The sequence below is a fragment of the Mytilus edulis genome, unplaced genomic scaffold, assembly GCF_963676685.1.
Source record: "Mytilus edulis unplaced genomic scaffold, xbMytEdul2.2 SCAFFOLD_111, whole genome shotgun sequence".
Taxonomy (NCBI): domain Eukaryota; kingdom Metazoa; phylum Mollusca; class Bivalvia; order Mytilida; family Mytilidae; genus Mytilus; species Mytilus edulis.
In genome coordinates this window covers 1-118,402 of record NW_027269020.1, presented here as the reverse complement: position 1 = coordinate 118,402, position 118,402 = coordinate 1, and the positions used below count along the sequence as shown (strand labels likewise).

Sequence of the window (118,402 nt, the reverse complement as noted above, 5' to 3'; positions counted from 1 at the left end):
CAAATCTCGTCAAAGTATACTACCCTAACCCTAACCCTAACCCTAACCCTAACCCTAACCCTAACCCTAACCCTAACCCTAACCCTAACCCTAACCCTAACCCTAACCCTAACCCTAACCCTAACCCTAACCCTAACCCTAACCCTAACCTAACCCTAACCCTAACCCTAAACCCTAACCCTAACCCTAACCCTAACCCTAACCCTAACCCTAACCCTAACCCTAACCCTAACCCTAAACCCTAACCCTAACCCTAACCCTAACCCTAACCCTAACCCTAACCCTAACCCTAACCCTAACCCTAACCCTAACCCTAACCCTAACCCTAACCCTAACCCTAACCCTAACCCTAACCCTAACCCTAACCCTAACCCTAACCCTAACCCTAACCCTAACCCTAACCTAACCCTAACCCTAACCCTAACCCTAACCCTAACCCTAACCCTAACCCTAACCCTAACCCTAACCCTAACCCTAACCCTAACCCTAACCCTAACCCTAACCCTAACCTAACCCTAACCCTAACCCTAACCCTAACCCTAACCCTAACCCTAACCCTAACCCTAACCCTAACCCCTAACCCTAGACCCTAACCCTAACCCTAACCCTAACCCTAACCCTAACCCTAACCCTAACCTAACCTAACCCTAACCCTAACCCTAACCCTAACCCTAACCCTAACCCTAAACCCTAACCCTAACCCTAACCCTAACCCTAACCTAACCCTAACCCTAACCCTAACCCTAACCTAACCCTAACCCTAACCCTAACCCTAACCCTAACCCTAACCCTAACCCTAACCCTAACCCTAACCCTAACCCTAACCCTAACCTAACCCTAACCCTAACCCTAACCCTAACCCTAACCCTAACCCTAACCCTAACCCTAACCCTAACCCTAACCCTAACCCTAACCCTAACCCTAACCCTAACCCTAACCCTAACCCTAACCCTAACCCTAACCCTAACCCTAACCCTAACCCTACCCTAACCCTAACCTAACCCTAACCCTAACCCTAACCCTAACCCTAACCCTAACCCTAACCCTAACCCTAACCCTAACCCTAACCCTAACCCTAACCCTAACCCTAACCCTAACCCTAACCCTAACCCTAACCCTAACCCTAACCCTAACCCTAACCCTAACCCTAACCCTAACCCTAACCCTAACCCTAACCTAACCCTAACCCTAAACCCTAACCCTAACCCTAACCCTAACCCTAACCCCTAACCCTAACCCTAACCCTAACCCTAACCCTAACCCTAACCCTAACCCTAACCCTAACCCTAACCCTAACCCTAACCCCTTTTGTACAGAATTCGGTTGAAATAAATGAAAATTACGTCGATTAACGTTACCATTACTAAACCGAACACTGTGCGTAACGTCTCATATTTTTTGACGTTTTTTTCCCCCTTTATGGTTATTTGATTTATTTTTATGTTATAATTTTATTATTTCAAAGATATTAGAACTATAAAACTATAGTCTTTTAGACATTACATATCATAACCATAAGCATAAAGCATAAAAGATTTATTTAAAGTCGGTTTATACATATAACAATACAACATAAGCTCTGTAGAGCTTTTATCCGACATACATATAAGACAAGCACAATACATAAAACATAAAGCACATCATGCAAAATAAATAATATTATCAAGCACAGCAATAAGCACAATTAGAGCATATATTAAGCAAACATAAAATGCAGATAAACTAACATTCATGCAATAGCTATTATAAAGCACTAAAAGTAATTCAAGCATTAGGAACACAAATAAAAAATTATGCCAAATAATTTAAAAGCCAGAGTATACAAGATAAATAAATAAACTGATCTACAGCTCATTGAGATCTGCAGGAGGAACACCGACACGAACTGCCCTCACCAATTACCAACCAAACTTTTAAACTGACCCAATGGCATTTCTTCCCTCATTTTATTTGGCAGTTCGTTCCAGAGTTTGGCTCCTGCATATCTAAATGAGTGTAGCCCATGGGTAGTTGTCCTTACCCTGGGAACATCTGCTATGTTGTAATTTCTAAAAGAGTAATTACATTTTTTTAATTTCAATAAGTTCATGTAGATATAATGGACATTGTTTATTAATAATTTTATATACCTTTATTGCTATCATTCTAATTCTTCTGATTTCTAAGCTTGGTAATTTTGATTTAATTAACAGTTGTTGATAGGTCCTCATGAATATTTAAATAGAAATTGTCGAAATTATGTTTAATTATTCATACGACCTCTTCAACCTGTTCTTGTTTTCAATGTAAACAACGATGCGTTTAACGACTCAAACTTGCATTTCTTTTGCAATTTTCGGGAAAACATATATCACTTTTTAATATTTTTTTGTTTGCAACCTATAAATCATTGTTTTATGTTTATTGTTGATATTTTAGTCTGCAACGAATTCGTTCACCATTGATTGCGGTAATGATGTACATTTCATCGTGTTTTATATTTCTCCGTCTGTGTGATATGAGGCCTTTTTAAAGGGGGATTTTTCCCAATATTTAAATAAAAAAATAACATTAACACAATAAACAACAATTGGAAATGTGTTTTTTTTTTTAGATTGCAGTATAAAGACAATAATAGTGCATTGACTTGACATATCAACGATATAAGGATGAGGCTTAGAAACGGGGAAATGCGAGGCTGTGCAATTTTGTTATTGGTGTCACAACTGCTGGTTTTGCCAATTTCAGTATTTTAACGGATAACCCGTCTTTACCTGTAGCCTTATTTATACCAAGTTTGTTTATTTGTTTTTCTACAAACTTCTCTTCTATAAATTTAAAAATTAAATTGAATTACCTCCAGTTTTCATTTATTCTAAAAGACATGCTCAAATTAGGAAGAAAAAACGCGGAACTAGTAGCAAGGCCGTAGCTAGGCATCTTATTTAAGTGAGGCAAAATAATTGAGCCGAGCGAAGCGAGGCGAAATTTTTTTTGGAGGGTATGAAATGAATGGTGCAAAATCCTGCATTCTAGGCATATTTAGAGAGTTTGATAATGTTATGAATTTGGACAATTTTTATATAAATTTTTCATATTTTAAGACTTTTACTAACACCAAATTGTTAACAACTTTATTTAAATTTATATGTAAGATAATCATCCTAATATCACTGATTTGAGTCTGTTGCCAGAACATAGAACAAACATCGATTCAGTAGAGTTTTCCAAATTTTTCTATGGCCGGGTCAGTCAAATCGTTTCAGAATCATTATTTGGTCTGCTGATATCCTTATCGCGATGAACATGGAGCAAGGCAAGACCGCACAATCTCTCGCAACTCATGCATGCTTTTTTCCAAGTTTTCAGTCGTTTCAGGGCAGTCTGTGTTTCTAAAGAAGCACATTATCATCAACACAATGATCAATGTCTTCTTCCAATTCCTTCTCCATCAGCAATTCGTCAGTAGCAGCATCGGTAGTAACAGTTTTGTTTGCGAAAATGAATTAAGCTTTCCTGTAAGCACCAACATACAGTCGCAGTTACAAAATATTAAACTCGCTTTTATGCTCACTAAGAGTAGACAAACTAGGGATAGAATGAGATAAGATACAGGTATGTGATTCTATCTATAGAGTAAGTATATCTGATATGGGTACAGGGGAAATTGGAATGGAGTTTTTGACGTTTACATGTAGGTCCGTAATTTCCAATTATTTCTGGAAATAGTTGGTGGTATTTTAGTTCCAGAATCTATAAATTTAGGGGTTAGGGGTTGGTGGTGTCCGATTCCGAAACCCCGAATATAAAGAAACGAAATTCCGTATAACCGAATAAGTAAAGACGAAATCCTGTGTTAAAGGTTCTACCATTCCTCAATAATATCAAATTGGAATATGGGATATTCTTTCAATTTTTAAGGTTAAAGAAACATGGATAAAAACTAATCCATCCATGTTTCATATTATTTATAATTTATTTATCTGTGCCCAGTACTTGATTTTTCAAAAGTTGGTTAAACGGAGAAAGGAATACGCAGACAGGACTGCCCTTTTCCGAATACCAGTACTTGATTTGTCAGTCTACTTATCGTTTTTGGATTGTACTAATGAAGTTATATGCAATACTCAGACTCGGTTCACAAAAATAGTTTACTAGAATTATTCCTTCTTTACCTTCAGTGTCGCTTTTACTTTTTCTACAAGAGCCTGTTTTTAACTAGAGATCCATGATGATTTTCGTTACTATAGGTTAATGTAATCGAGAAACATCACCCGTTGAGATGGCTGAGTTATATCCAGGAAGTTTAAAAGGAATGATGACAAGTTATAGAAATCAAGGTTGAGACAGAACACCAAATGACTATTATATTTATATATATGTATAAAAAAAATAATCAGTGTCGAAATTTTAGTGAGGTAATTGCCTCACTTGCCTCAAGGGTAGCTACGGCCTTGAGTAGGGTTCGCCATTACTGTGCGTACAGTCATAACTATTTGGATCTATTTGGGCTACAGCATCCTGAGTTAGGAAACAGTAGATCTTATGGTCTTGTAGGTATTTTTAATAATCCGTGTGATATTTTATGACAAGTTCAGTGGCGGATCGAGAAATGAAACTGAGTTAGGAAACAGTAGATCTTATGGTCTTGTAGGTATTTTTAATAATCCTTGTGATATTTTATAACAAGTTCAGTGGCGGATCGAGAAATTTTCATAAGTGGGGACCCACTGCCTGACCTAAGAAGGGGCCCGCTCCAGTCACGCTTCAGTGATTCCCAAAAATAAGCAACCAATTTTTTTCCCAAAAAGGGAGGGCCCGGGCCCCTGACCCCCCTAAATCCGCCTCTGAAGTTGCTGACCAAAGACGCATTACATGCCATTTAAATTATTGCGCGGAAAGAACTCGCACGTGTTTTAATTAAATAAGTTATTTCCCCTTAGTACCGCGAGAAGCTACGTAATGTCTTTCTGGTAAGATTCCTCTTCAAACTTCCAGATAATTTCTTTGCTCTGCGGAAAACATTTATTATGTGAACTTTAAAAGAAACAAGGTAAGAAAGAGATTATTTACAATCACTTTTTCACTACGTCTTCAAATGACAAATCAAATCAGTCAAATCTGTTAAATCAACACTATGGTTGTCACGGAATATAGATCAATATAAGTTCCAAAAGGAAAACATATTCTGGAATATTATTTCCACAGGAATAAATATTACAGTATATGTTCCTAACGGAATAAATAGTATAGAATATTTGTTCCAACATGAATAGGTATTCTGATATTGTTTATAACAAAGTTTCCAGTGGAACTTCTGTTAGGCGGAACAAATATACGTTGACATGGTCACCATTTATAAACATGATTATTAACCTCAGTCCTGGATACCATTATTTTAACCAGTTTTTATCCATGCACAACTTGTTACAATATTTTACATGTAGAATGTGGGCAGAATGTGGAAGAAGAAATCAATGACATATATATCTATTAAGACGCTAGAAATAATATTCATTGGACAACTTTCGTTTCTGTGCATACTTGTGCACTTTCTTCTTTATGTAAATCCCTCCATTGTTGGAGCACATATAGCTGAATGTGTTATAGAGGAAAAGCATGTATGGTTATATTAAATTAATCCATAATATTAAACATTAAAATGCAGCATAAAAGCTTTATTATTTTACCTTTCAACATCAACATAGAAAAAAGGAGAACTTCAAGGATCCTAGTTCTAACATACAACCTAAAGAATGGTTTAAATATTTTAATAAATTAATGAATACTGATTATGATAAAAATGTTTGTAATGATAAGAAAGAGTATACTACTTTTAAAGATTGTAATACATGTACTAAGATGTTAAACAGTTTTATTACAACTGAGGAGGTGGTTATTGCAGCAAAATCTTTAAAGAATAATAAAGCAAGTGGTTCAGATTGTATTACAAATGAAATGTTACAAATATCTTGTTAGAGTACTGTCGGGTATTTTCGACCAGAGGCAGTTTTCGACCACCGAACATTTCGCGAGCGATTTCATGCACGCGAGGCGTTGTTTCCGCATCCTTTCCGCGTGCAGATCTGCAGAACTAAATATTTGTCATGGAAGGTTAGGTTAGCTGCAGTTCACGGAAAGAAGTAGTAAGTTACATAATTTGTAGCGGTTGTCGTGGAAAATCTCGCCATGATAAAAACAAGTATTACGTCATGTGTTAAAAAATATCTGTCTTTCAACAAATGATTTCAGTAAAAAACACCTACTGTTCAAGCATGAAAACCTAATGACACTGTTCGCTAAATTCCTGGGAATAAAAATGAACACATAAATGAATAAATCAGACGCATTTTAAAAAATATTTTGCCGATAATCAACTTATATCCCTTTCACACGTATTTCGCCTATTTTCGACCAGTCTTGTATATTTTGTGTTACTATGGACGCTTTGTTTACGTTTTTCAAGGCTACAGTGACGTCACAATATGAATGACGTAACGAAATCGGGCACCTTGTATAGACAATGTCATAGTCAGAAGGACAATGTTATCGCAATTGGAATGTCGAATACACTGTGATTGTAATTTTTTTTACTAGCTGAAAATAAGAAAATCAAAACTTTATCTGAGCAACAAGATCAAAATGCAGTCTGCTTTTGAAGGATATTTTTTAGTCCAAACTTATTTTTTTCCTCCGCGAAATCAAAGCAATTCGTCTACGTGTCAATAGAAAACCCGAAGACGTTTATAAAATGATCCCTAAAAGAGGGTGGACGGGAGGGGTTTGACAAGGGGTAGCAATCACCACTTCCCTTCTTTTAATATCAACTTGAGCTAACAATCCCTCCCCTTTATTCCCTGTTCTCATTCCCCTTAACCCGACCCCCTTATTTTACTCCCAGTTACTCCCGATTATCGTCTCCCTTATCCCAGGGACCCCATGTCCACCAACTCCTACCTGTTTTCTCTGTTGTGTTTGTTTTTCTCGTGGTGCACTTGGGTCACCTTCCAGGTTGTTAAAATTTAAATGTTTTTGTTCACTTTTTTTACTCTAAAAATGTACATGTATTAATATAATTAAGAAGGTGTGGTATGAGTGCCAATGAGACAACTCTCCACATTGTTTGTGTATATTATATTAGTATTTTCGAAAGTGTGTAATCATATTTGTATTTAATTTAATACCTCAGTTGCTACAGGTTGGGTTTTTTTCGGTCTGTTTTATTTGCTTCATCTTTGTCCCGTAACATTCCAAATATACTGTATATGATCATTTCCTTCATTTAACTTGTCTGGGAAATGCAAAATGACCGGGTCTACTAATTTTGTATGTACATGTGCAAAATAAAATCGTATTGATACATGAAATAGATACATTTAAAAAGAGATAAAAACAGGATATCTTCAAGTATAAGTGATTTCCATTTAACCCCATTTCGTCTCGTTTAACATCCTTAACGCCTGGATTAAGTTTCAATGAAGTCATAAAATACATGTATCATCGCGTCGGCACAATTTCTTGTTTAAGCAGGTTTTTACCTCACCTTTTTCTGCTTTCAGATTTTCAAATACAATGGGGAAACGAAACAAGTACAGAAATTATGCTCTAGAGGATATCAAAAATGCAGTACAAATGGTTGAAAGTAAGGCAATGTCAATTCGATCCGCATCACGACAATACAATGTTCCAAAAACGACTATTATAGACAAACTTAATGGCAGATCTAGTCTTCAAGCAAGATCAGGACCTAGTCCGGTATTATTTGACAGTGAGGAAGAAATGCTAGTCCACTGGGTCATAGATATGGCAAAAATCGGCTATGGCCAAACAAGACAGCAACTTCTGTATACGGTGAAGACAATTTTGGATCATGACGGTAGGAAAACCCCATTTAAAGATAATATGCCGGGTAAGGATTGGTTATATGCTTTCATGAAACGCCATCCTGAGATTTCTACTCGCACTCCGCAGAAACTTGGTAAGGAACGTGCAGTTATATCTTGGCAAAAAATAAAATGGTGGTTTGAAGATTTTGCAAAGTACCTAACGGAAAATTATGAAGAGGGAATACATATATTGAAAGATGCTTCCCGCATATATAACGCAGATGAAAGTGGTTTTCCGCAAGATCCAAAATCTGGTAAAATTGTGGCTGCTAAAGGCAGTAAGAATGTGTATTCAACATGTTCAGCTGACAAATCACAGATAACAGTTCTTGCATGTATGAGTGCAACAGCACACTACTTACCACCTATGCTTGTATTTCCAGGGGAGCGTTTCCGGTTTAATCCACTAGAAGGTTTCACTGAAGCAGTACTTGGTCGGACAAAGACTGGTTGGATGGATTCCGAACTATTTTACACCTGGGTGCGTGATCATTTTATTACTGCCATAAAGGACCGAAAAGTAAAGCTACCGGTTATTTTGCTGGTGGATGGACATACTAGCCATATTAGCCTGGAAACAGCTCAGCTTTGTAAGTCTGAGAATGTTATATTGTACTGTTTGCTCGAACATGCAAGTCATATATTACAGCCTTGTGATGTTACTCTGTTTGGGCCTTTGAAGAAGCACTGGAGAGATTCAGTGAGAGATTACCAGTTCAAAAATCCGGGTGAATTTGTCACAAAAGGTACCTTTGCTTCTGTATTTAAGTCGGCGTGGGCAAAAGGAACAACAGTTGATGTAGCAATTAAAGGTTTCCGTCATACGGGGCTTTATCCATTTTCAGTTGAAAGTGTAGATAAATCTAAAGTCGAGCCATCTGAAGTATTTGCCAGGGCAAAACCAGACCAGGATCTCGGTAATGACGATATGAATTGTAAAGATGCCCAGGTTGATAGTCGTCCAGTTACCAATAGTTCTGGGACCTACAATCTAGATCAAGAACCCGTACAAATTGCTGATGAGGCGGATACAGAAATTGCTTTAATGCCATCTGAAATTTTTGACTCTGTCTCATGTGAAACATCACATACAATAGTTGAAGAATTGCATGATCAGCCTCCTTGTCTTTATCCAGAAATCATCATACAAGTTAATCCATGCAATGTCAATGTAACACCACACAAAGACGAAAACAAACAATCGTGTGAAAAAGCACCTTCATCATCTTTTGAACTCCTACTTGTCACTCCAAGTGAACAAAAGACTCTCAAGAAAAAGAAAACTCGCACTGTACTACCAAAAGCCGTATCGGGATCGGAAATGATAAAATTTTTAGAGAATAGAAAACAGCAGAAAGAAGATGAACAGGAAATGAAAGAAAAGCGTAAGATTGATAGAGAATTAAAACGCAAACTAAAGGAAGAGGCAAATGCTAAAAAGGAAGAGAAAAAAAATGAGAAAAAGAAAAGAATGGAAGAAAATAAGAAACGTAAATTATCCAAAAAACAAAAGAAATCGGAGAAATCGACTACTTCCAGGCTTTGTTCCAAGTGTTTACTTGAAACAGACGATATTTATATATGTTGCGAGATTTGCTCCTCCTTTTATCATGCAAAATGCTCTGGTGTTGACTTTTCTTGTGTGCATATTGACGACATCGTTAGCTTTCCATATGAGTGTGATGATTGCCTCTAAAACCGTCAGATATGTTATGTGACAAAATTTTCAAAATGAATGACATTGTATGACTTGCAGTTACAAATTCTATATATTTATTACTACAGTGCAATGATTTAAAAGAAATAATATTGCTACATGTATACTGTGATGCATTATCTGTTGTTATTTTCGATAGTTGAAACACATTTTTTTGGGGAGTCATTAGTCTTTGGTACGGGTGTGTGTTGCACAGTCTTTAGTTTTTTGTGTGTTTATTGTTGCAGTCTAGTTTTTTGTGCGGCTCGTGTTGATCAATCTTTAGTTTTTTGTTGGATTCGTGTTGCAGTCTTATGTTTTTGTGGGGTTCGTGTTGCACAGTCTAGTTTTTTGTGGGTTTCGTGTTGCACAATCGTTAGTTTTTGTAGGGTTAGTGAAGCCCAGTCTTTAGTTTTTTGTGGGGTTTGTGTTGCTCACTCTTAGTTTTCTGTGTTGGGTATGTGTGGACTGTCCATTTTTTAGTTTAATTGTCCCTTTGGTATCTGACCCCCCCCCCCCCCCCCCCCCCCCCGTATTTTATCTTAGAATACAGAACATTATGAAAAATAATAAATTCAGCGTGGCTTCGGCAATTTGTTATAATCGTTTTTCTGATAAATACATTTTTGTCATAAATGATTACTTGCCGTAACTTTAGGGAGAAACTATTTTATTTTTATTTGTTTGAGGGGGATATCATAATGTTAGTCCTATAATATAAGCCTTCTTGTGTTCAATGCATATTCAAGCGCGTGTTCTTTATCAATCAATTATATGGAACGTAAAAGGGCACACTGAATGAACAATATCACGTGCACCACTATACTTATTTACACAAAGAAACACTTACTTTATTCATCTGACAATGTGATCTTATCAATACAGGTCACGGCAATTAATTTAAATTCGCACAAGTATTCACAAGCCCCGTGCAAGCAGTTGTAGAGGTTCATTTTTTCTTGTGAAATCCGCTTAAAACAGGTAATTCGAAATTTTCAGAAACACAACATTGATTTTTTTTAAAGCTTGCATGCCTGAATAATATCAGTTGCTGATCAAAACTTGTAACGTTCGTGTGAATACCGAAACGGTATCACTTTGAGAAGTTAAATGGTCGTTTATCTCCACTTACGATGGCAAAATAATTATCAATTAAACACTTCATGAACAATTGATTCTGGGGTCGAACCATAATATAATGTTATCAGTGATATGACAGAAGGAAATTAGAAAGTGGTCGAAAATGTCCGACCGTGGTCGAAAATACCCGAACATGGTCGAAAATACCCGAATATTTAACAACGTCAAAATAGTCATTACTAATGCAATTATCAAAAATTAAGTATTGTTTCTTCGACGAAAATAATGTCCAATATGTAAAGATATTCACTTGTAACGTGAAGATGACCATTGTTTTTTCTCTGACGTCACAATCGAATTTACCGTTAAGTGGTCGAAAACTGCCGACGTTGCCCTATATGAATATTGATGTTTATGTAAAATTGTTTAATCTTATACTTAAGTCTGGTATCTACCCAACTTTATGGAGAAAAAATTTTATTAAGCCCATTTTCAAGGGTGGGTGTTTTAATGATCCATCTAATTACCGAGGTATAGCCCTTTCAAGTTGTTTAGGAAAATTTTTTCTAAAAGTTTTACATAACAGATTAGAAAAGTATCTTGAAGGAAATGAACTTATTTGTCGTGAGCAAATTGGATTCAGAAAGGGAAGTCGAACAAGTGATCATATTTTAACTCTAAAAACTATAATTGATAAAGCATTTAAATCATCAAAAAAGATATATGCCTGTTTCATTGATTTCAGGAAGGCATTTGATACTATTAACAGAGATGCCCTCTTTTACAAATTGTCTTATTACAACATAGATGGTCCCTTTTTTAGTATAATGAAAGATATGTATAAAGAGGTTTTGTACTCGGTAAAGATCTCGGAAGGTATCACTGATTTTTTTAATTCCTCAGTTGGGGTAAAACAAGGGTGTATTTTAAGCCCTACATTATTTTCTTTATATATTAATGATTTACCATCTATTTTTGACTCAACATGTGAACCACCCAAGTTAAATGATAATGATATATCATGTCTGTTATACGCTGATGATTTAGTCCTTATTTCTGAATCGGCTAATGGCTTACAAAAATGCCTTGACAAGCTTAGTTTATATTGCACTAGTTGCAGGGTTGGCAAAGTATTACCCGCCCGGGAATTCCCGGCTGGGAAAACCCGGGTTTTCCCGGGCTGGGCAATACTCCCAGAAATGGGGAATACTGGGCATTACTGGGCAATATGATTTTTTAAGCTTATTTTAACACATCATAGTAAAGTCTTGGTGTAGTTTCGTAGTATAACAGCTAAATATATACTTTTTATACAGATAACCATTGACAGTCATTTTTAAAAGGATGAAAAATTCAATTTCATTCCCTTCTATGTAACTGGAATACAAGATTTGCACATTTAAGGAAACCTTGTTAATTACCAAGCATTGTTTCAATAATCCATACTTTTGAAAAAAAAATTATTGCAATGTTTAAGTGAATTGTTAATTTCAAATGTTATACATTCATACATTTGTCATATTGCTACATAAACACCCTAAGGGGTCATGCCATTAACACTTATAGAATTGAAAATTGCATTCAAATCTGAATAATTACTTACTAATTAGTGACAGTACATATATATACATTATTTAAATTTAATTTTTCTTACATGTTCATACATGTGATGGACTGTGAAACTCAGATCAGGAGATTTGGAAATTTTGGTCAGGAGATTAGGACTCAGATCAGGAGGTTTTTTATCGACATAAATTTTGTCGTAAATGTGACCGTATGATGTAGAAATGGTGTTTTTCTTCAAATTTCCATCAAATTGTAATATGTTTATAGTACCCTTATTGCCTTTCTATTTGAATGAAAATAAAATATTAAGAAGAATCTGTTTCTTGTTTTGTTTTGTTTTGTTTTGTTTTGTTTTTGATAATTGAGTATTTACTGCTTGCAAATAAATCATTATATCTATTTATCTTATTTGTATAGATTTGTATAGAAAGGTACTTACATGTATATTTGCAACATGATAAATTAATAAGAAAAATAACAAACACTGCATGGTTTTCAAGCATTATGAAAGTCATATTTCTTTAAAACTTAAAAGACTCAAACAGTGTAAAATGTTTTGCTATCTTTAGCTAAATCAATTAAATCTTATATACTGAAATAAATAATTCTCTATCTCAAGGTTTTACTAGGAACTAACCTAATCAAGGATTTTTATTTAGTGTAAGATAAAATGTAAATATTGACAATACATATCACAAATTTTGTAGAGAGACTTATTATATAAACTTCAATTTAATCCTTGAAAAGAAGTCTAGATTGCTAAAGTAATTTATAAAATTTTTGTTTTTTATTTGTCCCAAAACATTTAAATTCATTTAATTACCATCCTTTCATGACAATTTGATAAAAATATTATTCATTTATAGTCTTTTTACAATTTACATTTTTAAAAGCAAAATAACTTAAAACAGGACAAATCAAAGGGAAGTAATTAAATACACAAAGTTTTTTATACCACAACGGCAGTTAGACAGAGGTAAACATCGTTGATTACCAGTATGTTTGACACCTAAGCTGTCAAGTGAAGCCATATAATTATACTTCTTCTTTGATTTACAGGTAAAATTTAACACAGGTGTCAATTACACCTGTACGGTAGTAAGAAATTATCAAATATGGCCGCTGAAATTTTCATTCATGAAATATTTCATACACGGGAGTTTTTTCTCCTAAACGGGAGGACGGGAGGAGACCCCTGAAAACGGGATTATTGTACTCCCGTCGGGAGGTTCACATGTATGCATGTTATTGTTAATTCTTAATAGGAGTTATATTTATTTAAAAAAAAGTATTTTGCTTTATGATTTACAGTTTTACCAATCCAAACAAACAAAAAAGGTTATATATATCTTAAATGTATAAAATTTGTGTTTGATCACTGAATCCTCTATAAAATTCAGACCAGAATTTATATTACCCAGTATTGCCCAGTATTACCCACTAAAACCCAGTAAAACCCGGGTTTTCCCAGTATTTCCCACTGGGCTGGGCAATACTCATAAAACCCGGGTTTTTGCCAACCCTGACTAGTTGGGATTTAACAGTAAATCTTGACAAAACCAAAGTTATGATTTTTAACAAATCAGGTAAAAAACTTACAAAAGACAAGTTTGTTTTTAGTGATAATATTTTGGAACACTGTACAGAATATTTATATATAAATATTTGGGTATACTGTTTAAACCATCTGGTAGTTTTACAGAAGCAGTGAGACTTCTTTGTAAAAAAGCCTCAAAAGCTATATTTTGTATTAGAAAACTGTTATTTTCTGAAGATATCAATGTATTACCTCACTTAAAGCTTTTTAATGCTTGTGTTAAACCTATACTTCTTTACTGTAGTGAAGTTTGGTCTCTGTATATGATAAAAGATATTACAAATCTAGAGTCAAAATATTGGTCATTGGCTACCATCAAAGTCCAAATTAAATTTGCAAAAACTTTAATAGGAGTAAATAAATCAGCTGTCAATTTAGCAGTACTAGCTGAACTTGGTATGTATCCAGTTTTTATAGAAGCTTTAAAACTGTCAATTGGCTTCTGGTTGCATGTGATCAAATCTGATAACAATTGTTTACTAAAAGATGTATATTGTTCCAACCTGCAATTAACCAATGGATTTGCTAAAAAGATTGAACAGTTACTTGCTACATTAAATTTTTCACATGTTTGGAAAAATCATGATACTATTTCAAAAAGGCGTTTATTATATGCAATTCATACCAAACTTAATGATAGATATCTTAATTATTGGAAAGAAAATATATTTTGTGATAATAAATCAGTACATGGTAATAAGCTGAGAACATATAGACAGCTTAAAGAAAATTATAAATTGGAAAACTATTTATTGTTAAATATAGACAGAAAAGTAATAGGGCATTTTGCTAAAATTCGTATTAGTAACAGTGTTCTTAGAATTGAACAAGGGCGTCACACTAAAACCCCTGTAGAAGAAAGAATTTGTCCTTTGTGCCTCTTAGAAGTTGAAGATGAATTTCATTTCACTTTAAAATGTACAAAACTAAATATAATTAGAGACCAACTGTTTTCCAAAATTAGTGAAATAGTTCCCTCTTTTTTAAATATGACTAATGAAGCAAGATTTAAATTTTTATATACGTGTGTTGAGACTGATATAATTAGAATTATTGTTAAATTTATAAGCAACATGTACATTTCTAGAAATGCTTTATTAAGCACTAAATAACTTTGTGGTACCACCTCCTCATATAATGTTTATGAAATTGCTATGATATATATATGTTTGTATTTTTGTGTATAACAAATTTGTATTGTCTTGGTATCAATCCTGTAATTTTGGATTTTAAACCAATAAAAATTACTTACTTACTTACTTACTTACATAGAAATTTATGTAAAATTGAGATTGGAAATGGGGAACATGTCAAAGAGACAACAACCCGACTAAAGAGCAGAAAACAGCCCAAGTCTTCAACACAGCGAGAAAATCCAGCACCCAGAGGTGGGCTTCAGTTTGCCCCTAAATAAAATTGTGTACTAGTTCAGTGAAAAGGGACGTCATACTAAACCCCTCCAAAACATATAAATGAACTAAAATTAAAAAAAAACATACAAGACTAACAAAGGCCAGGTGCAAAAATGGGGCGGGGTTATACAAATTTTATGAGATCTCAACCATCCCCCTATACCTCTAGTCAATGTCGAATAAACAAACACACAGTAATACACACAATAAAACTCAGTATGAACATATAGCTTTAAAGCTTGTTTTTTGGTGTGAGCCAACTGAAGGCTCCGTGTTGAAGGCCGTACATTGACCTATAATTGTTCACTTTTTTTAAAATTGTTATTTGGATGGAGAGTTGTCTCATTGGCACTCACCACATCTTTCTATATCTATGATAAAAGAAATCCCAGTCCGATGTCAAAATAGGTAACAGTTGAGAAGAAAAATAAGCAAAATTACAATCTATGATACATAAATTAATGACAGACAGTAAATTTTTGTTTTACATTCTATACTGTGGTCATGGTGGTAAAAGCTTTGTGAAACTGAAGGAATGATAATTAAGCACTGTTGACACACTTTAAAGAGATCATCAGTCAATTTTATAAAGCATGATTAAAAAGTTGGATTGATTACTGTTTAAGGTCCAGTGGCAAATTAAATGCATGTTCAGGAGGAGAACATGATAATATGATATTCATATAAACCTTGCCTTGTACTAGCTATAGACATGCTGAGCTGGGTTTTAATGTGCTGGTTCACAAGGTAACAGCACACAGGAAGATGTGTCACCCTATCCGGATATATTATTCTAACTCAAGGCGCGGATCCAGCCATTTTAAAAAGGGGGGGGGGGGGTTCCCAACCCAGAGTAAGGGGGGGGGGTTCCAACTATATGCTCCCATTCAAATGCATTGATCGGCCAAAAAAAGGGGGGGTTCCAACCCCCGGAACCCCCCCCTGGACCCGCCACTGAACTCTGAGACAATTAGTCTTTGCATCTTTGTCTTACTCCTAAATGTTGCTTGCTTAGCGAAAAGCAGCAAATACCAAGTCTGTGGTATGACCAAGCTTGTGATCTGACACTCTCAAGGAGAGCATGCTACCAACAGACCTCCAAGGGGGTCAAATAAAATACAATAAACAGCTGCGCCATGAGCGCATGATACGCCCGACGTCTTGTGTGGAAGTTTTATGCAATAATCATGAATAGTTTCTGAGAAAGTTTTAAGCAATTACCATTTATTGCTTTTGAGACACATCAGGACATGTGAAACCCCTCCACCCGTTTTTTTTTTTTTACAAATACCACTAAAATAAAATTTTGAATCAAACCAAAAAGTATACAGATCTTTAGATTAATATAACAAAGAAGTGTGGTCAGTTTCAAGCAATAATCATAAATTGTTTTTGAGATACGGCGCAACATGTAAAAAAAACCTCCCCTTTTTTACAAAGTACTCAATAAATCAAAAATAAAACTTTGAGTCATCGCCAAAAAGTATACAGATCTTTAGATTAATATAAAAAAGAAGTGTGTAAAGTTTTAAGCAATAATCATAAATCGTTTTATAGATACGGCGCGACATGTAAAAAACCCTCCCCCTTCTTTACAAAATACTCAATAACTCAAAAATGAAATGTTGAATCATCACCAAAAAGTATACAGATATTAAGATTAATATAACTAAGAAGTGTGTAAAGTTTTAAGCAATAATCAAGAATTGTTTTTTAGATACGGTGCGACCCCTGTTTAAGTTACAATGTGCCATAACTCAAAAAGTTTTAATCTTATTTTCACCAAAAAGTATACAGATCATTTGACCATCATAAGAAACAACTTTATTAAGTTTCATGAAATTTGGATAAGTCGTTCTCAAGTTACGGTGCGACATGTTTACGCCGGACAGATGGACGGACACCGGACATTTGTATACCATAATACCTCCCGTCAAAATTTGACGGGCGTATAAAAAAGGCAAATGAGCTCCGATCATTGGTAGAATAAAACGAAAATTTTGACAAATTTTGCTTTACTTTTTAGGTTGCACTTCACTTGTGTGAAATAGACAATATGTTCTGGATAATAACCAATCCTGCACAACAGGTCAAGTAACCATGATAACTGTGTCGATGATCAAAATAAATATTGCAAAAGGATCCTAAATTTCTAAGAGCAAGGTTATGTTCCATAAACAGGTGATTTATACCTTTGAATTTTAGGTTTATACTCTGTACTTAGATTACTTTTTACTGATCTTAATCTCCTTCAAAGTCAGTAGCTTATACATGTTATATTTATTATAGGGATACTTAATAACTTAACTCTGTTATCAGAGTAAATTGTTAAACAACAAATGTGCAATAAAAATTGTTTACGTCCACTTGTATTTTTGTCCATCTGATGAGTTAAGCCTTTTTCAACTAATTTTTATACGACCGCAAAAATTTTAATTTTTCGTCGTATATTGCTATCACGTTGGCGTCGTCGTCCTGCGTCGTCGTCGTCCGAATACTTTTAGTTTTCGCACTCTAACTTTAGTAAAAGTGAATAGAAATCAATGAAATTTTAACACAAGGTTTATGACCACAAAAGGAAGGTTGGGATGGATTTTGGGAGTTTTGGTCCCAATATTTTAGGAATTAGGGGCCAAAAAGGGCCCAAATAAGCATTTTCTTGGTTTTCACACTCTAACTTTAGTTTAAGTGAATAGAAATCTATGAAATTTTGACACAAGGTTTATGACCACAAAAGGAAGGTTGGGATTGATTTTGGGAGTTTTGGTTCCTACAGTTTAGGAATAAGGGGCCAAAAAAGGGCCCAAATAAGCATTATTCTTGGTTTTCGCACAATAACTTTAGTATAAGTAAATAAAAATCTATGAAATTTAAACACAAGGTTTATGACCATAAAGGATAGGTTGGGTTTGATTTTGGGAGTTTTGGTCCCAACAGTTTAGGAAAAAGGGGCCCAAAGGGTCCAAAATTGAACTTTGTTTTGATTTCATCAAAAATTGAATAATTGGGGTTCTTTGATATGCCGAATCTAACTGTGTATGTAGATTCTAAATTTTTGGTCCCGTTTTCAAATTGGTCTACATTAATTTCCAAAGGGTCCAAAATTAAACTTAGTTTGATTTTAACAAAAATTGAATCCTTGGGGTTCTTTGATATGCTGAATCTAAAAATGTACTCAGATTTTTGATTATTGGCCCAGTTTTCAAGTTGGTCCAAATCGGGGTCCAAAATTAAACTTTGTTTGATTTCATCAAAAATTGAATAATTGGGGTTCTTTGATATGCCAAATCTAACTGTGTATGTAGATTCTTAATTTTTGGTCCCGTTATCAAATTGGTCTACATTAAAGTCCAAAGGGTCCAAAATTAAACTTAGTTTGATTTTAACAAAAATTGAATTCTTGGGTTTTTTTGATATGCTGAATCTAAACATGTACTTAGATTTTTGATAATGGGATCAGTTTTCAAGTTGGTTCAAATCAGGATCCAAAATCATTATATTAAGTTCTGTGCAATAGCAAGAAATTTTCAATTGCACAGTATTCACCAATAGCAAGAAATCTTCAATTGCATAGTATTGTGCAATAGCAAGAAATTTTCAATTGCACAGTATTGAGCAATAGCAAGAAATCTTCAATTGCACAGTATTGTGCAATAGCAAATATTTTCAAATACTCAGTATTGCGCAATAGCAAGAAATATCTAATTGCAATTTCAATTGGAGTTATCTTTCTTTGTCCAGAATAGTAGTTGAATCAACTTAAATCTTTGTTTTATACAATACAGATATATAATTAATATTTCAAATGGAGTTATCTTTCTTTGTCCAGAATAGTAGTTGAATCAACTTAAATCATTGTTTTATACGATATACAATGTATATTCACTTTTTCTACCAACTGATAAATTAAAACAATCTTTACCATTCAGTGATAACAAGCACTTTATTTTACATTTTAATATTTTATGATGTATTTAAATGAGTAGTTATTGTTGCAAACTCCATTAGAAATTTGAATTGAGATCAGTTTTGGAAAAAGGGAAAGGGGGATGTGAAAACAAATGGGGGTGGGGGGTTAAATTTTTCTCATTTCAGATTTCATAAATAAAAAGAAAATTTCTTCAAACATTTTTTTGAGAGGATTAATATTCAACAGCATAGTGAATTGCTCACAGGCAAAAAAAATATTTTAAGTTCATTAGACCATATTCATTCTGTGTCAGAAACCTATGCTGTGTCAACTATTTAATCACAATCCAAACTTAGAGCTGAATGCAGCTTGAATGTTGTGTCCATACATGCCCCAACCGTTCAGGGTTCAACCTCTGCGGTCGTATAAAGCTGCGCCCTGGGGAGCATCTGGTTATAGTTCCTTCTTATGTTGTACTGTTATACCACTGTCCCAGGTTAGGGGGAGGGTTGGGATCCCGCTAACATGTTTAACCCCGCCACATTATTTATGTATGTGCCTGTCCCAAGTCAGGAGCCTGTAATTCAGTGGTTTTCGTTTGTGTATGTGTTACATATTTGTTTTTCGTTCATTTTTTTTTACATAAATAAGGCCGTTAGTTTTCTCGTTTGAATTGTTTTACATTGTCTTATCGGGGCCTTTTATAGCTGAAAATGCGGTATGGGCTTTGCTCATTGTTGAAGGCCATACGGTGACCTATAGTTGTTAATGTCTGTGTCATTTTGGTCTTTTGTGGATAGTTGTCTCATTGGCAATCATACCACATCTTCATTTTTATATTAAATGTTAAAAAAAAAATCAAAGAAAAAAAATGCACGTTGAACTCTTACATGTCTTAAAACATTTGTAAAAGATATAGAGTTGGGAATGGGGACTTGAAAGACTAATTTTAATGCCTCCATTACCTTACAGATTAATAAGCTTTATATAAAAGTGTATACTAACACCTCTGACATTTTAGTTTGAGTCTTCATAATCATTTATTTTGATCGCCATCCAACTGCATTTATACTGTTAAAAAAATTCTTACGTGGTGTTTCTAGAAGCTTAATGGGTCAAGATGTGTAATTCGTTTCCCGTAGGCAACAATGGTAGCTTTTTCTTCAATTCCTCTGTCCATATTGTAAAATTGGAAGAAGGTTCTTACACAGCCTAAGAAGAAAAGCATGACTGATTGACAAAATTTAAAAATGCAGTACAACCATAAAAGTTTTGTCTTAATTTTATCACAATGCCCATTCAGGAAAGACGTTTGAAACACAGGCACTTGTTTCTGTCAATGGGGGTTACCAATCCACACTTGTTTCTGTCAATGGGGGTTACCAATCCACACTTGTTTCTGTCAATGGGGGTTACCAATCCACACTTGTTTCTGTCAATGGAGGTTACCAATCCACACTTGTTTCTGTCAATGGGGGTTACCTATCCACACATGTTTCTGTCAATGGGGGTTAACAATCCACACTTGTTTCTGTCAATGGGGGTTACCAATCCACACTTGTTTCTGTCAGTGGGGGTTACCAATCCACACTTGTTTCTGTCAATGGGGGTTACCAATCCACACTTGTGTCTGTCAATGGGGGTTACCAATCCACACTTGTTTCTGTCAGTGGGGGTTACCAATCCACACTTGTTTCTGTCAATGGAGGTTACCAATCCACACTTGTGTCTGTCAATGGGGTTACCAATCCACACTTGTTTCTGTCAATGGAGGTTACCAATCCACACTTGTGTCTGTCAATGGAGGTTACCAATCCACACTTGTTTCTGTCAATGGAGGTTACCAATCCACACTTGTTTCTGTCAATAGGGGTTACCAATCCACACTTGTTTCTGTCAATGGTGGTTACCAATCCACACTTGTTTCTGTCAATGGGGTTACCAATCCACACTTGTTTCTGTCAATGGGGGTTACCAATCCACACTTGTACTATTTGTGATGCCGCTTGAGCAAGTGAAAAGTCCTTATTTTCACACAGTTAAGTTCTCTGGAAATTCAGTTCTGTACACACATTTAATAACTCCAAAGTTTATACATCATTATTGTATAGTCTTCATGAGTTGATTTCACAAAATACTTACAACCAAGATTGATTGTAAGTCATGAACAATTCAGTATACTTACGATCAATCTTAGTCGTAAGTTTCTTTGTAAAGTCATGCTTCAGTGATTACCTATATAATCAACCAAATTTTTCCAACAAAAGTGTGGGGGGGGGGGGGGCACCCTGGTCCTTCTAAATCTGCCTCTGGAAACTGACTCCTGCTCTTAAAAAAATCACAAATGTTTATGCTCTAAGTCAAGTACCGGTACTAAAAATAGCATGATGTCCAATTTCATGCATGCCATACAGGTTTTTTTTATTTCTATTTATAGTTGAGTTCCTCACTCTGAGACGCGTTAGGGATATTGACCCATTTGGATCATATCTGGGAACCAGTAGGTAAACAGGACCAGTTGACAGTTCTCATCACTTGATATCTTCCTTTGTATAATTTTGCGTTAACTTCTCCTCTGAAATTACTTGGACAACTGGAACCAAACTTGTCATCAATCATTTCTTTGGGTAGCTTAAGTTTAAAAAAAGGTATGTTGGATTCTCAATCCTTACAACCAACTTTTCCACCAAGGGTTAAGATAGTACATATGGGGTAAGATATTTATATGAAAATTATTATAATTAGAGAAAATCTGATAATGCAGAAATATTTGGATGTCCAGATCTACCATATATATATGTAAGCCTCAAATCTATGTCCGGCCTCAAATCTATGTCCTTCCACCAAATCTATGTCCTTTTTAATATTGCGTCATAGACGTTCCAAATCTATGTCCTGTATTGTCTCACATCTATGTCCTTTATTTACTCAAATCTATGGCCATTTTTGGCTCAAATCTAATGTCCTTTCATTGACGTAAAACATAACAAAACGTCATCAAGCAAGCAATAAAAAGTTAAGAATTACAGGTGTAAGTACGGCCTTTAACACGGAGCATTAAATCACACCGAACAACTTTGAACAAGTGGTTTATATGACAAAATCAAGGTTAACACTTTATCTTTAAAATACACATGGTTTAAAATTGCTTTATATTTTGGTGGAAAATCTGTTATGAATAGTGGACTGATGGAATATTTTCAAATACGTCAACTAGAGATTTATCCTCTTGAAATGTTTTCTGACAATTATCGGGATATCTTTACTTACTCCTACTTTTTGGGAATATTCATAATTCAAAACAAATCCAGACATGAACAACGGGACTGCAGTGTTTACATCTGGTTTCTGGAGAGAAGGAATTTGCCGAAACGTAAAGAATGATTCTTTTCGGGGAAAGAGTTTCGTTATTAAAGACATAATTACAAGTTTTACATTTGAACTAAATAGATATCAGCAAATACCAAACAATTGATATATGCTTTATTGTGATTTACAAATATTTTAATTAAAAAACTTTTATTTTTAGCAATTCAGAATGATTTTATAGATATTTAAAGTAACATATGCTAGATAAAGTGGTATGGATGTCAATTTAACAGCAATATGAAAAAAAATTAGAGACAAAAGGATTTAAAATCTACAATTTTAAAGCCCGTTATCCATTGGGTACAAACTCGAAGATTTTAATTTGGGCAGGTGGTGGTTCACTGTTGGGTATTTAACATTTGTATTTATTAGTTTGATCGCAACCTCGCTTTGGTCTTTTCGAAATACGTCGGCAAGATTGCAGCAGACGAAAATTGGACGAGAAAATAATCTTCTTAAAAAACAGGATACAAGAATTAACACAATAGGTATATGGACGGATGCCTTTTTAATATATATCAGTATTTATTGTACTATACATACATCTCAGTTCCAAGAACTGTTGAAGTATATGCAAACTGTCAGGTTAGGGGCTAAACGCTATGCAGGTTTAGGATGGAAATTGTATGATGAACAGTTTAGACTACGTAGATCACAGGAGCCTGCTGGATCCTGGTCTGTCATAGACACTGAGCTATGGTTATTGTATATGCAACCAGCAGGTCCAATTAATGGGCCAGAGTTCAATATTGCACAAAAACCAACAAACAATTTTCTTAAATGCTATGCATATAATTATAATGGGACGTGCACCCAACAATATTGCACATACAAACATGCTTGTTTAAAATGCAGTGGGGTACATCCGGTTATATATTGCACTAATAGCAAAGTGACTAACTCTAATAATCCTCAGTCACCTGGGATTGTTCAGAGATTCAGATCAGCCCGGCCTCAAGCACCACAAAAAACAGCATCTAATTTTCAACCCTTTGCACCTAGGCAAATGCAAAATAACACAAGATTCCGTTCTCCTGGAGCATTTATGGGACAAAGGCAAAACCCCAGTCAAAATTAAATCTTTAAGAGAATTACTGTCAAATTATGAAAACAAAACTGATGCAGCAATGTTATTATTGGGATTTATAGAGGGGTTTAGATTAAACTATACTGGTCCAAGGATCTCGAGTTTTGCAAGCAATCTCATTTCGGCAGAAGTTCACAAAACTGAAACGAATTTAAAATTACGAAAAGAAGTGCATCTTGGTAGAATGTTGGGCCCCTTTTCAAAAATACCAATTTCAACTTTAAGAATATCTCCTATTGGGGTAGTTTCAAAAAATGACGGTGGATGGCGTCTTATAACTCACTTGTCATATCCTCTAAACTGGAGTGTGAATGATTTCATTGATCCAGAAATTTGTAAAGTAAAGTATTCTTCTTTTGATAAAGTGGTTGGGATGATCTCTGAATTAGGAAATAACGTGCTTTGCGCAAAAATGGACATTAGTCAGGCCTTTAGAATTTTATTGGTTCACCCAGCTGATTTTGACCTTCTGGGAATTTTCTTTGATGGGAAATATTATATTAATAAATGTCTGCCTGAAGGCTGTTCTATATCATGTGCCCTCTTTGAAAAATTTGCCACTTTTTTGCATAAAACAGTTGCATTGAAAGCTGGCATTGAGACTTTAGACCACTATTTGGATGACTTTTTCTTTGCTGGTGAAAGTTCAACGGATAATTGTACCATTTTGATGGACACTTTTAATGAAGTATGTAGTCAGCTAGGTGTTCCACTAGCAGAGAATAAAACAGTAGGTCCTACCACATGTATCACATTTTTAGGCCTTGAAATTGACACAGTACTTATGTTGGTTAGAATCCCCCCTGAAAAACTGGATAAACTTAAATTTATGCTTGATCAGGTCTTGTCGAAAAAGAAAATGGCACTGAAGGAACTTGAATCAATTACTGGTTTAATGGCATTTTGTTCAAGGGCTATTATATCAGCCCGTGCTTTTATTCGTCGTTTTTACGATTTGATAGCTTCAGTTAAGAATGGAAAGCCTTATTATACTGTCAGATTGAATTCAGAGGTCAAAGCAGATGCTAGAGTTTGGCTAAATTTTCTAGATCAATTCAATGGTCAGTGTTATTTTCCTGATAGATTTTGGTCGACTAATGAAAGTCTGGAATTATTCACTGATAGTGCAGGTAATGTTTTATTAGGTTGTGGAGCTTATTTTCAAGGTCACTGGGTACAATACCAGTGGCCAAGTAGTTGGGCTGATACTAGCATTTTATTGGATATAACATGTTTGGAGCTTATTCCCATCGTGCTGTCGTTCATGATATGGGGTCGTTCATTTAGAAATAAAAAGATTCTGTTGAGAATAGATAATCAGGCATTAGTAAGCATTGTGAACAAAAGAACATCAAAATCAAAGAGAGTTATGATATTGATAAGACAACTAGTTTTTCTCACTATGAACAATAACATACAATTTAGGGCACAACATATTGAGGGTGAGCATAATGCAATCGCAGATGCTCTTTCTCGATTTCAGGAACAACGTTTTATGGACTTGGTCCCGAATGCAGACAGTTCTCCAGCAGCAATCCCACAAGAATTCCTGTCGATGATTTCAGAACTGAAATGAATCATTTACTTATAAATTCATTAGCACCCAGTACACAGAAAGCATATTTGCATAGCATGGACATATTTGTTAAATTCAGAGAAAATCATGGTTTTTCTGATGTCTGGCCTATTCCGCTTGATGACTTGACATCATTCATTGTTTATATGTTTAGAAAGAAATTGTCCCACTCAACAGTATCTGGCTATATTTCAGGCTTAAGTTACTTTAATAAAATCAACAATTTAGAAGACAATACACAGAAATTTGTTGTCAGAAAATTGATTGAAGGAATAAAAAGGTTGGGGGGCCCAAATCAAAAGGACACTAGATTACCCATAACGAGAGATATATTGGAAAAATTATTGAGGTCACTGGCGGTGATTTGCAAAAACGGGTATGAGACAAAACTGTTTATGGCTTCATTTTCGCTAGCCTTTCATGGTTTTATGAGAGTAGGTGAAATAACAGTTGATTGTAAAAATAAGCAGATGCATACTGTAAAATTTGAAAATATAAAGCTTTGTGATGCAAGATTAGAGGTTTTATTGACGTCATCTAAAACTGATCAGTTTGGTTCTGGAACAACAATCGTTATTTCTAAGCAGAAAAACAAAAATGTATGTCCAGTACAAATAATGGCTAATTTTATTAAAGTTCGCCCACCTTATCTGGGACCTTTATTTTGTCATTTTGATGGATCCCCCCTTACAAGATACCAGTTTTCAGCATTATTAAAAAGGTCTCTGTCAGTAATTGGTATAGAAAACAATGGATTTAAGTCCCATTCCTTTAGAATTGGCATGGCAACTACATGTGCATTAGAAGGTATTTCTGATGAACAAATTAAAGAAATGGGACGTTGGAAGTCACAGGCCTTTTTGCGTTACATTAGGATTTAAATGCCTGAACATCATATATGTACATTTATTTGAGTAAATATGTTTCTATATTTGCTTATTTTGTAATGCAGTCTTGAGCTGGCATTTAAATAATATTGTATTATGTAAATAAATGGTATGTCCTGCATCAATATAAGCAAGTAATAATTGCTTTCTAAGAATTGCAGGACATGCTACAGTTTGGATCGTTGGATCCTCGATTATTAAGCATGCCTTTGGGGAAGCCAGAGGAAGACCGGGAGGGGTAAACTTGGGGCTGCAGAGGATGGGAGTAAATATTTGGTGGCAGGGAAAATGTGGAGGTAAAGTGCTGGACATGAAACAACAAATAAGAACCATGTTAAAATATGAAGATCCGCCAACTATATTAGTTTTACATATTGGAGGCAATGATATAGGGGAAAAAAGTTCAAAAACTCTTTGTGAACTAATAAGGAAACAGTTCAGTTGGATGCGTCAACTGATGTTGGACACAGTTTTTGTCTGGTCTCAAATTATTCCGAGATCAAGTTGGCGTTACTCTGACAATATTAATGCCATGGAAAAATGTAGAATGAGGGTTAATACCTCTATAGCATCATTTTTAACCAAAACAGATGGTTGTTACCTCCGTTACCCTGATATAAAGGCTAATGAATTATTCTTAATGAAAGATGGAGTGCATTTGACGTCTTTGGGAAATAACATTTTTTTGAATACCCTCCAGGGAGGATTAGAAATGATCATCAGGAATCTTGGCATTAATTTAACCTTCCCCGACTGTAAATAGATACAACTGTTATGTTAACATTTTATATCTGACGTTTCATGTAAGTTACTAGGAAGTAACTTGAAAGTTAATATATTAAATTGTATTTGGCACAGCTTCGCGCAGCTACACCCCCTCTTTTCAGTGGCGGTTGTCCAATCAGATCAAGTTGTTACCCTGATCTTATCGGACAATTTGGCACATTTCGCTGCGCTGGATTTAACATTCATATATTCAGTGAACAGTAATGATAGCCTCTGATTACCAGGGCTCATCAGTCAACTTCTCGTACCAGACATATTACTTAAATATATTTATATTAGTGGTTTGCCATAATTTGCGGTAGCCACATTATAATTTACATATATATTAAATACAGACATTGATAAATATATTTCAGAGCAAGATTGCCAATTTAAATACATATTATATATCATATATGTTATATTTTATTCAAGATAAAGCTGTGGCCAAATACTGCCAAAACCTTATTATCTATTTGTTATGTTTTGGGCCTCGAGGATAATTGAAGTACGCTGAAGTTGCATACAAATAGTCATTCTTTACTGTCTTTTTAGTAAAAAAAGTATTTGTAGTTTAATTATTGAAGAAGGCATACAATAATAACACACACATGTATAGATTTAAACTACAAACATGGAGAAATTACTTTATAAAACAAAAATCATACAAGACCGTACTTATAAAACAAAAATCATACAAGACCGTACTTAAAAAAACAATATTTTAAATCAGGGACTTTCTTAGTCCCTGTTTAAATACAAGCGAAATAATCTAGCTAGATTTACTTATACTTAGGCTCTTGTACACACAGGGAGAACACATACCAATAAATTAATATTGAACTATGGGATATGACTTAATAAAAAAACAATCTATTAGACGGGCATAAATTTGCGCATGGCTGAAAAAGAAAAAAACATTACACAGTTTTAAAGCCTTATCTTTTATAACGGACATAGATTTGAGAAAAACGTCACGATTAAAAATCGGCCACAGATTTGAGGCCAAATTATTTTTTAAGGACATAGATTTGTGAATGATGTCATGATAAAAAATCGGCCACAGATTTGAGGCCAAATAATTTATTATGGACATAGATTAGCGATTGACGTCACGATGGGGCATATATTTGAGGTCGTACACAGATCTGAGGTTTACATATATATCTACCATGTCTACATGTAAGCTAGTCTTTCTTCTACCAAAATTCAGACAACTCCTTATTCAGTCACTGTGTATCATCAGTACAGCGGAGATAGGTACTAACCAAGCGGGCGTGATTGATTTGACCTCACACGGTAACGAAAATCTGTGTTTTGTTCACATAATATCAATGTGTACCTCAATCTAAACTTAATTGTTGTTTTAAGAAATGATTTGGTCGTAGGTTGATGATTAGAAATGTCTCATTCTTTACCCAAAACAAGAACCATTACTAAAAACATGTGCAAATACTTGTCAAAGAAGTTGGCAGTCATCTCATCCAATATAATTCTATATTAATTGCAACTCTTTTTCTGATAGAAATTGGTATCACGTTGTCGTCTTAGTCCTCTTTGCGTCTTCCGAAGACATTTGGTTTTCACACTATAACTTTAGTATAAGTAACTAGAAATCTATGAAATTTTAACACAGGGTTTATGACCACAAAAAAAAAGGTTGGGATTGATTTTGGGAGTTTTGGTCCCAACTGTTTAGGAATTAGGGGCCAGAAAGGGCCCAACTAAGCATTTTCTTGGTTTTCGCACTATAACCTTAGTTTAAGGAAATAGAAATCTATGAAATTTTGCCACAAGGTTTATGACCATATAAGAAGGGTTGGGATTGATTTTGGGAGTTGAGGTCCCAACAGTTTAGGAATTAGGGGCCAAAATGGGGCCCAAATAAGCATTTTTCTTGGTTTTCGCACCATAACTTTAGTTTAAGTAAATAGAAATCTATGAAATTTAAACACAAGGTTTATGACCACAAAAGAAAGGTTGGGATTGATTTTGGGAGTTTTGGTCCCAATAGTTTAGGAATTAGGGGGCCAAAAAGGGCCCAAATAAGCATTTTCTTGATTTTCGCACTATAACTTTAGTTTAAGTAAATAGAAATCTATGAAATTTTGACACAAGGTTTATGACCACAAAAGGAAGGTAGGGATTGATTTTGGGAGTTTTGGTCCCAACAGTTTAGGAATTAGGGGCCGAAAAGGGCCCAAATAAGTATTTTCTTGGTTTTCGCAATATAACTTTAGTTTAAGTAAATAGAAATCTATGAAATTTTGACACAAAGTTTATGACCATAAAAGGAAGGTTTGGTTGATTTTGGGAGTTAAAGGTCCCAACAGTTTAGGAATTGGGGGCCAAAAAGGGGCCCAAATAAACATTTTTCTTGGTTTTCGCACCATAACTTTAGTATAAGTAATTATAAATCTATGAAATTTTAACACAAGGTTTATGACCACAAAAGGAAGGTTGGGATTGATTTTGGGAGTTTTGGTCCCAACAGTTTAGGAATTGGGGGCCAAAAAGAGCCCAAATAAGCATTATTCTTGGTTTCGCACAATAACTTTAGTATAAGTAAATAAAAATCAATGAAATTTAAACACAAGGTTTATGACCACAAAAGAAAGGTTGGGATTGATTTTGGGAGTTGAGGTCCCAACAGTTTAGGAATTAGGGGCCAAAAAGGGGCCCAAATAAGCATTTTTCTTGGTTTTCGCACCATAACTTTAGTTTAAGTAAATAGAAATCTATGAAATTTAAACACAAGGTTTATGACCACAAAAGGAAGGTAGGGATTGATTTTGGGAGTTTTGGTCCCGACAGTTTAGGAATTGGGGGCCAAAAAGGGCCCAAATAAATATTTTCTTGGTTTTCGTAATATAACTTTAGTTTAAGTGAAAAGAAATCTATGAAATTTTGACACAAGGTTTATGACCATTAAAGGAAGGTTTGGTTGATTTTGGGAGTTAAAGGTCCCAACAGTTTAGGAATTGGGGGCCAAAAAGGGGCCCAAATAAACATTTTTCTTGGTTTTCGCACCATAACTTTAGTATAAGTAATTATAAATCTATGAAATTTTAACACAAGGTTTATGACCACAAAAGGAAGGTTGGGATAGATTTTGGGAGTTTTGGTCCCAACAGTTTAGGAATTGGGGACCAAAAAAGGGCCCAAATAAGCATTATTCTTGGTTTCGCACAATAACTTTAGTATAAGTAAATAAAAATCAATGAAATTTAAACACAAGGTTTATGACCACAAAAGAAAGGTTGGGATTGATTTTGGGAGTTGAGGTCCCAACAGTTTAGGAATTAGGGGCCAAAAAGGGGCCCAAATAAGCATTTTTCTTGGCTTTCGCACCATAACTGTAGTATAAATTAAAAGAAATTTATGAAATTTAAACACAAGGTTTATGACAATAAAAGGAAGGTTGGGATTGATTTTGGGAGTTTTGGTCCCAACAGTTTAGAAATAATTAAGGGGCCCTAAGGGTCCAAAATTAAAGTTTGTTTGTTTTCATCAAAAATTGAATAATTGGGTTTTTTTGATATGCCGAATCTAACTGTGTATGTAGATTCTTAATTTTTGGTCCCGTTTTCAAATTGGTCTAGATCTACATTAAGGTCCAAAGGGTCCAAAATTAAACTTAGTTTGATTTTAACAAAAATTGAAACCTTGGGGTTCTTTGATATGCTGAATCTAAAAATGTACTTAGATTTTTGATTATTGGCCCAGTTTTCAAGTTGGTCCAAATCGGGGTCCAAAATTAAACCCGTTTTCAAATTGGTCTACATTAAAGTCCAAAGGGTGGCCAAATTAAACTAAGTTTGATTTTAACAAAAATTGAATTTGATATGCTGAATCTAAACATGTACTTAGATTTTTGATTATGGGCCCAGTTTTCAAGTTGGTCCAAATCAGGATCCAAAATTATTATATTAAGAATTGTGCAATAGCAAGAAATTTTTAATTGCACAGTATTCAGCAATAGCAAGAAATCTTCAATTGCACAGTATTGTGCATTAGCAAGAAATTTTCAATTGCACAGTATTGCGCAATAGCAAGAAATGTTCAATTGCACAGTATTGTGCAATAGCAAGTATTTTCAATTGCACAGTATTGCGCAATAGCAAGAAATATCTAATTGCACAATATTGAAATTGGAGTTATCTTTCTTTTTCCAGAATAGTAGTTGAATCAACTTAAATCATTGTTTTATACAATACAAGTACACACCCGTGATATCTTGGGTCCGTGACTGAATTAAAGTATATAACTATGCCTAAGCCTTATTTTAGTAATTAGTATTGTCATCTGATAAAGTCATGTCGATTATAAGATACAAAGTTTTCTCTGCTTTCAAATCTTTCTGTTTGAACCCGTCGACCTGGAACTTATCAATTATTGGTAATATTAATTATTTGGAAAACAAAAGGTCCTGGCTATCCAGGAATGGAGTATTTTTTAATCAACAGCATTGTCCTATATTAGTTATCTTAGAAAGTCTTGCTGATTGCTGAATAAAACTACAATAGGGAACAATTTGACAATAATTGAATTTAGTAGTGTCAGCACTTTGATTATGACCCGTGTATATATCAAAATCCTAAAGACACCGTTTGGTGGTGCGCCTGTCAAATGCGGAATGTACAGATAAGGTAATAGCTAACAGGTGAATATACTATTGGTATCGGTATCGGTATCGGATTCGACCCGGAACTTGTTAATTATTGGCAATATTAATTATGTGGAAAACAAAAGGGTCTGGAGTGGTGTAATTTTTAATCTACACCATTGTCCTATATTAGTTATATATAGAGTTGAATTCTTTGATTTCTCGTTTTTACCCGATGACGGCTGACAAATTGGACCTCGTAATTTTAGTATTATAGATACAATGTATATTCACTTTTACTACCAACTGATAAATTAAAACAATCTTTACCATTCATTGATAACAAGCACTTTTTTTACATTTTAATAGTTTAGGATGTATTTAAATGAGTAGTTATTGTTGCAAACTCCATTAGAAATTTGAATTGAGATCAGTTTTGGAAAAAGGGAAAGGGGGATGTGAAAAAAAAATTGGGGGGGGGTTCAATTTTTCTCATTTCAGATTTCATAAATAAAAAGAAAATTTCTTCAAACATTTTTTTGAGAGGATTAATATTCAACAGCATAGTGAATTGCTCAAAGGCAAAACAAAAAATTTAAGTTCATTAGACCACATTCCTTCTGTGTCAGAAACCTATGCTGTGTCAACTATTTAATCACAATCCAAATTTAGAGCTGAATCCAGCTTGAATGTTGTGTCCATACTTGCCCCAACCATTCAGGGTTCAAGCTCTGCGGTCGTACAAAGCTGCGCCCTGCGGATCATCTGGTTTAAGTTCAATTGGTTTAAAACAACACTTGATAGAGAGAAACTGAAATAAAGAAATAAAGATCAACAGGACAAGATCTACAAATAAGATACAATGAATGTTTGTACTGGTCAGAGTTATCTTTCTTTCGCTTGTGTTTATAGTATTTTTTGATTGTGTTTTGTATGGCCTTTATATGAGACAAAGTTATTTTGATGATGTCACCTTAAACCTTTAATAAAGAATCTACATATCTTTACAACTGAGTGGTTGTTATACTCATGCCTATTTCCACCCGGTTTCATATCAACATCATTGGAGCCTCTAGTTACTATCACCATATCATTTTCATGTTTCAGTGACATCTTTTATTTTTTGCAGGAACACTTGAACCATTAAGTAACAATGATATAGGTTTCTATTGTAAAGCCAATCTGAAATCATGGCGTCTCTATCTGAAGAAGAGGAGAATTATGTCCGGTTAGCCTTGTTATTGAGAGGAGTGACACCTAGAGCAGTCCGTACTTATTTTGACAGAGAATTTCCACCAGCGTCTCTACCCTCAACACTAAGTACAAGCCACAACACTCTTTTGGACTTAAAAGTAAAGAGAATCATAAACCAGGCTCAGTGGAATCTTTTGAGAAATGGTAGGTCTTTATGTGACTGCAGCAATTTTGTAAATTAAGATTTCATTAACATGTGGTTCACAATTTTTTTTTCTGGTGATGGCTACTAAACAAAAAATGTCTGATTTGTAAATGAACATCTTCCATTCTTTGTCATTACTAATTTCTTTTTACATACTTGTTGCTTAATTAAGTTCACTTCTGTATCGATGGCCTAGATGTATAACGGAACAACACTTGAGTGAGTGTGTTCTATGTATCGATGGCCTAGATGTATAAAGGAACAATACTTGAGTGAGTGTGTTCTATGTATCGATGGCCTAGATGTATAAAGGAACAACACTTGAGTGAGTGTGTTCTATGTATCGATGGCCTAGATGTATAAAGGAACATCACTTGAGTGAGTGTGTTCTATGTATCGATGGCCTAGATGTATAAAGGAACAACACTTGAGTGAGTGTGTTCTATGTATCGATGGCCTAGATGTATAAAGGAACAACACTTGAGTGAGTGTGTTCTATGTATCGATGGCGTAGATGTATAAAGGAACAACACTTGAGTGAGTGTGTTCTATGTATCGATGGCCTAGATGTATAAAGGAACAATACTTGAGTGAGTGTGTTCTATGTATCGATGGCCTAGATGTATAAAGGAACAACACTTGAGTGAGTGTGTTCTATGTATCGATGGCCTAGATGTATAAAGGAACATCACTTGAGTGAGTGTGTTCTATGTATCGATGGCCTAGATGTATAAAGGAACAACACTTGAGTGAGTGTGTTCTATGTATCGATGGCCTAGATGTATAAAGGAACAACACTTGAGTGAGTGTGTTCTATGTATTGATGGCCTAGATGTATAAAGGAACAACACTTGAGTGAGTGTGTTCTATGTATCGATGGACTAGATGTATAAAGGAACAACACTTGAGTGAGTGTGTTCTATGTATCGATGGCCTAGATGTATAAAGGAACATTAACACTTGAGTGAGTGTGTTCTATGTATCGATGGCCTAGATGTATAAAGGAACAACACTTGAGTGAGTGTGTTATATGTATCGATGGACTAGATGTATAAAAGAACAACACTTGAGTGAGTGTGTTCTATGTATCGATGGCCTAGATGTATAAAGGAACATTAACACTTGAGTGAGTGTGTTATATGTATTGATGGCCTAGATGTATAAAGGAACAACACTTGAGTGAGTGTGTTCTATGTATCGATGGACTAGATGTATAAAGGAACAACACTTGAGTGAGTGTGTTCTATGTATCGATGGCCTAGATGTATAAAGGAACAACACTTGAGTGAGTGTGTTCTATGTATCGATGGCCTAGATGTATAAAGGAACAACACTTTCAAGAGTGAGTGTGTTCTATGTATCGATGGCCTAGATGTATAAAGGAACAATACTTGAGTGAGTGTGTTCTATGTATCCATGGCCTAGATGTATAAAGGAACAACACTTGAGTGAGTGTGTTCTATGTATCCATGGCCTAGATGTATAAAGGAACAACACTTGAGTGAGTGTGTTCTATGTATCGATGGCCTAGATGTATTAAGGAACAACACTTGAGTGAGTGTGTTCTATGTATCGATGGCCTAGATGTATAAAGGAACAACACTTTCAAGAGTGAGTGTGTTCTATGTTGAAACCATTAAAATACAGGGGTTCAAATTAGCATTTGGTACTGGAAGGTCCAGGACCTTTGACACTGCAAACTGAAACAATGAAAGGTCCACAGACTAAATTCCAGGTCCTACTTTTACTTGAAATATTTCACAACTCAGTAAGATAACAATTTAATGTGCTTTTGGTGTTAGGTTAATATTTTACATGTATCATTGTCATAATCACTGTAATAATAAATGTAATTGTCTTGTATATTATTAATTCAAATAATTTTTTTTGTATTGGGGAGGTAGTGGGAGATATTATGGACATAATTGTGCAAATCGTGATACAAGCATGAAATTTGGTATAAAGGACGACTAAATGATACTAAAAAAAATTCCGCTGCTTCAAAAGGTGTGTTATACCTAAAATCCGATGTTAGTTTTGATAAAAAGTAGATAACAGATCCTAAATGTCAACTGCACAGTACATAAATGAAACAAAAGGTGACTTCCGGTTTTAAAATGCCGGCAAAAAAATCAAAAATGCAAATTTTTATACTTTCAAGCAACATCACAAGGGATGTTACTGATTGCTTTCAGTTTTCTTTCATAGTTTGGTTAAAAAACATTGTGTGTATCTAAAAATTATCAAACTGACAGTTGCATGTACACAAACCCGTACAAGGAAGGCCAGACCGGTAGCATTTACAATTACCAACACATCTGGGTTTCTTGCATCCACATTTCACAAGTTCCTGATACGACGACGCAACTGCAGGTAACGAAGTCCATTTCGGTTTTCAATTGTCGATGTCATTTTCTTTCGTCCAACCCCAGTGTTCAGGACTTGGTACCTGTTGAATGCATACGTCCGTTTGGGCCCAAACATGTCCGCCTTGGAATGCTGCTCTTTTTGTGTGTTCCAAAAGAGCACCTCTGGTAGGCGGAATAGCATCATAAGGCCGCTGCTTCCTCGCAAATAATTCAAACCGCGCCTCGTTCACTGCAAATGTTGCTGTTGATCTGTCATACATAATGCAAACAAATGCTTCTATGAGGTCGATGTCTGTGTCTTCAATAGAGTTTGGTCTCATACTCAAGCGGGCGAAAACGTCTGTTACATCCGGAAATACTTCCCATGTCTGCCAAGCTGATTTCTTCCCTTTCCCACGAAATGCGGACACAGTGTCACACCCACTGAATGCATGGAAGAAAGGAAGAGCAGCTACGCGAGGACCTAAGGAATTCGATAATTCATGCACAGGAAGCCATCAGAAGTCTTTACTTCTTCCAAAACCGATCCACAATTTTTCCACACCTAATCTTTCAAATGTTGCAACTCCTAACACTACTACATCCGTGTCAGTACTACTTATTATCACTTTTTTACAACCATTTGCAGCAGCATGCTTAACATGGACAAACAGCCGTGTATCGGCTTCTTCGTGGTTACAAGGAGATAGCTGGGAGATATTCGTATTGCTATTACAAAGAACATTTTCACCTTGCGTCACATAAACAATTTTTCTATCAGTCTCTAAACGAGCGATTCTGTCGGCCAGAAACTGGAACTACTCCAAATCCTTGGCGTTCTACCTGAATCAACAACTTTCCGTCTTGCACCAGCACCTCGCTTTCTTCTCGTTCCAGCCTTCAAACTATTCTTCAAGTAAACGTCAAATACAATGTCTACTCTTGAATAATCATCTGTGCAAGATTTTATGTAAGGCAGTATGACATCATTTGCATAGTCATCAAATGTTTTTGCCCCACGTGGTGGTCTGGAATTAACCATTGCTGCCCCATCAACAATGAATGCGTCAGAGTGTGGATCAGTTGATGGCAAATCGCAGAAGGATTCAAGTATGTCCATTAGCTGCGATTTATTTCCACTGTTGAAAGTGCCATCCTGAGACAAAGACGGTGGAGCAGTTTGGTTTTCATGACTAAAGAAATCTTCTAAGTCACACTGTCTACTTTGACACGAAATGAAAAGCCTAGAAAAGAGATCGCAATCACTTTTAAGGTTCTTAAGCTTTGTTTTTGATGAAGACGTTTCCGGTTTCGTTTTACGGCTGAATAACGGGAAATTGTTCTTTTTTATCGGGTCATAAAAAGCAGATTCTCCTTCGTTTTGCATTTTTTGTAATAGATCTTCGTATTGTTTCGATCCAATATCTTCGAGTCTACATATATTACCAGCCTCCGATTCAACAATTTCCTTAGAGTCAATTTTGTATAAATCTGATGACTCCTCTAGAAAAGGATTTCCAAACTCAGTCATCACTTTAGAAAGCCGTTGAACTCTTTCGAAGAAATCCCTTTGGGTCTTAGAAGAGTCTTCATGGGGCTGTTCGTCTGTTGCTGTATGACTCAAACCACTAGATATTTCAAATTCTTCTACCAATCTACTGACTTCTGGTCCAGCTACCATCCATCGCCTCAAATCTGAGGGATCCTCAGTTAAACCTATCGCCCTTCACAATTGCATTGTTCTGTTCATGTGCATGATCAATTGCGATATTAGAAAACAACTTGTTGGTCTTACGAACAGTGAAATTACCACTGGCAAATTCCATTGCCACCTGTGGGTGATGTTCGTGAAGGGAAGCCATATCGCGGAGATGGATCGGTAACCATCGAGCATAATTTACACGATCAAGTCCAAAAAAAATACGGTATCATGTTTGATAAGGACTGTTTGTAAAGTAAAAAATCTGACTCACGAAATGATCGTACTACAGATAACACAAGAAGTTCTAAATTCATAATGGAACGCCAGAAATTAAACTGGGGTCTAGTTGACTCTCTTTCTGTGCACCAGTCCATCAAATTATCGAACGTCACAGAGTCATCAGCTATATTTTCTGCGTTTATGCTTTCATAAGCCGACATTAGCAATTCAAACAAAACACAGGCAGTTATTTGATGTGCGTGTCTAGTCCTAGGTACATTTGAACATACAAGGAAGGAATCTGCCGTGCCAGATGTTGCAATATCGGCTTCTGTGAGGGCACTAGTCCATCCGCTATCACGCAATAAGTCACCAAGAATTTTAAAACAAGCCATGTCAATGTGCAATCCACCAAACATGACGACAAATTTATCTTCTCCATACAAATTTGGCCATTCCCACTGAATTTGCTTTGCCAAAACAAAAAGTGGTTGATCTGCAGTTATAATTGGTGTTTGTCCTGGATTAAGAAAGGCAACCACTTCCTTCACTTTATCCATAGAATGCTTTATCATTGCAACTGAATGGGCTTGTTCTTCAAACAGTGGCATCAAAGAGGTTAAACTAACTTGTACAGAAGGGCCTCGTTTTTTGGAAGAATGATATGACGACCAAGATATGTGTTCGAAACCCAACCTCATCTGTTAGATGAACCTCGTTTAGCCATTCAAATTCACACTGGAGGCTTTGTTTAAGATAATCATGATCTGTTAACTTGAGTATTGTATCGGGGCTATTTGGAGGTTTAGGTTTAGTCTTTAAGTAGGCAGGTCTAACATTTGCGTATGTATCTGGAAGTGAAGATACTTGTCTTGAATTTGATCTATTTCCAAGTATTAATTCTCCACGTTCAATCCCACTTACATGTATGTCATCTGACGGGTGCTGAAAAATGGAAATTCCTGTCCAATGGAATGATTTTTTTGCAGTTGTTGAACTAGGGTTGTGATCAATATTGTCAACAGCAGCTGTAGTGAAAAGCCCTTTTTTCAAAACAGGAGGACATACTAAACCTTCGGACAAAAATCGTTCAACTACAGCATCTCCCAGTTGTGTTGATATTTCTAATACCCGGTGATATGAAATGCATAACCCATATTGAAATAAAATATCGATCAAGTGACGCTTCCTAGTCCTTGCAAAAATTAAAAGTCCAATATAGATACAAAAAGGAGGTTCACGATCTACTGCATGCCGTTGTTGTTCTGATATTTTTTGGTGTTTTTGCATGATAATTGTACATAAGCAACTGAGCAATTGCTAGATCAGACTTGCATACACTGTTTTCTAATTGGGATTGAATATCAGGGCCATGTTCAATCATGCACACTAGTTCTAGCAGTGATGTTGGAACGCTTGATTGGGTATCTTCGGCAGAAAATGAACCAGAAAATTTTGTTTTATGTTCCTTAATTTGTGCTCTAATAATTTCTGCAGTTTTTCCAATATGTATGGTGTCGTCGTAATTACATGCTAATGCTATTGCTGGACCGACATCTTTTTCAAAAACCAATAAAACCTCCCTACCTTTCGTATATGCTTGAAGATCTGGTATCTTTGCAAGAAGCATTTCTTTCAGTCGTGTCCTGTGTATTGGAATTGTACCCTCACTTAATTGCTGAACCCTTTTTTCATACATATTTGAAAGGTCTGCGAGTCTAAATGCATTGTCCCCATCACTATTTCTTTGAGTTTCAAATACGTAATTAACCAATTCAGCCAAGGCAACATCTCCTGCTTCTTTTTCCGCATCGTTATCCATCTGTGCCTGTTCTGCTGTCCTTTTCTTCACGGCTCTTTCTTTATTATGTAGAGCTACAAGACAAGCGGGGTGGTATTTCAAGTCTTGGGCTATGACATCCCCAGTACTTAGTTTGGCCAATAACTGTTTGTCTTGGAGAGTTTCAGCACAACTTTTCAATCTATCATTCAGCGCCTTCATTGTCATTGCTTCCCTGAGTGAGGAAGGCGGAGCCTCTTGTCACACAAAAAACACTTAACAGTATCTTGTTTTAATTTTGTATCCGAATGATCAATTGAACGGCCAATGAACTTAGGAGAACAACAAGGTTCACTTTTGATTGATTGTGTTGACTCGTATCGTTGTTCGACACGTTTCAATTTGGTGTTGTTAAATTTGATTCGACAACTTGGATGGTATTTTGCCTCATTTGTTGTTAAAGTGCTTTCAATACCAGAACCGTTGTTAAACCTTCTAATGTATAGTGGTATAGGTAAGCTATTCATTTCGTGAAACTTAGGAATGTTGATAGCCAACATTTTATACCCATCGGCAGTTAATTTTAATGTTTCAACTGTGTCTTCTTGACATAAACAACACTTTGTCCAGTCAGTTTCCCAACTGTCTGTTGAGACTGATGACAGATGAATTCTTTTCGCCATAATGATTGTGAAAATAAACCAAATCAAATATTTACTCTTATAGCATTAATGATATCAACAATAATTGCAATACAGTTATAAAAAACCTTTTCTAAATTTCACGCAAATGATAACAGGTCGAGGGATTTATCCGACTACATCGACGCACATAAGTGAATTCACAGGTAATTTTTAATAATTTTCAAGAAAAAGAATAAAGTTCAAGATTAGGTTCGATGCATTTAATAACAATTTAAGTTACAATACTATAATAATAGAATAGAAAATACAATAGTTACAACTACAAACGATAAAACAGTTAACAATATTCGATCAATATAACAAATGAAACATTGAAACCAAATTCATGAATGTGGGATGACTAAATACCGTGACACGTCTTATAGCAATGCGATTTTATACTCAGCAAAAACAGTCAATAGGGAATAAGTGAGATCTGACGATGTAATTGTAAATAACAATCATTATTATACGTGGCAAAAATATCATTAGTTAGTATAGACAAATACATAAACGAAATGGTAAATGTTTTTGAATTTTGTAACTATTTTTTGAGCATGCGCAAACCCCAAACAAGTCAAATATTCATTTATATAATATATCTCTCATGTAAGGAAGGAACCCACCGAACCTCATGTTTTTTACCAAAAGAATGACAAAGAAAAACAGTTTTCCAGAAAAATAGGTATTTTCGAACTTTGAAACTACAGCCATTTTGAAAAGGCCGTGGCCATCTTGAAAAAATGATTTTTTTTTTTGGCCAGCAGCGGATTTTTTTTTAGTATCATATAGTCGTCCTTTATACCAAATTTCATGCTTGTATCATCATTTGCACAATTCCCTCGATTTTGCTTGCTAATATCTTCCACTAAGGGTGTCAATGTTGGTTGTCTCAACTATTGGTAATTAATTTCGTATTATGCCATTACCGGTATATTAAACAGTTTAAATTCAAAGCTGTTTAAGTGCATCATATCTAGTTGCACTATTATAATATATATCAGTTTCTCTGTGAAAATAAATTAAGAAAAACTTCCATATTTTTCACGGCCCTTTTTTGTTAAATTGTATACAAGTTCTATTGATATTATTATTGTCTCTATGTTATAATAATCACAATGTATTTTAATTTATTGTAAGAAATAATGAGGTTCAGCGCAATCTTCCAAGTAATTCCCAAGTGTCTCATATAATACATGTAATAAGTTACATGCCTGTAATAACTAAGCCTTGTTATAACAGCTAAGTTTCATCACTTGAAATCCTTGTCTCATTGATTTACCATGGTTGATTAAAAATGTTTTAATTTAGTTTGAAAACTAGTTATCAAGGCTATGTATTAAGTTACAGTGCAAAGTTTCAAGAATTCCCAAGTGCCCACCAAAATTGAAAATACTTATGATTATTTACTAAATAACAAACATATGTTACTACAGATGAAGAAATTTTAGAAACAAAGAGTAGACAACTCATCAAATTATCTGCAATAACAACATGTATGTTATTTTCTCTAATAACTTGTTTTAATTATACCCTTGACTGTTGTAGTAAAACCTTCATATTACAGACTTTCAAAATAAAATCAATGATGAATAAAACAGGCCAGACATTTCAGCGTATGCACTCTTGTTAAATGTAAACAGAAATGATAAATTGTTGTGTTAAATGAAAATAATCTGTTTTTGTTCGTGTTCTTAAAAATAAATCTCTAACATTCAAAAAGATCTGGAAATGTTGTTTATGAAATAATTTTACGGAACGAAAACCTATGTTTTATTTGAAGCACTTCACAATAAATAAAAAAAAGAAGATGTGGTATGATTGCCAATGAGACAACTCTTCACAAGAGACCAAATGACAAAGAAATTAACGACTATAGGTCACGGTACAGCCTTCAACAATGAGCAAAGCCCATCCCGCATAGTCAGCTATAAACATGATTAAAGGCCCCGAAATGACAAATGTAAAATAACTCAAACGAGAAAACTAACGGCCTAATTTATGTACAAAAAAATGAACAAAAACAAATATGTAACACAGCAACAAACGACAACCACTGAAATACAGGCTCCTGACTTGGAACAGGCATGTACATACAGAATTGGGGGGGTTAAACATGTTAGCAGGATCCCAACCCTACCCCTAACCTAGGACAGTGTAGCCTAGTCAATTTAGCCCTAAAATCACTCAACCTCCAACAAATTGCAACACAAGTTGTTTTTTTTAGTGCAAATTATAATATAGACTTGTACTAACAACATACTAAAACAATATACATTGATATAATTTGCGGAAAAGGTTATTTTTGGGTGAAATATGTGGTTTTGTAGAGAAAAATGCTGAAAACTGGAAAAGAAGAAAGATTGTCTTAATCTTAATAGACTATTATGTAGTCCTCTTGTTTTTATTATTCATAAGGAAGTAATTTTGAGGTGAAATGAGTGATTTTTAGCGAAAAAACGTTGAAAACTGGAAACGTAGAAAATCTCCGTAGTTAATGGTTAATATTTTGAAATTTGATCTATATAGAAAAAAGAACATACTATTTTATGTTTATTTTGTGAAGTCCTTCAGTTATCAATATTAATATTTGGGTAATTTTGGTTGAATATATGTTTTAAGACAGAAAACCCGAAAACTGGAAATGAAAAATCTCGGTTTAATATTGATGGTTTAAATTTTGGAATTGGGATCTAAAGAGAAAATACTATTTGAAGTCCTATAGTTATTAGTATTTAAAAAAAATGTAATTCTTGTGTAAAATGTGATTTGTAGAGAAAAATTGTGAAAAATAGAAATAATAAGCTCGGTTATTCATGGTTAAAACTTTTAACATAGGATCTTTATAGACAGACTATATTATATTATGTTTATATGCATCTATGTTTTCCTCTTATTATCAATATCAATAATAATCAATTTGTTGTGTAAAATGTTTTGTTTTACGAACTAATTACAAAACAAGAATGTGTACATAGTACATGGATACCCCACCCGCACTATCATTTTCTATGTTCAGTGGACCGTGAAATTTGGCATTAAAATTAGAAAGACCATATCATAAGGAACATGTGTTCTAAGTTTCCAGTTGATTGGACTTCAACTATATCAAAAACTACCTTGACCAAAAACTTTAACAAAAAACTTTAATCCGAAGCGGGACAGACAGACGGACGAACGAATGGATGCACAGACCAAAAAACATAATGTCCCTATTAAGTGAGGGGCATAAAAAACGAAAATTTCAAAATCTTTGTCATTTCCAGTGTGAATTTTGAAAACGTAAACAGGGAATGTGTCAAAGAGAAACCAAGGCCACTATAATGGGTCTTTAACATAGCAAGTTAATCCGGCACACGGAGGTAGGCTGCAGCTCACTGCTGACCCCTTAATTATTTTGTACACTAGGTCTGGATGTTTACAAACTCTAATAGATCATCGTTAAAATATAAAAGACAGCAAACAATAACCACCAAATAATAAAGGACTACTTTCTTGTGATTATCATATTAATAGTCTGCAGCATTAACCATGTTTGCGAGCACTTATCCCTCCCATAACCAGGAACAGCTTTGAAATGGCAAACAACATAAGAACAAACTGTAAAACTCAGTTGGAAAGGGCTTGACTCAAAAAGATAAGCGCAGAGTATAACCAATTAACAAAAAGACACTGAGTTCTAATTAATAGCTAGTTCAAAGCTAATTACAGTTGATGAATAAATACTGTTGGCACCGACTTAACTAAATCAGTACACATTCGATTAGTAACTAAAGTTAAAAGTGGATTCAGTGTTACAGCTAAAGCTTTATTTATCTGGTGAGTGAGTACTGAGATCGTTGCTAATTACATGAATAGCTATTTGCTTGTTTGACGGATATTTATTTTTTTGGCCCGCCATTATGTGCATTATTCTAGATTAACTGAATAAGTATTAGTATTTGTATATGTATTGGTAAGGCCACACCAATTTAATACCTTGTTCGACGGACCCGCCCGCACCTTCTTTTTTCAAAACAGAATTTTTTAATTTTTATTATATTCCCGCTTCCCGCATTTGCCGCACCGTTTTTTTATGTAAATATTATAAAAAGATCTCAACATTTGTTTTTAAAATCACAGTCTTACCTTTATATAACGATTTTAAAGCTATAAGCACCTCACAACACTGTACATATCTGTGAGAATATTTGTTTCAGCGTGAAACTAATTTATTCCAAGTGGGAGTGCTCCGAATTATAAATTTATATGTAACTGCGGAAATACCTGTACAGAACAAAACATTGGTTTCTTTCCCCCCTGACTTATATTCCCTATCAACAAATGTTCGTTGTTAAAATAAAGTACTAAGAACTTTTGAAGGATTTGCCCATCCATAACTTTGAAAACTTAGAATTTTTTACTCAAAAAGAGGAGAAATACATTATATTTTAAACAACTTTTCTAAAAGAGGAGTCCACTTATTTTGAATAATATTAATAATACTGTTAAAGAAAATGTGTTAACATGGTTAAAGTCCAGGAATATTGCAAAATTCTTGGACATGTTTTGACTATTTAATACAATATAGATATTATAGTTCTTTGGGAAAATATTAGCCCTTTGTACTAAAAGTGTTTTTACAAAAAAAAATATATTATAAGTTATATTGACCCCACATAAAAGGGATATTCATAACATTAAGGGATTGTTCTGCACCAGATTATGATTTGGATGGAGAATTGTCTCATTGTCAGTCACACATACATAGACCAGATTTAATTATTCAATTATTTCTTGTTGAATAGGGAAAAAATACTTCATAAATTAAAGAAATGTCAAAGTAAAAATGATAAATCAAGTTTTAATATAGTCAAAACCTACTATTTTATGTTAACAAAAAAAATTATAATCGCTCGCCTTTACTTTTTAAGCTTTGCCTCAAAAATTTGCAAATTAAATATTTTTTTATTAAAATTTTCAAATCGCTCGCTCGCCCCAATTTTTGAGTCCAAAAATCCGTAGAACAAGAAATTAAATTGGTGTGGCCTAATTGTTCTTTATATTATTATAAAGACATGTATGTAAAGATTTATGTTTCGGCCAAATAAATTTATATAATTATAACAGTGTTTTATGAAGCCAAAAGTAATTGTGTCGTGAGTACTGAGATCGTCACTAATTACATGAGTAGCTATTTGCCTTGAGGAGCTTGAAATTTTCATTTGTGAAAAAATATTTAACACTCATTATTCTTTTTATACGACCGCAAAAATTTAAATTTTTTTGGTCGTATATTGGTATCAAGTTGGCTTCGTCGTCTGCATCGTCGTCGTCGTCGTCTGAAGACATTTGGTTTTCGCACTATAACTTTAGTATAAGTAAATAGAAATCTATGAAATTTTAACATAAGGTTTATGACCACAAAAGGAAGGTTGGGATTGATTTTGGGAGTTTGGTCCCAACAGTTTAGGAATAAGGGGCCAAAAAGGGCCCAAATAAGCATTTTCTTGGTTTTCGCAATATAACTTTAGTTTAAGTAAATAGAAATCTATGAAATTTTGACACAAAGTTTATGACCATAAAAGGAAGGTTGGGATTGATTTTGGGAGTTTTGGTCCCAACAGTTTAGGAATAAGGGGCCCAAAGGGTCCGAAATTAAACTTTGTTTGATTTCATCAAAAATTGAATAATTAGGGTTCTTTGATATGCCGAATCTAACTGTGTATGTATATTCTTAATTTTTGGTCCTGTTTTCAAATTCGTCTACATTAAGGTCCAAAGGGTCCAAAATTAAACTTTGTTTGATTTCATCAAAAATTGAATAATTGGGGTTCTTTGATATGTCAAATCTAACTGTGTATGGAGATTCTTAATTTTTGGTCCCGTTTTCAAATTGGTCTACATTAAAGTCCAAAATGGGTCCAAAATTAAACTTTGATATGCTGAATCTAAACATGTACTTAGAAATCTTCAATTGCACAGTATTGTGCAATAGCAAGTATTTTCAATTGCACAGTATTGCGCAATAGCATGAATAGCAAGAAATATCTAATTGCACAATATTGCGCAATAGCAAGAAATTTTCAATTGGAGTTATCTTTCTTTGTCCAGGATAGTAGTTGAATCAACTTTTAAAAATCATTGTTTTATACAATATATATACAATGTATATTCACTTTTACTACCAACTGATAAATTAAGACAATCTTTACCATTCAGTGATAACAAGCACTTTTTTTACATTTTAATATTTTAGGATGTATTTAAATGAGTAGTTATTGTTTCAAACTCCATTAGAAATTTGAATTGAGATCAGTTTTGGAATAAGGGAAAGGGGGATGTGAAAAAAAAATTGGGTGGGGTGGGGGGGGGGGTTCAATTTTTCTCATTTCAGATTTCATAAATAAAAAGAAAATGCTTCAAACATTTTTTTGAGTGGATTAATATTTAACAGCATAGTGAATTGTTCAAAGGCAAAAAAAAAATTTAAGTTCATTACACCACATTCATTCTGTTTCAGAAAGCTATGCTGTGTCAACTATTTAATCACAATCCAAATTTAAAGCTGAATCCATCTTGAATGTTGTGTCCATACTTGCCCCAACCGTTCAGGGTTCAACCTCTGAGGTCGTATAAAGCTGCGCCCTGTCAGTACCTTTAACACACAGGCAGAATTCTTTCACATACCGAGTAAGATTGTGACTAAGGCCGTGTTCACATTGACCTAAATTCGGTGTTGTGTTAGTGTAACTCACACGTAAACTAAACACAATTGCGTTCCCATTGATAAAACTCAATGTTTACATACGGTTGTTTACATGTAGTTTAAATCATGTTTTACCTTCACACAGTAGGTTAAGTGTACACAAAACTAGGCATTTAGGACATTAGTTTTATCGTGTATATATTTAAGGAGTAAACTATTTTTGAGTAAAATTGATATTTTTGATAATTATTAGTTGTCTAAATTTTACAGATTTTTTTTTGTTCAAAAAAATTAGCGTACTTTATTAACCCCTAATCAAGACTCAAAGCAGCATCATTGCCGAACCCATAAGGCAGCAACCAATTGATTTTCGGGGGGGGGGGGGGGGGCTATTATAGTTGAGTATAAAACATAAAGGCAAAGGGGTGGGGTGGTGAGCTATGGATTTTGTTTTGGAAACAAAAAATGTTCCCAGTTTTTGGCCCTGAAAAAAAATTTGTTTGTTTCACCCTCAGGTGCCACTATATATAATGCTAAAATTGATTTCGACTTGTCACCAAAATTTGTCCTGAAAAAAATCAATAGCTCAAGTCCCCTCCCCCTCCACTAAAAATGAAGTAAATAGTTGCTGCCTAATTCATTTGAAAAGGTCTTCCCGAATCGATTTGACGTACACAGAAATATTCGCCACTGGTCTTTACTCAAAAAACGATTCACGCATAAATGCATGACTTAAAAAAGTGTGAGGTAATTGATATGTTTATCTAGTATCTCAGATCCGTTAAATAGCACGTAAAATAAATAAAAAAAAACATTACCCTATTCCTTTACCAAATACTCCTTAGAGAAGAAATACCATTTGAAACGAACAGAAAAGATAAAAATGTAGTGATCCCTAATATATCTCAATCCTTTTTTTTCGGCTGTAAGCACGCTGTTGCAGCTAACATTTTCTAATGCATTATCGAGACATCTCTAGCATATTCAAACTACTGCAAATTATAAAAATGGCTTTCATAAAGTAGCAACCACTTAACCTAAAAAAAGGGGGAGGGTTATTTTTTTTATCTAAGTCAGATTTTTTTTTCGCGCGTACGTTTTTATTCCTTTTTTTTCGATGCTGGTGATCAAATACTTTTTTTTTATCATCTGTATGACCATTTTTTTTTTATCAAATTGGGGATCGGAATATTTCCATCCCCATCCCCATCCCCATCCCCCCTTTTTGAAGTCAAATGGTTGTTCCCTTACCGCTAGAAAAATTTTCCAAAATTTTTAAATTCAGCTCTACGTAATGAACATTTAAATGACATATAGTTTACAAGTGAGAACAAATCTTATGTACAGGTAGCTAAACAAGATGTATAGATGTGAACAAATGTGAAACCAGTGTACACTACACTAAACTAATTGTAAACATGTTTACTCTACACGGCGTTTGGTGTGAACACGGCCTAAGTTGGTTAATCTAATTCAGTACAGTTTTCCATCTATAGGTTACATACCAACACTGTGGTGGAGAATTAGATTCCTGGATTGTAAAATAGCAGAACACAATCGGGGTCTATATCTTTATTCAAATATACAAATATTTAAACAAGAAAGTGATTCATTTTTAATATTATTCTTTTAAATTGAGATAATTATGTATTGTATTGTATTATTCCAACTGTTTAAAAAAAATACTGAACATTTTTTGTATAATTTTTTTTTTTCAACTTTGGCAAATAAGGGGAAGCAATTCATTTAACCTCAATTTTACCACAAAAAATTTTGATTAAGTACACCACTTTCCGCAAAATATATTTATAACCCATGCAACGAAGTTGCGGAGGGTATAATGCTTTTGACCCGTCAGTCCGTCCGTCAGTCCTGTTTCTTGTCATCGCAACTCCTCTCAAACCACACAACAGAATTTCACGAAACCTTTTTAGATGAAAAGGACATATTATGTTGTTGTGCATATCGACAGGAAATTACGATTCAATTTTTTTTCTAAAGGTTACGCCCCTTTGGACTTATTTGCTTCAATGTACTACTGCAACAGTGTCATCGCAACTCCTCTGAAACTACATAACAGAATTTCATGAAACCTTTTTAGATAATAAGGACATACTATGTAGATGTGCATATAGACAGGAAATTACGATTCAATTTTTTTTCTAGGAGTTACTCCCCTTTGAACTTATTTACTTTAATGTACTACTGCAACAGTTTGTCATCGCAACTCCTCTGAAACTACACAACAGAATTTCATGAAACCTTTTAAGATAATAAGGACATACTATGTAGATGTGCATATCAACAGGAAATTACAATTCATTTTTTTTTGGAGTTACATCACTTTGAACTTATTTGCTTTAAGGTACTTTTTCAACAGTTTGTCATCTCAACTCCTCTGAAACCACACAACAGAATTTCATTAAACTTTGTAGATAATAAGGACATACTATGTAGATGTGCATATCGACAGGAAATTACATATTTTTTTCTAGGAGTTACGCCCCTTTAAACTTATTTGCTTCAATGTACTCCTGCAACAGTTTGTCATTTCAACTCCTCTGAAACCACACAACAGAATTTCATGAAATTTTGTAGATAATAAGGACATACTATGTAGATGTGCAAATTGACAGGAAATTATTATTCCATATTTTTTCTCATACAATTTTTTTTCTTACACTTATTTAATTTCTCCAATGACAATGCCAGGACATGGGGTATGTGAGCGTGCTCTCTAAGGTTCTTTAATTTTGTATAATTTTAGTATGTTGTTCATAGATAGTAACAGACTTGATTTTCAAAGAAAAACTTTGTGTTGCAATTAGTTCCAGGTTGTTCACTAAATTGACTAGACTAAGTGGTGTAATAGTACAACATAAGAACGAACTATAAAGATCAGTTGAAAAAGGCTTAACTCAGCTGATGGATACAAATAGAAATACATCTAACAAAAACAAGTGGACGTGGTACTTGTACATCCCAACAACAAAAACAAAGTACAGATCTGAGAGTACTTGCAGTTACTGACAGCTAGTTCAAAGCCAGTAACAACTAATAAGAAATCATGTATCTAAGACTAAATTATCAATCATTACACATCCAACATCCAATGGATTTAGTGTAAAGATGTCATAAACAGTCAGAGAAAAATACAACCTTGTGCAATGCCAAGATACAGGTGTCGACAGATTGCCCTTTATAGCTTATTGTTCGGTGTGAGCCAATGCTTCGTGTTGAAGGCCGTACATAGACCTATAATGGTTTACTTTTAAATTGTTAAGCTGTTTCATTCTTAAATACTTATAAAACGGTCCCGTCCTAATGATAAAGACTTTAAATAAAAAATAACAGAAGATTACCACGAACTATTTGAAATTTTCTTGTTTCATCGGTTGTACGAAAATTTTTCATTCATTTAGATATATCAAAAGTGGGGTTAACTGGCAAAAAAGACGAAACCAATATCTCGTCTTTCACATTGGACGGGTCTGCTTCCCGAGTGGTAAACTGTATTTGTTGTGCAATATGTTTATTTTTCGCTCATCCTGTAATGACCATTTATGTCCTGATTGTAAATGAGCATAATCCCCCTTCTACGAACTTATATGAGGATGACATGCCTTGTATGTTTTAAACAACGGAGAATAAATGATTGTCCCCATAACATAAAGAATGATGACAAAAAGGGGAGAGCATAAATATTGTAATAAAGCTGAAGTACACAGTAATTCTATACATATATGTCTTATAAAAAAAAATCCTATATACTGACATATGACTGACTGATTCGAATCTTTCACACAAAAATTCTGTAAACAGGCTACAAATTAAAAAACCTTGTCCTCTTATACATGTAAAAGAAATTATTGATTATTTCAAAGATATAATAATTTTTGTCAGTATTTTTAAAGGTTATTTTATCTGTAATTAGTTTTACATAATATTTATTATAAAATGGTGAGTGAAATACTCAACGGCCTAGCCAAGATCAGATGTGCATTTTATGTTTCACATGAAGTCAAAAATGAGTATCACCTCAGGAGAAAACTCTTTTGGTAATTTGGTTCAAAAATGGTTTAAATTATGAAAAATTGCCATCGTTAGGCTAACACTGGAAGCATTTATATAATACATGCAGTTTTTGTTAGAAATATTTTATATTTTTATGAAATAAATGGTGTTTAAAAACTGTATAATTCTTTTTAATGGTTGCCTTCAAGACATGGTCACCAGTGTCAGATTTTTGGTCAATGACAAAGACAACAAAATATGTTTAGAATTATTGAATATCAAACATTTTAATTGAAAAAAAAATGACAAGAACATGTTTAACTCACAGTTATTTCAAGCAACAGTAGCTTTCTTTGATTATTTATCTTATCTGATAAAACTGTATCTTAACTTATCTCTTAATAACAAAACTTCCAAAAAAAACCCCTTTCTTTTGGTGTATTGAACCTTAAAATAACTTGATGCATATTCTTACAATAAACAATCAAACATAGCAATACAATTTATATATTTTGTCTACGGACAAGACATTGTATTTATATTTAATGAAATGCATTATTAAAACCTAATTTTGATATAGCTGAAAGTGTTCTCTTGAAAAAAAACCATACAATTTATCAGGTTTATCTATCAAACTTAGCTTAACTGGGAGGAAAATGGAAACAAATACATTTTGATAATGTCTACGGACAAGACATTTTATTGATATTCAATTAAATGCTTTCAAAGATGATTGTTAAATTTAAGATTAAAAGTTACCAATTAAATTTTAAATTGTGTTTTTTAAATTTTGGAAAATATAAAAATGTACCAATAATTCTTTACACATCTCAAAAATTTATTGATTGAGCCAAAATGAAGACACATTTTTTTAACTGAAATCCATATATCTGACTGTTTACAACAATCAAACTTTTATTATAACTCAATTTTGACATAGTTGAATGTGTTCTCTTGAAAAAATAACATTCATGTTACAGGTCAGTATCAAATTAGGCTGAACTCGAGGAAATTGGCTAAAATATATTGTGCTTATGTCTATGGACAAGACAATTTCAGTTAAAAAAAAAATCTGTTAGAATGAATTGTGACTATATTCATGCTGAAAATACTGAGTCATAATTTGAATAGATAACTTTCTTCACCTAAAAATAAGATTTAAGTTCCATAGCAAACAAATAATTGAATTTAATACTTGTTATGTACAAGTGTCTTGTCCGTAGACACTTCCTCATCTGCTGGTAATACTGAAATACAAAAGATAAAGTAAGAGAGAGAGAAATACTTTTTCTTAATTTGATTTAGTTAACCTTTTAAGGTATGCAGCAACTGGAATAAACAATATTGAAGTAAAATAAGGTATGCTTTTTATGACTGATGATCTGCCACTTTTTAAAATCCACTCCTGTAAAGTAATTTTACAAAAATTGAGAACACTTAAATTAGCATTTATTTATTAAAAGTAAGATATGTTTAAGTTTAAACAACACATAGGACTAATTATGACCCAAACAGCCAAGCAATATTGATATAAAGACATGTCTACGGACAAGACATGTGTCTACGGACAAGACATTCTGACATATTTTTGAAATTTTTCCTCTTTTAATAGATGGTAGAAAAAAATGTTAGTAGTGTTTTCATATCTACAAAAGAACAGGAACTTAGCAATGCAACATTAATGTTATTATACTTTCAGTTTACTAGCTTAAGGGAATGCATGTCTACGGACAAGACATTTTTTCACTTTATTTGTATATCCAACTTTGATGGCATATATCTCCAGCTAGGGTACTGCAATTTTGATAAATGAGGTAGTTTTTGATAAAGTATATACTAAAAGAGAAAACAAAACACATAATAGCATAAATTTGATTCATTTTTCTCTTATATCACTACACTGAGCAAGCTAAAAACAAAAGTACAAAATTTCATAACAAACATGACAAACCCATAGTATTCAACTTTTGATCATAACTTTGTAACCACTGGAGATTTTTTGTTGCAACAACCAGTAAAAGAAAGATGAATAAATTGTCTATAACAGTGCACCAATAATGTAGTTCAAATTAATTTCACTTATTAACTATCAATTGTTAAAAGCAGCGAAATTTTAAATGAAACAACATAACGTGAAATTTTGCCCATTTTCAGCGTGTATTTTAGTGTTTTATTTAAAAACGGTAACACCTATACATGATATTTGATATTCATTGTGAAGCCCTACATTCTCTCCTTCAGTTCAAACATGTATTACTTATGTAAACATTATCTTCTTGTCTTTACAAGCCTATAACATAGACCCACTATGAAATGCACATCTGATCTTGGCTAGGCCGTCCAGCATAACACCTTTTAACACTGATTTTAGGATTATAAGTGATACACTTCTGTTGCTTTTGATGTTACAGGGGTTCCGGATTCCAAAACATTTGATGTAACGTTGATGATCTGTTTAATCAGAAACTTGACTTCTATCAATCCTCCAATCAATGGATTCGACACTCTACCACAGCCAGGGGAGATAACTCCAGGATCTGATCTAGCCAGGATAAAATATTACAGGAATAAACTAGCTCATCATGATAGTAATACAATAGATACTGCTTATTTCAATACAGCATGGAGAGATATATCAGAGGTAATTGTGTTTCTACAATATTGATACTTTCATTTATATTTGACATGTTGGACATTTTTAGAACATTTCAGTGTTTTTTTACGACTGTAAAAATTATTTGTTATTATATTCTCTTGACCATACTGTAACTGTCGATCTGTCCATCCATTCACAATACTCAGAGACCGTTTGACAAATAACTTGCATACTTGGTAGGATTATTTGTTATCATACTCTCTTGACCATATTGTACTGTCGATCTGTCCATCCATACACAATACACAGATAGTGTTAATGCAGATAGCTTGCATTACTTAGTAGGATTATTTGTTATCATATTTCCTTGACTATACTGTACTGTCTGTCCGTCCATCCATTCACAATACTCAGAGACTGTTTTACAGATAACTTTCATACTTGGTAGGATTTATTGTTATCTTCTTTTCTTGACCATATTGTATTGTCTTTCTGTCGGTCCATCCATACACAGAGATTGTTTGACAAATAACTTGAATACTTGGTAGGATTATTTATTAGCATATTCCATTGACCATATTATTGTACTGTCTGTTTGATGTGATTTTTTATGTGAGTTTATGGACCTGGACTTTGACCTTTTTAGACAACTGTAACACAATGACTCATGGTGAACAGTACTCCTCTGCGACTATTCAACAAAAAGCTTTCATGCTTGGTAGGATTGTTCGCCGTTATGTGTAGTTGGCCATCTTATACCGACATGTTGATTGAATGATTTGAATAGGAGTTATGGAACTTTAAAATTGAGAAAGGAAATGGTGAATATGTCAAAGCGACAACCACCCGACCATAGAGCAAACAACAGCCGAAGGCAACCAATGGGTCTTCAATGTAGCGAATGACCATTTTATCGACCGCAAAAGACAAAGACACATTGGTTTTCGCACTTTAACTAATGGATCTTTATGACATTTTATCATAAGGTTAGATACCACAAAAGGAAGGCTGGGATTGATGTTGGGGGTTATGGTACCAACAGTTAAGGAATTAGGAGCCAAAAAAGGGCCAAAAATAAGCATTTTTGTAACTTCCAGACAATAACTTGTGTGTTAGTGTATAGATCCCCCTGACATTGTACCACAAGGTTCCATATCACAAAGGGAATGCTGGGATGGATTTTGGGGGTAGTTGCCTCAAAGTTTAAGGAATTAGTGGCCAGAAAGGGGCAAAAAACAAGCATGTTTTGAAATTTTTTTGGTCGTATATTGGTATCACATTGGCGTCGTCGTCTGTAGTTGTCGTCGTCGTCCGAAGACATTTGGTTTTCGCACTCTAACTTTAGTAAAAGTAAATAGAAATCTATGAAATTTAAACACAAGGTTTATGACCATAAAAGAAAGGTTGGGATTGATTTGGGTGTTTCAGTTTAGGAATAAGGGGCCAAAAAGGGCCCAAATAAGCATTTTTCTTGGTTTTTGCACAATAACTTGAGTAAAAGTTAACAGAAATATATAGAATTTTAACATAAGGTCTATGACCACCTAAAGAAGATTGGGATTGATTTTGGGAGTTTTAGTCAAAACAGTTTAGGAATTAGGGGCCAAAAACAGGTCCCAAATAAGCATTTTTCTTGGTTTTTGCACAATTACTTTAGTATAAGTTAATAGAAGTCTATGAAATTTTAACACAAGGTTTATGACCACAAATGAAGGTTTGGGTTGATTTTGGGAGTTTTGGTCCCAACGATTTAGGGACCAAAAGGGTCCAAAATTATGCTTTGTTTGATTTCATCAAAAAATGAATCATTGGGGTTCTTTGATATGCCAAATCTAACCGTGTATTCAGATTCTAAATTTTTGGTCCTGTTTTCAAATTGGTCTACATTAAGGTCCAAAGGGTCCAAAATGAAACTTAGCTTGATTTTAACAAAAAATGAATTCTTGGGGTTCTTTGATATGCTGAATCTGAACATGTACTTAGATTTTTTATTATGGGCCCAGTTTTCAAGTTGGTCCGAATGGGGGTCCAAAATTATTATATTGATTAAGTATTATGCAAGAGCAAGAAATTTTCAATTGCACAGTATTGCGCAATAGCAAGATCTTTAAGTGCACAGTATTGTGCAATAGCAAGAAATATCTAATTGCGCAATAGCAAGAAATTTTCAATTGCCCAGTTTTTATGAAATATTCTTTGAAAATTGGAGTTATCTTTTTTTGTCCAGAATAGTAGTTGAATCAACTTAAATCATTGTTTTATACAATATACAAAGTATATTCACTTTTACTACCAACTAATAAATTAAAACAATCTTTACCTTTCAGTGATTATAAGCACTTTTTTACATTTTAATATTTTATGATGTATTTAAATGAATAGTTATTGTTGCAAACTTCATTAGAAATTTGAATAGAGATCAGTTTTGGAATAAGGGAAAAGGGGATGTGAAAAAAAATTAGGGGGGGGGTCAATTTTTCTCATTTCAGATTTCATAAATAAAAAGAAAATTTCTTCAAACATGTCTTTGAGAGAATTAATATTCAACAGCATAGTGAATTGCTCAAAGGCAAACAATTTTTTTTAAGTTCATTAGACCACATTCATTCCGTGTCAAAAATCTATGCTATGTCAACTAGTTAATCACAATCCAAATTTAGACATGTTAGAGCTGAATCAAGCTTGAATGTTGTGTCCATACTTGCCCCAACCGTTCAGGGTTCAACCTCTGCGGTCATATAAAGCTGCCCCCCTGGGAGCATCTGGTTCTAGTTTCAGGACAATAACTTGTGTGTAAGTGTATGGAACTTTCTGAAATTGTTCTACAAGGTTCCATATCACACAGGAAAAGTTGGGTGTGAGTTTGGGGGTAAATACTCTAAAGGTTAAGGAATTTGGGGCCAAAAGGGGCCAAAATAACAAGCATTTTTCTAGTTTCCAGACAATAACTTGTGTTCAAGTGTATGGTTCTCTCTGAAATTGTACTGCAAGTTACCATACCACAAAGGGAAGGCTTGGATTAAGTTTGGGGTGATGAATCATGAAGGGCTTCAAAAAATTATGGGGGATTTGTTTTTTTAGTGGAAGAAGACGTCAAGTCTTCTGAAGACTTAAGGGGCCGACCCTTGGCATTGAGTCTCCGTATGCCGCATTCATTTCGTGTATTACAATTTCAAAACAACTTAGATTCCTGACACCGATTTTTACACATGATTAGGCATCTGAATCATTTAATTTGTAACTTATGATTGTAAAACAATCACTATCGTAAATATGACCCTTTTATTTATGTAAATTATAAGATTTCATCTCATCCACATGAACTTTATTTGTTTACTTGTAACAGGATGTTTTAACTGTAGATATTTGTATTACGCATGCGTGAATTTGGTATCGGGACAACTCGCCCTGTCTACAAGTTCGCCCTTGAAGTTACGAATTTGCAATCCTGCAGACAAGAAGATTTTGTTTTTATATAAATAAAAAGGATATATAAAGTGTTGTCTTTATTCATGGTTTTCCTTTGTCATGTGAATTAGATGCCCTTCGTAACATACATGTGAACCTCCCGGCGGGAGAACAAAACTCCCGTTTTCAGGGGTCTCCTCCCGTCCTCCCGTTTAGGAGAAAAAACTCCCGTGAATGAAATATTTCATGAATGAAAATTTTCAGACCCATATTTGATCATTTCTTACTACTGTACGGGTGTAGATACCTGTGTTAAATTTTACCTGAACATCAAAGAAGATGTATAATTATATGGCTTCACTTGACAGCTTGGGTGTCAAACATACTGGTAATCAACGATGTTTACCTCCGGCTAACTGCCGCTGTGTTATCAAAACGATGTGTATTGGGAATATTGAAATACTTTTTTGTTACTTCCCTTTGTTTTAGCCTGTTTTCAGTTATTTTGCTTTTAAAAATGTAAATTGTAAAAAGACTATAAATGATTAATATTTTAATCAAATAATCATAAAATGATGTTGATTAAATGAATTTAAATGATTTTGGACAAATAAAAAAAATAAAATTTATAAATTATTTTAGCAATCTAGACCTTCTTTTAAGGATTACATTGAAGTTTATATGATAAATTTGTTTCTCACTGATTAGAAATCAACACACAATATGTGCAACTAGACTAATAAAAGGTCTAAAAAAGGTCTAGTAGTTAGATTAATTCCTAGTAAAATCTTGAAATTTAAATTTGTAAATGTTATAAGTATATATTAGATTTTATTGTGTAAGCTAAGAAATAGCTAGACAGTTTACACTGTTTTAAGTCTTTTTAAGCTTTCTACAAATATGACTTTCATAATGCTTAAAATCCATGCAGTACTAGTGTTAGTGTATGTTATTTTTTTAATTAATTTACGATCTTGCAAATATACATGTGGAGCTTATTTCTTTCTTACTTGTCTAAACATTTACAAATGATAAGGAGATGGAGACATGAACAAAAATATATACAGATAAGATATATAAATATAATGATTCATTTGCAAGCAGTGAACAATCATTTGTCAAAAACAAAACAAAACAAAACAAGAAACAGATTCTTCTTATTATTTTATTTTATTCAAATAGAGAGGCAATAAGGGAACTATTAACATTACAATTTGATGGAAATTTGAAGAAAAAACACAATTTCTATATCATTTGGTTACATTTACGACAAAATTTATGTCGATAAAAAAACATGATGTTTTGACCATTCAGTACTTAAGAGATGCATAGTTCTTGGGGAAAAGTTTCATCAAATAATATGAATATAAATGACTTTTTTGTGCTCATTTTTAAAGGCAGTGCTTTAAGGCCTGACTTTCAAGTCATGAGGTTAATCTTTTCATACGCAATCTATGCAGGGGGTCTTTTGGCCAGAAAAAGATCCGGAAATGTTCGAATTTCTCCTCTTCTTTTTATGGTATGATATGGTTTTTGTTTCTTTCATTTACATTGGGGACTAAAGAAACGATCAGTGTGTATTGTTCGTTTTATAGAACTTGTTATTAATGTGTATTTTGCATTATAAGCAGTCAACCTGACTACAAACTATCATTATTTGTATTCCGTGTGGAAAGAGGTCGGGTCAATTTCGAGTGTTATCTGAGATCTAAAGATTTTTTAATTAGTTCAGACGTTGATATAACAATGAAAAGTCGACTGAACATGATTAATATTGCATCTTCTATAATTTAAAGCGGAATTCAGTTTATAAACGAGAAACCGTAAAGCGTTTTCAATTTCGGTATTAGTTATGTATGTTGTCTACGTATTATCCTGGTTCCCGGTACTACGTTCCGGGTATTAGCTATTTGATATATCTGATGTGTAACATTACGATCAGGTACCAGCCAATCTACGTGTGTATGTGTACATGATTTCCCGCCAAAATGACCGACTTACAGCTATGGAAAAATAGTCCATAAACGTTCCGTATAATGATATGCAAATTCATAATTAATCGTAACTTTTTTTATCTTTATATAATAAATATAACAAAATGGATTCCACAAAATTGAAAATAGCATTATTTTACGAGGATTTCTAATATTTTTTTCACTTCCGGGCGCAGTAATACGTATGTTTTGAAGGAGCTCGAAGAAATTGACAAAGTGAATTGAGAAGGAAACGGATAGATATACGTCCTTGCTATCAGGTAAAACAATTTAAATGTACAGAAAAAACACATTTACTTCACACAAATAGTACAGGCTTAAGCATTTTATTGTCTTATACACGACTGTAGTCTAGTGTTTAAACGACGGCGGTGACCTACAAGGTACGGGTCATACTGGGTCAAGTCTAAATATGTAAACATATCCACGTGCTATTAGGTAGAAAGCATCGTAATGCAATATCTGCAATTTTTTCCTCCTTTATACATCGTTTAACCAGATATATTTTCTCTTTCAAATACACTTAAACACGGGTTGTATGTACGTATCTTTTCTAGTGTTTTCTTGTCCTTTAATATTAAAGTTCATTTGTTGATGTTTAAATATTTTTGAACGACTGAACACAGGAGTGAATGAATGCAACCATGATATATACTGAAGACTTGGGCTGTACAATGATAGTGTACGTATATCATACTGATAATTATTCTAGCAGTAATTATGTTAATTTAGGATGTAATGACAGGAATTCATGAGCTATGCCTCAGGCTTTCTGAAAAAACTATCAATGACAATGTAAACAGGAACAAAACATTGACACGAATGATGCTCTCTTCTATGTTATAGTTATTTAGGTATGTTTGTTGCACAAGTTTCAAAAAAACTTAAGTTATAAAACTTTTTTTCAGGGCACAAACCCACTTTAAAGAGACTTGTCTACTGCCATACCAATCCTATTTTCATGCACCATTTGCAAGCAAGAGACTGAATGGTTTGCAAAATTAAAAATCAGGACGGTGTCCAATTAAACCAAAAGAACTAAACTGGATGAATATTGTAGTAGAAATCTAGAGGAAAGTTTTGATTTGTGAAATTGGTTTTCCTGAAAAGTCATTCATCCTAGCCTGCAGAAAGGAACTATAACTGTCCACCACCAACTGACGAGCTAATGTTGAGCTTCACATATGGAATTACTCAAATACCATCAATGTCTATGTTTTCAGCACAGATTTCACAAGTTATGACACAGCTGTGCTTTTTTTTTATACCTGTTAAAGAGTTGTATACTAAATTTTATTTTTTTTATCAATAAATATATCTTGTGTCATTTAAGAACTTGTATTTTGCCAAAAGATGCATACTAGTGAATGAAAGTGGTGCAGTTCATTTTGCTTTGGTATATAGAATTGAATTACAATTGTTCATGTTATTGGAATGCATATAAAAATAAGGAGATGTGGTACAATGTATATACATGATATTTAGTGAGTTTATCAAGCAAAAGTGAATAAGAAATAGGTATAAGCAGTTACAGGTACTACTGTACAATCTCAAACAATGAGAAAAACTCATACCGTAAAGAGAATTTCATATTTACAAGTAAGTTTTGTTTTTGCGTTGAATAATTTTCTTCTATTGTTTTAATTGCAAATATGGGAAGTGGTTAAAATGCTTATGAGACAGCTGTTATGGCCACAGAGCCTTAATTGAAAACTTCTTTTTCATTCATACCGGTAGATTTTGCCTGGAGTTAGAAACATATCTGCCAACTTTTCAAAATGCACATGGGGGTTTTACGTGAAAGATGGTTCATATAGTCATACAAAACCTTCAAGGGGGCCTTCAAATGGAAGCAGGACAAGTCGCCCCACTGGCTAATCGCCCACTTTTAAGAAAACCGCCACAAACTGATTTATCAAATCGCCCCACATGTGAAATTGGTTAAATCATGTTAAATATTACTCCTGCCAACCCGCCCTACTTATAAAAAAACGGTAATATTTAGATTAATATTATATATATAATTAAAAATAAAAACTCGCACCACTTTAATGAAAACTAATCTACACAGAATACAAACAAACCGAAAATTTATTTAATTACTATTATTGATATACTGAAATTATAATTCTAAAAAAAAAATGTATTGTTGAAGAATAACTAAGTTTTGAAGCTTAGTTATTTGCATAACAATTGAAAAGAAACCTGTTAATTGTATCATAATGCAATATAAGGAATTTAACTTATATTCAACGGGATAACATCTTTTTCCATAAGTGGGGAGAGTGGCAAGACCTTTTCAGCTTTTGGTCTTCGGTGCTGTGCGGCTTTGTGCCTTTTTCACTTTTGATCTTTTATATCTGGGCGTTATGTATTCGGTTTAGTTTTCTGTAATTAGTTAATACTTCAGTTTCTTTATGTATATCTCTTTCATATTCATTTGATAAAATTTACTGTTTGCAATAGCATAGTTGTTCTATATAATAAGAATGTTCTTATCCCGGGCATAAAAACAATGCCGTATTTGGCGAAACCTTTTCAACTTTTTATCTCCAGTGCTGTACAACTTAAATTTCTTTGTACTTTTTTCTCTTTCGATCTTTTATATCTGGGCGTCACTTGTAAGTCCTGTGTGGGCAAGGCGCGTTTTTGGCGTATTGAATTTTAAACCTGATGCTTTTTGTTATCTATTAATCATGTTTTTCTTTGTCTAATATGTTCTCCTATTTATTTGTATTGTAGTCCTGTAATATGTTGTCATTTCAATGTTATATTTAACTTTGCCATTAAAGTGCGAGGTTTGGCATGCCACAAAACCAGGTTCAACCCACCACTTTTATTCCCTTTAAAAGTGTCCTGTACCAAGTCAGGAAGATGGTCATTGTTATATTATTGTTCGTTTCTGTGTGTGTTGCATTTTAACGTTGAGTCGTTTGTGTTTTCTCTTATTTTTGAGATATTGAAATCAGACGTGGCACGGTACTTGTCTATCCCTAATTCATGTATTTGGTTTTGATGTTATATTTGTTATTCTCGTGGTGTTTTGTCTGATGCTTGGTCCGTTTCTGTGTGTGTTACGTTTCGGTGTTATGTCGTTGTTCTCCTCTTATATTTAATGCGTTTCCCTCGGTTTTAGTTTGTTACCCCGATTTTGTTTTTTGTCCCTGGATTTATGAGTTTTGAACAGCGGTATACTACTGTTGCCTTTATTTGTCATTACTAAATTCATCCTGGTTAATAATATATTTATCTAGATTTCACTGATTTCCATTAGGTGGGGCCAGTTGGCAAGAGTAATATTAACGGAAAATTTAACTTATATACAACGGGATAACATCTTTTTACATGAGTGGGGCGAGTTGGCATTAGTAAATTCTTCCTGGTTAATAATATATTTATCTAGATATTATCGTTTTCTATAAGTTGGGGCAAGTTGGCAGGAGTAATATTAAGGGATATAACACATTTCACAAGTGGGGCGATTTGGTTATCCAGGTTGGGGCAGTTTTTTTTTTAAAGTGGGGCGAGTTAGTGAAAAAGTGGGGCTATTTGCTAATGGGGCGATTTGTCATGGATTCCCTTCAAATATATTCTAATGTGGTTTTTGGCTTCTTCGTGCATAAACAAGCTCATTGCCATTGTTGAATTGTTTTCTTTAAAATTGTCGACAAAATTGCTCTTACAAAATTTCCATTTGGGAGCCTCGAGCTCGATGGGGGAAATACTCTGCAAATACTGACAGTTGGCAGGTATGGTCATCAAAAAAGTTGATGTGTTACTATGTACATTTACCATTATGTTACTTGATGTTCTTGCTATACACACAGTACAGAGACTAGTCAATCTTTGTGAACTTCTTTTTATGGGAGTCATAGAATATGCGTATACAATCAATAATTAAAAATAGTCTATTTATATTGAAAAGGAAAAGTTCTTATATGTCTAAAGAAGAGGGACGAAAGACACATAAGGGACAGTCAAACTCATAAATTTAAAGCAAACTGACAAGGCCATGGCTAAAATGCATTTCATGGCTAGGCACAGAAAATATACTGTAAACAGTAGACTATAGATATAGGTGAACTAGGTACAAAAGAACTCTAAATCTTAAATTCTACAAACCACCTCTGTTCTATGGAAGATAATGATATAACTGGACTAGAAATACACACAACCTGTAATTAACTGCCTTTACAGCGCTTTCGCGCTTTGATTTACAGTGGGTTGTGATGATCTTCCAGTTAGGTTACCCTCATTTGGAGTGTTGTTCCCAACCTGTTAAAGGTCCATCTTTGTGCATTATTCAAAATTGGAAATTTCAACAAGCATCTTATATTCTTAATCTGGAAAATAAACCCTGGTCTGCTAGCTTCATGTATATTTTTACTACCGATTTAATATATAACTAGAATCATGCAAACAGACTTAAGGAAAAGGCATGTAAGTTCATCATACAAATATGACACTTTTTCTAGACAATCCAGATCTTGCAAAATACGTCGCTAAAAATTGTAACCTTTAAAATTGTTGTTGTGCAGTAAAAACCCATATGGGAACTTTCAAAAGTTGGCGGGTATGTAACAAGTCTTACTATTTTTATGCTCCATTTATGGGCAATATGTTTTCTAGTCTGTCCGTCCGTCCTGCTTCTGGTTATAAAGTTTATGGTCGAGGTAGTTTTTGATGAAGTTGAAATCCAATCAACTTGAAACTTAGTACACATGTGTTCCTCTTGATATGATCTTCTTAATTTTACTGCCAAATTAAAGATTTTACCTAATTTTCATAGTCAACTGAACATAGAAAATGATTGTACGGATGGGAAATCCATGTACTTTTGACCTTTTCTTGTTTGAAGAAAAAAATACATTTTAACAATAATGGAACAAAGCAGCCTGGGTAAGTGGGGCTGCTTTTATGGTAATTCAAGTTACTTTTTATTCACCTTCTTCCACTTCAGAGCTATCAGCTCTTTGATCTTTAAAATTTTCCATTTTAAGCTGTTTTTTTTCTTATTTATATTTAAAAGCAAATAATAATGATATGGTAGGAGTTACACACCAAACAGGATGTTAAAATTATTATATTAAGTATTGTGCAATAGCAAGAAATTTTCAATTGCCTAGTATTGCGTAATAGCAAGAAATCTTCAATTGTACAGTATTGCACAATAGCAAGAAATCTTCAATTGCACAGTATTGCGCAATAGCAAGAAATTTTCAATTGCACAGTATTGTCCCATTTTGAAATTGGTCTACATTTAGGTTCAAAGGGTCCAAAATTGAACTTAGTTTGATTTTAACAAAAGTTTAATTCTTGGGGTTCTTTAATATACTGAATCTAAACATGTATTTAGATTTTTAATTATGGGCCCAGTTTTCAAGTTGGTCCAAATCGGCGTTTGTTTGATTTCAACAAAAATTGAATATATGGGGTTCTTTGATATGCTGAATCTAACCATACAGTATTTAGATTTTTGATTTTTGGGCTCCATTATCAAATTGGTCCACATTGGGGTAAAAAAAGTTCAAAATTGAACTTTCTTTGATTTCATCAAAAATTGAATTCTTGGGATTCTTTGATATGCTGAATCTAATCATGTATTTAGATTTTGGATATTGGACCATAATAGTTAAATTTAAAAAAAATAAGTTCTTAGACCACATCCATTCTGTGTCAGAAACCTATGCTGTGTTAAATATTTAATCACAATCTAAATTCAGAGCTGTATCAAGATAAAATGTTGTGTCCATACTTGCCCCAACTGTTCAGGGTTCGACCTCTGTGGTCATATCAAGCTGCGCCCAGCAGAGCATTTTATCAGACTATTGTTATACACTGACACCTTGTGCAGCCTATTGCTAATGACTCTAATTAATGCTAATCCTCTGATACAGTTTGACAGACAGCTCTTAAGCTTGGCAGGATTTGTAGGTCTTTACTAGTATATGAAGTTAGCCATATTATACCGACATGTTGATTATAGATCATTTTACAGGAGTTATATATGGGACTTTGACCATTCCTATACACAGACTGAATGACACCTTGTTGATATTGATATTGACTCTACTAAATGCAATACTCCTCTTTGATATCATTTGACAGCAAGCTCCGACAGCAAGTCTCAAACTTGATAGGATTGTGTTTCCCATCATGGGTAGTTGAACATATTATACCACCATGTTGGTGCAGCTCTCATTTATTGGGAGTTATTGGACTTTGACTTTTTTTTTACATATATAAATATATATGCAGGGATCTCCATGGATGAAAATTGAACCATGGAGGAACTTTCACCATTACAAACCGTGTCTACGCTGTCCAGTGTAGCGCGATCTGAAGTATTTTATCCCTCCATACAAGGAATGGTGAACATGCTAATTCATTGCTTATTTAAATTATATTTATTTGAAATTTCATTATAGAATTAGAAGTATCAATATTTTCATTTATTGCCGTTTTTAACCATTCAATTGCCAAGTCTTACCTTAGTCGAGAATGACCAAAAGCTGTCATGAAGGTCCCCATGTAGATTTCTTGTATTTTTGGTAATTGTTATGGCGATTAAAAATCATATGATGTGCCATCATGTGGAGCTTTTTTTTCATGGACACTGTCAAATTCAGAACCCATTACCGGTATGGCTGATTTGCAGCAACAACAAAACGATTCGTACGGGTTATGTAAAAGGTTAAAGAGATTTGTAAAGCAAACGTTGACAAATGAAGAGGTTTTTAATGACTTTATCTTGCAAATTGATGCTGAGCAACATGCATCTTTCAAGTCTGAATAGAAACCGGAAACGTGGATGTACCAATTTGATTGTAATATAAAAAATGAATTTGGAATTACGATACGATATTTCTTTACAGGAAATATTATAGTTTTTACTTTTAAACTTTTAAAAGTAATTTTAAATTATCGTTACAGCATGTACAGCAGTACTCGAGTTATTTGCGATGAAATAATATTTACTGTTTTGCGTCTTATTTTGTACTTCTTAAAAAGGGGGATGCTGATTGCGTAAGTCAAAATAAAGCACGTGTTTGACTTGTTAAACTATTTTCTTTGTAACTGGATTATTAATTTATTTATTTAATCCAAATTATCATAATCATTTGCTGAAACTTAGTTGATTAATTCGACAATTGGTTGTCTATCCTCAGATAGTATTCTCCTGTCTGGTCAGTTGTTGATCTACCTGTACAAGCTCAGGTATAAGTGATTAGCGATCTTAATCCGGATATCCCTCAGGCGTTAGAACTGTATTGGATTATAACATAAAAAAGCCTAAGGGTTATGCAATTACATGCATTTGATTATAATTGATAAAAAAAATGGCGTCGGGCTACAAAAAAAACGATGAATTTTTGAATGATGGCGGAAGACCGTTTAACGATGGCGCAAGGCAATTTAACGATGGCGCGAGTCATTTGACGATGGCGCAAGACATTTGAACGATGGCATGGAGATCCCTGAATTATGTATACCACAATGACACCATGTTTGGCCCTTTGAATCACAGCTCAAAAAACACTTTATAATGTAAGCTATGATTTGTTGAACAACTTTAAACTTGCACACAATTTAATCCTTATGCAAAGTTTGATTACATGAATTAAAAATGATTATTGTACATAGAGTCATAGACATGATGAAGAATGATGTTTTGAAGCATACAAAATTATCGAACTATTTATTTATAGGCTGTAAGTCGACTGGGAGGTCAAACAATGTATCAAGAGTGTCAAGACTTAAAGGTTATGGAAATTGTGAAAGACCCAATACCATGGAACATCAAAGGTACGTTATACTTATTGATACAGATAAAAGTAGACTATCAATTGACAGGGTAAATATTTACAAATTCTTCAATTTCTCATATATTTGGCAATGTTTTAATCCTATACGTCACGTATATTGATCGAAACATATATCAATATTCCCTACAGAAATTGAGGTAATGTCATTTTATTATAAAACTTTTTCCCGAGATGGCATGGCCAACTGAAGTGACATGGATATAAACAATTTTGATAACACCTAGGAACATAAACTGGACAATTCATATCTTGTATACAGATGTGTAATCGCCTCAAGTTTCCATCTTAATATATTGTTTGTTGTTCTTGATCTCATATTCTTTGTTAAGTGACTAAAACATAGACTATATTCTACATTACAAACAGAACTTAAATTTAAACTGACCACAAGCATGATACACACTTGGCTGATACACACACACCTGATTTTTGTCGCGCGTGTGAAGAAAGTCGTAGTATGGGAGACTTGGGTATGGAAATCTTGTGGGATCTACGGCATGAACTATAATAAAGCTTCATATTTCAGAAAGTAGAAGACCTGGATGCTTCATACCTCATTTTCATGGTTGCGTGACTGCTTGAGAAAAAGAATTACAGTTTTCTTTTTAAGTGAAATACTCACTTATTATGAGTATAAGAATAACTATATTTGGTATATGGGTTCTTGCAACGTATACATGTCCGTCAGGTAGGGTTCCCCTGACCTCGACCTTATTCTATGTATCAAGATCAAGGACAATGGACATATGACAGACAAAATCTTCCTAACATAAGGTATCCGCACACAAGGTATCAAGGTTAAAATTTCATGGTAAAGTCCATATCTCAGATAATATAAGCGATAGGTCAACAATATTTGGTTTATGGAATGATTGCTTTCATGGTCCATTGGGTAATGTTTAGTTTGTATGGTTTGATCTGTTTACTATACTATATAATCAATACGACCGACATATTTGATGTATGGAATGATTGTCAGTTGTACATGTCTGTATGACGGGTTTCATCTAACCTTAACCTCATTTTCATGGTTCATTAGACAATTTTGTGTGGTTTGATTTATTTCTCAGATACTATAAGCAATATGTCAGATATATTTAGTGAATGGAACAATCTTGAGGTGTACATATCTGTCTGGTACGGTTCATATGACCTGATCTCATTTTCATAGTACATTGTTAATGGTAAGATGATGAGATACTATTAGTTAACCCTTCATATTACAGACTTTCAACATGAGTTCAATGATAAGTAAAATAGGCGAGACATTTCAGTGTGTGCACTCTTGTTTCTATTATTAAGAGTAATAATATAATTCTATTTGGTATATACAATCCTTTTTAGGTATACATGTCCATGAGACAGGGTTTATCTCACCTTGACCTCAGATTTAACAGAATCTAGGCTAACCTATAAGGGACATGTAACCTTGGATTATACACATGTAACCTTGGCATACACATGTAACCTTGGCATACACATGTAAAATTGTGTGCATAGTCAGATCTCACTAGGGTCATTATCCTTTATTCACCTCAAATTGATGTACTCAAATATAGTAAGTAAATAAAAAAGTCTTTGCTGTGATATTGGATACGTTTCTATTTTTAACAAGTGACTGAGCTTAACCATTTGTCATGTTTGTGCTTATTCAAAGAGCAGAGCATCATTAGATAAATTTGTAAAACCTATGGAGTTATTAAATGTATGCAAAGTACTAAATTTTAAAATAATTTATTCATTGTTATTGTGTGAAAAAAAAAGGATTTATTTCCAACAGAAGCTGCATTACAAGGGGCTTTTTAGGGTATGCTCAATTACTGAAAAATAAATATCACTTTGGACCCCGAAAATTTCACCACACATGTGCAAATGTCTCAGCTTCGAAACAAGCCATCATACATATATAATTACATTAGATGTAAGTTTCATTAAAATACTTTATTCTGATTGGCTAACTGTAAATCACGTGTTATTCCTTAAGCAATTGCATCACTCAATAAAACTTATCATTCATGATAACATGTGGTCCCACAATAAAGTGCACAGTTAAATTAAAAAAAAAAAAAATATAAAATTCGTGTTTTCATGATCATAGCTAAAAGCTGTAATTATAAGTATTGAATGCTTCTTTTTGTAACTTCATAGGGTTGTAAAAGCGTTCACCGTGCGCACATTTTTAGAATACAAAATGTACTTCTGCCAACGCTTTTACACCCCAATATATAAAGTTACAAAAAGAAGCATTCAACTCTTAAATGCAAGTTTGCCATATGGGCAGAGGAATTGAGTAAAAATCTACCATTATCGCCTACCTGAAATGAATTGTTAATATTTAAAGTACTAAATATTAAAATAATTTATTCATTGTTATTGTGTGAAAAAAAAAGGATTTATTACCAACAGAAGCTGCATCACAAGGGGCTTTTTAGGGTATGCTCAATTACTGAAAAATAAATATCACCACACATGTGCAAATGTCTCAGCTTTGAAACAAGTTAGTTAGTTTTCTCGTTTGAATTGTTTTACATTGTCTTAGCGGGGCCTTTTATAGCTGACTATGCGGTATGGGCTTTGCTCATTGTTGAAGACCGTACGGTGACCTATAGTTGTTAATGTTTGTGTCATTTTGGTCTTTTGTGGATAGCTGTCTCATTGGCAATCATACCACATCTTCTTTTTTATATAACAGATATTGTATGGCAAATTATATAGTAAGGAATGAAAGGTTTTGAGATAACAAAATGTGAGACAACTTACACCATAGACTTATTTCACCATTTTAATTCTGTTTTAAATGATTATGATTAATTCATATGAATATTAAGTTTTTTATGCCCCCTCCGTAGCGGATGAGGCATTAAGTTTTACCCTTGTCCGTACCGTACGTCCATACGTCCCAAAGTTGGTTTCCCGTTCTATTATTTTGGTTTGCGAAATGTAACCAAATGTTATGAAACTTTTACACAATGATTATTACCTCAAAACACAGATCAAGTTTGAATTTTGGAGGCGTCACTTTAACCGTGCTAGAGTTAGGCCCTTTACAAATGGAAAAATTGCTAATTTTTTCGTTTCCGTTCTCTAACTTTAGTTTGCCTCAAATAAATGTTATGAAATTTATACACAATACTTATAACTACAAAATACAAATCAAGTTTGATTTTTGGTGGTGTCACTTTTACTGTTCTAGAGTTATGTCCCTTTACAAAAGGAAAATTTGCTGAATTTTTGTTTCAGTTCTCTAACTTAAGTTTGCCTCAACCAAATGTTACGAAACTTATACACAATACTTATTACTACAAAACTCAGATCAATAACAAATTGGGGTAGCATCACTTTTACCTTTCTTCAGTTGTCCCTTTGTAACTTTATATGATATGCAAGCATCTTGTGTCCTATGGACACATTCCCCATTTATTTTATTTCTAATTAGCTACACTTAATATATTTTTCAGAGCTGATAAAAAAACAAATAGAAGACTGGGAAAAGAAAGATAAGATGTTTGTGAATACAAGAGCCAGTGATTATGTCATGGAACGTTTACAGGATAAAAGTTGCTTGACATTAACTGCCCCATCAGGAGTTGGAAAATCATTTATTGCAAGACACACATCACTTCTTTTAAAGAAGGAAGGATACACTATAATACCAGTGTACTCACCAACAGACATTAGAGATTATTATCAGCCTGATAAACAGACCGTCTTCATTGTAGATGATATTTGTGGAAATTTCACTGCCAACCAACAACAGATTGATAACTGAAAACAACTGTTACCTGTGATTAACACAATTATTGCAGACAAATGTTGTAAGATTATTGTATCTTGTAGATTACAAGTTTATAAAGATGATAAGTTTAATGTATTATCACCTTTTAAATCCTGTGAATGTAATTTAATATCAGATAAGTTATGTCTTACATCTGTAGAGAAAACAAATATAGCCAAAACCTATATTGGTACAAGCATGACAGACATTGATGATTTATCTTCTAAATGTGATTTCTTCCCACTCTTATGTTCCTTATATCACAAAAAAGAAGATGTAGATGTCAAAGAATATTTCAAAAATCCTTTTGATGTCTATAAAAGTGAGCTAGACAGGTTAAGTGAGCATGGTGATGAAGGAAACTATAAAATATGTAGTCTTGCTTTATGTGTTCTCTTTAATAATCAGCTAAATGAGAAATGGTTCCAAGGTAAAATGACAGATGAACAACGACAGATCATAAAAGACACATGTGAGGCTTGTGAGTTCAACAGTATACCAAAGGCAAAACTAAAGAAAGCACTTGACACTCTAGATGGTACATTTATCTGTAAACAGAATGGTATTTATAAAACTCTACATGATAAACTGTTTGACTTTCTTGCTCATTACTTTGGTCAGAAAATGATAGAATGTTTAATACACCATGGTGATAGTGATTTAGTACATGAACGTTTTATCTGGCAGAAGTCACCAGATGACAAGAACAGTAATATAGACTTCATTATAGAAATACCAGATGATTATTTAGAATCATATTTACAAAAGTTTATAAAGGACTGGTCAGTAGGAAAGGTGTCAGCTGTATTCACTAACAATACTATGAACGTATCATCATTCAGACAAAAGTTAATACAGTACTTACTACAACTAGATAAATCACAACAAGTAATATTAGCCAGTACCAAGGATACAGTGAGACCAAAGGAGGACTGTGGATCAGGTAATACTCCACTGGTATATACTTGTTATACTGGTTATACTGATATAGTCCAGTGGATTTTACATAATGGTGTGGATGTGGATCAGTGTAGAGATGATGGGGTTACTGGACTGTTCATGGCAAGTCAGGAAGGACATACTGATATAGTAAAGTTACTGTTAGAGAGGAATCCTAATGTTGATCTATGTGACAAGGATGGCTATAGTCCTCTGCTCATGGCAAGTCAGGAAGGACATACTGATATAGTAAAGTTACTGTTAGAGAGGAATCCTAATGTTGATCTATGTAACAATGATGGCTGGAGTCCTCTGTACAAGGCAAGTTATAAAGGACATACTGATATAGTAAAGTTACTGTTAGAGAGGAATCCTAATGTTGATCTATGTAACAAGGATGGTATAAGTCCTCTGTACAAGGCAAGTTATAAAGGACATACTGATATAGTAAAGTTACTGTTAGAGAAGAAATCTAATGTTGATCTATGTAACAATGATGGCTGGAGTCCTCTGTACATGGCAAGTCAGCAGGGACATTCTGATATAGTAAAGTTACTGTTAGAGAGGAATCCTAATGTTGATCTATGTAACAAGATTGGCTGGAGTCCTCTGTACGTGGCAAGTCAGCAAGGACATACTGATATAGTAAAGTTACTGTTAGAGAAGAATCCTAATGTTGATCTATGTCACAAGGATGGCTGGAGTCCTCTGTACGTGGCAAGTCAGCAAGGACATACTGATATAGTAAAGTTACTGTTAGAGAAGAATCCTAATGTTGATCTATGTCACAAGGATGGCTATAGTCCTCTGTACTGGGCAAGTACTAAAGGACATACTGATATAGTAAAGTTACTGTTAGAGAAGGATCCTAATGTTGATCTATGTGACAACGATGGCTGTAGTCATCTGTACGTGGCAAGTCAGCAAGGACATACTGATATAGTAAAGTTACTGTTAGAGAAGAATCCTAATGTTGATATATGTAACAAGGATGGCTATAGTCCTCTGTTACTGGCAAGTAATAATGGACATACTGATATAGTAAGGTTACTGTTAGAGAGGAATCCTAATGTTGATCTATGTGACAAGGATGGCTATAGTCCTCTGTACGTGGCATGTCAGCAAGGACATACTGATATAGTAAAGTTACTGTTAGAGAGGAATCCTAATGTTGATCTATGTAACAAGATTGGCTGGAGTCCTCTGTAGAAGGCAAGTCAGATAGGACATACTGATATAGTAAAGTTACTGTTAGAGAGTAATCCTAATGTTGATCTATGTGACAAGATTGGCTGGAGTCCTCTGTACGTGGCAAGTCAGCAAGGACATACTGATATAGTAAAGTTACTGTTAAAAAAGAATCCTAATGTTGATCTATGTACCAAGAAAGGTTTTACACCACTGATCAGTGCATGTACTAGTAACAATATCAGTATAGTACAGCTGTTAATGAAACATAAACCAGACATTAATGCCCAGACATATGATGGAGGTAATGCTTTATATTTCAGTACATGGAATGGAAATGTAGAAATGATGCAGTTACTGTTAGAGAACAATGCTGACTGTAATATTTGTGGCCATAGTAAACAAAAAATTACAGATGCATTAAATAATGGTCCCAAACATTAGATGAATATAAACAAGGATTATGTGATAGCTTTCTAGAGAAAGCATTACCACATGTAGCAGATTATATCAGTAAGAAGTCAATAGATTATGTCTTTGATGTAGACGCTGGTTCTTCTCCATTACACATTGCCTGTTTTATGGGTAGGTTAGATGTAGTCCGTTGTCTACTGGACTACAATGCTAACATCAACATTACAAAAGAAGATGGAACCTCACCATTATTGTATGCATGTGAAGTAGGACATGAAGATATTGTATGTTTATTGTTAGATAAAGGAGCAGATACACAGATTTGTAGACTAAACGGGGCATCTCCGTTAACCATTGCAACAGATAATGGACATACATCTATAGTAATGATGTTAAAAATCACACAAAGAAAGAAGAAAGTTAAACTTAACTCTTGTTCTTTTGTCAGTGGTTCTTTGTGACATGTAAAAAAACCCTGCAAGGGATGTTAAATGTCTTTTTTTAAACTCTTGTTCTTTAGTCGGTGGTTTGTTATGATATGTAACTATCATGCAGCAGATGACAAAAACACCTTTTTTTATTTTATTGTTGTCATGGTTGTTAGGTGTTTGTTTATGTTTGATATTTACTGAAATTCATCCCATCATATTCTCTCTATTTCTACACATGCAGTTAAGCTTCACATTACGTGAATATATATCTTAATTGTATTACAAGGAATAGAAGAAACATTTTAGATTCAAATGCAGTAAAAATATTGTGTTGATGCCAATGAAAAAAACTGTACCACACTTAGTACACATTGTATTTCTATTGTTACTTAGTATTCTTTTTAATTACTTCATTGATTTCTAAATTCACATTTCTTTCTGCCTGATTAGCCAGGTCATTTTTTGTCTTATTTAGTGTAACAATATTCAATTCAGAAAACAAATAAGTAAATACGTACATCAATACAATACAGGTATTGGAAAACAAGTGATAAGTCACTTGTAAAACTCTTTTTGAATGGCGAAATTAATTACAATGGACAGACAAATTTACAATCATATCATTGCCTAATTTGCTTCTCATGTTAAACATTCAACATTTTACTGTATTATTGGTGGGATAGGTATATTCCGTTGTCTTCTGAACCACACTGCTAACATCAACATGACAAAAGAAGATGGAACAACACCATTATTTTTTGCATGTGAAGTGGGACATGATGACATTGTACATTTATTGTTAGATGGTGCAGTTATATATAGCGGTTTGGGCTTTGCTCATTTTTGAAGGTCGTATTGTGACCTATAGTTGTTAATTTCTGTGTCATTTGGTCTCTTGTGAAGAGTTGTTTCATTGGCAATCATACCATATTTTCTTTTTGTATGTATACAAATATAGCCTACCATTTTATTTGTATTGTTATGTAGAATCGTGTTTTCTCTCATTTTACTGATTGTATGACATACTTTTATGTACTGTATACAAATATAGACTACCATTTTATTTGTATTGTTACATTTGTTCGTGTTTTATGTACTGTATACAAATATAGACTACCATTTTATTTGTATTGTTACATTGATTCGTGTTTTATGTTCTGTATACAAATATAGACTACCATTTTATGTGTATGTTATAAATGTTTGTTTCGTGTTCTCTCTTATGTATGTATTCCTTTCTATATTTTTGCTAACTTGACAAACCCCTATGTTGTTTGTTTTGTTTGGATGTTGGGGAACTGTATAATTGCAAGATAGATATGTTGTATTTAATCTGTTAACAAGAACTTATTATTATGACACGTAATAACCATACATTCTAAAGAAGAAAAAACAGTGATCTATATATGCTAAAGAAATAATAATGTATTACAGCAGGCCTGGAAGGCCATGTAAGATCTGTCATCACTTTGGGTCCATTGTCTGTTTGTCTTTCCGTCTATTGCCTTTCAGCTTTTGAAAGATGATTTTATTTGAAACCTTGAATGAGTTTTTACTTAATTTTGTATGCATTTTTATACGACCACATAATGATATTACGTCGTCATGGTCCGATGAATTTTGAATTACCGCCCTTACACTGCTGTTAAATTATGTATAAAGAATTTTTGTATTGTTTTGAGGTGATTAGCTGTCAATTCATTTTTAGAATATACTATCTTAATAAGTTAAAATTGCTGATTAAGGTAAATTATTTTTAGCTTTGATTGTATGTCATTTTCTATTTCAAGACTTTTATAATGTATTTAAATGGGTTATTATGGTTGCAAACTCCATTGGAAATTTGAATTGAAATTATGACCAGAAATGAAGGAAAGAAGTTTTTTTGGATAAATTCAAATCATATAAAAATAATAAGTAAAGCAGGAAAGACTTTTCAGTGTGTGCACTCTTGTTTCAAATTCTTTGATCTCTTCTGGAAGTTATGAAAGTAGTAAGACTGAATGCTGTGTATAACCACCCTGCTTCAAAAAAAGTATGATACTTACTTGCTTTGCCAGTTTTTTAACCATTTTGTAGTAACCTCATAAAGTTTTAACATGGCAGCTAACACCATTGTTAAATCACTTTTGTATGATCCTGTTTTCAAAAATTGCAGCGGCTGTTTCAAAAAAAAATCTTACTGCAAGAATTGTTTATAAGTTATTTACTGAAATGTTCATGACTGAGGAGTATTTTTTTCTCTTTCGAATTTTTGTGAAATTTGTCCTAATTTTTAACATTGCAGAGAAATGCATCTTTAGAAAAACAAGTTTCAATATGACAGCTTCTGGTGCAGTAAAATATATATACCATTACTATGACAGTTTTAGATAAATTCCCCTGGTAAAGAAATGTTCCACATTAAAGTTTTACTGTCTAGAGATGCCATGTAATCAATGCAGACTCAAGTTTATTATAGTTAATTAATTCCTTGTAAGTTACAGCAAAATCAATCTATATATTGTGATAAGTCTCAAGTAATAGAATTATGAATTTCCAGTAACAATTATTTTTACCATTTATTACTGTTTGAATTGTATATTGTAATATAGAAATATATTTTGATGATATAAAAATAATCATAATAAAATCATTTATCAGTATTTTATGTATTTTTATCCACTTAAATATATGTTAATTTGTTAAAAAGACAACTGCTGATAGTTATTGTCTTCTACGTTTGAATTGAACAGTATTCAATGTGAATATTATAGATTTTGAGAATGCATTCATCATTTCGTCTTTGCAGTTTACATTTCATAATGACAAATTGTGCAATTAACATGACGGAGTAGTGCAACCAACTTTTATACAAACAAAGCAAATAGGCCAAACAAACCTTTTACTTGCTAGCATTAGGATAACAGATGACGGAGTATTGCAACCAACTTTTATACAAACAAAGCAAGTAGGCCAAACAAACCTTTTACTTGCTAGCATTAGGATAACAGCTTTAACTACAAAAGTCAACTTGGCTTTATTATATTCATTTCATAAAAGATGTCTGGAAGTCAGCTTTCCAGTTTTCCTAGGGACAGAATATGTCAATCCAAAATAATTATTTCACACAACTTGTTTTGATATTGCTCCGTTGGGAAAACTGTACTGATTTTAGGATTGATAGGTAATGTTACAGTGTCTGTAAATCTACTGCAAGTTTCGAGGCCTATATTGAGTTTAAGGTAACTAATATAAAGATATGGAGATGTGATAAGATTGCCAATGAGACTATTATACCATAGATACCAACATTATATGTCATCAGCTATAGATCACCATAAGGCCTTCAACAATTAGCAAAACCTATAACTGTAGTAAGCTGTATAAGGTTCAGACATAAATAAACAATGTTATATTTCAAACAAACAAGAGTACTCACGTTTTAATGTCTCGCCAGCTTTACTGACCATTGATTTTATGTTGAAAGTCTTAAAGATGAAGGTTTTGACGGTTGTTATTTGGTAGAAATCACAGAAACTCGGGTCAAATAAATGCCGTCAAACAGACATATACACCTTACAATTTTTTTATACACAACATATAATTGACCTATTGCTTATGATAATTGAGAGACAGACAAAACAAAAAACACTTAACATTTACAAATGAACCATGAAAATGAGGGCAAGGTCAGATGATACATTCATGACAGACATGTACACTTTACAACCATTCCATACACCAAATAAAGTTGGCCTATTGCTTATAGTACTTGAAAAACAGACCCAACCACAAAAACTTAACCATGGCCAATGAACCGTTAAAATGAGGTCAAGGTCAGATGATAATTGCCAGACAGACATGTACACCTTACAACGATTCCATACACCAAATATAGTTAACCTGTTGCTTATAGTACTTGCAAAACAGATCAAAACACAAAAAACTTAACATTAAACCAATGAACCATGACAATGAGGTGAAGGTCAGATGACAACTGCCAGTCTAACAAGTACCCATTACAGTCATTCAATACACCAAATACAGTTAACCTACCGATTATTGTATTTGAGAAACGGACCTAATCACGTAATTTTAACCTTGATCACTGATCCATAAAATAAGGTCGATGTCAGGTCAACCCTATCTGACGGACATGTAGACGTTGTAAGAAACCCATATACCAAATATGGTTATCCTATTACTTATAATAAGTGAAAAATTCAAATGACAAAAAAACTCAAATTTGTTTTCCAGCAGTCGCTGAACCATGAAAATGGGGTCAAGGACATTGGACATATGACAGACAGGAACTTCGTATCATAAGGTATCTACATAAAAGATATGAAGCATCCAGGTCTTGTACCTTCTAAAATATAAAGCTTTACACATATAGTTTACACCGCCGGATAGTAATACATATGTCTCGCATACTGCGACGAATGTCGACGGCGAGACAAAAACTAAACGGCCCAATGTATGTACAAGTCCAAAGCCATAAGGCACAGTCGACTGAAATTGTGGCAATATTAATTGTTTCCTGATGCTAAAGTATCTGTAAATCAAATGTCCTATCTTCACGAAAAGGAGTAAGTTCGGTAAGGGCCATTTTTGGCCCCAATTATAAAGTTCATAGTTACAAGACAATAAATGTTTTAAGTTGCCTGAAAGACATGTTAGAAAGTTAAACAGAACTGTTTTTATTAAAGTTTAATTCTAACACGTTGATTTTTACATCCAAAAAAGGTCAACATAAGGGATTTTGGTGAAATTTGACAAAATCAGCTAGATTTTAACCAAATGAAGGACCAGGAAACATAGAGCGCAGGCGTCGACAAGCTTAAGATTCAAATAAGACATGTGAAATGTCTTCACAAACATTATTTTAAAAGATCTTTGTTGTCGACGTATGCGCTCTATGTTTCCTGTCCAATAATGTATGGAAATTTTCATTGATTTTTTCGTGAAAAATCAACATGAGTACAACTTGTGACGTCATAATGAAACGCAGAAACGTAACATTTTCAACAAAATTGTTTATATCCTAGCTAGTCAATGTATTAGCTATAATTTATCATGATATTGGTCGATAAATCTGAATTTGAAATTTACGCTCAAAAAAGGGGCCATTTTAGGACCTTATCGAACATACTCCTTTGGGAAAGGCTTTGCTTCAGGACAATATATATTGAGTAATGAATAACCTATCTGGGGTGTAAAAGTTCTTTTTGAGAGATAAAAATCCCTAGTATTTTAGAGATCAATTGTCAATTTTACAGTGGTTATCAATAAACTGAAATTGTTGGTGGTGTATTGTTTTCCTGAAGGTATCAGTGTAACTTTCAAATGAAGAACAACAAAAAAAATCCAAATTTGATTTTGTTTGTATCGAGTGAATATGATTCGGTGTCATAAGAACCTCCTTGTGTGGTCAAGTGTTAGTGTGCTTGCCGTCTTGTATGGGAGAATGTGAGGTCGAGTCAAAACAGGTTCAAAGACTTGAAATGTGCTGTTCTCGGCTATGCGTGGAGCATATATAATTTTTTCTGGGTCCTTTTTGTCGGACCCTAACCCTAACCCGATCATTCTCTCTGTCATGCGCGTCATCAGTCTGTTGTCTAAATATAAAAAAAAACATGTATGATTTTCAATGAAACAACTATCTACCAGAGAACAAATGACGTATATGTTAGCATCAATATGTCGCCGTTCAGCTTCAAAAATGAGTGAAACCTAAACTGTATAGTTAGTTATTTCAAATGGCCCCGAGATGACAAAAGGTTACAATTCCAACGAGAAAACTAATGACGTGATTTATGAACAAAACCATGACCTAAAAACAAACATAACAGACATCAACCTACGACCATTGAATCCCACTTTCCTGAATCTGGACATGTACATACAGGATGTGATGGGTTTAAACTTGTTTGGATGATATCAACCCTTTCCCTAAAATGAAATAGTGGTTTAACAAACAGCACAACATAACAAAAATAAAGAGCTGCCGACCGTGAGCGCATGATACGCCCGTCGCCCTTTTAGATCGTCTTAATGCTTTAACTGAATTTATATAATGAACTAGAAATACTGTGAACACTGTTCAAATAGACCCTCCCCCCACACAAAATAGAATAAAACAATAAAAAAACAAGCACACACAGTGGGACCCATTGACACACAACGATGATTTTTAACGAATACATTCCCAAAACTCCGGAATGTCAAAGAAAAGACCTATTTTACATATTTTTGTGTCGTCTTGAATTTGTTCCACCATCGTTCAACATGTTGTAAATCATATATTTTTTATATCATTTTTGTCTTATATTTGCAAGACAATTTCCAAAAATTTATTGAAAGATATGAAGTAACCTTAAACCCTCAGAACATATATTTATTCTAATTGTTAAGTCTTATTTCATTGTGACCAGGGATGGGGTAATTGCAAATGTAATGGTAATTTAGTCTAATGCATTGCAATTTTCCTTGTTATTTAATGTAATGTGTAATTGAGAATTTTTTAATTACATGTAATGGTAAATTAATTAATTACAGTTACAGCTCAATTACTTTTGAATTACATTTGTATTACATCATGTGCACGTACTTTTATGGTGTTTATGATAAGGATTTATGTTTCATTATATAAATTGTAAAATTATATTTATTTTCCAAATATTGATATCACATACGTTTTTAGTATATGAAGTCTGTAATTCATGCTGAAGTTTTTATATTAATATGTGTTTGACCTACAGATTTTTTTTTTCTGAAAAGTCTTCTAATAAAAAAAAAATCATGTATTAGTGTTGTTTAGTTTTTTTAGAAAGATCTTTAGCTAAAAAGATTGATAAGTTATTAATCACCTTGTTATTAAAACAAGAACTCACAAAAATGTGTGAAAAAATCTTATACAGTTCATTTAGAATTCAAAATCAATGAATCATTTAGTCAAATTAGTTTACACAAAGGATTTTGAAAATCAAAATTATCAGCTGTCATAACAAACAGCATTTTTTCAGATTAATATGACCAGGGACAATCTCCCCTATTACGTGTATTTTATCTAAGTAGTAAAAAATGCTAATATTTAGACATTATATACAACGTTTGTACAAATGAAAAAAATTAATAGTGTGACAGACATACTTTTTAATATTTTTAAAGTAAAAAACTATTTTTAATTTATTGATGATTTCTTTATTTATATGATGTTTAAATATTTTTTAAAGTAAAATATATTTTTAATTTATCGATTATTTTTTATTTATGTTTGATTAAGTTACTTTTTTTCTGAGATATCTAAATACCCCTATTCTGATCAAGCAATATCTGCCACATTAGCTCCTGTCAAAGACTATTTGGAATTGCTGTCAAAGTGTTCAGACCAGAAAGATGCCAAGACTAAATGACAAAACATTAAAATTACTAATGATTTTCAAATACAACGCTTTAACTATGCTTACGTGAGTATTTTACACATGCATTATACATACATGTTTAATATTGTTAAAAAATATTAGGATAAAATGTAATTTGTAATTTTAATAATTTCGTTAGTAAAGCAATTGTAATTTAATTAATTTCTTTAGTAAAGTAATTGTAATTTAATTAATTACATTTCAAAAACTGTGTAATATGTAATTAGTGTAATTGATCATTTTTGCAATGCAATTAATAATTTAATTAATAACATTCTAATGTTACTGACCCCAAGTCTGATTGTGACAGTGACAGAATGATTTTCATGTTTTACTAGTTGTGTTATAAATCCTTATCAAAGTACAAAAACACATTTTTTTTTTATCTCACTTGGCCCAAGTTTTAAAGCAATATTAGACTGTGTCATGATTCTGGGTCCATCGTCTCTTGTCGACTTTTTCTTTACTTTTTAACTGTTTATTAAAGAATGATATGCATTGATTACATATGACTTACTTGTGTTGTCAAATATAAAGATGTCTGTCTTTACTCTTTTGGAGTTATGTAACTACATAATTTTTTTTTATACAGAACAGTTTTCGTATGTCTAGGTAGGGAGACATTGTTTTAAATTGGCTTTCTGTAGTAGTTCCCATATACGTATTTCTACATGTCAACCTTATCCATGTTGTAATAGTTCCCATATACGTATTTCTACATGGCAACCTTATCATTTTTGTAGTAGTTCCCATATACGTATTTCTACATGGCAACCTTATCATTTTTGTAGTAGTTCCCATATACGTATTTCTACATGGCAACCTTATCAATTTTTGGAGTAATCTCCTCTGTAGAACACTATTTTAAAGTAGCAGCTTTTAATATTTCAGAGTAATTCCTCTGTAGGAAATTATTTTCATTATGACAGGTACAACTGTTTTGAGAATCGTCACTGTAGGAAATTTGTTTTCAAAATCATAGCTTTAAATATTTTTGAGAAACTCCTTATACCTAAACACTGATACATTCATTAAATTCCTTCTTTAATATCATTTGAATTTCAATTTTAGGACCTTACTGTGTACTCTTAAGTATTATCCAATACCTATAGGGTTATAACCTTTAAAAAAATAGGGTCTCTATATGATTAGTTTAGGTACATATGTAGACCATATCAAATTTAAAAGTTGTCATGCGAGCAACTCAGGCTCTGGAGCTTATAGATGAATTCCTGGTATCAATTTAAAACTATTGTGATCAATGGATTCTGAAAGTTGTATGTAATGTAATGATTATGTATAAATTTGGATTTTCAGTGAAAATATATATTGATTATTACTATTTTGCTTTTTTTATTGATATATATGTATTGTGTATATTGTAATATAAGAATTTTTGTTGATATAATTATTAATATAAGATCATTCGAATGAAATTATGTATTAGTGTTATAAGTATGTTTTTATTTCCTTCCTCCGTAAATTTATTATCACAATGAAAATAAGAAGGTATTGTATGGTTGAAAACTGTAGGTCAATTTGAGAGCTATATATGGGCTTTAGCCTGCCATCTAATCATTTTTAGTTATTTTCTGAATAAAATACAGTGATGGACTCAAGATGAAGACCTGTATGCTCCTTCTAATTTGGACAAAAAATGCTTTTTGCATTAAGTCAATAATACAATATGCATCCTTTGCAATGAACAAAACCCAAACTGTGCAGTAAGTTATAAAAAGTTCAGACATAACAGATCAACACAAAATTTCAAAAAGTATTTCACGCAGGGTCATCTTTTCATTCACCCGTATTCCTTGGAAATGGCAAATTTGGAGATACATGTAGCATTTATCTTAACTACGGCTGTACACTTGATGCTTTTTTGGGCTATATGTCAAAGGCGAACGCCACAGTACTTTTGGGACAAAATCTGTAAAACCATAATTCAGATCTTTACCGATATGAAGTCAATTCCAATCTTCCTTTGACAATGCCTGGTCCATATATGCAAGCATTTCTGTCATGCTGGTCAGTTTTGAAGATTTAACGATTAGAAGTTATACAAGACAGTACAGTCTTTACTTCATCACAAAAGATGAGGGGGAAAGGAATAGTATTCAAGAAAAAAAAGTTTCTTGCACGCAATGGGACATATCAATTAGATCACTTCTTGGTACATTTGATTATATTTTACTATTAGAAGTTATACCAGACAATACAGTCATCACTTCATCACAAAAGAGAGAGAATAAAAAATAGAAAAGAAGAACAGATGTCGAGACAAACAAAAGTGTCATTATTAAAAGCAACGTTTTTCAGACGAAGTTGATTATGCTACAAAGAATTTTGCAGATATATGTTACTAAGCAAAACGTAAAATGAAAAAAAATATCGAAATCTTCGGAAAAATAAAAACAGATTCCCCAATCAAATGGCAAAATCAAAAGCTCGAACATATCAAACGAATGGATAACAACTGACATATTCCTGACCTGGTACAGACATTTTCTTATTTAGAAACCCTGATTTTATAGCTAGCTAAACCTCTTACTTGTATGATCTATAAAATGTGTGATTTTGAGATGAATGCGAAATGGCATGGCTGTAAACCGAAGACTGGACAATTGGCTTTCGTGGGATTTAGTACGTCAATCAGGATCAACTGAGACTACTGTTATAGCACTACAAAATAGGATTTATATTTGTAACACGTTATCGTCCGGATATACGTGTAATATTTGCAACTGAACCCTAAACACAAATTCATTATCACGAATAGATTCACAGTATCCTTTCTATTCCATTTTATGATAGTACTAAGGACCATTACATGAACATTGTTTTTTTTTTATTTAACAGAGATTCTACTTTGTTTAAAATTATCTTCCCTGTACGACACTTAATTGTATTAATCGTGAAAATATACGCACTTGTGAGGATGTCGCGATGTGAATTTAGCTCTTTGAAAACCGACAAATCACCATATAGCTTTATTAGGTATCGACATGACAGTTGCATTTCAAAAGACAAATGTATCTACTAACTGATAAACATCATTTAATGTACTGTAAGACTGTTTGTCCACATAAAACAATTTTTCTGATCGAATTTTTGGGTGAAATCATGACAGACATACTTTACCACGAGTTAGGAGATAACTGTATTGTATTTTAAGCACCGACGGCATCAATTGGGGATTTGATGGTCGCAAATTATGTTTACTGGCGACGCGTTAGCGGAGACAGTAAACGGGTATTTGCGACCATCAAATCCCAAATTGATGCCGTTGGAGCTTAAAATACAATATTGTTATCTCCATTCTAATGAAACTGACAGAAAACAACGTTAAAACATGTATTTAAAATCTGTCCTATGCCGTCTGCGCTTGCGCGTAGGTCCCATAGCATCAATTGTCAATTGATGCCATGTAAGAAAGTGACGTTATCCAATCAAAATGAACGTAACAAACGTTGTTGCATTAGAATTACAATTATAGCGCCATGTGTAACTTTCATTTATTCATAAATATTAATATATCGTTCAGATTTCATGCACGTGTTGTGTTGATAGTCATATCAGATAAGAGTGCAACGTATTGCAATATGTATTTGTATTGATAACTTAGCTCGAGCATTATATTACAAGTATGTTTACCAGCACACGTGGCTTGTTGCTTAGTTATATAATAAAGGCTTCCAAATTATATCAGGTAGAGCTCATCATGACTGGCAGATCTCAACCATAGTAACACTGTATGGTGCCATGTAGAGCTCATCATGACGGGCAGATCTCAACAATAGTAACACTGCATGGTGCCATGTAGAGCTCATCATGAAGGGCAGACATCAACAATAGTAACACTGTATGGTGCCATGTAGAGCTCATCATGACATGGAGACCTCAATCATAGTAACACTGTATGGTGCCATGTAGAGCTCACCATGAGGGGCAGACATCAACAATAGTAACACTGTTTTTTGCCATGTAGAGCTCATCATGACGGGTAGACCACAACCAAAGTAACACTGTATGGTGCCATGTAGAGCTCATCATGATAGATATACTTTAATCATAGTAACAGTGTATGGTGCCATGGAGAGCTCATCATGATGGACAGACTTACATCATAGTAACACTGTATGGTACCATGTAGAGCTCATCATGATGGACAGACTTATATCATAGTAACAGTGTATGGTGCCATGTAGAGCTCATCATGACGGGCAGACATCAACAATAGTAACACTGTATGGTGCCATGTAGAGTTCATCATGATAGGCAGACATCAACCCCAGATACACTGTAATTGGCCATGTAGAGCTCATCGACATCAACAAAAGTAACACTCGATAGTGCTATGTAGAGCTCATCATGACGGGCAGACATCAACAATAGTAAAACTGTAAAGTGCCATTTAGAGCTCATCATGACGTGCAGACACCACCAATAGAACCACTGTATGGTGCCATGTAGAGCTCATCATGACAGGCAGACATCAACAATAGTAACACTGTATGGTGCCATGTAGAGCTCATCATGACGGGCAGACATCAGCAATAGTAACACTGATCTGTGCCTCTTGACGGACAGACTTCAACCATAGTAACACTGTATGGTGCCATGTAGAGTTCATCATAACGGACAGACTTCAACCATAGTGACACTGTTTGGTGCCATATAAAGCTCATCATGACAAACAGACATCAACAATAGTAACACTGTATGGTGCCATGTAGAGTTCATCATGACAGACAGACTGGAATCATAGTAACACTGTATGGTGCTATGTATAGCTCATCATGATTGACAGACTTCAACCATAGTAACACTGTATGGTGCCATGTAGAGTTCATCATGACGGACAGACTTCAACCATAGTGACACTGTATGGTGCCATGTAGAGCTCATCATGACAGACAGACATCAACAATAGTAACACTGTATGGTGCCATGTATAGTTTATCATGACTGGCAGATCTCAACCATAGTAACACTGTATGGTGCCATGGAGAGTTCATCATGACGCACAGACTTGAATCATAGTACCACTGTATAGTGCCATGTAGAGTTCACCATGACGGACAGACTTGAATCATAGTATAACTGTATGGTGCCATGTAGAGTTCATCATGACGGACAGTCTTCAACCATAGTGACACTGTATGGTGCCATGTAGAGCTCATCATGACAGAGGGGACATCAACAATAGTAACACTGTAATCGGTCATGTAGAGTTCATCATGACGGACAGACTTGAATCATAGTAACACTGTATGGTGCCATGTAGAGCTCATCATGATGGACAGACATCAACAATAGTTACACTGTATGATGCAATGTAGAGCTCATCATGGTGGGCAGACATCAACAATAGTAACACTGTATGGTGCCATGTAGAGCTCATCATGACGGGCAGACATCAACAATAGTAACACTGTATGGTGCCATGTAAAGCTCATCATGACGGGCAGACATCAACAATAGTAACACTGTATGGTGCCATCTAGAGCGTATCATGACGGGCAGACATCAACAAAAGTAACACTATATGGTGCCATGCAGAACTCATCATGACGGGCAAACATCAACAATAGTAACATTGTATGGTGCCATGTAGAGTTCATCTTGACAGACAGACATCAAAAGTGGTAACACTGTATGGTGCCATGTAGAGTTCATCTTGACGGACAGACATAAAAAATAGTAACACTGTATGGTGCCTTGTAAAGCTCATTATGACGGACAGACTTACATCATAGTAACACTGTATGGTGGCATGTAGAGCCCATCATGACAGACAGACTTAAATCATAGTATCACTGTATGGTGCCATGTAGAGCCCATCATGACGGGCAGACATCAACAATAGTAACGCTGTATGGTGCCATGTAGAGTTCATCATGACGGGCAGACATCAACAATAGTAACACTGTTTGATGCCATGTAGAGTTCATCATGACGGGCAGACATCAACAATAGTAACACTGTTTGATGCCATATAGAGCTCATCATGACGGACAGACATCAAAAATAGTAACACTGTATGGTGCCATGTAGAGCTCATCATGACAGACAGACATCAACAATAGTAACACTGTATTGTGCCATGTAGAGCTCATTATGACGGACAGACTTCAAAAATAGTAACACTGTATGATGCCATGTAGAGTTCATCATGACGGACAGACTTAAATTATAGTAACACTGTATGATGTCATGTAGAGTTCATCATGACGGACAGACTTAAATTATAGTAACACTGTATGGTGCCATGTAGAGCACATCATGACAGACAGACTTACATCATAGTAACACTGTATGGTGGCATGTAGAGCTCATCATGACAGACAGACTTACATCATAGTAACACTGAATGGTACCACGTCGAGTTCATCATGACGGACAGACCTCAATCATAGTAACACTGTATGGTGCCATGTAGAGCTCATCATGACGGGCAGACATCAACAATAGTAACACTGTATGGTGCCATGTAGTGCTCATCATGACAGACAGACTTACATCATAGTAACACTGTATGGTGGCATGTAGAGCCCATCATGACAGACACACTTAAATCATAGTAACACTGTATGGTGCCATGTAGAGCTCATCATGACGGGCAGACATCAACAATAGTAACACTGTTTGATGCCATGTAGAGCTCATCATGACAGGCAGACATCAACAATAGTAACACTGTATGGTGCCATGTAGAGCTCATCATGAAGGGGATACCTCAACAATAGTAACACTGTATGGTGCCATGTAGAGCTCATCATGACGGGCAGACATCAACAATAGTAACACTGTATGATGCCATATAGAACTAATCATGGTGGGCAGACATCAACAATAGTAACACTGTATGGTGCCATGTAGAGCTCATCATGACGGGCAGACATCAACAATAGTAACACTGTATGGTGCCATGTAGAGCTCATCATGAAGGGCAAACATCAACAATAGTAACACTGTATGATGCCATGAAGAGCTCATCATGACGGACAGACATCAACAATAGTAACACTGTTTGGTGCCATGTAGAGCTCATGACGGGCAGACATCAACAATAGTAACACTGTATGATGCCATGTAGAGCTCATCATAACGGGCAGACATCAACAATAGTAACACTGTATGGTGCCATGTAGAGCTCATCATGACAGATAGACCTCAACATCAGTAACAATATATGGTGCCATGTAGAACTCATCATGACGGGCAGAATTCAACACCAGTAACACTTTATTGTCCATATGGAGCAAATCAGGACTGACAGAATTATACACACGTAATAATGTACGATAACATGTACAGCTCAGCATGACGAATAGCAGCACTGTATGGTGCGATGTAGAGCTCATCAGGACGGACAGATTTAAAAACACGACTTATACTATATGGTGCCACGAAGGTCATCATGACGGAAAACTTCATTACCATTAACACTCTGTGTACAATGTTGTATAGAGCTCATCGTGAAGGACCTAGTGCAGCACAAGTAACAACGTATAGTGCCATGTATAGCTCATTATAACGGACAGAATTACATCATAGTAACACTGTATGATGCAATGTAGAGCTCATCATGATGGACAGACTTACATCATAGTTACACTGTATGGTGGCATGTAGAGCCCATCATGACGGGCAGACATCAACAATAGTAACGCTGTATGGTGCCATGTAGAGTTCATCATGACGGGCAGACATCAACAATAGTAACACTGTTTGATGCCATGTAAAGTTAATCATGACGGACAGACTTGATTCATAGTAACAACACTGTATGGTGGCATGTAGAGTTCATCTTGACGGACAGACATAAAAAATAGTAACACTGTATGGTGCCTTGTAAAGCTCATTATGACGGACAGACTTACATCATAGTAACACTGTATGGTGGCATGTAGAGCCCATCATGACAGACAGACTTAAATCATAGTATCACTGTATGGTGCCATGTAGAGCCCATCATGACGGGCAGACATCAACAATAGTAACGCTGTATGGTGCCATGTAGAGTTCATCATGACGGGCAGACATCAACAATAGTAACACTGTTTGATGCCATGTAGAGTTCATCATGACGGGCAGACATCAACAATAGTAACACTGTTTGATGCCATATAGAGCTCATCATGACGGACAGACATCAAAAATAGTAACACTGTATGGTGCCATGTAGAGCTCATCATGACAGACAGACATCAACAATAGTAACACTGTATGGTGCCATGTAGAGCTCATTATGACGGACAGACTTCAAAAATAGTAACACTGTATGATGCCATGTAGAGTTCATCATGACGGACAGACTTAAATTATAGTAACACTGTATGATGTCATGTAGAGTTCATCATGACGGACAGACTTAAATTATAGTAACACTGTATGGTGCCATGTAGAGCACATCATGACAGACAGACTTACATCATAGTAACACTGTATGGTGGCATGTAGAGCTCATCATGACAGACAGACTTACATCATAGTAACACTGAATGGTACCACGTCGAGTTCATCATGACGGACAGACCTCAATCATAGTAACACTGTATGGTGCCATGTAGAGCTCATCATGACGGGCAGACATCAACAATAGTAACACTGTATGGTGCCATGTAGTGCTCATCATGACAGACAGACTTACATCATAGTAACACTGTATGGTGGCATGTAGAGCCCATCATGACAGACACACTTAAATCATAGTAACACTGTATGGTGCCATGTAGAGCTCATCATGACGGGCAGACATCAACAATAGTAACACTGTTTGATGCCATGTAGAGCTCATCATGACAGGCAGACATCAACAATAGTAACACTGTATGGTGCCATGTAGAGCTCATCATGAAGGGGATACCTCAACAATAGTAACACTGTATGGTGCCATGTAGAGCTCATCATGACGGGCAGACATCAACAATAGTAACACTGTATGATGCCATATAGAACTAATCATGGTGGGCAGACATCAACAATAGTAACACTGTATGGTGCCATGTAGAGCTCATCATGACGGGCAGACATCAACAATAGTAACACTGTATGGTGCCATGTAGAGCTCATCATGAAGGGCAGACATCAACAATAGTAACACTGTATGATGCCATGAAGAGCTCATCATGACGGACAGACATCAACAATAGTAACACTGTTTGGTGCCATGTAGAGCTCATGACGGGCAGACATCAACAATAGTAACACTGTATGATGCCATGTAGAGCTCATCATGACGGGCAGACATCAACAATAGTAACACTGTATGGTGCCATGTAGAGCTCATCATGACAGATAGACCTCAACATCAGTAACAATATATGGTGCCATGTAGAACTCATCATGACGGGCAGAATTCAACACCAGTAACACTTTATTGTCCATATGGAGCAAATCAGGACTGACAGAATTATACACACGTAATAATGTACGATAACATGTACAGCTCAGCATGACGAATAGCAGCACTGTATGGTGCGATGTAGAGCTCATCAGGACGGACAGATTTAAAAACACGACTTATACTATATGGTGCCACGAAGGTCATCATGACGGAAAACTTCATTACCATTAACACTCTGTGTACAATGTTGTATAGAGCTCATCGTGAAGGACCTAGTGCAGCACAAGTAACAACGTATAGTGCCATGTATAGCTCATTATGACGGACAGAATTACATCATAGTAACACTGTATGATGCAATGTAGAGCTCATCATGATGGACAGACTTACATCATAGTTACACTGTATGGTGGCATGTAGAGCCCATCATGACAGACAGACTTACATCATAGTAACACTGTATGATGCCACGTAAAGTTAATCATGACGGACAGACTTGATTCATAGTAACAACACTGTATGGTGGCATGTAGAGCTCATCATGATGGACATACTTACATCATAGTAACACTGTATGGTGCCACGTAAAGTTCATCATGACGGACAGACTTGATTCATAGTAACACTGCATGGTGGCATGTAGAGCACATCATGACAGACAGACTTAAATCATAGTAACACTGTATGGTGGCATGTAGAGCCCATCATGACAGACAGACTTAAATCATAGTAACACTGTATGGTGCCATGTAGAGCTCATCATGATGGACAGACTTACATCATAGTAACACTGCACGGTGGCATGTAGAGCTCATCATGATGGACAGACTTACATCATAGTTACACTGTATAGTGGCATGTAGAGCTCATCATGATGGACAGACTTACATCATAGTAACACTGTATGGTGGCATGTAGTGCTCATCATGACGGACAGAGTCTGACTTAAATCATACTAACAGTGTATGATACCATGTAGTGCTCATCATGATGGGCAGACTTAAATCATAGTAACACTGTATGGTGCCATGTAGAGCTCATCATGACAGTCTGACTTCAACCATAGTAACACTGTATGGTGCCATGTGGAGCTCATCATGAAGGGCAGACATCAACAGTAGTAACACTGTATTATGCCATGTAGAGCTCATCATGACGGGCAGACATCAACAATAGTAACACTGTATGGTGCCATGTAGAGCTCATCATGAAGGGCACACATCAACAATAGTAACACTGTATGGTGCCATGTAGAGCTCATCATGACGGACAGACATCAACAATAGTAACACTGTTTGGTGCCATGTAGAGCTCATCATGACGGGCAGACATCAACCATAGTAACACTGTATGGTGCCATGTAGAGCTCATCATGACAGATAGACCTCAACATCAGTAACAATATATGGTGCCATGTAGAACTCACCATGACGGGCAGAATTCAACACCAGTGACACTTTATTGTCAATATAGAGCCAATCAGGACTGACAGAATTATACACACGTAATAATGTACGATGACATGTACAGCTCAGCATGACGAATAGCAGCACTGTATGGTGCGATGTAGAGCTCATCAGGACGGACAGATTTAAAAACACGACTTATACTATATGGTGCCACGAAGGTCATCATGACGGAAAACTTCATTACCAATAACACTCTGTGTACAATGTTGTATAGAGCTCATCGTGAAGGACCTAGTTCAGCACAAGTAACAACGTATAGTGCCATGTAGAGCTCATTATGACAGACAGACATCAACAATAGTAACACTATATGGTGCCATGTAGAGCTCATCATGACGGGCAGACATCAACAATAGTAACACTGCATAATACCATGTAGAGCTCATCATGACAGGCAGACATCAACAAAAGTAACACTGTATGGTGCCATGTAGAGTTCATCATGACGGGCAGACATCAACAATAGTAACACTGTATGATACCATTTAGAGCTCATCATGACGGGCAGACATCAACAATAGTAACACTGTATGGTGCCATGTAGAGCTCATCATGACGGGCAGACATCAACAATAGTAACACTGCATAATACTATGTAGAGCTCATCATGACAGGCAGACATCAACAAAAGTAACACTGTATGGTGCCATGTAGAGTTCATCATGACGGGAAGACATCAACAATAGTAACACTGTATGTTACCATGTAGAGCTCATGATGACAGGCAGACATCAACAATAGTAACACTGTATGATACCATGTAGAGCTCATCATGACGGAAAGACATCAACAATAGTAACACTGTATGGTGCCATGTAGAGCTCATCGTGACGGACAGATTTCAACACCAGTAACACTGTATGGTGCCATGAAGAGCTCATCATGACAGATAGACCTCAACATCAGTAACAATCAATGGTGCCATGTAGAACTCATTACGACGGACAGAATTCAACACCAGTAACACTTTATTGTCCATATAGAGCCAAGCAGGACTGACAAAATTATACACACGTAATAATGTACGATGACATGTACAGCTCAGAATGACGAATAGCAGCACTGTATGGTGTGATGTAGAGCTCATCAGGACGGACAGATTTAAAAACACGACTTATACTATATGGTGCCACGAAGGTCATCATGACGGAAAACTTCAATACCAATAACACTCTGCATACAATGTTGTATAGAGCTCATCTCGAAGGACCAAGTTCAGCACAAGTAACAACGTATAGTGCCATGTAGAGCTCATTATGATGGACAGACATCAACCATAGTAACACTGTATGATGCCATGTAGAGCTCATCATGACGATCAGACATCAACAATAGTAACACTGTATGATACCATGTAGAGCTCATCATGACAGACAGATATCAACAATAGTAACACTGTATGATGCCATGTAGAGCTCATCATGACGGGCAGACATCAACAATAGTAACACTGTATGATACCATGTAGAGCTCATCATGACGGGCAGACATCAACAATAGTAACACTGTATGATGCCATGTAGAGCTCATCATGACGGGCAGACATCAACAATAGTAACACTGTATGGTGCCATGTAGAGCTCATCATAACGGGCAGACATCAACAAAAGTAACACTGTATGGTGCCATGTAGAGCTCATCATGACGGGCAGACATCAACAATAGTAACACTGTATGTTACCATGTAGAGCTCATCATGACGGGGCAGACATCAACAATAGTAACACTGTATGGTGCCATGTAGAGCTAATCATGACGGACAGACTTACATCATAGTTACACTGTATGGTGGCATGTAGAGGCCATCATGACAGATAGACTTACATCATAGTTACACTGTATGGTGGCATGTGGAGCCCATCATGACAGACAGACTTACATCATAGTTACACTGTATGGTGGCATGTAGAGCTCATCATGATGGACAGACTTACATCATAGTAACACTGTATGGTGGCATGGAGAGCCCATCATGACAGACAGACTTAAATCACAGTAACACTGTATGGTGGCATGTACAGCCCATCATGACAGACAGACTTAAATCATAGTAACACTGTATGGTGCCATGTAGAGCTCATCATGACGGACAGACTTAAATCATAGTAAAACTGTATGGTGCCATGTAGAGCTCATCATGACGGGCAGACATCAACAATAGTAACACTGTATGGTGCCATGTAGAGCTCATCATGACGGGCAGACATCAACAATAATAACACTGCATAATACCATGTAGAGCTCATCATGACAGGCAGACATCAACAATAGTAACACTGTATGATGCCATGTAGTGCTCATCATGACGGGCAGACATCAACAATAGTAACTTTGTATGATGCCATGTAGAGCTCATCATGACGGGCAGACATCAACAATAGTAACACTGTATGATACCATGTAGAGCTCATCATGACGGGCAGACATCAACAATAGTAACACTGTATGATGCCATGTAGAGCTCATCATGACGGGCAGACATCAACAATAGTAACACTGTATGGTGCCATGTAGAGCTCATCATGACGAGCAGACATCAACAAAAGTAACACTGTATGGTGCCATGTAGAGCTCATCATGACGGGCAGACATCAACAATAGTAACACTGTATGTTACCATGTAGAGCTCATGATGACGGGCAGACATCAACAATAGTAACACTGTATGATACCATGTATAGCTCATCATGACTGGCAGACATCAACAATAGTAACACTGTATGGTGCCATGTAGAGCTCATCATGACGGGCAGACATCAACAATAGTAACATTGTATGGTGCCATGTATAGCTCATCATGAAGGGCAGACATCAACAAAAGTAACACTATATGGTGCCATGTAGAGTTCATCATGACGGGTAGACATCAACAATAGTAACACTGTATGTTACCATGTAGAGCTCATCATGACGGGGCAGACATCAACAATAGTAACACTGTATGGTGCCATGTAGAGCTAATCATGACGGACAGACTTACATCATAGTTACACTGTATGGTGGCATGTAGAGGCCATCATGACAGATAGACTTACATCATAGTTACACTGTATGGTGGCATGTGGAGCCCATCATGACAGACAGACTTACATCATAGTTACACTGTATGGTGGCATGTAGAGCTCATCATGATGGACAGACTTACATCATAGTAACACTGTATGGTGGCATGGAGAGCCCATCATGACAGACAGACTTAAATCACAGTAACACTGTATGGTGGCATGTACAGCCCATCATGACAGACAGACTTAAATCATAGTAACACTGTATGGTGCCATGTAGAGCTCATCATGACGGACAGACTTAAATCATAGTAAAACTGTATGGTGCCATGTAGAGCTCATCATGACGGGCAGACATCAACAATAGTAACACTGTATGGTGCCATGTAGAGCTCATCATGACGGGCAGACATCAACAATAATAACACTGCATAATACCATGTAGAGCTCATCATGACAGGCAGACATCAACAATAGTAACACTGTATGATGCCATGTAGTGCTCATCATGACGGGCAGACATCAACAATAGTAACTTTGTATGATGCCATGTAGAGCTCATCATGACGGGCAGACATCAACAATAGTAACACTGTATGATACCATGTAGAGCTCATCATGACGGGCAGACATCAACAATAGTAACACTGTATGATGCCATGTAGAGCTCATCATGACGGGCAGACATCAACAATAGTAACACTGTATGGTGCCATGTAGAGCTCATCATGACGAGCAGACATCAACAAAAGTAACACTGTATGGTGCCATGTAGAGCTCATCATGACGGGCAGACATCAACAATAGTAACACTGTATGTTACCATGTAGAGCTCATGATGACGGGCAGACATCAACAATAGTAACACTGTATGATACCATGTATAGCTCATCATGACTGGCAGACATCAACAATAGTAACACTGTATGGTGCCATGTAGAGCTCATCATGACGGGCAGACATCAACAATAGTAACATTGTATGGTGCCATGTATAGCTCATCATGAAGGGCAGACATCAACAAAAGTAACACTATATGGTGCCATGTAGAGTTCATCATGACGGGTAGACATCAACAATAGTAACACTGTATGGTGCCATGTAGAGCTCATCATGACGGGCAGACATCAACAAAAGTAACACTATATGGTGCCATGTAGAGTTCATCATGACGGGCAGACATCAACCCCAATAACACTGTATGGTGCTATGTAGAGCTCATCGTGACGGACAGATTTCAACACCAGTAACACTGTATGGTGCCATGACGAGCTCATCACGACGGACAGAATTCAACACCAGTAACACTTTATTGTCCATATAGAGCCAATCAGGACTGACAAAATTATACACACGTAATAATGTACGATGACATGTACAGCTCAGCATGACGAATAGCAGCACTGTATGGTGCGATGTAGAGCTCATCAGGACGGACAGATTTAAAAACACGACTTATACTATATGGTGCCACGAAGGTCATCATGACGGAAAACTTCATTACCAATAACACTCTGTCTACAATGTTGTATAGAGCTCATCGTGAAGGACCTTGTTCAGCACAAGTAACAACGTATAGTGCCATGTAGAGCTCATTATGATGGACAGACTTAAGTACAAGTAACAATATATAGTTATATGTAGAGTTCGTCATGACGGACAGACTTAAACACAAGTAACAATGCAGAGTGCCATGAAAAGCTCGTTATCACGGACAGATTTCAACACCATTCACACTGTATCGTGTTATGTAGTGTTCACCATGACGAACTGACTTCAACACCAGTAACAATATATGGTGCCATATACAGCTCATTATGACGGAAAAATCCAACACAAGTAACAATATGTAGTTCCATGTACAGCTTATCAAGACAAACAGACTTCAACACCAATAACACTGTATGGGGCAATGCAGAGCTCATCGTGACGGACAGACTTCAACACCAATAACACTGTATGGGGCCATTTAGAGCTCATCGTGACGAACAGACTTCAACACCAATAACACCGTATGGTGCCATGTAGAGCTCATTCTGACGAACAGACTTCAGCACAGATAACCCTGTAGGGTTCCATGTAGAGCTCATCGTGACGGACATGCTTCAAAACAAATAACACTATATGGGGCCATGTAGAGATCATCGTGACGGACAGACTTCAACCCCAAATAACTGTATTGGGCCATGTAGAGCTCATCATGACGGACAGATTTCAACATCAATAACACTGTATGGTGTCATGTAGAGCTCATCCTGACGGAGAGACTTCAACCCCAGTTACACTGTAATGGGCAATGTAGAGCACATCGTGACGGACAGACTTCAACCCAGTAACACTGTAATGGGCCATGTAGAGCACCTCGTGACGGACAGATTTCAACACCAATAACACTGTATGGTGTCATGTAGAGCTCATCGTGACGGACAGACATCAACATGAATAACACTGTATGGTGCCACGTTGAGCTCATCGTGACGGACATACTTTAACCCAAATTACACTGTATTGGGTAATGTAGAGCTCATCGTGACGGACAGAATGCAACCCCAGTTAAACTGTATTAAGTCATGTAGAGCCTTTCGTGACGGACAGATTTCAACACCAATTACACAGTCATCGGTCATGTAGAGCTCATCGTGAAGGACAGACTTCAACACCAGTAACAATGTATGGTGCCATGTAGAACTCATCGTAACAGGCAGACTTAAACACTAGCAACAATGTATGATGCCATGTAGAACTCATCGTAACGGGCAGACTTCAACACTAGTAAAAATGTATGGTGCCATGTAAATCTCGTCGTAACGGGCAGACTTCAACTATGGTGCCATGTAAATCTCGTCGTAACGGAGAGACTTCAACACCAGTAACACTGTGTGGTGCCATGTAGAACTCATCGTTACGGGCAGACTTCAACACTAGCAACAATGTATGGTGTAATGTAGAGCTCATCGTGACAAACAGACTTTTTAAAACACCAATTTTTATATATGGTGCCAAGTAAAGTTTATCATGACTGACACACTTCCACACCAATAACAATGTTAAGGACAATGTAAATGTCATTGTGACGGACACACTTTATCAATGTTTTTTGATTACTTGTAGGAAAAGTACATGTTTGCCCTAAAAAGACGATTTTTGATTCTAGCAAATAGTAAATAGAAAAGAAGTGTAAACAGAGATTTGCTTTATACATAAGCAAATTTGCCATGACTTAGCCATTCCATTTTTAGAGGTAACCATGTGAAATTTAAAATACTTACTACTAATACGTTATATTTTATCCCTGTATTTCTATTTCCTTGTTTTTTTAAATTTTCGATACAAATTCACAAAGATCGACACGTTCTTAAATTTTCAGTTTTAAATGTGTTATATATGAGCCAGTCCATGCGAAAAGGTACAAAAACGAAAAATTTACGAAATTCGAAAAAGTGTGCATAATTTCATGGTAGTAGACTTGTGATTTATAAAACACATTTACTTTCCCTCATATCATCAAGCTGTGAGCTACACGCACCTGCGAGTGTTGAGACCCCCCCCCCTTAGTTTTATCAAGATTTTTAGTGAATTATTTCATATATTTCAATCATTTTCAAAGTACAGTTTAAATGGCTTGATTTGCCAATTGATAATGTTAACCCCGGTAGCAGTGGGGATAAGGCTCTCGCTTACGATGCGGATATCAATGCAATCAAACCGGGCAACGGTTCGAATCCCGTGCAACTAAGGTTGATTTATATAATATTAAATAACTTAACTTAACTTCGAATCCCGTGCAACTAAGGTTGATTTATATAATATTAAATAACTTAACTTAACTTAAATTTCAATTTCTAAAACACAAGATGTCATAGTTTTTGTATTTTCCCTCATGTTTTAATGTTGTCTTACTTTCTTTAAACCTGTAGAACTGACGGAAATTATTGACTTTTGTCTCTGTAGTGTCATAAATTTTTATAGTTTCTGGTCGGTATAGCATTAGTCCGGGGAACAAATGATTTTACACTTGCTCAAATACCAAAAATTCAGATATTTCTACGTCTTTTTCTGCTTTAGTTGACAAATTCGGGATAAAATTGACAATCTTATGAATGTTTACATTAATGTAATTTTTTTCGGATAAAATCGTTTTTCAAAAATACTATAACAAACTTTGATAACGTGTCCTGTAAAGTTTACCAAAAGGACTTTTTGTACCTTTTCGCATGGACTGGCTCAATTATCATTTTCAAAATCACAAAAAAACAAAAAAAATCGAAATTGCCAAAAAGCAATGAAATATCGAAATACTTAATAATACTTCATATCCAACGTTATAATCTAATGCAAATATTGACATATAATTATCCCTAGCAACTAAAATTCTCCCCTTAGCAACCATACACCAATCAGCAAAAGTCCATATTCCAAATATTTTAGCAACGATTTGATGTTTCAAATGGATTTGGCATCTATCAAAACATCTAGTTTGCAAAAAACACATCTAAAATATGTTGATTTTTTAAAAAGTTAGGACGAAATCACTCTTTTACTATACATAGGCTTTGCTTGGTACTTTCGCCGATATCACCTATATGAGCCAGTCCATGCGAAAAGGTACAAAAACGAAAAATTTACGAAATTCGAAAAAGTGTGCATAATTTCATGGTAGTAGACTTGTGATTTATAAAACACATTTACTTTCCCTCATATCATCAAGCTGTGAGCTACACGCGCCTGCGAGTGTTGAGACCCCCCCCCCCTTAGTTTTATCAAGATTTTTAGTGAATTATTTCATATATTTCAATCATTTTCAAAGTACAGTTTAAATGGCTTGATTTGCCAATTGATAATGTTAACCCCGGTAGCAGTGGGGATAAGGCTCTCGCTTACGATGCGGATATCAATGCAATCAAACCGGGCAACGGTTCGAATCCCGTGCAACTAAGGTTGATTTATATAATATTAAATAACTTAACTTAACTTCGAATCCCGTGCAACTAAGGTTGATTTATATAATATTAAATAACTTAACTTAACTTAAATTTCAATTTCTAAAACACAAGATGTCATAGTTTTTGTATTTTCCCTCATGTTTTAATGTTGTCTTACTTTCTTTAAACCTGTAGAACTGACGGAAATTATTGACTTTTGTCTCTGTAGTGTCATAAATTTTTATAGTTTCTGGTCGGTATAGCATTAGTCCGGGGAACAAATGATTTTACACTTGCTCAAATACCAAAAATTCAGATATTTCTACGTCTTTTTCTGCTTTAGTTGACAAATTCGGGATAAAATTGACAATCTTATGAATGTTTACATTAATGTAATTTTTTTCGGATAAAATCGTTTTTCAAAAATACTATAACAAACTTTGATAACGTGTCCTGTAAAGTTTACCAAAAGGACTTTTTGTACCTTTTCGCATGGACTGGCTCATATCATTTTCAAAATCACAAAAAAACAAAAAAAATCGAAATTGCCAAAAAGCAATGAAATATCGAAATACTTATAATACTTCATATCCAACGTTATAATCTAATGCAAATATTGACATATAATTATCCCTAGCAACTAAAATTCTCCCCTTAGCAACCATACACCAATCAGCAAAAAGTCCATATTCCAAATATTTTAGCAACGATTTGATGTTTCAAATGGATTTGGCATCTATCAAAACATCTAGTTTGCAAAAAACACATCTAAAATATGTTGATTTTTTAAAAAGTTAGGACGAAATCACTCTTTTACTATACATAGGCTTTGCTTGGTACTTTCGCCGATATCACCTATATGAGCCAGTCCATGCGAAAAGGTACAAAAACGAAAAATTTACGAAATTCGAAAAAGTGTGCATAATTTCATGGTAGTAGACTTGTGATTTATAAAACACATTTACTTTCCCTCATATCATCAAGCTGTGAGCTACACGCACCTGCGAGTGTTGAGACCCCCCCCCCCCCTTAGTTTTATCAAGATTTTTAGTGAATTATTTCATATATTTCAATCATTTTCAAAGTACAGTTTAAATGGCTTGATTTGCCAATTGATAATGTTAACCCCGGTAGCAGTGGGGATAAGGCTCTCGCTTACGATGCGGATATCAATGCAATCAAACCGGGCAACGGTTCGAATCCCGTGCAACTAAGGTTGATTTATATAATATTAAATAACTTAACTTAACTTCGAATCCCGTGCAACTAAGGTTGATTTATATAATATTAAATAACTTAACTTAACTTAAATTTCAATTTCTAAAACACAAGATGTCATAGTTTTTGTATTTTCCCTCATGTTTTAATGTTGTCTTACTTTCTTTAAACCTGTAGAACTGACGGAAATTATTGACTTTTGTCTCTGTAGTGTCATAAATTTTTATAGTTTCTGGTCGGTATAGCATTAGTCCGGGGAACAAATGATTTTACACTTGCTCAAATACCAAAAATTCAGATATTTCTACGTCTTTTTCTGCTTTAGTTGACAAATTCGGGATAAAATTGACAATCTTATGAATGTTTACATTAATGTAATTTTTTTCGGATAAAATCGTTTTTCAAAAATACTATAACAAACTTTGATAACGTGTCCTGTAAAGTTTACCAAAAGGACTTTTTGTACCTTTTCGCATGGACTGGCTCATATCATTTTCAAAATCACAAAAAAACAAAAAAAATCGAAATTGCCAAAAAGCAATGAAATATCGAAATACTTATAATACTTCATATCCAACGTTATAATCTAATGCAAATATTGACATATAATTATCCCTAGCAACTAAAATTCTCCCCTTAGCAACCATACACCAATCAGCAAAAAGTCCATATTCCAAATATTTTAGCAACGATTTGATGTTTCAAATGGATTTGGCATCTATCAAAACATCTAGTTTGCAAAAAACACATCTAAAATATGTTGATTTTTTAAAAAGTTAGGACGAAATCACTCTTTTACTATACATAGGCTTTGCTTGGTACTTTCGCCGATATCACCTATATGAGCCAGTCCATGCGAAAAGGTACAAAAACGAAAAATTTACGAAATTCGAAAAAGTGTGCATAATTTCATGGTAGTAGACTTGTGATTTATAAAACACATTTACTTTCCCTCATATCATCAAGCTGTGAGCTACACGCACCTGCGAGTGTTGAGACCCCCCCCCCCCCTTAGTTTTATCAAGATTTTTAGTGAATTATTTCATATATTTCAATCATTTTCAAAGTACAGTTTAAATGGCTTGATTTGCCAATTGATAATGTTAACCCCGGTAGCAGTGGGGATAAGGCTCTCGCTTACGATGCGGATATCAATGCAATCAAACCGGGCAACGGTTCGAATCCCGTGCAACTAAGGTTGATTTATATAATATTAAATAACTTAACTTAACTTCGAATCCCGTGCAACTAAGGTTGATTTATATAATATTAAATAACTTAACTTAACTTAAATTTCAATTTCTAAAACACAAGATGTCATAGTTTTTGTATTTTCCCTCATGTTTTAATGTTGTCTTACTTTCTTTAAACCTGTAGAACTGACGGAAATTATTGACTTTTGTCTCTGTAGTGTCATAAATTTTTATAGTTTCTGGTCGGTATAGCATTAGTCCGGGGAACAAATGATTTTACACTTGCTCAAATACCAAAAATTCAGATATTTCTACGTCTTTTTCTGCTTTAGTTGACAAATTCGGGATAAAATTGACAATCTTATGAATGTTTACATTAATGTAATTTTTTTCGGATAAAATCGTTTTTCAAAAATACTATAACAAACTTTGATAACGTGTCCTGTAAAGTTTACCAAAAGGACTTTTTGTACCTTTTCGCATGGACTGGCTCATATCATTTTCAAAATCACAAAAAAACAAAAAAAATCGAAATTGCCAAAAAGCAATGAAATATCGAAATACTTATAATACTTCATATCCAACGTTATAATCTAATGCAAATATTGACATATAATTATCCCTAGCAACTAAAATTCTCCCCTTAGCAACCATACACCAATCAGCAAAAAGTCCATATTCCAAATATTTTAGCAACGATTTGATGTTTCAAATGGATTTGGCATCTATCAAAACATCTAGTTTGCAAAAAACACATCTAAAATATGTTGATTTTTTAAAAAGTTAGGACGAAATCACTCTTTTACTATACATAGGCTTTGCTTGGTACTTTCGCCGATATCACCTATATGAGCCAGTCCATGCGAAAAGGTACAAAAACGAAAAATTTACGAAATTCGAAAAAGTGTGCATAATTTCATGGTAGTAGACTTGTGATTTATAAAACACATTTACTTTCCCTCATATCATCAAGCTGTGAGCTACACGCACCTGCGAGTGTTGAGACCCCCCCCCCTTAGTTTTATCAAGATTTTTAGTGAATTATTTCATATATTTCAATCATTTTCAAAGTACAGTTTAAATGGCTTGATTTGCCAATTGATAATGTTAACCCCGGTAGCAGTGGGGATAAGGCTCTCGCTTACGATGCGGATATCAATGCAATCAAACCGGGCAACGGTTCGAATCCCGTGCAACTAAGGTTGATTTATATAATATTAAATAACTTAACTTAACTTCGAATCCCGTGCAACTAAGGTTGATTTATATAATATTAAATAACTTAACTTAACTTAAATTTCAATTTCTAAAACACAAGATGTCATAGTTTTTGTATTTTCCCTCATGTTTTAATGTTGTCTTACTTTCTTTAAACCTGTAGAACTGACGGAAATTATTGACTTTTGTCTCTGTAGTGTCATAAATTTTTATAGTTTCTGGTCGGTATAGCATTAGTCCGGGGAACAAATGATTTTACACTTGCTCAAATACCAAAAATTCAGATATTTCTACGTCTTTTTCTGCTTTAGTTGACAAATTCGGGATAAAATTGACAATCTTATGAATGTTTACATTAATGTAATTTTTTTCGGATAAAATCGTTTTTCAAAAATACTATAACAAACTTTGATAACGTGTCCTGTAAAGTTTACCAAAAGGACTTTTTGTACCTTTTCGCATGGACTGGCTCATATCATTTTCAAAATCACAAAAAAACAAAAAAAATCGAAATTGCCAAAAAGCAATGAAATATCGAAATACTTATAATACTTCATATCCAACGTTATAATCTAATGCAAATATTGACATATAATTATCCCTAGCAACTAAAATTCTCCCCTTAGCAACCATACACCAATCAGCAAAAAGTCCATATTCCAAATATTTTAGCAACGATTTGATGTTTCAAATGGATTTGGCATCTATCAAAACATCTAGTTTGCAAAAAACACATCTAAAATATGTTGATTTTTTAAAAAGTTAGGACGAAATCACTCTTTTACTATACATAGGCTTTGCTTGGTACTTTCGCCGATATCACCTATATGAGCCAGTCCATGCGAAAAGGTACAAAAACGAAAAATTTACGAAATTCGAAAAAGTGTGCATAATTTCATGGTAGTAGACTTGTGATTTATAAAACACATTTACTTTCCCTCATATCATCAAGCTGTGAGCTACACGCACCTGCGAGTGTTGAGACCCCCCCCCTTAGTTTTATCAAGATTTTTAGTGAATTATTTCATATATTTCAATCATTTTCAAAGTACAGTTTAAATGGCTTGATTTGCCAATTGATAATGTTAACCCCGGTAGCAGTGGGGATAAGGCTCTCGCTTACGATGCGGATATCAATGCAATCAAACCGGGCAACGGTTCGAATCCCGTGCAACTAAGGTTGATTTATATAATATTAAATAACTTAACTTAACTTCGAATCCCGTGCAACTAAGGTTGATTTATATAATATTAAATAACTTAACTTAACTTAAATTTCAATTTCTAAAACACAAGATGTCATAGTTTTTGTATTTTCCCTCATGTTTTAATGTTGTCTTACTTTCTTTAAACCTGTAGAACTGACGGAAATTATTGACTTTTGTCTCTGTAGTGTCATAAATTTTTATAGTTTCTGGTCGGTATAGCATTAGTCCGGGGAACAAATGATTTTACACTTGCTCAAATACCAAAAATTCAGATATTTCTACGTCTTTTTCTGCTTTAGTTGACAAATTCGGGATAAAATTGACAATCTTATGAATGTTTACATTAATGTAATTTTTTTCGGATAAAATCGTTTTTCAAAAATACTATAACAAACTTTGATAACGTGTCCTGTAAAGTTTACCAAAAGGACTTTTTGTACCTTTTCGCATGGACTGGCTCATATCATTTTCAAAATCACAAAAAAACAAAAAAAATCGAAATTGCCAAAAAGCAATGAAATATCGAAATACTTATAATACTTCATATCCAACGTTATAATCTAATGCAAATATTGACATATAATTATCCCTAGCAACTAAAATTCTCCCCTTAGCAACCATACACCAATCAGCAAAAAGTCCATATTCCAAATATTTTAGCAACGATTTGATGTTTCAAATGGATTTGGCATCTATCAAAACATCTAGTTTGCAAAAAACACATCTAAAATATGTTGATTTTTTAAAAAGTTAGGACGAAATCACTCTTTTACTATACATAGGCTTTGCTTGGTACTTTCGCCGATATCACCTATATGAGCCAGTCCATGCGAAAAGGTACAAAAACGAAAAATTTACGAAATTCGAAAAAGTGTGCATAATTTCATGGTAGTAGACTTGTGATTTATAAAACACATTTACTTTCCCTCATATCATCAAGCTGTGAGCTACACGCACCTGCGAGTGTTGAGACCCCCCCCCCTTAGTTTTATCAAGATTTTTAGTGAATTATTTCATATATTTCAATCATTTTCAAAGTACAGTTTAAATGGCTTGATTTGCCAATTGATAATGTTAACCCCGGTAGCAGTGGGGATAAGGCTCTCGCTTACGATGCGGATATCAATGCAATCAAACCGGGCAACGGTTCGAATCCCGTGCAACTAAGGTTGATTTATATAATATTAAATAACTTAACTTAACTTCGAATCCCGTGCAACTAAGGTTGATTTATATAATATTAAATAACTTAACTTAACTTAAATTTCAATTTCTAAAACACAAGATGTCATAGTTTTTGTATTTTCCCTCATGTTTTAATGTTGTCTTACTTTCTTTAAACCTGTAGAACTGACGGAAATTATTGACTTTTGTCTCTGTAGTGTCATAAATTTTTATAGTTTCTGGTCGGTATAGCATTAGTCCGGGGAACAAATGATTTTACACTTGCTCAAATACCAAAAATTCAGATATTTCTACGTCTTTTTCTGCTTTAGTTGACAAATTCGGGATAAAATTGACAATCTTATGAATGTTTACATTAATGTAATTTTTTTCGGATAAAATCGTTTTTCAAAAATACTATAACAAACTTTGATAACGTGTCCTGTAAAGTTTACCAAAAGGACTTTTTGTACCTTTTCGCATGGACTGGCTCATATCATTTTCAAAATCACAAAAAAACAAAAAAAATCGAAATTGCCAAAAAGCAATGAAATATCGAAATACTTATAATACTTCATATCCAACGTTATAATCTAATGCAAATATTGACATATAATTATCCCTAGCAACTAAAATTCTCCCCTTAGCAACCATACACCAATCAGCAAAAAGTCCATATTCCAAATATTTTAGCAACGATTTGATGTTTCAAATGGATTTGGCATCTATCAAAACATCTAGTTTGCAAAAAACACATCTAAAATATGTTGATTTTTTAAAAAGTTAGGACGAATTCACTCTTTTACTATACATAGGCTTTGCTTGGTACTTTCGCCGATATCACCTATATGAGCCAGTCCATGCGAAAAGGTACAAAAACGAAAAATTTACGAAATTCGAAAAAGTGTGCATAATTTCATGGTAGTAGACTTGTGATTTATAAAACACATTTACTTTCCCTCATATCATCAAGCTGTGAGCTACACGCACCTGCGAGTGTTGAGACCCCCCCCCCCCCTTAGTTTTATCAAGATTTTTAGTGAATTATTTCATATATTTCAATCATTTTCAAAGTACAGTTTAAATGGCTTGATTTGCCAATTGATAATGTTAACCCCGGTAGCAGTGGGGATAAGGCTCTCGCTTACGATGCGGATATCAATGCAATCAAACCGGGCAACGGTTCGAATCCCGTGCAACTAAGGTTGATTTATATAATATTAAATAACTTAACTTAACTTCGAATCCCGTGCAACTAAGGTTGATTTATATAATATTAAATAACTTAACTTAACTTAAATTTCAATTTCTAAAACACAAGATGTCATAGTTTTTGTATTTTCCCTCATGTTTTAATGTTGTCTTACTTTCTTTAAACCTGTAGAACTGACGGAAATTATTGACTTTTGTCTCTGTAGTGTCATAAATTTTTATAGTTTCTGGTCGGTATAGCATTAGTCCGGGGAACAAATGATTTTACACTTGCTCAAATACCAAAAATTCAGATATTTCTACGTCTTTTTCTGCTTTAGTTGACAAATTCGGGATAAAATTGACAATCTTATGAATGTTTACATTAATGTAATTTTTTTCGGATAAAATCGTTTTTCAAAAATACTATAACAAACTTTGATAACGTGTCCTGTAAAGTTTACCAAAAGGACTTTTTGTACCTTTTCGCATGGACTGGCTCATATCATTTTCAAAATCACAAAAAAACAAAAAAAATCGAAATTGCCAAAAAGCAATGAAATATCGAAATACTTATAATACTTCATATCCAACGTTATAATCTAATGCAAATATTGACATATAATTATCCCTAGCAACTAAAATTCTCCCCTTAGCAACCATACACCAATCAGCAAAAAGTCCATATTCCAAATATTTTAGCAACGATTTGATGTTTCAAATGGATTTGGCATCTATCAAAACATCTAGTTTGCAAAAAACACATCTAAAATATGTTGATTTTTTAAAAAGTTAGGACGAAATCACTCTTTTACTATACATAGGCTTTGCTTGGTACTTTCGCCGATATCACCTATATGAGCCAGTCCATGCGAAAAGGTACAAAAACGAAAAATTTACGAAATTCGAAAAAGTGTGCATAATTTCATGGTAGTAGACTTGTGATTTATAAAACACATTTACTTTCCCTCATATCATCAAGCTGTGAGCTACACGCACCTGCGAGTGTTGAGACCCCCCCCCCTTAGTTTTATCAAGATTTTTAGTGAATTATTTCATATATTTCAATCATTTTCAAAGTACAGTTTAAATGGCTTGATTTGCCAATTGATAATGTTAACCCCGGTAGCAGTGGGGATAAGGCTCTCGCTTACGATGCGGATATCAATGCAATCAAACCGGGCAACGGTTCGAATCCCGTGCAACTAAGGTTGATTTATATAATATTAAATAACTTACTAATATTAAATAACTTAACTTAACTTAAATTTCAATTTCTAAAACACAAGATGTCATAGTTTTTGTATTTTCCCTCATGTTTTAATGTTGTCTTACTTTCTTTAAACCTGTAGAACTGACGGAAATTATTGACTTTTGTCTCTGTAGTGTCATAAATTTTTATAGTTTCTGGTCGGTATAGCATTAGTCCGGGGAACAAATGATTTTACACTTGCTCAAATACCAAAAATTCAGATATTTCTACGTCTTTTTCTGCTTTAGTTGACAAATTCGGGATAAAATTGACAATCTTATGAATGTTTACATTAATGTAATTTTTTTCGGATAAAATCGTTTTTCAAAAATACTATAACAAACTTTGAAAACGTGTCCTGTAAAGTTTACCAAAAGGACTTTTTGTACCTTTTCGCATGGACTGGCTCATATGTTTTCCGTTTTAGTTCATGTGGGAAGTATCAGTAAACATATTTAATTACCGACCAATTGTACTGCAAAAAATGCTTGAAATGTTTAAATACTTAAGAATGACGAAGAAGAAATGTGTATATGTTACAGTGAATTTGTATAATCAGTGATTATGTAGAATCCCTGAAATTTTCAGGGAATATGTAGAATCACTGGCCAGTTTAGAGATTATATATAATCACTAAAATTTTCAGGGATTATGTATAATCACTAGAAAACACGTCAGGGATTATACATAATAACTGAAATAAAGAAATAGTGTATTTATAAAGAAAATGAATAAAAGTCAATTAATTTATGCTATAAAATCATATTAAAACAGCATTACACTGTATAAACATAAATTGTAAAATGTTAAGAACAAAATACCAAAATGATAACCCCAATTTTAAAAATGCTAGGCACAATATATTAAAATGTTTAACACAATATATTAAAATAAAATGCTTCATATCTGTTTTTACCACAATATCCATATTTAAAAAAAACTTCCCTTCACATATTGAATCAGATATAATGACCCTCCCAAGAGAAATAAAGTGTTCAGTAAAAACATCTGTAGGTATCCCCTAACTAGTGGCTCTTAAGAGCCTGTGTCGCTCACCTTGGTCTATGTGCATATTCAACAAAAGATGGATTAATGACAAAATTGTGTTTTGGTGATGGTGATGTGTTTGTAGATCTTACTTTACTAAACATTCTTGCTACTTACAATTATCTTCACTATAATGAACTTGGCCCATTAGTAAAAGAGGAAAATATTTTGTTAAAAATTTACAAAAATTTACAAAATTTATGAAAATTGTTAAAAATTGACTGTAAAGGGCTGTAACTCCTTGAGGGGTCAACTGACCATTTTTGTCATGCTTATTTATTTGTAGATCTTACTTTGCTGAACATAATTGCTGTTTACAGTTTATCTCTATCTACAATAATATTCAAGATAATAACCAAAAACGGCAAAATTTCTTTAAAAATTACCAATTCAGGGGCAGCAACCCAACAACCGATTGTCCAATTTGTCTGAAAATTTCTGGGCAGCTAGATCTTGACTTAATACACAATTTAACCCTGTTAGATTTGCTCTAAATGCTTCGGTTTCAGAGTTATAAGCCAAAATCTACATTTTACCCTCTATGTTCTATTTTTAGCCATGGCGGCCATCTTTGTTGGTTGGCCGGGTCACGCCACACATTTTTTTAAACTAGATACCCCAATGATGACTGTGGCCAAGTTTGGTTAAATTTGGCCCAGTAGTTTCAGAGGAGAAGATTTATGTAAAAGTTAACGACGACGGACGACGGACGATGGACGACGACGACGGACGCCAAGTGATGAGAAAAGTTCACTTGGGCTTTTAGGCCAGGTGAGCTAAAAAAGGAATTAGCAACCTCAAACTGGTCCGGGCAAGATACCATGTCTTTCTTTTTGCCAGGCGATATCCTTTTTCAGACTTTTGGTGAACAATTACCATTATATTTTTTGGGATTCCCTTTCCTTTTTTACCCTGTGAAATTGCTTCCGCTAAAATCTTGTTCTAATTGTCAATCCTTAAATTTTCTATACATTTAGATGTGTAAGTTCTCTCTGTTTCAATTTCTTGTTCATTTGAACAAAAAAAAAAAAAAAAAAAAAAAAAACAGATGTTCATAATCTTCTTCACCATTTGTTTTACATGTACCACAAATAACATGCTCTTTGGATTTACAAATAGAACATGAATATTTATTTAACGCTGGCTTTTAATAAACAAACACTACATGTAAAGTTATCGCTAAAAAGAGGGAATCTTAATATTATAAATTTTGTGAAGTCTTCAACTTTATCTCAAAACCCTGTGTTGGTTATATCTTTAAGATCATCCTCTGTGTTTAAAAGCAAAATTATTTCGTTTGGCAAGGAATATGAAAGTAAAAAAATCATAATTTGTCTATATTTTTTTTATCAAACAAAGGATCCTTAAATTATTCATATTCCCTGAAATTGTATTAGGGAATTTGTAGAATAATAGTTAAAGTTTTCAGTGATTATGTAAAATCACTGGTCATTTTCAGGGATTATATATAATTACTAATGATTTTAGTGATTCTACATATTCCCTGAAAAATCAGGGATTCTACATAATCCCTGATTATACAAATTCACTATAACATATATACTCATGCGCAAAACATTTAGAGAAAAACAAACTTCTAATACATATTTATTTTAGTTACACGGACACATTATATAGTATTTCAGACATGGGTAGTAATTGAAAAGTTTCCCGCATTGTTATTTGCAGATCCATATTTAAATCAGATGTAAGATGCCTTGAAGTAAGTTGTCAACTTTGGTTTTCTTACACTATTTTTGTTTAAATGTTCACAGTAGGTACTAGTATAGTGTCTAACTGGGAACGTGTGTTTTGATCTTCTTTTTTTTTATGTAACGAATTTTTTCTCCAGTGATTATAATAGATAAAAATGAGAATAGAAAAATGTAAACAAACAGACATCCATTTTTGTAAGACATAAACAAATAATATAACCTTATATACAAGATCATTCTATGTTAATTATTAAGTATTTGTATTGACTATCTCTGCACATTCCATTTAGACCGGTCACGGAAAGGTACTTGTATGTCTTACTAAGCCAAACGGACGCCTTCTAAGGATTTTTTTTAATATTTGTGCTGGACGGAGGAGGACCTAAGTGTTCATATTTTAATCTCCAGTACCCCTTGAAGGCATACAGTTTTAAGAAGTTTTGTTATAAATTATGCCAAAATTGAATACCGAGCTGATGATTACCGGCACAAATAATAATAAAAAAACACACATAAGAGGGCGTCAGTATGGCTAAGTGAGACGTACAAGTACATGTCCACGTCTGGTCAAAATGGGATGTGAAGAGAGAGAGAGAGAGAGAGAGTGCCACGCTCTCTGCACGTAAATAAGCCTTACAACAACTTGTTCTGGGTCTGGCGGTTGGCTGTGCCAAGGCAAACGTTACCTCTATCCAATAGTCATTCATTTCCTTGTAGCAGTCCGAATTTCCTTACCTTCGTCCTGGTGTCTATTACAAGACCTACCTGTTGTATGTTTTGTTAATTTGTTCTCATCCTGAACTTGATTGCAAAATTTGTCACTGGACATTTAGAAAGCAACACTTAATCATTTAACAATTTCCAATGTTGAACCTTAGATGGAGTTGTTATTTTTATTTCGTTTTGATAAATTAGCTCTTCAGTTGTTTGGTTCTGTTACATTCCAAGAATTCACATTTTTTGCATTGAGAATTCCGGATGAAAGTGAAATTGTCAATTTGGAAGAAGACAAGGCCGAATTAAGTTTCATTTTGTTAGTTTCTTTTGTTTATTATTAACCTATTGTGGCATCGGACTGTGACTTCTTTTAAACTGATTTTACTGTGCGTATTATGGTGTGTTTTTAAAAAAAATTAAGTCTACATTGGCTAGACATGCTAGATGTATATGGAGAGGGTTGAAATATCACAAACATGTTTAACCCAGCCGCATTTGTGCGGCTGTCCCAAGTCGTTCCATGGTCATTGTTAGTCTTGTGGGTTCTTTTTTAATTTCAGTTCTATTATATATTTTAGAGTTTAGTATGACGTCCATTTTTACTGATTAAGTACACATTTTTCTTTAAGGGCCAGCTAAAGTCCGCCTCCAGTGGTTTCTTTCTGTTGTTTTCTGGTCTTAAGTCGGATTGTTGTCTCTTTGACATATTACCCATTTCTATATTCTCTACACCGTACATGCCTTATTCTCGCTGGTAGAATTTAGTTATACTGGATTGTATTGGATTGTCAAGTGAACACACTGACATATTTTATGTTTCTCAATAATGTATCATTTTGAACTATGTCTGTATTACTTGTTGTAAACTGTGTGCACTTTAATCTTTAGTTCGCAACAGTACCCCTTGCTCTGTAGAAACAAGCACACAACGTCCTGACTGCGTTGTCAAAAGGCCTAAATAAAAACTAAACCAATCTCATCTCATTACAAATCATTATAAGGTGTTGTAATTAATCACTGACAGTTTTGTAATGATTTCTGTCAGACACATGAACCAAAATGTGTCTGACTAGTAGACAATTGATGAAACCTCGTAAAAAATTTATAAAGTCATGTACTCTGATAATATTTGAAGATATCTCTAAAAAAACATTGTGGTCTAGAGTGTCATGCTTGTCGTGGAGTTATTGTGGTCTAGCGTGTCATGTTTGTCATGGAGTTATTGTGGTCTAACGTGTCATGTTTGTCATGGAGTTGTTGTGGTCTGCTGTGTAATGTTTGTCATGAAGTTATTGTGGTCTAGCGTGTCATGTTTGTCATGGAGTTATACTTTTTTGTAAAGCATATCTTGTAAAAATATGTTTGTCCTGATGTCAATTCTAGTTTGAAGCTTTATATGCACTAGTGCAATATGATATATCCTTTTGTTTGAATATGTAGTTGCTATAGAATAGCACGGCTCACTTATACATATAATTTGCATACCTAATAATAGACTAATAAAAAACCTACCCAGTGGATGTCTCCTCGATAACATCATGCTTTACATCAAAACACACCTTTATAGATTGAGATAGATAATCCTTGACAATAATAATAATCTTTAAATCATGTGTCTTTGTTTCGGTGAGTGTAGTATTAACAAAGATTTGCGAGGCGTTGAAAAACTGTTTAGAAGAATATTGATACATTTGTCGTGCTGCAATCTTGAAAGCATCTCTCTCTTAAAATCAGTGCAAATCATTTGTAAGAATATAATATTCAAACTATATCCGTGTAGCACTACACTTTTAAATGTATTCATTTATAACAACAACATAAAGTATTCAAATTTTAAAACTTTCTTATTAAACTTACAAATTATTCTGAAATTTAGTTATCAACTCTCACAGGCAACGTTGACCTCAGATTGATTAGGCTATTACATTGAATCCTGTTAGGTCATCTAGCTCTTTACTGTTTCGGTTCTTATAAATGTTTGGCTCTAAAATATTCGGATTTGCAAACACTCATAAGAAATAAAGTTCTATTACGCGAAAAGAATGTTGTGTTCGTACCAGCAAAAACGGCAGTCAATAAAGAACAAAATAATCCGTTCTATACAGTACCTACAACTACGTGTGTATTTGTGGTCTATCTTTATTCGTAAGTAACATGTGCCATTACTTGTTTTAGAGTTAACCCAAGAATTGTTTAAGTACTGACTACTAGACCTTTTCAACAACTCTCGACACCGACTGATGACACCCACAGTTTACAGGTAAAATAAAGGGGTCGTCTCAAATACAAAAAAACCGTCTGATTATCATTACGTATATACATTCGATTTGGCGGTTATATATAGCTACAGAAGATATATAAAAAGATTAAATACAATTTTAATTTCTCTAACATATATAATAATATTGATATTACATCATAATAAATCACGATAAATGTGTTTCTGTGAAATTCTGTAAAATTCTGGACTGTATGTCCGTCTGTTACACACTTGTAAATACAGTCGAGTTTGCGTTTTACAAACGAGCTTATAATATTCGTACCCGATGTACATATTCAACTTCGGGAGGGGTGATATTGATTTCAAAAGTAGAAGGAAAAGATCACATCGCCATTATTACCAACGAGAGACCACGCATCTTCAAGATGCCTGGTTAAAGTTGATGTATTTCCTTCATGAAAAGGAGGGGGGTGGGTAATTTACTTCTCGTTCCAGTGTATCACCATTGAAGCAGTACTTACGCAAACCTGCCTATTGAATTTATAATTCACTGAACACGCTAGTTACTATAGAGCATTGTAAATTCGTTTTGAACAGTGATAAGCAGGGGTTGGGATTCCAATGACTTAGGTTATAACTCATTTAATTATATAGTAATCATCAAGAACTGATTGGCCCTTATAATTGCCAGTGTTCCCTTTATCGTAGAGCAATGTCGAAAATTATCTTAGGGTGTCTTACAAGAAGCGGGTATCGCATAGCAATGCATTATGGAGTTGAATGGGGTCCGTGTTGATCAAGTATCGTTGGTTTTATATGTTACACTGTCATTGCTATATTTTATTTTGTTGTCAACGGGTCAGACATTGTTTCTCTGTTTCTCTTTTTCTTGACAAAGCTTTGCCGGTTTTATAATCATTACTATACTAGTAAAACCCCGTCGCATTTATTGTGCGCCTGAACCACAGGCACTTATCTCAGAAAAAAATTCCTATAGTATACCTTAATATATATAGGGAAACAAATTCTGAGACAAGTGCCTGTGGCCTGAACCAAGTCCTGAAAATGTTGGTAATTTGAACGGCCTTCACAGAGTAGAAACTTAGTTAATGATGTGATGTTTTGACATCAGTCTTCGTCTTCATATTTGATTCCCTTTTAGTCGATCAGAGATCGCTGTTGGGGTTTTTTTTTTTTGGGGGGGGGGGGGGGGGGGAGGTTCTCTCAATTTTTTCCGTTAAGTTAATCCTCTTCTTTATTTTAAGTTTAAAAAAAATCCATGTCATTTGGACTTTGGTAGAAAGATGTATCATTGCCAATCAAAGAAATGTCAACTAATAAATCCAATAGTGATCAATAGCATTTTTTTCAATTTTTATAATGAGACGACCCCTCACATCTTAACTGTCGAAGTCGTGCTCAACTGTGGGTGTAGACAATTGTTGAAAAGGTCTACTAGTACCAATTATTAAGATTAACCCCAAGATTAAAACAACCGTTAACTGGGAATGTGTTTATAACTCGCATCAAAAGTCCTTCACCGAAGTTGAGACGTAATTTATTTAAAACAAATGTATATTAGTATTTATCAATACACCTTCTTATGTATCCAGGACAGAATCAATTAACCACCTTATTGAGTATATGATAATTGTATATCATGTTTTATGTAACTCCGTTGTATTTTTTCCCTGTATTTGTGTTTCTTTATTTTTATTAATTTTCGATACAGATTCACACAGATCGACACGTTTTTAAATTTTCAGTTTTAAATGTGTTATATATGTTTCCCGTATAAGTTCACGTGGGAAGTATCAGTAGACATATTTAATTACCGACCAATTGTACTGCAAACAATGCTTGAAATGTTTAAATACTTCAGAATGACGACGTAGAAATGTATATATGCTCATGCGCAAAACATTTAGATAAAGACACGCTTCTAATTCATATTACATTTAGTAACAAGGACACATTATATAGTATTTCAAACATGGGTAGTCATTGAACAGTTCCCTTCGTTGTTATATACAGATCCATAGTTGAATCAGATATCAGATGCCTTGAAGTAAGTAATCTCATTTGTTTCTTCAACTAGAACTCTTTTTTAAATGTTCATAGTTAGAACTAGCATAGTGTCTTGGTTGGAGCGTGTGTTTTTATCTTCTTTTGTTTTTAGTGTAAAGTTGTTTTTTTTTGTGTAAAACATAAATATATAATCTTGGCATTTCAAAAGCTCATGTTTTTTTTATCTGACTGTTTATGACGTCTTTACACTAAATCCATGGGATGTTGGATGTATACGGATTGTTAAAAAGTAAAATCACAAAAAACTGACCTCAGAGGAAAATCAAATCGGTTTGTCCCTAATCACATTGCAAAACCGAATGACAAAAGACATAAAAAACGAATGGACAAGATCTGCCATACTCCTAACTTGGTACACGGGCATTTTCAAATGTAGAAGTTGGAGGATTTAACTGGTTTTATAGCGCTAAACCTTTTACTTTGTACGACAGTCCAAAAAAAGTCCGTTATATTTACAATGATGCCTGAACTAAACAGACATAAAAAATAAAAGTGTCAAGATTTGGGTACAACAGTCATCATCGTGTTAATTTAGTCTCAGATGTTTTTTTTTTTGTTAGTTGTCAGTTAACTGCGAGTACTTTTAGATATGTTCCTAGTGTCTTTTTGTTGTTGGTATAATCAACTTCCCGGCCACGTCCACTTGTGTTTTAGTCCATCTGATGAGTTTAGGCTTTTTCAACTGATGTTTATTGTTCGTTATTATGTTGTACTGTTATACCACTGTCCCAGGTTGGGAGAGGATTAGGATTCCGCTAACATGTTCAAACCCGCTACATTATGTATGTTTGTGCTTGTCGCAAGTCAGGTTGTCGTTTGTTTATGTGTTACTTTTTTGTTTTTCGTTCTTGTTTTGTACAAAAAGGTCGTTATTTTTCTGGTTTGAATTGATTTACTTTGTCATTTCGGAGCCTTATTTAACTGACTATGCGGTATTGGCTTTGCTTATTGTTGAAGGCCGTACGGTGACCTATGGTTGTTAATTTCTGTGTCATTTTGGTCTATTGTGGAGAGTTTTCTCATTGGCAGTCATACCAATGTATTATCAGTATTTAGTTCTAATATAATCTTAAAGCAATTATCAGTATTTAGTTCTAATATAATCTTAAAGCAATCCTAATAATAGCTCACTTTTAAATTATAGTTTTTCATGTGTGACGTCATGCTGTTTCTAAATTTCATAAATTCAAATGTGGCATAACGTTTGCCTTTTCGCCATCGTATGTGACGTCATTTTTTTTAATTGCTGTATTGAACTTGGCATCATGTATTCGGGTTTAGTTTTCTGTAATAAGTTAATACTTCAGTTTCATTATGAATATATCTTTCACATTCATTTGTTAAAGTTTACTGTTTGCAATAGTATGAATCGTTTTTTATAATAGTGTTCTTATCCCGGGCATAAAAACAATGCTGTATTTGGCAAAACCTTTTCAACTTTTTTGATCTTCAGTGCTGTACATCTTTGTACTTTTTCACTTTCGATCTTGTATATCTGGGCGTTATGTATTCGGGTTAAGTTTTCTGTAATTAGTTTTCTGTAATTAGTTAATACTTCAGTTTCATTATGTATATCTCTTTCATATTCATTTGTTAAAATTTACTGTTTGCAATAGCATGAATTGTTCTATATAATAAGAATGTTCTTATCCTGGGCATACAAACAATGCCGTATTTGGCAAAACCTTTTCAACTTTTGATCTTCAGTGCTGTACAACTTTGTACTTTTTTCACTTTCGATCTTTTATATCTGGGCGTCACTGGTGAGTCTTGTGTGGACAAGACGCGAGTTTTTGGCGTATTGAATTTTAAACCTGATGCTTTTTGTTATCTATTATTCATGCTTTTCTTTGTCTAATATGTTCTCCTTTTTATTTGTATTGTAGTACTGTAATATTATGTTGTCATTTCAATGTTATATTTAACTGTGCCATTAAAGTGCGAGGTTTGGCATGCCATAAAACCACGTTCAACCCACCACTTTTATTCCCCTTTAAAAGTGTCCTGTACCAAGTCAGGAAGATGGACATTGTTATAATATTGTTTGTTTCTGTGTGTGTTGCATTTTACGTTGAGTCGTTTGTGTTTTCTCTTATTTTTGAGATATTGAGATAAGACGTGGCACGGTACTTGTCTATCCCAAATTCATGTATTTGGTTTTGATGTTATATTTGTTATTCTCGTGGTGTTTTGTCTGTTGCTTGGTCTGTTTCTGTGTGTGTTGCGTTTCGGTGTTGTGTCGTTGTTCTCTTATATTTAATGCGTTTCCCTCGGTTTTAGTTTGTTACCCCGATTTTGTTTTTTGTCCATGGATTTATGAGTTTTGAACAGCGGTATACTACTGTTGCCTTTATATACCACATCTTCTTTTTTCTATATACAAGATTATATTATGTTACTAATTTAGTATTTGTAATGACTCTCTGTTCATACCCCATTAAGACCGGACATCGACATGGACTTGTATGTGGACAAGTAACTGTACATAGCCGAACGGACGCTCTCTTATGTGTTTGTGTATTGTTTGTGCTTGACGGAGGGATCTAAGTGTCCATATCTTCATTCACCAGTCCCCCTTGAATGCATACAGTTTTAAGACGGTTTGTTATAAATTTTGCCAAAATTGTCTACCGAGCTGATGATTACCGACAAAAATAAGACATTAATTTGACTACTAAGATGGAGATCGTGTTGGCTTAGTAAGACATACAAGACCATGTCCACGTCCGGTCAAACTTGTTCTTGGTCCGGCGTTGGCCTGTGACAAAGCAAATTTTCTTTCTATCCAATATTCATTAACTTCCTAAAACCTACCGGTTGTGTGTATTGTTAATTTATTTTTGTCCTGAACATGATGACAAATTTTTCACTGGACCTTAGGAAACCAACATTTAGTCATTTAAAAATTTCTTTAGTGGAACCTTAAATGGTGTTGTTATTTTTATTTCTTCTTTGTAAATTAACTCTTCAACTGTTTCGGTTATGTTACATTCCCGAAATTCACATTTTTCACATTAAGAAGTTCCGGATAAAAATGAGACCAGAAAAACGCTTTGGACAACAACTATTTATAAAGTAATAATTTCATTTTGATTAGATATTTTATTAATTTTAAGTTGTATAGTCAATTATGAAGAAGACTAGGGCGGATTAAGTTTCATTTTTCTAGTTTCGTTTGTTAATTTTAATACCTATT

The 118,402-nt window shown here is 34.4% G+C and overlaps 5 protein-coding genes and 1 long non-coding RNA gene across 7 annotated transcripts; all 6 read left to right on the top strand.

Moving 5' to 3' along the window:
* The first annotated feature begins 4,905 nt into the window (after window positions 1–4,905).
* Window positions 4,906–69,843, top strand: LOC139509392 (uncharacterized). 2 transcript variants are annotated; one of them, XM_071296147.1, is made up of 6 exons: window positions 4,908–5,032; window positions 17,243–17,397; window positions 32,546–32,814; window positions 52,661–52,890; window positions 65,957–66,053; window positions 69,532–69,843. In XM_071296147.1, the coding sequence occupies exons 3-6, from the start codon at window positions 32,607–32,609 to the stop codon at window positions 69,840–69,842; spliced, it is 846 nt and encodes a 281-aa protein (XP_071152248.1). In that variant the 5' UTR covers window positions 4,908–5,032; window positions 17,243–17,397; window positions 32,546–32,606; the 3' UTR covers window position 69,843. The 2 variants fall into 2 exon arrangements, with proteins under 2 accessions (XP_071152249.1, XP_071152248.1); XM_071296148.1 differs by lacking the exon at window positions 17,243–17,397 and having other exon boundaries at window positions 4,906–5,032.
* On the top strand, window positions 7,399–9,562 carry LOC139509391 (uncharacterized). Its single transcript, XM_071296146.1, has one exon. The coding sequence runs from the start codon at window positions 7,552–7,554 to the stop codon at window positions 9,559–9,561; it is 2,010 nt and encodes a 669-aa protein (XP_071152247.1). The 5' UTR covers window positions 7,399–7,551; the 3' UTR covers window position 9,562.
* On the top strand, window positions 22,958–27,278 carry LOC139509395 (uncharacterized). The gene has a single exon (XM_071296150.1). The coding sequence runs from the start codon at window positions 23,623–23,625 to the stop codon at window positions 25,156–25,158; it is 1,536 nt and encodes a 511-aa protein (XP_071152251.1). The 5' UTR covers window positions 22,958–23,622; the 3' UTR covers window positions 25,159–27,278.
* On the top strand, window positions 57,133–59,574 carry LOC139509393 (uncharacterized). Its single transcript, XR_011661723.1, has 2 exons — window positions 57,133–58,507; window positions 59,156–59,574. It is a non-coding gene; the product is annotated as an uncharacterized lncRNA (long non-coding RNA).
* A 203-nt stretch (window positions 69,844–70,046) lies between the features above and the next one.
* On the top strand, window positions 70,047–71,996 carry LOC139509390 (ankyrin-1-like). Its single transcript, XM_071296145.1, has one exon. The coding sequence runs from the start codon at window positions 70,047–70,049 to the stop codon at window positions 71,994–71,996; it is 1,950 nt and encodes a 649-aa protein (XP_071152246.1).
* Window positions 71,997–72,236: 240 nt separating this feature from the next.
* Window positions 72,237–72,850, top strand: LOC139509394 (ankyrin repeat domain-containing protein 29-like). The gene is made up of 2 exons (XM_071296149.1): window positions 72,237–72,354; window positions 72,420–72,850. Exons 1-2 carry the CDS (start codon window positions 72,237–72,239, stop codon window positions 72,848–72,850), a joined length of 549 nt encoding a protein of 182 aa, XP_071152250.1.
* Window positions 72,851–118,402: the final 45,552 nt, after the last annotated feature.

Coding starts and splice junctions, on each gene's coding strand:
- LOC139509390 (XM_071296145.1), top strand. CDS start 70,047: ATGACAGACATTGATGATTTATCTTCTAAATGTGATTTCTTCCCACTC.
- LOC139509392 (XM_071296148.1), top strand. CDS start 32,607: ATGGCGTCTCTATCTGAAGAAGAGGAGAATTATGTCCGGTTAGCCTTG. Junction 52,891..65,956: donor CATGGAGAGATATATCAGAG/GTAATTGTGTTT, acceptor ATTTATTTATAG/GCTGTAAGTCGACTGGGAGG. Junction 66,054..69,531: donor AATACCATGGAACATCAAAG/GTACGTTATACT, acceptor TATATTTTTCAG/AGCTGATAAAAAAACAAATA.
- LOC139509395 (XM_071296150.1), top strand. CDS start 23,623: ATGTTATTATTGGGATTTATAGAGGGGTTTAGATTAAACTATACTGGT.
- LOC139509394 (XM_071296149.1), top strand. CDS start 72,237: ATGAAACATAAACCAGACATTAATGCCCAGACATATGATGGAGGTAAT. Junction 72,355..72,419: donor GTTAGAGAACAATGCTGACT/GTAATATTTGTG, acceptor CCCAAACATTAG/ATGAATATAAACAAGGATTA.
- LOC139509391 (XM_071296146.1), top strand. CDS start 7,552: ATGGGGAAACGAAACAAGTACAGAAATTATGCTCTAGAGGATATCAAA.